This window comes from Eublepharis macularius, chromosome 12 (genome assembly GCF_028583425.1).
Source record: "Eublepharis macularius isolate TG4126 chromosome 12, MPM_Emac_v1.0, whole genome shotgun sequence".
Taxonomy (NCBI): Eukaryota; Metazoa; Chordata; class Lepidosauria; order Squamata; family Eublepharidae; genus Eublepharis; species Eublepharis macularius.
In genome coordinates, this window is record NC_072801.1 from 57,150,375 (window position 1) to 57,293,101 (window position 142,727).

At 45.7% G+C, this 142,727-nt stretch overlaps 5 protein-coding genes across 6 annotated transcripts; 1 reads left to right on the forward strand and 4 right to left on the reverse strand.

The window, feature by feature from the left end:
- Positions 1-4,727: 4,727 nt before the first annotated feature.
- Positions 4,728-12,359, reverse strand: LOC129339497 (vomeronasal type-2 receptor 26-like). Its single transcript, XM_054994077.1, has 7 exons — positions 12,337-12,359; positions 11,349-11,640; positions 10,695-10,778; positions 9,644-10,486; positions 7,967-8,194; positions 6,814-6,940; positions 4,728-5,626 (listed from the first exon to the last, which is right to left on the reverse strand). Exons 1-7 carry the CDS (start codon positions 12,357-12,359, stop codon positions 4,728-4,730), a joined length of 2,496 nt encoding a protein of 831 aa, XP_054850052.1.
- Positions 12,360-24,833: 12,474 nt separating this feature from the next.
- On the reverse strand, positions 24,834-40,827 carry LOC129338289 (serine protease 27-like). Its single transcript, XM_054992378.1, has 6 exons — positions 40,756-40,827; positions 36,816-36,842; positions 36,483-36,645; positions 34,459-34,733; positions 32,459-32,619; positions 24,834-27,345 (listed from the first exon to the last, which is right to left on the reverse strand). The coding sequence occupies exons 1-6, from the start codon at positions 40,805-40,807 to the stop codon at positions 27,103-27,105; spliced, it is 921 nt and encodes a 306-aa protein (XP_054848353.1). The 5' UTR covers positions 40,808-40,827; the 3' UTR covers positions 24,834-27,102.
- Positions 40,828-62,411: 21,584 nt separating this feature from the next.
- Positions 62,412-88,857, forward strand: RNF112 (ring finger protein 112). The gene is made up of 14 exons (XM_054992407.1): positions 62,412-62,625; positions 69,940-70,014; positions 71,141-71,441; positions 73,842-74,060; positions 74,807-74,944; positions 77,354-77,458; positions 77,559-77,609; positions 79,425-79,481; positions 80,461-80,547; positions 80,915-81,041; positions 82,646-82,776; positions 83,294-83,347; positions 84,280-84,354; positions 87,212-88,857. The coding sequence occupies exons 2-14, from the start codon at positions 69,992-69,994 to the stop codon at positions 87,755-87,757; spliced, it is 1,914 nt and encodes a 637-aa protein (XP_054848382.1). The 5' UTR covers positions 62,412-62,625; positions 69,940-69,991; the 3' UTR covers positions 87,758-88,857.
- Positions 88,858-89,262: 405 nt separating this feature from the next.
- Positions 89,263-101,007, reverse strand: MFAP4 (microfibril associated protein 4). Of its 2 annotated transcripts, XM_054992408.1 has the most exons (6): positions 100,854-101,007; positions 96,379-96,463; positions 94,478-94,641; positions 92,380-92,476; positions 91,781-91,963; positions 89,263-90,124 (listed from the first exon to the last, which is right to left on the reverse strand). In XM_054992408.1, exons 1-6 carry the CDS (start codon positions 100,857-100,859, stop codon positions 89,877-89,879), a joined length of 783 nt encoding a protein of 260 aa, XP_054848383.1. In that variant the 5' UTR covers positions 100,860-101,007; the 3' UTR covers positions 89,263-89,876. The 2 variants fall into 2 exon arrangements, with proteins under 2 accessions (XP_054848383.1, XP_054848384.1); XM_054992409.1 differs by lacking the exons at positions 96,379-96,463; positions 100,854-101,007 and adding an exon at positions 95,416-95,487 and having other exon boundaries at positions 94,478-94,636.
- Positions 101,008-103,056: 2,049 nt separating this feature from the next.
- LOC129340121 (serine protease 27-like) lies at positions 103,057-125,349 on the reverse strand. The gene is made up of 6 exons (XM_054994710.1): positions 125,190-125,349; positions 111,487-111,513; positions 110,611-110,776; positions 110,230-110,501; positions 109,668-109,837; positions 103,057-105,964 (listed from the first exon to the last, which is right to left on the reverse strand). Exons 1-6 carry the CDS (start codon positions 125,263-125,265, stop codon positions 105,653-105,655), a joined length of 1,023 nt encoding a protein of 340 aa, XP_054850685.1. The 5' UTR covers positions 125,266-125,349; the 3' UTR covers positions 103,057-105,652.
- Between the last annotated feature and the right edge of the window lie 17,378 nt (positions 125,350-142,727).

Genomic DNA, 142,727 nt, shown 5'->3' on the forward strand with positions numbered 1-142,727 from the left:
AGGTCCCAAGTTTCTTTTAGAGTATACTAGTGCTGTTCAATTCCCAAGAAGGGTGGGGGCAAATCAAAAGGAAACCAGCCAACCAAGAGGCAGGGACCCCAAAGAGCAGTGCCAGCAGCAGCAGCATCTGACGAAGAGGAGGCTGCTGGCTTGCTGCAGATCCTTGCACACACAGCCATGCTTGAGTAAGCCAGGGGGACCTAAGGGCCTGGGTCTGCCAGACCTCAGAGTCAGAGTGGCAAAGCCAACATTACAATGTGAAATTCTTGCCCATCTCTCTGCTCTAGAAGGAATCCTGGGCACAGACGGTGGCGGAGGAAGTGCAGCACCAGCGACTTACAGCAATGGTGAGATCATGGATTCCGAGGTATCGGGATGTTTGGCTGAATCCTGCCCTGTAGCTGTGGCTGTGGGCCCAATTGAAGGCGAGGGTAATCCCACCACACCACACCACACATATGCCTGGCTGTGGGGTCCAGCCACGGTATCTACCCCCCACCTTATTCAGCTTGAATGCAGCCTAGTACGTCTCAAGATGGGGGACAGCCAGGCTCATGGCCTTCTGGCCTCAACAAGCATTGCCCAGCCAGTATGTGGGGCCACTTAGCAGTCCGTACATTGCTGTTCCATGGCAGGGAGATGATAGGCAGTCCCCATCAGGCTCCTTGGCCCATTGGCAGGCCTTCTCAGGTACCCCTTGGGCTAGTTCTATGTATGGCCCATCCTTGTACAGGTCAGTCCCCTTCAAGGCCTTACCCTTTGGGGACGTGACACTTCCTTTGGGTGACCATCTTACACAAGCCACCAGAGTTAAGATCCTATGGGGCAAATAAGTTGACAACTTTACCTTTCTCTTCAGAGAGCTGGAGAAAAAGGATCAAGATTAAGTGGATGAAAGGGATAAGGAGAGGCTGAAACGTAGAAAGGTTGATAGGACCTCGGCTAATTGGCTGCCCGGTTTCTTGATATATGCGGGGGTTATAGCCAGGGCTCAGTCATGGAAGGCTGCTTCGTTGTTACAGTACCTTGATATAATATACAAAGGGTACAATGATTTTACTGGGGTCGCATGGCTCCAGTATGATGAGGAGTTTTGAATGAGGACAGCCCTTAATCCTAATATGCCTTGGGACCCAATTCATCAGCAACTGTGGTTGCAGGTAATATCATCGGCTAAGCCCAACATGGGAGATCATTTGGACAGCGGTCACTTAGTGCAGAGGTCAAATGTCGGTACCAACACCCGCACCATGGCGGGGCAGTCAGTTCAACCCCAGCTCCTTTGTTGGGAATTCATTTCCCTGGGGGTATGTAATAGAAAATCTTGCAGATTTGGACACGAGCGCCTTATCTGTGAGGGCCTCACACCTTTATGGCATGTAAGCACCAGAGGCCAGGTGGCAAGCATGGCTGTAGGGGGGTGAGGGCAACCAGCAGCAGCAGGCTGGAAAAGGGGCTCAGCCCCATAAATCTGAGGGCACTTAGGTGGCTCTTAGCCACATACCCCAGACGAGATGATGCCCTGTGTCTCTTAGAAGGCTTTACAGAGGGGTTTTGAATCCTGTTTCAGGATCCTAGACCCCTTTCATGTCAGCTAACCTTCGCTCAGTTTATGGCATGGAAGGGGTTGTAAGGGGAAAACTAGCTAAAGAATATGCAGAGGGTAGGGTGTTAGGACCCTACCCTGCCCCCCTGTTCCAAATTTGTGGATCTCCCCACTGCGTGTGGTTCCCAAAAAGACGGCAGGTGAGTTTAGAATTATTTACCATCTCTCTTATCCTGGGGGGGGGGGGGTGTTCTGTTAATGCCGCCACTCCTGAGCACCTGTGCCTAGTACGGTACACATCTTTTGACCAAGCAGTCAAGGTGGTTCGTCGATGTGGGGTTGGGGCCAAGATGGCCAAATGCAACATTAAGTCAGCATTTTGCCTTCTTCCAGTTTATCCCAAGGATTTTTGAGAAGCTACACCCTAATTCCAGGTGGGACATGCATAGGAATTCTAGCTGTCTTTTGTGTACAATAGAGAGCTTTTGAAGTGAAGCAATACAGCACAGATCCAATACTGGGCTATTCAGCTTATTGAACTTATCTGAGACCATCGACTACATATGGAATGTACTATGGAGTTATTGTACAATATGCTTTTTAGGAAATGGAATGTTTCTTAGATATATGAATTGGAATATGATTGTTGTAATTCTATGAATATTTATGGATTGATTGTATTTATGAATTTTGAAACTGTATTTATTGTATCATATTTATTAGAAACACTATGCACTTTTTTCACTGTTACCACTTCAGAATAAATACTGTTGAATAGTTCATTGGGTATTTTTATCATCTTTTAAGGGAGTCCTTGGCTTATCATATTTGTACTCTCCCTGGAAAGCCTCTCTTGTGTATCTGCTGTTTCCTGTGCTGCTTTTGAATGCTTCAGCTCTTTCCTTGAGCGGGTGCTTCATTGCTGGCTTCAAGGCCAGGACATGATGCACTACTTGGATGACTTCCTTTTCATGGGGCCTGCAGACACTGGCCAATGTACCAGTCATTTTGAAGGGTTTGTTAGTTTGGCTGGGGAACTGGGGGTCCCCTTGGCACATGAGAAAACCGAGTGACCTTTGATGATCTTGACCTTTTTGGGGATAGAATTGTTCTGCCAAGGGGCAGGTGGTTCTTTTTAGGATTTGATTGCAATTGAACACTTTAATGGTGAAGGAAAATGGCTTTATTACACAAAGCAAATAAAATAATCAAAGCATATACATAAAGACATAAGACAAAGAGATAAACATACAGCATATAACATATAGCATAAAATAAAGCAAAGGAAAGATGTAACCTGATGCAATCACAATGCCCTTTCAGTCACTGGGGGACCCTCACTAGCAGCAATGGGCAGACTCCACAGCCAAGCTCTGTACAGCACGACACCAGCTTTCGTCTGTACTGAGTCCCCACTAAGATGGTTCTTGCTCGGACTTATATACTTCAAAGTTGGATATGCCCACCTGCAACACTACCCTCCCCAGAAGGATCTTGATGAGAGGGAAGGTGATCAATCAGAGGACCAAGGCCAAGGAATGCTTTCACTGTCAAGCTGGCCTTGGTGATCTAAGCCTAGCTGATAAGGCTAAATGCCTGGCACCAATCCAAGGCCTGATTGCCTGGTCCTCCCTTAATCAAGATTTGATGCTACCCACACTCTTAATCCAGGTGCCTAATGGATACCTCCCTCCCTGCACTGTGCCTGGGACAGGGAGAATTCCATCTCGAGGTCAAAGCTTGCATCAGCATAAAAATGAAACAGCCTAACAAGGCAGATTCAGTGTAATGTGGCACATATTCAAAGGCATGTATAGGCCAAAGATGGCTCTTTAGGCAAGATGGACAGACCTATGGCACCACTACCTCCTCGGAATACAATTCTCTTCTGCGATACCAATACAAGAATTCGATACTGTGCAGCAAACATTGTGTTTGCCTTATGACAAGCTATTGGACCTGCGTGCCCATCTGGCATCCTTTAGGAGGCGGAGTAACGTCTCCCAATCTCCAGCTGCAATCTCTGTTGGTTAATATAATAGTCTTGTGAATAATTATTTATTTTGCAAAACAAGGAATAAGAAATAATTATTCACAAGACTATTATATTGAGAGTGTACAACTGTTACTTACCTCAGATCCAGGAAGCAACCTTTGTTTGAGAACACTGTTATCTGTAGTAGGAGAAAACAGCTACACTGTATGATTATTGTTGCCTTAACCAACAGAGATTGCAGCTGGAACTTACTTATTGTGATATTTGGTATCTTGATTATCATTATTTGTGTTACCTATTTATTAATGTGTCTACATGATATTTTTGATACTAATATTTATTGACTGCACCTGTAGCCCTTCTATACATTTGCACTTTAAGGAATAAGTTTTTCAAACTTGATATTGGTGTTTATTGTATACCACGGGGGGAATCCCGCTTGCTTTATTGTTTAGTCCATGGTAGCTTCTCTTTTGTTGTTGTGAACCCTAAGCTTATGTCAATGATGATCAAATCTACTGTCCCAATTCCATATTAAAATTGAAGAGATTTTACCTGTCACTTTTTAATTCTTACATATATTGGCTTGAATCCAGACAGCTTTTTCACTCAATCTCACCCAGCTCCCCTCCTTATTACCATGTGGCTTTTCTCCATGCAGGTCCCATGATCCCCAGTGTTGCCTTTTTGGGTGATCAGATGGGACTCTGCCTTCCTATTTCACCAGCAAAAAGTTTGGCTGGATCCAACCCATTGGAGCAATTGTGTTGTGTTCTTTCTTAGGAAATGACCCAATTTCCCTAAAATTTATGAGAGTATATGGTTGTGATACAGAGGGAATGGTGGTGTGCTGAATTCCATACGTGCATGAGAACTATTCTGAGGTCTTCTATCTCACCATCCCCTGCCAAGGAAACATTCTAAACTGGTCTGAACTAAAATGCAGTTTGTGGGCTTCAAGAAGAGGTGCTGGAAAGAAAAAAGAAGGGACGAAAGTAGGTGGATTTATTATTTCTTTTTAAGCAACCTGTTAACACCAAAAATGTTTTAAAAGAAAAAGGAAGCAATTTTTGAGCTCTCAAGAAGATCTATATAAGTAACCTACTGATGAGGTAACAGAAAAATACTGAGGTACACGCACGCCTTTGGGTGCAGAGTTTTGCAAAGGACATAGGCAGAAGTTTCTCAGCAATTTCTCTTTATTAATTGTTTCTTGTTCAGTCCAGATGTAAAAAGAATCATGTAGCATTTAGGGGAAAAAATGCAACCCAGCAGTCCAGCACTAGAAGCTAAGATAGAGAAGACCTCCACAGCTACCATGTATTTTCCCTTCGTGCTCAAGTAGGTTGGAATGAAAGATAACCAGACGCTGCAAAACACCAACATGCTGAAAGTGATGAATTTGGCTTCGTTGAAAATATCAGGTAATTTCTTGGCAAAAAAAGCCACAATGAAACTCACAATAGCCAAAATGCCCATGTAGCCCAGGACAAAGTAAAACATAGTTACAGATCCCTCATTACATTCCAACAAAATTTCATCAACTGCAGAGTGCATGTCAACATCTGGGAATGGGGGAAAGGTTACTAACCAGACAGTGCAAATGCCTGCTTGGAGAAAGGAGCAGGAAAGAACAATGGCACTGGCCAGCCTTTTCCCCAACCATTTCCTAATGCTGGATGCAGGCTTGGTGGCCATGAAAGCCAGAACCACAGTGATAGTTTTTGCCAACACACAAGAAATAGCCACTGAGAATACGATGCCAAAAGCAGTTTGTCGCAGGAGACAGGTCACCTTCTCAGGTGGGCCGATGAATAGCAAAGCACAAAGGAAGCAGAGTAGGAGAGAGATGAGAAGAGTGTAAGTGAGGCTCCGGTTGTTGGCTTTGACAATGGGAGTGTTGTGGTACTTGATAAATGTTCCTAGTACCAAACCTGTTACCAAAGCAAAGGAAATGGCAAAAAAGGCTAAACTGATTCCCAAAAGTTCTTCGTAAGACAAGAAGCTTGTTTCCTTGGGAATACATAAATCTTGGTTTTTGTTTGGATGATTTTCATCTGTGCATTTGAAACAATCATTCATGTCTGTGGGGGGGAAAATACGCAGCCTGATTCCTACAAATATCCCAAGCATTTCACCATATGCTGAAATTGTCCCTTTCCAAGTAGTAATTTTCTATATCTAGTGCTGATCGTATGAAATGTGGTGTGGTTGTGTGAGTGTGATGGCAAAGACGACCAGTCATTACACATGGAGACATGTTTAATTACCTCAATTGAAACAGAATTTTGAAAGGTTAAACCAACACTTTGCCCTGACCTGGATAGCCCAGAAAAACCTGATCTCGTCAGATCTCGGAAGCTAAGGGTCTGCCTTGCTAGTAATTCGCTGGCAGACATCCAACAAAGACCAGGGTTGCAGAGGCAGACAATGGCAGATCACCTCTCTTAGTCTTTTGTCTTGAAAGCCCCAGCAGGGCCTGCCATAAGTCAGCTATGACTTGACAGCACTTTCAGTCACCACAAAACCAACATCTTGGGTTGTGTCCACAATCCTTAGGGGACTCAGTGCAGAGAACCAGTGTGTTATAGAGACTAGAGTGCCAGACCAGGAGCTGACAGACCCAGATTCAAAATCCTTCTCTGCCATGGAAGCTTGCTAAGTGATCTTGAGCCAGTCTCTTTCTCAGCCTAGCTGTTCTCACAGGGTTGTTTTTCTGAGGATAAAATGGAGAAGATGAGAACTCTTTTATGGGAACCCCTTTGTAAGCCCCTTTGTGGGGAAAAGTGTAGTATAAATACATACATAAATAAAGCTGTGTTTTAATGTCTCTTGTGATCCTCTCTTACTACAGAGGAACCAACCCTACCAATACATCTTTCAAGGACACGTTGAATTACATCTCCCTCCATCAATCATATTCAGATACCTTCTAAATGTAATAATCTCATCATTTAATGCCTAGTTTAATCAGAAGAATGTAGCTTTTGATTGGGCCAGTTTCAGTGCAATCTTATGAAGAAGTACTCTAATCTAGGGCCCCTTGAAGTCAATGGGTTAGACTGGGATAATTCTGCCTGGGATTGCACTGTAGTTTTACCAGAGGCAAATACTCACACATAAGCATATATGAGATACTTCCTTTCCTCCCAACCAAGCAACCAAAAGTTTCAGCCATATTTCAAAAAGGAGACAAAGATAACAAAACTGAATGATTTTACATAGACATACAGCCAATTTGCTTGATAGCCCTGTACAATATAGGTCTTACCTTTCTCATCAGAAATCTTCCCTTCTGGGCATAAGATGCAGTTGTAACAACAGAATGGCTCCCCTTCCTTCATTTTCTTACTATAACCTGGCTGGCAGCTTTCAGTACATACAGAGAGAGGCTGTGTCTAATGAATAGAAGAAAAGTGAGAACAATATACATTAGAACATTGATCTTTGAATTGTTACAGTTCCAGTATCATTTTTATTTACTGATGTAATACAGTAGCCACTGAGGTTTTTTCAAGCAATCTTGCCAAATTCCCCTTCTTACTAAAGTCTTCATCCCACAAGACTTTTGTACGTGGAGGTCTCCAGATCTCCAGCACAGCCGCTTCTGGAGTTTACCAGAGACTCCTTCTGACTTTTCCACCCGTGGAAAAGCTCGTTGAATCTAATCCACTATATGTGACTCTATGCATGTTGCTATGCTAACAAGACTGAAATCTACATTGAGGGGATTCAACATGTCTTCATTACATGTATTGATGTTATCTGTTTCTTTTGACCATTTTAGAAATCTTCTGTAACTTCATACATCTTCTGTAACTTCATACATCTGTAGACTGTCATTTCACTAACTTTTTTTGTATTGTGTTTGTGTAATATATGTGACATCTCATCAAGTATCTGCTTCACATAGGTGCTATAAAAAGGTCAAGCAGTGCCCATCCATTTCAAGCAATATCTAGTTTGACTCATTGAACGAAATTTGGCTAAGTGTGCAAGAATGTTGTGATTTTGTATATATTAAAGCAATGATATAATAAAAAGCATCTCTTATCTCTTCCTACAAATTGTCAATATATGTTTCAGAATGGTTTCAGCTCTGTATCAGATTTCTGTATTCAAATTTCTGCAATCCATATCCTGTTGCATTGTTATTGAATGACCGAGCTATTGATCTTACTGACTTACACTGTGTGACACCTAGATCTCAATAAGAAAGGCAGACTATAAATAAAGTAAGTAAATAAATAAATGCACATTCAACGGAAACGAGAGTTTAAATGGATGGAGCCTCATTTCTTACATCAACTGACACATTTTCTTTGAAACAAAATTAATATATTTTTTTCAGGGACTCAACACTATTTTGCACATCAGGACTAAGACTTCAGCTTCATTCAAAATTGCTTACACTTGCATCCTACCTGGTTAAACCAGGTGTGCCATATGATAGCCTTCTCATTAATGGTGAATGTTTGTCCTGGAGGAGCCAGTGGATCCATCTTGCCAACTTTCACTCTCTCAAAAGATTGGTTGGAGGGAATGATCCAATTGATGATATCGAACCCAGCTACTAACTCCCCATTGCGGTCAAAGGAAACCATGTCCCCGGCGCTGTTGTTAAATGACAGACCCCTCAGGAAGTGATGGAGCTAGACAGGAAAAGAAATGGCAAGAGGGGGCATGACTCGGTGGTAGAGTATCTGCTTGGCCCAGGTTCAGCCCTTGGCATCCTCAGCATCTCCAGTTAAAAGGATCAGGTAATAGGTGATGTGAAAGACCTCTCTTTGAAATCCTGGAGAACCACTGCCAATCTGAGTACCAACCTCAATGGATAAATGCTCTGATTCAATATAAGGCAGTTTCATGCCTTCATGTTTTCAAGACTTTACAAAAGCTGCAACTAAACAGCAGCACATTGGATCTTCCAGATTGATATCTACAGGCATTGCCATTAATTGTTTAAGAGTGAAATCTTAAGCAGAGTTACTCCAGTCTAAGCCCATTGAAAGTCCATTAGAGTAACTCTGCTTAGGATTTCACTAGATGTCTTCATTTTATTCCACACATCACTTTGCTTTAAATATTGTAGGTAAATACACAACTTTCCTGCCCAATTTAATTTAATTTTCAAATTCTTCGGAAGTTTTAAATAAAAATGTTCATTTATTTTGGCCGTTTCTTTGAATACCTATTTGATGCATATACATGCACTCTGAGAGTTCAGTTTGTGTTGTTTTCAATCAGTATACATTTATATTCTAAAGTAAAAGATTTTATTCCCGTTTCTCATACCAACTCTCTCACACATGCAAATACATAAGTCTGGAGGCTTGCAAAACAGATTTCTGTGTATTTGCTTCAAAATGGCCCTAGAGTATTGTTAGAAGATATGTGATGAATAAAACTTTCTGAAGGTTCTGAGCTAGGTCTGGGTCAGAATTTTCAGGACTAACCTATTCCCTGAGTCCAAGTCACAAACTCCTCAGATGAGAATGATTTGTGGACTGTCATGTAAATGGTAGAACTTGGAAAACTTGATATCAACCAATCAGACTCTCTGAATTTTAGATGGAGAAAACCTTGATCTTAGTAATGCACCTTCCTTGCCCATGCCTACACTCAGCCTTCAACACTAGACCCCCTTCACCTTATGGACTCCAGGAATCAGTGGGGTTTAGTGGTTAGAATGTTAGACTAGGATCCAGGAGAATCAGGTTTGAATTCCCACTATGTTTTGGATTCCCCATTGTTTTCTCTGAGGCTAACCTACCTCATAGTTGTTGTGAGGATAAAATGCAGGAGAACAGAATGATGTAAGCTACTTTGGGTACCCACTGGGGAGATAAATGGATTTCAAAAGAAACAATATTGGGGAATTTAGATAGACTCTTCCCTTAAAAGATTAAACATTTATCTTGTGGGATGCATTAGCATGAATCATTAAATACTGTGCAGTTTTTAGCTGCTGGGGAGAGGAGGGAAAATGAAAATATGAGCACAGGAAGAGGTTCAGGGATATCATTTACTCTGAAGATCAGGGCCTGATGATACACAAATAAACATGGTGCTCCCTCGTATGAAGATATTTATGCTATTACCTGCGATAACTCTTGATACTGAAGTTTCAGTCGCCCTCTCTCTACAGTTACTCTACAACTGAGTCCATGTGCAATCATGGCATGTACCGCATGGGCCACAGCATAGACAGAGTTGTAAATGCTGTAGCTGTGCCCAGTTATGCTCATTTCAAAAAAAGACCCAGGAAGGTCCTCCAGTTTCTCATCCCCAGAACAAATCTTCTCCTCCACCCTACCTAAAACCAGATTTGGCAGGACACAGCTGAAGACCTGTTGCCAGAAGTCCCTGAGAAAACCATCTCCTATTTTGCCGGAAGGTTTTGTGCTCGATGCAAACTCTTGAAATCCTGGTAGATTATTGGACTGAATTGTGAAGGACAGAGAACCATGAATGATTTGTTTGTCCCAATTCCTTTGATAGCCCATTGAAATAAACTCCATCTGGGATGTCATAATCCAAACTTTACCTTTTGATGTTTCTGATAGCTGAGGCAACCAGAACAGAAAAACCATGGAATAAGAGTCTCCATAACATACCAACACATTGGCTTTGCTTCTCATGATTTTGTCATGTATTTCCAGTCCCCGTTGCATAATGTGTTCATAATCACTGAGAAAAGTAAATGTCGGGCTCCTTTCTATGAAGGAAAAACAAATGCCACGCTGGGAAAATACTGAAAGTACAGTTTGCACAATTTTTTCTCCATTGTCATCATCCATAGTAAGAGCCCCAATCCATGTCCACCTGAAATGAAGCAATAAAGAGATGATTCCCTCATACTGAAGCCCTTCATTAGGGGCCATCTTGTAGAAGTGAAGGCCTGGGTTTTTTTCATTCATCATTGGAGCAGAGCCATAGATGAGCTAAAGGAGTGAAGAGGAAGAGACAATCACATGTAATATATGACAATTTTGCAGGATATATCATTGTTACTGTCCTGTGCTATCATTAGGGGGGTTGGGGTGAGACTATATTTCTTTGCACAAGAATTAGAATTCTGCCAGGCGAATTTCTCCGCCAGGTATCAGTGATCCTCAATGTGGTGCCTGTGGTTTGTTTCCTGGCACTCACTTGCTTCTTCCCCAAAGCAAAGATCCAGTCCTTCAAAGGAGTACAAGGATCTTCAGTAGAGCCCAGGAGGCACTGCCTTTGTTTCTACAGGAAGCATTTGGAAACAGCCATTTCCATTAGAGAAGGACGTTTGGCTTGCAACTTCCTAATGTTTTAAGGAACCTCCAAATGTTTTGTTACTGGACCTCAGACCCTACAGCAACCATCCTGTTGCAGTATTTATGATCTGTTCTCAAAATTACAAATGTGCCCACAAGTTCAACTCGACTGGGGACCCATGTTGTAGACGTACATTTAGAACATTATTATTATTTCCACAGACCTATAGATGACATAAGCTGTGTTCTCAGTTATTTTTACAACATGCAAATTTTGAGCAGACATTCCAAATCATCAGCAGTATATTTGCACAGAGGGGAGAGTAATTGCACCCACAGAGCCTGAATGCATGTGTTTAGTCCCTTCTATTGTGGTATATCAGTTGAGGAGTTTCCATTCTGCAGCCACTTACTCGGTGGAAACTTTGTTGGGCGTTTTTAAAACACTATTTTTAAAAATAGATTCATTTCCTCTCCCCCACTCCATCTGATTACTTCAGAGGGACCTGTTTTTATCTCTACTTCCCAGAATCATACCAAAGAACATATATCCTACTTGAGGAATCTTGTAGATATCCAAGAGAGTGGCTACATGAAGGGAGGTTTGAAAGTCCAGTCCCCCGATGACTGCTATCACGTCATTCTGGGTGTCACATTTATAATTGGGCACAAATTTTTTTACTGTAGATAAAAGTTTCATTGTGGATTGGTAGGTCCACTTTGCATTGAAACAGCTGTCATAGATGTAGAAGCCCAAGGTGATATTGGGTAAGATGTGAGGGTTTTCATTGACTTCTTTGACTGCAAATTCCAAAGCCAGGATGTGCTGGTAATTCTTAGTTACTACCCTAGAACGAGAGTTGCAATCTGTATCAGATGGATTGCTCATACTTATTAAAGTTATTGTCAGTATTCTGCATATTCTTCATTCATATCCACAACTGTATTTATACACAATCATTCTTTTGACAGTCCTTAAGCTAGGAAATTCTGCATGAGCTTTTGAGAGTCAGATATCTGAGAAAGATTGTTCTGACTCTCAAAAGCTCATACCCGGGAAATCTAGTCAGTCTTTAAGGTGCTACTGGACCCAAATCTTGTTATTCTATTATGGAGCCCATTTGCATGAAATATCTTATGAAGATGCTTTGCTTCCAGTTTCTTGTGTAATTCAGCTTTATCCAAGCATAACAAAAGTAACAGATCTTTTTTAATATTAAGAATCAGGAAGATATCAAGGAAATGGTAGTTGCTTCCATGCAATTAAAGTTTCCTAAACACATCTCAGATGAAATAAATTCTGCAGTAGTTGAAACCAAAAGATAGGCATCTCAGAAGAAATATAAAGAGAATTAAGAGAAACCTTAATTATATGTGGCGTAAATGGCTTTTAAAAGTATGGCATGTTGTTGGGATCAAGGATGTAGATTGTTTCGGTAAAAATGGGTTTCCTTCTCCCTGTTGTGCCAGCCGAATAGTGCCATCAGAAATAAATCCAGCCCATTATTTCTAAATATGATACACGAACCCTTCGTCTATCATACTTTGACTGGCAACAGCTCTCCATGGTCTCAAGCAAAGGTCTTTCACATCACGTCCTTCTTGATCCTGTTTTAGCTGGAGATACTGGAGACTGAACCTGGAACCTTCTTCATGCAAAGCAGATGCTCTAAGCCTAAGCCACAGCCTCTCTCCCCAGGCTGTTTACTCTGTATTATGACATGATAAATTTACAGTAAAAAAAGACCCGTAATAAAATAAAAGTGTAAGACAGAATGCAAAAAGAAATGTATAACATGAGCTAATAAAACCACTTCTTATGACACTAGAGTGAGCAGAGGAAACTAAACCTTGAATACATTCTGAAGGGACTTTCCTCTCTCTTCTACTCTTGGACCAAAGGGAGTTTCTTTGACCATTCCAACAGGATAAGGCACTGTTTGAATTCTATACTTCATAAGCCCAATAACTCTATTAGCAGGCAAAACAAATGGAAATACAAAGGTTGTTTTTTATTTTTAAAAAATCCTTACGCAAGTTCTTCAGCTAATGCCTGTTGTGGATCTTCATTGAAGGCTATTGAACTGTAGGCAAGAAAAGTTTGAGAAGCAATGGCCCCAATAATGAGGTCTCCTGACTGATGAGACTTATGATGTTCATAAAGGGGAAGGTGTAAATCATTCACCCTGCACTTATTAATGTGATTCTTGCATAACATATGAGGAAGCAGTAACAACAGCAGTCTCACTAATATCCCCATCCTGAGTACAAATCTTCATTCCAAGTACAGATTTCTCTATTTGTATCTCTTACAATGTCATTAAATCCTTTATGTCCTTGATATGAATGGACATTCATATCGCTAAGAGACAAACAGCCTAGGATTAAAAAACTAAAGGATCCCGCTCATAGATCTTGGTCTGTTCCTAGCTGTTAGTGTCCATTCTGAAGGTGATGGGATATATTCATATGCTTTATTCAGACAATCCTATTGATATTGTTACTAATACCCACTGAACTTCCACAGAAGGTTTGACAGGTAGAATTATAGTCTCTTTCTTAATTAAAGGGGAAGGATGTCAACCATTCACATCAGGGTACTCCCCATGGACTTGCTGAAGAAATTATGTTTATCACACCTTACTAGTTTTTTTTTCCTTTCTACAGCTGGATCCCAAGAGGCACTTGGATTTGGAATGGTCCATAGCAAGAAAACACCACCAGAAGTACAGGCATCTGTTCTATTAAGAGAGGAACTTCATGAGTTAATTTAGGGCTGCCCTGTGCTATGGTTCGAAACCTCCCATTGGCAGTTTGAGTTGGGCTGTACTGCTAAGTAGAATGACATAGAAAAATATGGGGGGATATGTGATGTTCCAATGCTACGGCACCAGAAGTGATGTCACTGCATCAACATGATGCTCTAGGACTCCCTCAAAATTCCACAGAGTTTTGGATGAATCCTAGAGTATTACACTGACACGATGATGTCACATCTGGAATCACATTGGAAGTGAAGTCATGGCATCAGAACACCACATATTTATATGTCTCTGCCCTCATCCACTGCCTGCCAGATGCCAGTATTACGCTGGAAACCTATGTTAATTCTAATGGCCATTTTGAGAATGTGATGTGGAAATATAGGAATTGAATAAGCCTGTCAAGTCTGGAATGAGAAGTTCCTGGAAGCTATGGAAGTGGCCACCTGTCAACCTCTCTGACTCTCCAGATCAAATTTATTACCTTCATTTACTATGGAGCTGGGTGACTTGAAGAGGACAGGGAGATGTTTCTAATATTGCTGGTGGAAAACACATATTGACTGTGACAGGCTGTGCCATAGAGCTCATTGGAAATCCCATGAGGCAGCAGGGAGGAAAAGAAATTGGCACACCCGGCTGCAGCAACGCTGCATAAGCCGGGGGCCATGTGTTGCTGGCTTGCCCGGAAGGAGACAGCCCCTTCCCGGGCATACGGGCATTTGGCTGGGGGGGCGGAGCTTGCGCCTTAGTAGGCTGCTCCGTTCTCCCGGCCTCTCAGTCTGCCTTTTAGCTCGGTGGTGGAAGGTGCTTCCTCCCTCCGAGTAGCTCTGGTGGCCTGCGTCGCAGGGCAACGGAGAGCTTAGGCAGAGGGGATCGTTGCAGCTGGAAGAGGCTGCTTTGGAGGCGTCGGAGTCGGCGGTCGCGGCGGCGAGGAACAGAGGCAGCGCTGCGCTCGGCTCTGGGCGTGGAGGACGAGGCGTTTTTCGGCGCGCACTCCCCCCCCCTTTTTTCGGGGCTTGTGGGGTGGCACCGCAGCATTGTTCGGCCGGGCGCTCCCTGTTTACCGGCGGTGGGACGCCGCGGCCTGACTCCGCGGCTGCTCTGCGCTTTGCAGCGCTTGCCCGGCTAGCCGTTCGGGGGCGGCAGCAGCGTGTTCTGGTGGGCCCTGCCTAGTTTTTCCCAGGCTTCGCCTGCTGCAGGGTCTTCCTGCGTGGTGGTTGGGGGTGGATTGCGAATTCCCCCCCCCTCTTGTTATTGGCCCATACTTGCGGCCCTGTTTTCCCCCACACACACTTCTTTGCAGCTGGGGGTTGCAGGCTTTGCTCGGGCTGGTAGTGGGTGGCTTCCCTTGCATTTAAGAAATTTTGTCTGGGGGCTTTACAGGGGTGGCTTTACAGCCTATTCTTAATTGGGTGGCCGCCATTTTGAGTGTGCCGGGCGGCCATTTTGGGTCCCTGTGAGCCGTGGTTTGCACAGGGGTCTGAGTCCCACTCTCGTGCTTGGGAGTGTGGGTGGTTTTGGCGCAATTATAGCTTTATTCTTATATGCAACTGCAAGCTTAACCCAGGGCAAGGCAAGCCTTCCTTGCTTTACTTAGCAGTTCATTGCCCCTTGTTTAATAGCGGGTGTGCTCGCATTATGCCTCCTAAGAAGGGAGGTGGCCCATCTAAGGGCAAACAGCCAGCAAAAAAGGCCGCTAAGAGACCCCACCCTCCAACAGTGTCCTCTTCTGACGAGGATGAAGGGGGTTCCAATATGGGGGAGATCCTTGAGCGCTTAGTTGCTTTGGAACGGGCTCGGGTTGGGAGCCAGCCGGGGGCATCCAGAGCCAGGGTTCGGCGGCCCACTACTAAAGTTGCACCGGTTGCCTTTCAGAAAGACATCTTGAGGCGCATCGCTGCTCTGGAATCGTCCTTTCCCCTTGAGAGTGGTGAGCCCAGCGTTAGCCAGGATCAAGTGCACCCGGTGGAGGAGGTTCCTGTGCCCGAGCACGAGCAGGAGGCTGCTGCTGAGGGAGGGCAAGTGGCCATTGCTGTGGATCCGGTGTCGCAGGATGGTAAGTTGGCTGTGTCTCAGCAGCCTTGCACCTGTCCTTGGGGGCCCTGGGGTCAGCCTGCTGCCTCAGCGCCCCCTGGCTTCACTTCTCCGGCCTTGCCGCACTCGGCTCAGGCCTGGAACACTGCTCTTAACTCATCACCTTCTCCTTCCACGTCTGCGTGGCCACCTACATCTCCTTTGGGTTGGCATGGTAGTGCTAGTACTTCTCAGGGCCAGCTGCCAGCCTCGGTGCCGACTTTGCCTTTCGGGCTGCCATCCTCGAGTTGGCCGTATGGTTATGGAGGTCAGGGAGGATTCCCTTCTTTCGGGTCTTCTCCTTATGGTTTTGTGCCATATAGAGCCCTGCCATTCGGGGATACGGCTTTACCTCTTGGTGACCATCTCACTCAGGCCACCCGGGACAAAATTGTTCGGGGGGAATACGTGGATGTCTTTACCCTTCTCTTCAGGGAACTGGAGAAGAAGGACAAAGACGATTTGGATGAGAAAGACAAGGAAAAAATTAGGCGGCGTAAGGTGGATAGGAACTGGTCGAATTGGTTACTCGGGTTTTTGATTTACGCGGGCGTATTGGTGAGAGCGCAGCCCTGGAGGGCTGTTTCCCTTTTCCAATACTTGGATATTATCTATAAGGGCTACACGATATTTGTTGGCCCTGCCTGGCTCCAATATGATGAAGAGTTCAGGATGCGTGCTGCTATGAACCCAAACCTGCCATGGGATCAGGTTCACCAGCAGCTTTGGCTGCAGGTTATGACCCCGGCTAAGCCTAACTCGGGTGATAGATCGGACAGTGGCCACTTAATTTCCCGCCCGCAAAATGTGACTGGTTCCCGCGCTCTGGCGGGGCAGCAGGTTCAACCCCAGCTGCTTTGCTGGGATTTCACATCCAAGGGGCATTGCAATCGGAAGGCCTGTAAATACAGGCATGAATGCCCGGCCTGTGCCGGCCTCCATTCCTATGCCGCTTGCCCCAAGGCCAAGCCCGGTGGGGGAGGTAGACGATACGGTGGTGGGGGTAATCAGCAGGGGCCTGGAAAAGGGGCCCAGCCCAATAAATCTGAGGGTACTTGAGGGCCTATTGGCCTTTTACCCTTGCCGCGTTGATGCGGAATATTTAGTTTCGGGGTTTAAGTTTGGTTTTCGGATTCCGTTTCAGGGCCAATGCATGCCTTTTATGGCAGCCAACCTTCGGTCTGTGGCTGGCATGGAAGACATAGTGCGCGCTAAGATTGCAAAGGAGTGTGCAGAGGGCCGTGTTCTCGGCCCATTTGACACCCCTCCCGTTCCTTGTTTGCGGGTTTCCCCACTCGGTGTGGTGCCAAAAAAGGCGGCTGGTGAGTTCCGCCTCATTCATCACTTGTCTTTTCCTAGGGGAGATTCGGTGAATGATGCCATTCCTGAGCATCTGTGTTCGGTGCGTTATACGTCTTTTGACCAGGCGGTCAAGGTCGTGCGCCGTTGTGGTATCGGTGCTGAAATGTCAAAGTGCGACATTAAGTCAGCGTTCCGCCTTCTCCCGGTCCACCCTGAGGACTTTGAGCTCCTTGGCTTTGCTTTTGAGGGCAAGTTTTACATGGACAGGGCCCTCCCCATGGGCTGTTCCATTTCGTGCGCGGCCTTTGAGCGCTTCAGTTCCTTTTTGGAATGGGAGCAGCGGTGCCGCTCGGCCAGCTCTGATACCTGTCATTATTTGGATGATTTTTTGTTCGTTGGGCCGTGTGGCACTGGGCAGTGTGCCAGGCTGCTTGCCACCTTTATTTCCCTAGCCGACGAGATAGGGGTCCCCTTAGCTCACGAGAAGACTGAGGGTCCCTCCACGGTGTTGACCTTTTTGGGGATTGAGTTGGATACCGTTCAGCAGTCATTACGACTCCCCGGGGACAAGGTCCAGGACCTTCGCGAGCGGCTTGATGCATTTATGGGGCGGAATAAAGTTTCCCTCCATGAATTGCAGCAGTTGGTGGGGCACTTGAACTTTGCTTGCAAGGCAGTTGCTCCGGGTAGAGCCTTCTTGAGGCGTCTTTGTGATGCCATGGGGTCCCTGAAATTGCCTCATCACCGGCTGCGCCTCAGCCGCGACATGCGGGCGGACCTCCAGGTTTGGAGGGATTTTTTGGGTTCATTTAACGGAGTTACGTTTTGGAGGGAGGATTTGTTGCTCGAGGCCGAGCTTCAGGTCACTTCCGATGCATCTGGTTCCCTGGGGTTTGGGGTCTACTTTAGGGGTCACTGGTGTTCAGCCCATTGGCCGGCTGATTGGTTGGAGCAGGGGTTGTCCCGGGACTTGACGTTCCTGGAATTTTTTCCTTTGCTTGTGGCGGTCTGGCTTTGGGGGGATGAGCTGTCAAACCACACTGTACAGTTCTGGTGTGATAATCAGGCTGTGGTGCATGTTGTTAACTCCTTGACCTCTAAGTCGCCAAGAGTCATGCGGCTGGTGCGGGCTTTTACCCTTAGGTGCCTGCGATTGAATATATTGTTCAGAGCCAGACATGTTCCTGGAATTAATAACGGTGTGGCAGACGCGTTGTCTCGCCAACAGATGGAACGGTTCTGGCTCCTCGCCCCGGAGGCCGATCGTCTGCCAGCACGGATGCCCAGCGAGCTTTGGCATCTTGGAAGGTGGAAGCGAACCGGGCGATCCAGTTGGCCTTAGCTCCTAGTACTCGGAGGGCATATGATCGTGCGGTAGGGCAGTTCTCCGAGTTCAGGGGGACGGTGGGTCTCCGGGATATATGGCCCATTCCTTCGGAGCATCTCATGCACTTTTGTGTGGTTCAGCATGGTCGTGGCTTGTCTGTTAAGTCCATCAGGGGCCAGTTGGCTGCCCTGGCCTTTGTTAGTAAAGCGCGTGGCCTTCCAGAGGCCACGGCGGACTTTAGGATCCGCAAAATGCTCGAGGGTTGGTCGCGGGAAGCTGCGGCTCCTAGGGACCAGAGGCAGCCGATTTCCCCTTCAGTCCTGAAGGGTTTGGGTGCCACATGGGCTGAGGTGTGCTCATCATCTTATGAGCAAAGGCTGTTTCATGCGGCGTCTTTACTGGCCTTTTTTGGGGCATTGAGGGTCAGCGAGCTGGTTGTGCAGTCTCGTGTTGATTCGTCTGGTAGGGCCTTGGCGGCTGGGGACATTAAATTTGTGGGGGATAAGGTATCCGTTAGGATCCGTCGCTCAAAGACTGATCAGAGGCAGCTTGGAACCACTCTGGTTCTTGGTCCTTGTTCGGACGGGGAGCTCTGCCCAGTGCATGCCCTTAAGGATTACGTTGAGCTGTGGGGTGACGCTCCTGGGGCCTTCTTTCGGCACGCTGATGGGGCCCCATTGACCCGTTATCAGTTCTGGGCGGTTACAGAGCGGGCCCTTGGTAAGCTTGGGTTGTCGGGGGTCAAGTTCGGGACCCACTCTTTTCGAATTGGAGCGGCTTCTACTGCCGCTGCGATGGGTTATCCCCAGAGGGCTATTCAGCAGGTAGGCAGGTGGCGGTCTGGCGCGTTTCGCTCGTATATCCGCCCCTTGTCCCATTGTTGACAGCCCTTGCTAACTGTTGTTTTCTTAGGTGCGGCGCCGGGCCCTGTGAAGCGCAGAATCATAATTTGCGGGCACAGCATGGTGTTCTGGGCTGCCCACCAGGCCAGACGGACTTCCATCGGATCCCAGCTCGGGCTGAGTGCTGTTGCCACGGTCGAGTGGCTTGGAAGGCGTGGCCTTCGGTGGCCGGCCTTGTTACCACTCTTGTTCAGGGGGCGGACGGGTCCACCCCCACACATCTTGGTTATACACTTGGGCGGGAATGACCTTGGCCTTGTGCAAGGTAAGGCCCTTTCTTTGCAGGCAGCTGTGGACCTGCGCGAGATAAGCCGCCGGTGGCCTGGTGTGCTCATCTTTTGGTCCGAGATGTTGCAGCGTCGGGTGTGGCGCAACGCACTTGACCCGCGGGCGATAGAGGGAGCGCGGCGCAAGGCAAACCGGGCTATGAAGAAACCTTTAGGGGCAGGCCTGGGGATTTATTTGCCTCACCCGAGGATTAAGGCCGAATTTGCCCATCTCTACCGAGATGATGGTGTCCATTTGTCACCAGAGGGCAACGAGATATTCCTTGATGATCTGCGGCAAGGGCTGAGGTTGGCCCTAAGCCACCTGTGGGGCGTCAGGGCCTAAGCAGAGGCTTGGCCCAGGCGGTGGCAGGAGATTTCTGGGGAATAGGGAGCGGGCCGGTGAGCACCCACTGGCATTTCCCCCAGATGTGGGGGAACAGGGTCTGCCATCAGTGCGGTATGCTTGTGACGGCTACCACAGCACAGGCAGACGCCTGCGGGGATCCCCAGGTACAAGTCCTTCCCTCATGCTGTACGGCTGGGGCGTTTGGAGCTTGGTGGGGGGATCCGTTAGCCTGGCTGGCCGGGTGGCAGCTATCCAATGGATGGCCTATACCCGGGGCTTTGGGGCTTGCCCAGACAGGCCAAGGCGGTGGTCAGGTGTGACCCCGTGGCTTGGCCTGTACCGCATAGTTGGCCCTTGCCGTAGTTATGCAGTATATTGTTGTTATATTAATAAACGGCCATTTATCTCCAAGCCTGTGTCTGTCTCTTTTTCCGGCTAAGTCAGCAAATTGGCACACCCGGCTGCAGCAACGCTGCATAAGCCGGGGGCCATGTGTTGCTGGCTTGCCCGGAAGGAGACAGCCCCTTCCCGGGCATACGGGCATTTGGCTGGGGGGGCGGAGCTTGCGCCTTAGTAGGCTGCTCCGTTCTCCCGGCCTCTCAGTCTGCCTTTTAGCTCGGCCCACCCACCCGCCCTGTCATAGTGCAGGATTAGCCGGCTGCTGTTCCCAGAGCCAGGTAGGAATTTTTTGCTCCTGTTCCTGATTGGCTGTTGGATTGGGAGTTTTTTCGCCTACCTTGCACTGTGGCAGAGGTTGAGGGTTTTGGCCTGGGTGGCGCCGTTTCGGTCCCCTTGGCAGGAGATTTCTGGGGAATAGGGAGCGGGCCGGTGAGCACCCACTGGCATTTCCCCCAGATGTGGGGGAACAGGGTCTGCCATCAGTGCGGTATGCTTGTGACGGCTACCACAGCACAGGCAGACGCCTGCGGGGATCCCCAGGTACAAGTCCTTCCCTCATGCTGTACGGCTGGGGCGTTTGGAGATTGGTGGGGGGATCCGTTAGCCTGGCTGGCCGGGTGGCAGCTATCCAATGGATGGCCTATACCCGGGGCTTTGGGGCTCGCCCAGACAGGCCAAGGCGGTGGTCAGGTGTGACCCCGTGGCTTGGCCTGTACCGCATAGTTGGCCCTTGCCGTAGTTATGCAGTATATTGTTGTTATATTAATAAACGGCCATTTATCTCCAAGCCTGTGTCTGTCTCTTTTTCCGGCTAAGTCAGCAAATCCTACTTTGTTGCTACTATTGCAACATCTAGTTGGCACCCGTCTCAGTTGTTTAAAGTACCTTGCCACCTGTTGACTTCAAGGACTGAGCTTTTAAACTTGCAGGAACTGGCAATTAGCTCTGAAGCTTTTGCAAAGCTCTTTGCTGAGAAAATCTCTCAAATGATCTGATTTGGATGCTTTTTATGATTAGAGATGGGCACAAACAGCAATACCAATTAAAAAAACCTACCAACAGCCCAATCAGCTGTTCACAAACAAGCTGTTCATGGGGCCTCATTCTAAACGAACAGGTGGTCATTGCAAGCATCGTTCATTGCTGTTCATCAAGCCAGACAGTCTGGCACCTGCAATCAATTCCCTTGGCAACCAGAGGCAGGGACTGCCTGAACTCTGTCTGAACTCCTGCTGTTGCCCTGGAAACCCAAATCTAAGCCCAATTTAGCTTAATAGGCAGATCTTCCTTTCAAGTGTGGAGCTCCAAATTTGTTACAAGGAAGCAAAGAGCAGGGTAGAGGGGGGGATCCAAGCTCTGGCTTTGCAGACAGTGGAGAGGGAAAGACAGTTGCTGTTGGCATTTTGAGAGAGAGACAGGGAGAGTGCATTGGAGCTTGAATTTTCTTTGTGGGTGGTGGGATAGGGATCTACCTCTTCAAGTTCCAGGGCTGCTGCCAGGCTCTGAGCAAGCTATTATTTATTACTGGTACCTTTCCTGCTGCCTGCTCAGGTAAGGTTTCTGGGAGTGGTGTGGTAGGGATCTACCCCTTCAAGTTCCAGGGCTGCTGCCAGGCTCTGAGGCAAAGCTATTATTTATAGCTTGGCCCCCGAGCCTGCTCAGGTAGGGTTTCTGGGAGTGGTGTGGTAGGGATCTTGATGGATGGAGGAGAACCTGCTGGCCTCACGAACAATGAACAACAAACATGTTCATGAACAGGTCATGTTCATTAATGTTCATTGTTTGTGGATAGCAACAAACAGCGAACACCATGTTTGAGGTTTTTTCTGTTCATGCCCACGTCTAGTTATAATACAGCTGAGAAACTAGAAACCTCCAACACACCATCTGGCCCATTTATGAACCACTTTGATCTGCTCACTGTGATAGATGATGGCAGGATCCTGGGATCTATGAAGGCCACAACTTGTGTGTTAGACCCTAGCCAGTCCTGGATACTTAAAGTGTTGTAAAGATCATATAATTTCCCTATGTCCATTAAAAATTAATCACTGACTCAGGACTCCTTTCCAGTCATCCGTCCATTATTTAAAAAAAAATAGAGAAGAATGACATGGCTCATTATCACCCCGTATCTAATTTATCTTTCTTGAGCAAGATGATAGAAAAAGAGACTTCTTTCAGGTTGGGCTACAGGACAACAAAGGCATTAGTGGCCCTAGTGGATGACCAGTCAAAGCATTTGGAGGCTGAAGGAGGGATTAAGGGGTGCGCTTTTGATTGGGTTAAATTGTTCCTTGATACAGGATTCAGAAGGTTGCTATTGGAGACAAGTTTTCTAGAGCATGGAACCTGCCTTGGGGGGTCCTACAAGGCTCAGTCTTGTCCCCCATGCAATTCAATTTCTATGTAAAACCCTTAGGAGAAATCATTCATGGATTTAGAATAGGGAGTCTTCAATATTCTGATGTCATCTAGCTCTATATTTTTTTCCAAATCACCTGATGATGTGATAGAGACTCTGAACCAATGTCTGACTGACTGCTATAGTTAAAAATCTAAGGGTAAACAAGCTGAAACTGAAACATGACAAGATGGAAGTAAACAGTGGTTTGGAAGGCCAAGAGTCTGAAAACTCTCCCCATTTTTGATGGGGTCCAACTGATTCTCTTGACTTAGTTGAGATCCCAGGAGTGATAACTGATCCAGCTTTATTGCTGGAGAAGCAACCTGACTCAGTGGCAAAAAAGGCATTCTGCCAACTCCACATAGGACCCCCCTCTGCTGACCTGGCCATGTGGATCTATGTTGTGGTTATTATGAGGGTAACGTATTGTAATGCACTGTATATGAATCTGCCATTAAATGTAACTAAGAAACTTCAGTTGGTACAGAACACCGTAGCCCAGCTACTAGAGGGAGCTAAGCAGAATCTGCATATCACTCTAGGTTTGCCAGGTCCTCCTGTCCTCCCGTCGGAAGGTGGAGGCCCTGGCACCTACCTGGTCTGTTGTCAGTCATGCATGGACAAAGTGTGTGCTCCTGGGCCTGTGCAATGATGTCACTTCCGGGGAGTAACATCATCGTGCAGGCCACGGCCACCCCCAGGAGTGCTCCAGCACTCCATGGGAGCGCAATTTGGGGATCGGAATGGGCTGCTGCTGAGCATGGGAGCACTCCACAGTGGCCTAATCCAGACCGATTTGGGCCCAATCTGGGCCAATTCAGGCCTGGATAGGGCCCACAGGAGCGCGCCATGCCACCTGGGACCATACCCCCGGGATGCTCAGGCCTCCCCTGCTGGCTAGGTGGGTGGGGGTGGAGGGTGGGAGCAGGGGATTCCCCTGCCCCCAGTGGGGGAATGGCAACTCTGCCTCACTCCCTTTCTGAGATGCTTCATTGGTTACCAACAGTTATCAGGTTCAGTTCAAGGTGTTGTGGAACATCCCCACTGACCTATGAACCCCATTCCATTTCAGCCCTCCAGCAAGGAGTGTGCGCAACTCAACAGGGAGGTCTCCAGTGCAGGGGTTACAATCCTCCAAAATTCCTCCCAATTTGGGGGGAGGGGTAGAGATGAGAAAGTGCTTCCGATGAAAACAAATGGTTCTCTTCCCCATAGAAGAAAATCAGCCATTCTTTCTGCTGTTTTAAAAGAGTTTAGCACCTTTTTTTCTCCTCATTCTGCCCAACTTTGTATTCCACTTTCCAAAGTAATTATCTAAGTATATATTTATTTACAGTCATTTGACCAATCATGTAACATGGTTGCACTAAAAAGAGAATTCAAAGCATAGAATAGAACAAATAAAACAATTAGAATTAAGATCTAGTTGCAGTACAATAAAATTTCCAAGACCTGAATATCACCAACCAGTATCTGGCTACTTGATAGGTAATCTCTTCCCCCTTGATAGAACAGATAGTTTTCCTGACCAGCAGAGGGAGCTGGAACAGACTGTATAAGGAACTGAAAAAGCAGTTTCAACATGGGTTGGAGAACTAAGGGAGAAGTTATAGTTGTTGCCAGTTTATTGTATGGTTGCTTGCAACAAAGCCCAAGTCAATGAAACTAGGCCTCTGTTTTCTTTGAATGATCCATTAAAACATGATATTAGAAGTAAAAATACTTCACTGAAAACAAAGAAATAAACTGCTTTCAAAAGAGGTACAAACCATTCAGAAGAATGAGCAGATACTTTAGCCATGACAAATAGTTGGCAGATCCCCAGTGGCAACCAGTAGGGGGTGGAGGGGACTTACGTGGTCATAGGGGGCTCACAGATGATGTTATCACAACACACTGACATCATTCCCATGCACCCACAATTGGCATGGGTGGGTCACTGGGGGTGATGTAGCACTGCAGACTACATTCCATTAACTAAATTCCATTGACTACTTTCTGAGTAGATCTGCTTCGGATTGCTCTCAATATCATGTATTCCTTCCCACCTAAAAATTCATATACTTATTTACTCAGTCTCTGTCCAAAACTTACTTTGCCTTTTCTGGTGTTAAATATTTTCCCCTTTACCAAATCACCCATTGAACAGTTTAGAAGAAAGAACAATCAGCCTGAATAGATGCAAAATAATTAAAATAATTTAATGTTAAGTTACAAAAAAAAATTAATACAGTTAATAAGATTGTAGGAACACTCCCAACCCACACCTGTAACCCAGCACCACACTGGACAAGGTGCCCAAAGAACATTGTATAATAACTTCAAACACGCACACACATCAGTTTTGACATTGAGCTGTTAAAAAAAGAGTTTGTAGCCTTTACAGCTTTTTGGTTACTAGCCTTTGTGACTGTGATTATAGGTCTAAAATGATATTGTTTCAGTGATACACCAGAAGGCAGAGTTAATTGGACATTTCACGGACAGGTTATTTCTCTCCCTGAAGTAGCAGAATGTATGCAGCTTGTTTCATTTTAAATAATGTGTACAGATTAGGAATACACACTGAGAAAATTTTTGTTACTTTTTCTGATCTGGACTTGGGAGAGGGGAAAGATTTTACCATTATTACTTATTTCGGATAGGATATTACCAGTTTGAGAGTCAATTCCACGTTTTTCTTTTTCCTTCAGGACTATTATTTTCAATAGGAAATCTATTCAAGGGTCTGGGGCAGCTGTTTATAAAGATAATGTGAATCCAAAGAGGGGGGTGGTCTCAGAAGCAATGAAAACCAAAAAAATCACAGGGACCACAATCCAACAACGAAGTTTTATGTTGAGAAGTACAGAACTAAATTTCACACCGCACAGTGAAGAATAAATCAATTTGGCCAGTGAGTCAAAAAATTTTTTACTGTAAACTCCCGGCTGGAGGTGGCAACGGGCTTGCCAGCTTCAAAATATCCCATTTCGCACCCGTGTGCTTCTTCTAAAGCCACTATATTGAGATTAAAGTCATCCACAATTTTCAAGTCACATTTAGTATGGTCTGTCTCCAAAGTATTTTTTCACTTGGTATTTTTTCACAAATTGATTTATTCTTCACTGTGCGGTGTGAAATTTAGTTCTGTACTTCTGAACATAAAACTTCATTGTTGGATTGTGGTCCCTGTGATTTTTTTGGTTTTCGTTTATAAAGATAATGGCATCAAAGCTGCACAAAATACAGTCTGACCTCTAATCTAAGGACCTCCTAAATTTTAAACAGATTGAATAAAGGGGATTGATTTTAAGACCTCCAAAGTAGGTCCCTCTCTGCGTAGCTGCACTTGTCTCTACTAATTTCTAAAACAGTAGCAGCCTAGCAGGAGAACTCCAGACCGGGCATCAGCATACCCCCCTCCCCCCACCGCAATCTGCACTCATTTCATTGTCCTACTCTTTGACTGACTGACAATAAGAATCTTTTACCTTGCCGCTGAAAACCATCTATTTGCCATCCCTCCTTGGTTTTTTATGCACTTTCTATTGTCACATCTTTTCTTTTTAAATAAAATTTCCATACAAAAAAAAAGAGATTGGCAGTTTTTCCATTATTCCCCATGGGACTTTGGGGGGGGGGGTAGGGGCTGGAGTTGTTTTTCAACTAAATATCACCAAAATTTCAACAGAATGTCTTCTGCATGTCTTTCCAAAAACCTTCAGGTTTCAAGCAAACTGGATAGAGTTTGAATTTTAAAGGCCCTGAACAAGCCCAGGCTTTTGACTTCCAGAGGGAAAGAAAACTTTCTCTCCATCCACAAAGGACTGAGAAGAAAAATGACAGCTCTCTGCAGCTTGGGATTGGCTGGGAGAGTTCTGTGTTTCTCCCTTGCGAGGGTCTGATTGGAAAGGAGAGATATCATTGTCCAGGAAATCAGTAGATTGGCTGGGGGTGCCTTGCACCTTTCTTGCAAGGGTCTGATTGGAAGAGATGCTATTTTCAGGAAATACAATCCAAGAAAAACATGTGCTTGTGCTGTATGGCTGGTAATAAGCATCAGGACTTGAAAAAGAACCCCAAAATTGTTTTCAGGGTGGTGCTTTCCTTATTCCAAGCATCTTGGATTTGTGTTACCATTCTGAAGAATCAGTGTAATGATTTAAAACAGAAATTTCCATGTATATCTTCAGGTCAGGAGTTTGGTTTTACACATCCCTAGTTCAGATCAGAGCATTCAGCAGTAGCATTATGTATTGGGCAGAAGGGAATACACTGGCAAATACCTTGTCTTGTTGGACACTGCTATGGGTTGGATCCAGCCAACATTCACTCAATCTTGCCCAATTAACTTCCTGTATTATAGTCCCCATCCCACACAGCTTTTGTCCGTGCAGGTCCCATGGACCCTCCCCCCCCCCTCCAATGCTTCTGATGGATGGGAGCATCACAACCTGGGAGAGGCCATTAACAATGCTTTCCCATTCAGCTTTGGTGGAAACCATTCTCAATGGAGCCAATATGAACCATCTGTCATGTTAATAAAGCAGCCTAATGAAAAATAGGAACAGCAGGAACCAAGGAAAATTTGTTTGGGTGATCCCAGTCCCCTGGTTTAGAGCCAGTTCTTGGTCATGATGTAAGATCCACTCAAGGTGAGCAGTGACACGAGTGTAGACACCAGGGCGCCTAGGGGCAGCACAACCAGCCCCCCAGCTCACTACACCAGCCACAAACCAGACCCCATCCCAAGGGCAAAGAAGCGGTCCTCCAGAGTCTCCCTGTGAAGGAAAAGAAATAAAATATTATGTTCTGGCCCACTCCCCCCTTCCTATCACACTTTTAAATAATAGCATCTGTATCCAGACAATAGGTTGGATCTTACCAGCTTTTCCGCTTGCAAACTAGGATGATGGGGCAGCACACCAAAAAGGCAAAGCTGAGGATTCTAGGACCCACATGGGCAAAAGCCACACAGGAGAAAAGCTACAGTAAGCAAGAGGATTTGACAAAATTGTGTGGTAAAGCTAGTAGGAACCCACCCAATGTGTTACGACCAAAAGTGCCTGTACACATGCCAAGGAATCCTCTGTTCACCAAAGGAATCTTCCAACCACAGACTAGAATATCTTCCATCCATTCTGGTGTGTTAGTATAATGAAAAATGAGGAAGACAGTATTAAAGAAGGCTTTTCCTTCTAAGGTTACCTGTGAGTAATGTATCCAGGCTTATGGCAGCCAATCTCCTGCCAATTCCCTATTGCATGCATGCTGTTGTATTGGGCATTGATGAGAGAAATAGGCGGAAGGGCAGGAAAATGCCTGGTGCACCAGGGGCACTTCCGAGAGTTTCACCCAATATGGTCACATCACTTCCAGATGTGATGACATAACATTAGCAGAAGGCCATTTTTCCTTCCAATTTTGCTCCTGCAGCTCCACCAAGCAGCAGCAGGAGTGGAGCAGGGCCCAGAATGAGACCTGGCCACACTCATGTATTTCCCTAGGTGGAAAATAGAGGCCAGTCCTATGAAAATGTTCATTCTTGGTGGAAATTATACTCAACTGGTATTTATTCAAGGTGCTACTCACACCTGAAACCATGCATGTTTTAGTGTGCCTGTATATGCTCCTCTGGACACAGGGCTAATAGTCGGAGAGAAGGCCATTTGGCCTGGGCCTCAAGTTCAATGTTTTTATACTAGGGGCTATGCCCTGCTTGCTTCACTCGCCAATGCTATAGCTTGCTGTGCATCCGATATTTAATGGTGAATGAGCAGTTCTGCCTCCTGCTCCTGAAAGAGTAGCCGCAAAAATGGAGGAAGCAACAGCAAGAGCATTGACCTTTCGTTGGTGATCTGTTGGCCAAATTAGATTTATAACAAATGTTACACCCCACCCAAAGTGGCTTATATCGTTCTCCTGTCCTCCATTTCATCCTCACAACAAACTTGTAAAGTAGGTCTTTCTTCAGAGGATATAGGGGGCCAAAAGTCAGCCAGCAGCCTTCTGTGGCAGAGTGGAGATTTGAACCTGCATCTCTTTGATCCTTGTCCAACATTCTAACCACTAAACCACACAGACTGATATGTCAGTGACGTTGTTACGCCCCTTTTGTTTTGTGACAGAGGTGATATTTTCTACCCTCCCTGCCTGTGCTGCCTGCTGTTCCTGACTTGTTGTGCATAAACCATTCCTTCCACTGCAAATACCAGAAGGATGTTTGGAAGCTTATCTGTGCCAAGAGAGTCCAATTCCATTTTGGGCACTGCAAGTTCCATCATCATCTTTAAGCTGGTGTCCCATTTTGATACCCCTAGCTGTATTTTCTGATGTGCTGTACCTTAGTTTCCATTGCAAATAGTGGGGAGGAGGGCTTCTGCTTACGGCCCAGGCATGATTGTTCGGGTTCCTTCCATTGTTGTCAATGCAATTCCCATAATCATACTGAAGCTAGTGACCCATTTGGAGGCTCAGAGCTTTATTTTCAGATGAGTTATGTTTACCACAGACAACGGTTGCTTCCATTGCATATAGAAGGTGGGTGGGGCTTTCTGGAGATTACGTGGGCCAGAATGTCCAAGTTGCCAACCTCCAGGTGCTGGAAAGAGATCTCTCAAAATCACAACTGATCTCCAAGCCACAGAGATCAGTTCCCCTGGAGAAAATGTTTTGGAAGATGGACTCTATGGTATTATATACTGCTGAGATCCTTCACTTCCTCAAACTCTACCCTCACCAGTCTCCACTCCCAAAATCGCCAGGAATTTCCCAAGACGGAGTTGCCAGTCCTATTTTCTGAGGAGTTATGTATGCCACAGACAGATGGAGACAGACAGAACCTTTTAATATTATAGATTTTTTAAAATTATATTATAGATTTTGTTTTTACGTGTTGTCATTTTAAAAAAATATGGCTAGGGACTTCCAAAGCTGGAAGTGGCCTGGGCTTCCCTGGGCCTCGGAGAGGGCCTGTGTGGGAAATGACACTTAGAACATGAGGGGGTTGGGGGTGATGCCAGGGAGTGTGGTTCTGATACTTTTTCTCCTGGCTGTATTATGTTCTCTCTCTCCCTCACCTAGAGTTGCCAGGCCCCTATACCCTCCCAATGACATCATCATGCTGGCCACGGGCATGATCCCGTGCTTTTCATGAGCAAATTCAGCCCATTGGGAGCCACAATTGGCCCCAGCAAAGTGCCATAATGCCCTGCTGGGAGCGTGTCTTCTATCACACTTGATAGCCACCAAATCAGAATGAAGGTACTGTGAGGAATATGTACTGCTTTGAAGATCATGGTTTGAATATCAAAGGCTGGGCTCACCAAGAACATGAAGCACCACTCAGGTGGGCTCCCTTTGTTTTCTCCATGGAAGACAGTGGTTTCTGTTCATTCCCATGTGGAAAAGTAACGCTTGGGTCCAACCAGCTTTTTCTGCTTGTAAATGAAGGGAGGGGTCCCTTCTGACCACCCAATAGGCTATGCTGGAGATCAGGGTACCTGCATGGACCAAAGCCATGTGGAACATGGGCTGCATAAGCAGGAGAATTGGGTGAGATGGAGTAAATAATCTGGTACTTGGGGATATAGCTGTGGTGGGAGTAACAAATCCCCAAACCCTGACTCTAGATGGCCTGATTCCATGAGGAGAGAGGGTGGGGTGCAAATGTCTCTATGCACAGCTTATTCCAAAGATCCTTGGAGTATGTATTCCTCCTTCTACCACAAGACACACCCACAAGTCATTTTGCTTGGAAGGAAACATACTTGAAATGACGGAACATAGGTGTTGAGCAAGAGGTAGCGTCATGCCATTGGAAACCGAAAGCACTGCAGAAAACACAATTTGTCTACATGTATTTGTTTTGGGGGTGGGTCTTTTTTCTTCTGTTTTGTTTGTCTTAGGTCCAAGCTACAAGTGACGAATGACACTTGAATGGCAAGTGTATTTCTCCCTGTTCACGTGCCCTCCACTCAATCCACTTGCTGTTCAAGTGTCATTCGTCACTTGTAGCTTGGCCCTTAGATACACATGATGCAGAACACAGTACTTAGTAACAATCTGCAGGGGTAGTAAGAGGCTAAACATCTACCATAGGCAAGAGGTGGTAAAGTTCAGACCGAGGGAGGGAGGTGATCTTTCCCTCCTACACCATTCTCCTCATACAAATAATTTCCCTGCCAGAGCTGCCATTTGCTCTGTAAAGGTTAAAAAGACAGGTAACTATGGTTGCCTATATCTTACCTCAGGCAGGGCAAATAGAAGCTTTTGACTGGACTGACAGAGACTAGGGTAATGGCACAATGATATCACAAACTGATAAATTTTTTGCTGTGCAGAGCCAGTCTTACTTCTACACCCACCTCCTCACCTGTATCAAGGAGATACAGCGACTAATCCTCCTTGCTCACTCTCTCGCTGCCATGGTGACATCTTTTCTAGTCAAACCTGCAAGTGACAAGACTGGATGCCCTAGGATTTTCGAAGATGCTGTGGTTTTACCATAGAGTTTTGAAAACTCTAGAGCACATATGATATCACATCCAGATTTTACAGGATGTGACATCAGTGCAGCACCATCTCACAGGCATGCAAGGACCCACCCCTTTTTGGTTTCCAGGATTTGCTGAATGAAGCCTGGCAATAGGTTTGACAGGTCTCCTGGAGCTCAAACTGGGGGACAGGGGGGGTTGGGTGGAGCATGCACATCATGAGTAATTATGTGTGCTCCAGAGCAATTCCCAGTTGCACCCAGAACGACTTCATGTGCTCTGGAGTGCACTCTTGGGGCCATTCCCCATGCTTTTCCACACCACCACCAGGCAGGTGAAGGGGGGAGGCTGGGAGAAGAGGATCCCTCACCCCCACCAGGGGACTGGTAACCCTATCTGACAACCTTAGGACAAGGAGGAGCTCTACAATATCGGGTTCTGTTTTGTCATACGTTTTAAATATTTTGCTGCTGTTATTGTCCCTAAAAGCCCATGTGTTAAACAGATTTCCCTGAATAAAAGAAATAATATTGGGTCGTGGAATGCCTAGGCTATATAAATTATATAAATAAATAAATAAAACCTCCCACCTTCTATTTTGATCCTTAGTCAAATGACCCCTCACTTATCTTTTAGTCTGGCTCACTTACTGTATCTCGGACATGATGATAGAGCGATGGACTGCTGCCTTAAAACAGTGTATGTGTTATTTCAAACCAAGTGCTGTAAACCTGGTATCATTCAGCAGTGCTGGCATGAAGTATTACTGCGAACAATCAAAAAGTCAAAACATGAGTGGTCTTCTAGCTGGACACCAGTTTGCAGATGATGGATTTCCTTTCCCTTGAAACTCTATGGGCTGGTTCATATATACATGTGTACCGCTCATCCTTTGAGTATTTAACACCTAACAGTTAGCAGCAGCATGGATGAGCTGGATCCCTTGATAAGCATTGTGTTTGTGATAGTGAAAGTCGGGATGTTTAATCTGCCATGGCTCTGTTCACACACAAGTCACTGAGTGGTGCCGTATCACAAACATACATGGGTGTTCCAGTTCTAAATATCTCTGATTAGGGGCAGAGTTCATATTGACTCATAATAACATAATAATAATAATAACATTCAATTTATATACCGCCCTTCAGGGCAACTTAACACCCACTCAGAGCGGTTTACAAAGTATGTTATTATTATCCCCACAACAAACACCCTGTGAGGTGGGTGAGGCTGAGAAAGCTCCAGGAAGTTGTGACTGACCCAAGATCACCTAGCTGGCTACAAGTGGAGGAGTGGAGAATCAAACCCAGTTCTCCAGATTAGAGTCCCGGCACCCTTAACCACTCCACCAAACTCAAATTGTGTCATTCCTAGTGGGGCATTTGAATGTTTCTTTTACCTGACAGGAATCCTTCTGCCCTTCCATGTATCCTGCGCACATCATGTCATTCTTGATTATAGGGCGTGTCCCCTGAAGGTAGCTGTAAAGGTCCTCGCATGTGTTGGTATCTATAAGTGGAAGCAGCACTTCCTGTAGAAGCTCTGGAGGTGGTAGTGGGACTGAGAGAGAGAGAATTGGATAGAATCTTATTCCAGTCTCCCAAATCCAGGTAGCCTAATTTGCACGTTATGCAAATAGTATGCAAATTATGCCGCATAAGTGCAATTATCGTGACATTGTCTGCAAGCTGGTATTTTATGCTATATTATTTGCTCTCCATTTTTTCCTTCTAAGCCATTCTAATCTATCAAAAGAGCAGGGCAGAACTCAAAAGCAAGCAAGTGGAGACTTGTAGCAAAATGGCACAAATTGTTCTTGGGTGGCCCAAAAATGATTGTAAAGATGAGAACAGTCCCATCTTTGCAGCCATCCTTGGTGAAGCTAAAACACCCTGTTTCAACTTGTCCAGAAATTCTTAAGGCTGTGTGGGCATGGCTGCAGGGACAGTCCCAGCATTCACCAGCAAAAGTGGCAGCAAAAGTTGAAGTCACAAGGGGGAGAATCTCATTCCATCTCCCAATGGCCCCCACTTGACTTTCTTCTGCTCTATATCCAGGCGAGGGAAAATTCTATTCCCTCTGTCCGTTGGCCTTCTCTCCCCTCTCAATTCTTCCCTCTTATTATGCTCTTTCCTCCTTCTACAGTTTTTTCTGCAGATGTTTAGTAAAAATATTTCTTCTATCCCTATAACAACAACAACAACAACAACAACAACATTCAATTTATATACCGCCCTTCAGGACAACTTAATGCCCACTCAGAGCGGTTTACATTATTATCCCCACAACAAAATACCCTATGAGGTGGGTGGAGCTGAGAGAACTGTGACTAGCCCAAGGTCACCCAGCTGGCTTCAAGCACAGGAGTGGGGAATCAAACCCAGTTCTCCAGAATAGAGTCCCGCGCTCTTAACCACTACACCAAACTGGCTCTCATATAGCCCCATTGTGTAGATTTTTTGATTTGCACCCTGGGTCCAAGTCTGAAATTAGATCTATGATAAAGAAATCGATTACATATTTGCTTTGTGTCTTCTCCTGGCAGCTACCACAGTTGGAGGAGGATCAGAGGAGAAGTCACAGGCACTGGCCACTACATGCCTGTGACATTCATACAAGCACATTCTATATATCATCAAGGTACCCACTAAAGCAGTTTCTAGAAGGAAATTTTTGCATATTGCAATTTGATTGCTAGGGAAATTCCAGATACAAAAACATTTTATTGTGCAAAGAGGTCTGGATCACCTATACCCTACGCATGAAAAATGCACTTTTATTTCTTTTCCTATAAAGGGAATAAAATATTGTTTTGGATGAAGACAAGGTATGAAGAGATCACCGTAGGATGAAGACATGCATAACATTCTTATAGCAGCGAGGCACTCTGAATGTGCTTTTCTCTGTGGTCAAGCCAAGTAATCCATTCCTCAGCTGACCTCCAAATTAACTGGCTCTACAAGTTTGAAGCAAAAGTCAGCTGTGCACAACAATGATTGGCTAGCCCTCATGATATCATTAAGAAACCTCTCTCCATCAATCAATGCAGAAGTTATGTATGTTGAATAGTTTCTTTTTTTTCAAAATGAACATGACAAATAGATAAATAAATTTGAATATGGTGCTTATCCCCCCCCCCCACTTCCCCGCAACTGAAGAGGGACAACCTGCCTGAAACCTGGCAGGAGGGACTAAGCTAAAGCTGTGCTAGAATTTGATTTACAGATGTGCACATCTGTAATCTCAGTTGCAAAGCCATTATGATACTGGGATTGCACAACACCAGAAGATTTTGTAGTCAATACCCCTGTATATTTCACTTCACCTCAGCCTTGAGAGGTTACTGGCTGTTAGCTCAGTCCTAGCAAAACACAGGAATCCTCCAGTTCATTCTCTTACCTCCTTGCCTGATGCTCCCCCAACCTGCAACCCAACAACCCATCCTGGGTGGAAAGACGAAGGAGGGTCCGGGAATACAGGCTGGCTGGATGTGGTTGGTGAATGTGACAGGCTTCTCCAGTTCCAGAAGTGCAATGTCATCGCCTCCCCCAATATTTGAGAAGCCGGAGTGGATGAAGAGTCTCTTCACAGCAACGGACATTGATTCAGGGCCAGGGTTTGAGAGATTGTAGGCCCCCAACACAACGATGTACAGTTCAGGATCAAGGATACCACTGGATAGAAACATTAAGTAATAAGGAATAGAAGGGAAACCTGAGGATGTATTCAAAGCTCTTGGACAACTATCAGCTATGTTAGGACAGGCTTGAGCCTACTCATTAAAATAGGAGAATTTAGAAAACTTTGCTGATTCTTTAGGAATCTGCCCAAAAATAATGAAAATTGATTGCACAGGAAGTGATGTCATCAGGTGATGACACAGTTGTGTTCATGCCTATTTCCCCAGCCTCCTTGTCAGGTTCCTGGCACTGTTGGGCAATCTCCAGACAGCCTGCCTTCTCCTGCCAATCACAAGAGATTACTGGATAGAGGCTACAACTGCTGGGAGATTGCCCATCATTTGGCAGGAACCTGGCAAACCTACTATGGTGAAGGAGGGGACAGAGTGATCTCTGCCTAGGACATTAGAAATCCTTGGGTCACTCGTGGAGGAGCAATGTTGGTTTCTCCCTGATTCTCATAAGAAACTTGTGAGGAAATTTAGGCTGAGAGACTGGCCAGAATGAGGTCCCCCAGTAAGCTTTGCGGCAGAGCAAGAATTTGAACCTAGCACTCTACAGTTTAATGATTTGGCTCAAGAGTAGAGATGGGCACAAACAGCAATACAAACTTTAAAAAGCCACGAACAACCTAAACAGCTGTTTGTGAACAAGCTGTTCCTGAGGCCCCGTTCTAAACAAACAGGTGGTCATTGCAAGCCTCATTCCTTGCTGTTCATCAAGCCAGACAATCTGGCACCTGCAATCAATTCCTTTGGCAACCAGAGGCAGGGACTGCCTGAACTGTCTGAACTCCTGCTGTTGCCCTGGAAACCCCAATCTAAGCCCAATTTAGCTTGATAGGCAGGTCTTCCTTTCAAGTGTGGAGCTGCAAATTTGTTACAAGGAAGAAAAGAGCAGGTGGGGGAGGGGGCTCCCAGGTCTGCTTTTGCACACAGTAAGGGAGAGACAGTTGCTGTTGGCATTTTGAGAGACAGGGAGAGTGCATTGGAGCTTGAATTTTCTTTGTGTGTGGTGGGATAGGGATCTACCTCTTCAAGTTCCAGGGCTGCTTCCAGGCTCTGGGCCAAGCTATTATTTATTACTGGTACCTTTCCTGCTGCCTGCTCAGATAAGGTTTCTGGGAGTGGTGCGGTAGGGATCTACCCCTTCAGGTTCCATGGCTGCTGCCAGGCTCTGGGGCCAAGCTATTATTTATTATTGGTACATTTCCTGCTGCCTGCTCAGGTAGGGTTTCTGGGAGTGGTGTGGTAGGAATCTTGATGGCTGAAGGAGAGCCTGCTAGCCCCACAAACAATGAACAACGAACATGTTCGTGTACAGGTCATGTTCATCAATGTTCGTTGTTCATTGTTCATGGATGGCAATGAACAACGAACACCATGTTCAGTTTTTTTTTCTGTCCAAGCCCATGTCTAGTCAAGAGTAAGCCTGGCAGCCAGAATTCCTGTGAGGAGAATAACGCTTTGTGCATTAGCAGGAAGGCATACTGGTGAAATACATCTGGGTGGAAATGAATTGTCTGGAAAAGTAGACAAGTAGAGGAGGAAGGGAAGCTGAGACCAGAAGATTCTAGGGAGAGCATAGCCTAATGGTTGGAGAAAATGGCAGATAACTGTTGGGTTCTTAGTGATGGGAGGGGGGAAGCTCCCTAGGTTTGCTATGAGAGTTAGTAAGTTAGCTACAGAAAATTAGGAGTATGGACCCTGAGTTCCTTAGGAAGAGAAATGAGTGCCGACTCACCTGCTAAAGCAGTGTGCAGCTGTAAGGACCCAGCTTGAGGAGATGAGCGTTCCCCCACAAAAATGTGAATCGATGAGTTGCAAGCTGGCAATCCATGGCCAGGTACCCACCTCTGCCTCTGAACCACCCACAATTCGGGTGGAGGGCACCAGTCGGCCACAAGCTGGAGGAGAGAGTAAGATGGGCAGGTCACAAGCTGGAAATGGGATCCATGCAGCACAAGTCGTAAGTTTAGGGACCAATTTAGGGGATGATGGTCTCCACAGTGTAAAGGGACAAGCAAGCAACAGAATCAGTACTAAACCAAACCCCATTGCAGGAGGTGTTATTTACCTGGTTCCGACTGGGCCTCTGCAATACCTGCAAAAATAAGGACAAATAAGGACAGAAAATCAGAACCTCTTTCTGGCAAAGACAAGCTTTGACAGCACTGGGTGACCAGATGAAAACAAGGAAACAGTTTTTGGCATTTTAAAGGCTGTGCAAATAGAAAATTTTAAAGGCATTTTAAAGGCTGTGCAAATAGAGAATACAAGCAAATGCAGCTTCTTTGGACCCAACGTTGTTTGGGGTGAGGCAAGGGGCTGCCCCTGAGGAATGCGGACATGTTTTATTTCATTTCTTTTTATCTTCATTTGTTTTTGTCAGCAGTTTCAGTTCTTAGCTTTTTACTGTTGGTTTTGTAGATTAGTTTGCATGGTGTATGTGCATATACAGAACAGATACGTTATTTATACATACAGGCCATTTCCTCGCGGTTTAAAAATAGTGCGAAACTCACAGAAGGCTGCCTGTTTCCTTGCACAATTTTTGACACTGTTTACAAAATGCCACAAATCACGTTTGTGGCATTTTGTAAATGGATGGCATCAAAAATTGCGCAAGAAAGCCAGCAGCCTTCTGTGGGTATTGTGCTATTTTTAGACCATGGGGAAACAACTACAATGAGAGCCAGTTTCGTGTAGCAATTAAGAGCATGGGCCTCTAATCTGGAGAACCAGGTTTGATTCCCCACTCCTCCACTTGGGTGACCTTGGGCTAGTCACAGTTCTCTGGAGCTCTCTCAGCCCCACCCACCTCACAGGGTTTTTTGTTGTGGGGATAATAATGACATACTTTGTAAACTGCTCTGAGTGGGCATTAAGTTGTCCTGAAGGGTGGTATATAAATCAAATGTTGTTGTTGATGATGATGATGCCTTTTAAAGGTGCCACAAAAATAGGGTTGCCAGCCTGTGGATGGCAACCAGTGGGAGACTTACAATGGGAGTAGGGCAGGAGATTCACCTGGAATTGACAAAGGTTTAACCAAATAGCTTTGGGACAAATTCTAGATGATGTCACTTCTGGATCGTACCAGAAGTTATGTCACGGCAGCGGTTCAATGTTGATTGTCCCCCATTTTCCCCAGCCTTTTTTCCCTGCCGCTCAGCTGACTGATGGTGGGTGGAGTCAACAGGGGATGGGAGATCTCCTGCCAGAGCAGGAGACCCAGACTCCCTTCAAAAAACTATTTGTCAGTAATCTTGTCAGTTAGAGCACTCCCTCAGTGGAACAGGCTTCCTTGGGAGGCGGTGGGCCCTCCTTCTTTGGAGGTTTTTAAGCAGAGGCTAGATGGCCATCTGGCAGCATCGCTGATTCTATGAACCATGGCAGATCATGATGAGAGGGAGGGCAGGAAGGGTTACATCAGTGCTCGTGGCCCTTTCTTACCTGCCCAGGGAAATGCCAATTGCCACTTTGGGGTCAGGAAGTAATTTTCTCCAGGCCAGTTTGGCCACTGATTCTGGATGTTTTTTTGCCATCTTCTGGGCATGGAGCAGAGGCCAATGAGAATGTGGGGTGGCGGGGAGCTAGTTGTGAATTTCCTGTATTGTGCAGGGGGTTGGACCAGATGATCATGGAGGTGCCTCCCAACTCTATGATTCTATGATCTTAGGGGTTCTGAACTCATAGGCCAAAAATCTGGAAGGTGGGAATAATGGAAAAATCTGGAAGGTGGGATCTTACTAAGCAATTAGACAGAATGCTACCTCCTAGGGTTACCAGGTCCCCTTAGCCTCCTGGTGGGAGGTGGGGTACCTGGCACTTACCTTATTGCTGTGGCCATAATGCTCCTTGTGCACGTGTCACTCCTGGGAAGTGACATCATCACTAGAGTTACCAGATCCCTTCTCCCTCAGGATGGGAAGCAGAAGGCCTGGCACTTACTTTATTTGATGTGTTCATGTGTGCATGCATAGCATGCATGCACGCCTGGGCTGCGTGATGACATCACTTCCCACAGTGGGCCAATTTAGGCCCCATATGGGCCCAATTCGGTCCATTTGGGGCCCAAATCAGCCCACTGTGGAGCATAGGTGTGCACCATGCTGTCTGGGAGCATGCCCTGGGAGGCGCGTTCCCCCTCCTTTTTCCCCACCGGCTAGTTAAGCAGGACTGGGAGGTGGAGAGTGTAAGTGGGGGACCGGCAACCCTCGTCATCATGCAAGTGTGGGGGCATGTGCACTCTTCACAGTGGGCCAATTTTGGCCTCTAACAGGGCAAAACAGGCTTGTCTGGAGCCAAAATTGACCCTCTGCAATGACGTCTTTCCTGGGAGTGACTTTATCGCACCACCCCAGGAGCATGCACTGGAGGCCCATTCCCATGCCTTCCTCTCCCACCAGCCAGGTAAGTGGAGGTGGGGGATGGAGAGTGAATCAAGGGATCCTCCCACCCTGCAGGATAATGGGATCCCTACTACCTCCTCAGTTTCCTGTATATCGTCTCAAGTAAAAAGTCTAGACTGCCTTAGGGTCAGGTTGTACCAGATCTGTCTCTTCTAATTCCCCTCCTTATTGGTACTCGTGATCCTTGATATTATTTTTTCAGTTGACACACGCACAAGGGACCCCTCCTCCCTCTTCTACCAGTGGAAATGTTAGTAGGATCCTACTTTTAGTTTGTTAACAACAAGTAAGTGTTTAGGGAAGGGGCCTGGATTATCCTTAAGGGGGGCAGGCCCATGTAGCCCCTGCATTGGCTGTGGCCCTGTTTAGTCCCCTTAGGCAAAAAGGAGAAAGAAGTAGGTAAAGGAACAGATGATTCAACAAGTCTTCTCAGCCTTGTATTTGATAGCAGTGCAATAACTATCAGTAAAGGTACAGAGTACAGGAACCACTATCTGCATTTTATTGCAAGCACAAATCAGTTATTGTGGACATACCCTGAAATTCTCCCACATGGCCTATACTGCTCAAGGCAAAGGTATTGCAATGCAGGAGAAAGAAATAGATTTCCTGTCTGGCCACAAGGTCTTTGCAGAGGATTAAAGAACTTGAATAGCATTCTTAACTGTATACTCTCTCTAGCCTCAGTCTAGTGACAGCAGCACAAAGTATCCCCACCACCACCTAAATGGCAAGGGGCAACCAGGGACATCCCTAGTTTTAAAGCAAATAGAGGGGAAGTTATTGGTATTACAGTGAGCAAATGAAATAAGCAAAGGAATGGCATTCAAATCCCTCTCAAATTTTCCCCCAGACTTTCCAAATGCACATTTCACAGTAACCTAGAAAGCACCTATTTCAAATTGATAAGTTTATATGGTCACACAGCAGCCTTTTTTCTAAATACTAACATTTTCAGATCTTACAATGCAAACCTAGGAACACGTTCTTGGGAGTAAGCCCCATTGAGAGTCAGTGTGGAGGAGCAGTTAGAGGGTCAGACTAGGATCTGGGAGACCCAGGTTCAAATCCCCACTCTGCCACGGAACGTCACTGCGTGACTTTGAGCCAGACACACACTCTCAGCCTAACCTACCTCCACAGGGATCTTGTGAGGATAAAATGGAGTAAAGCAGAATGCCGTATGCCACTGTGGGATTCTCACTGCAGGGAAAGGTGTGCTATAAATGAATGAAATAAAATTAACTAAATTTAATACACCTGATTAGGATTCTGAGGAGGTCTGCTTAGGCTTCCTCTCTTAATTTGTGGTTTTAGAAAGCGAATATCGGAAGATACCTAACCTGACACCTTCCGTGTATCCTGCTTCATGTTGCCTGCTTTGACCAGAGTGGATCACCAGCATCTGAGAGAAATCTCTTCCCTATTACCTGAGATCCTTTTTAAAAAATGTAGGTTCCAAGAACTGAACCTGGGACCTTCTGTGTGGAAAGCAACACTGGTTGATAGTTCTTTCCTGTTCCCTAAAGTCACAGGAAAGAAGGACCTCCAAACTCTACTCCCCTTGATTCTGCAAATGGGGAGATGGAAATGTTCTCTTACCAATCTGAATCGTGAGGAGGGTGAGCACCTGGATTCCCAAGCCACTCCACATCTTCTTTTTGTGGACTTCTTTCACCAGCGAATGCCTTCCAGCTGAGGCAGCAGTGGACAGACAGAGTAATATAGCCAGGCGTGAGGAACTGATGCCAAATGCCCTCTTGAGTATATGTACTCTGCCCTCCCTGTCGTGACTCACCTGAATATACCCCAGGAAGTTGCCTGTTGCTATTGACTGGGGAATTATTCTGTTAAACTCTTCCTGGAAATGTAGCTAGAACTCATTAGAGTGGCAGGTTCCTTTCACTCCAGGAAGAAGAGGAGGTCTAGATGTCTGAGGAACAGCTACATTCATCAGAAGAGGGACGGGGCTGTTAAATCAAAGTGGGGGATGGGAGAAAGCCAGAAACCTGAAGTTTCTGAGAGGAAACCAGAGCCAAAGGTTTCCTCCCCATTTCCCTGAACAGTCCAAATTTCTGAGGTAGCACTACTGGTTGCTCTAATACTAGTTGCTCTGAGGTAAGGCAGTAGTCTCAGATGATGGATTGGGAGGGGGGAGCTGACCTCACTATCACCACCTCTCCTTGTCTCTGTGGTTGTCATCAACAGTGTGCTACCCCAACTCACTTCCCACCTACCCCTAGTAGCCAGAGGAGCTAATATTCCTTCCTTCATCACTCCCAAACTCTCATGACCAATGGGGCTTCCAGAAGCCTGTCAATATGGCCCAATGAACATCCACCACTTGCCACTGTGCTTTAAAGAAGACCAGGGAATGAGGAAGGAAGGAGAGTTGGCAACTCCAGCTTCTAGGCAGGGACCGTGAGAGGCACTGGGGTGGCCATGAGAGGAGGGAACAGCTGGTGGGAGATGGCAATGGCAAGGGGTGGGGGTTAAGGACAACATTCTCCAGTTGAGTGCCACTGACTGGTTGTATTTCATTTGGATGAGAGGGCCCTGGCAATTTAAGGAGTAGCATTTCCTTTACTTCTAAGCAGTGCATAAAGTGGAGGCAATCTGGCAGACTTACACGGCAGAAGATTCCCACTGAAAGCAACTTGGATAGCCCCCAGGAGCCCCCCACACACACTTCAGCCATCAGGAACTCCAACTAGAAACTTCTCCTCTTTTTTCTGCCTCTTCCAGAGGGGTTGCTTGGGCCGAATCTAGACATGACACTTTTTAAAAAGTCAGGTCTAGGTTTCCTGAACCTGACTCTCTTCCCTCACAGCCGCACGGCAGCTGCAGGTAATGTTATTGCCAAAATCAGTGGGGGCCCAGTTCAGCTCAGAAGATGCCACAGTTTCGAGCCAAATGACATTCCCCATGGCATCATGTCTAGTTTGGCCCTGTGTTGCAAGCAAAAACCAAGGCAGAGTCTTGAGACACCTTAAACAGATTTACTGTGGCTAGGGTTGCCAGGTCCAGATTGGAAAATTCCTGGAGATCTGGGGGATGGAGCCTATAGAGGGCATAGTTTGAGGAAAAGAGGGGCCTTGGTGGGGTAGAATGGCATAGAGTTCACCTTCAGAGCAGCCATTTTCTCCAGGGGAACTGATCTCTGTGGCCTGGAGATCAGTTGTGATTCCAGGAGATCTCCAGTTAGCATCTGGAGGCTGGAAACCCTAACTGTGGGCTATTGTAGGCTAGAGCCCATAGATAAGTGCATGTGTGTAAAGCGCTGTCAAGTCACAGCTGTCTTATGGCAACCCTCTGCTGGGGGTTTTTAAGGTAAGAGACTAACAGAGGTGGTTCACCATTGCCATTACCTTCCTCTGCATAGCAAACCTGATCTTCCTTGGTAGACTCCCATCCAAGTGCTAATCAGAGCTGCTTAACTTCCAAGATCCAATGAAATCGGGCTAGCCGGGGCCATCTAGGTCAGAGCTACAATTAGGTATTATCAAATCGTAAGTGAGTTATGGCAACCGCTTGTTGGGTTTTCAAGGCAACAGAGAATCAGAGGTGGTTTGCCAATGCCTACCTCTGTATAGCAATCCTAGTCTTTCTTGGTGGTCTCCTGTCCACGTACTAACTGGGGCGGATCCAGCTTAGCTTCCAAGCTCTGATGAGACTGGGTTAGTCTGGCCTGAGAGTATAAACCATGAAAAACATGAGCAGTGCCCATGAAATGCAAAAGACAATTCTGTGACAATTCTGTGTAGAACACTCCAAAGTATGCAAGAGTACTACAGCGACCAGCCTCTGTTTCATGCCAATAGCTAACTGCTGTCTCACGTGTTCTCACTTCTGTCTGCTTCCTGCCCTTAGCTGGAAAGATCACAACTAACCCCAATGCTGACGGTGGAAAGATTTTGTTTATTTAGTACATTTTTATCCCGCCCTTCTTCCACAGAGCTCACAGTGGCATATGTTGCTCTCATTTCCTCCATTTTAATCACACAACAAACCTGAGAGGTAGGCTAGGCTAAGAGAGAGTGATTGACCCAAAGTTACCCAGCAAGCTTTGTTGACAGTGGGGAATTTAACTTGGTTCTCTCAGACCCAATAACTACTACAGCTTGCTGGTTTCTCGTTGGTGAATTCCCCACTGATCACACATCAGGGCATGGGCCAGTGAATCAGTTTGAAAATATGACTTCAGCATGGCTAAGAGGCAATTGCCAAGCAATGGAATTTAACAGAAAATCAGGCCTGGTTATCCTTGTAACAGAAAAGCTATGTCTGGGCTGTACCCAGCTGTCAATTACAAGATGAAGCTAACAAGTATTTTTTTTCCTGGTTTTGATCTCTTTATTATTATTGTGATAGTTTATATTACCATTTAGCATTCTTATTGCTGTTTTGAAGCTGTTCTTATTAGCATCAATCTCTTTTATGGCTGCTATATTATTATGTGGTTCTTCATGGTTTGATCTGGTTTGAGGCCAACCAGATGCCCCCAAAGGCCCACAAGCAAAGGTAAAGAGGCCAAAATGTCCCCCTTTTGATGTCTAAGAGCAGAACCACAAGTGACAAAAGGCACAGGTTGGACACTTGTCAGCTTCCCTCAAGTTTTGATGGGAAATGTAGGCAGCTTGGCGGAATGTTGGACAAGTGACAGTTGAAAAGTCCATTGGACAGCAGTCGGAGAGCCAAGCTGCGAGACCAGGATGTCTACATTTTCCATCAAAACTTGAGGGAAGCTGACAAGTGTCCAATCTGTGCCTTTTGTCACTTGTGGTTCTGCTCTAAAGCAACAGGTGTTCAGATATATACTGCTACTGATGAGGGAAGCTCTGTTTGGCCATCTAGCTAATGTGCTTTAACATTATCTTTTTTATACATTGGTAGTCACCTTGGAGCTTCTCTAGGCAGGAGCTGAGGAATAAAAATTCCTTAAATAGGGAGCCCCATGGCGCAGAGTGGTAAGCTGCAGTACTGCAGCCCAAGCTCTGCTCATGACCTGAGTTCGATCCCGGCGGAAGCTGGGTTCAAATAGCTGGCTCAAGGTTGACTCGGCCTTCCATCCTTCCGAGGTTGGTAAAATGAGTACCCAATTTCCTGGGGATAAAGTGTAGATGACTGGGGAAGGCAATGGCAAACCACCCCGTAACAAAAAGGCTGCCAAGAAAACATTGTAATGCAAAGTTCCCCTACGGGTCAGTAATGGCTCGGTGCTCGCACAGGGGACTACTTTTACCTTTTACCTCATCACCTTGGAGCTTTTCTAGGCAGGAGCTGAGGAATAAAAATTCCTTAAATATATAACATGATTTTATGCTCTAATAAGCACTGTACAACACGGGCTCTTGTATACTGCACCTACACTTTATGTACCAGCTTTTGTAAGATTAAAGCAATACTTAAGGATACAACACACTGATAAATGCCACAGTGCTGTATAATTTCACAATAAAACTAAATATATCTTTAAAAAACCCTGATAGCAATCCAAATTATCTCAAATGACAATAAAATGAGACTAGTGATAAAAGTAACCCCTACAATAAAAACAAAACAAGTTTTCAGAAAGAAGTGGTAAACTGTAACAGCTAACAGAAGCCTTGAGAAAAGGAAGTCTTTGCCTGAGGCTAAAATTCATTAAGGAAACCTACTCCCATTTTAGGGTTGCCAACTGAGCATTTGCAACAGTATAGAGACTTGGGGGAGGGCAACAATATAATTGGCTTCAAGACAATGTCACTCACATTACTTCTGGTGCAAGCTGTATGGTAAAACCATGGAGTCTGGGGTGAAACCTAGTGTGTTGCCCCAAAACTTAGACAACACTTCCAATCTTGCACTGTAAGTGACATTGTAGCCCTAATTTGTTTCCACTGCTCCACGGAGCAGCAGCAGTGGGGCAGGGGTGCTGAGTATGTCTTCTGCCAAAGCAGGTTACTTGGCACCTCGTATGAACCTCCCCAGCCCCTGCAATCATCTTCAGGGGCTCTTCTTTGAGTGTCCTCACTGTCTGAGGTTAAATGGGTGGCAACCCAAGACAGGGCCTTCTTGGGCCATTTTCACACATCTTTAAAATAGTGTGATACAAAGGCTGTTGGCTTCCTCGCACGATTTTTGACACCATCCGTGATGATGGTACTTTCGTGGATGCCTGCCTCCAATTTGTTAACACGTGAGGAAGCTGGCAGCCTTCCATGAGTATCGTACTATTTTAAAGATGTGTGAAAACAGCCTTGGTTGGGACACCAAAATCATGAAAGTTAATCCCTTAGGACATTTGGCTCTACCCATCTATCATCTTCAGCCAGTGAGTGAAGACATACCTGTTTCGTTTGGCGTTATTTCACTGACACGCCTTTCAGTTTAGTGTGTTTTGTTTAAGTGTTCTTGTGTTTTCTTTATTTGCTTTGCCTGTTGTTTTTAATTGTTTTTATAATTTGTATTTTTAAAAGCTTGTTTTAATGGTTTTGATTGTTCATCACCTTGGGGACCCTGCTGCGAAGAAAGTGTATTAAATAAATGAAAAAAAAGTTTTATCATTGAGGTGTAACAATCAAAAAGTCCTTGTCTCTGTAACACTCACCTACCTAACTTCCAATGGTGGAGGCATGCACACTAAAAGCTTCCCTCGCAGATCTCAGCTGACAGGCAAGTCTGTCATGAAATAGGCCTAAAGATAGCCTTAGGCCATGCATTCTCCTTCAGTCTAACCTACTTTACAGAATTATTGTGAAAGAAAAGAACAGGGTTTAGCATATATATTGTGCTGAGGTCCCTGGGTGAAGGACAGAACAAAAATCTAATGAATAAGTACATTTAAAGGGCAGTCTTCCAAATCCTCCAGTCTTCAAAGGCATTTGTTAGAGAGGAACAAGTTCTTAAATTGGGCTTAGAGGCAAATCGGCTACCAGCCTATCAGTGCAATCTTAGAGTCTCTCTACATGAGACATCTTACACAGGGATGCTCAAGTGTAGGGAGATGCAATGTTAGCCGGGAAGCGTAGGATAGTTTTAAAAGACAGAGCCTGCAGAGAGAGCTCCTCAGAGGGTTTGTTAATTTCATCACCTCTCTGAAGGGTCTGTCAATTTAACATTCCCCCCCATCCGTGTAAAATGTCTCGTGTAGAAATCCAGAGGAGTTAGTCATGTTAATCTGTAGTAGCAACATAGTAGAGTCCAGTAGTACCTTTAAGACTAACCAACTTTATTATAGCATAAGCTTTTGAGAGCCACAACTCTCTTCATCATGTATCTGACAAAGAGAGCTGTCTCAGCTGTGGCTCTCAAAAGCTTATATAAAGTTGGTTAGTCTTAAAGGTGCTACTGGACTCTCTACTCTTAAAAAGGTGACACTCTTCTAAATCTATTGAAGCCAATGGACTTGTAAGGGTGTTACCTGGCATAGGATCGCACTGCAAATCTCTAAACATTGAAAATCCATGTCATTGGGACCTGAAAGTAACCTGAAAACTATCTTTGCTCCAATTATAGCTTCTCACCAGCTATGGAAAAAACACACACATTGAACACATTACTGTAATCCATCCCGGAAGTCATCAGAAGGCACATAAGCGTGACTAAATTTCAAGGAAAAGCCACTGCTGGCAAACCACATTGATTAATCAGCTTCTTTTCTGTTTTCAGTGATTCGTCTGTTTATTTGCTGTTGCTATTTGTGCTTTGCTCCTTTTCATTACATCCTATTGGCCAGCCCTTCCTTCTTTCACCTGATGTGCTTTTGTTTAATGACAATTGCAACATCTGAAACAAACAAAGAGGAAATGCCTCCAGTTCACACATACCTTGTGGTCTTTCTGTCTTGAAATCAGAGGCAATGCAAAACAGTTCTCAGTTGCTTTAATATCTTTCATTGCTAATTCCACCTTTTGGAGATTAAAGGTAGGAACAGTCTTGTAGAAAGCCCTGTTGACTTATTTCAAAAAATTCTGGAGATCATGTTTTAAAAATACTGGAGATAATTATCACAGTAAATAATGTATTATTTTATCCTACTTGTCCTTCAAGGAGCTCAGAGTGATGCAAATTTCTCCTGCTATTTTGTCCTATGCAGTTTTCGGCATAGTAGGTTTCCCCATATTCTCCCTACCATAATCCCCATGGTGACCATTCTCCCACCCCAGACACCACCAATGAAAGATCTTTTTTTGAATTCTTTAAGAGCTGGTAATTAACACACTGATATACCATTGTATCTGTATGTCAATTACCTTTTGTGGTGCAAAAGCTCTGCTGCTCCATGAATGCCACTCTGTTAAGCCCACCAAGAAGTCTTAAGTACCAAACATCACCCAAGTTTCTACCCAGCAACACACTGTTCTCCCAGCCAACCAAACATCTCCCTCTTTTGGCACTACTGCCGCCAACTGGCCGTTTTAGGAATTATCCCTTAAGAGGGCTGGTGCTCCCAGCTCCCCTTTCCATGTTACTGTACTAAGGCCCCTCCTTATGCCTGCATCTCCTGCTACTCAGCAATTGGTTACCTTGGGACCCATTTACCATATTTGTGCGCTCTTGAGGAAGGCAAGGCCCCCCTGCCTTACAGGGGGGCCTGTTTTGCCGCCGACGGGGCCGGGCGGGAGACTCGCAGCAGGCTTCCTGGTCACGGGCATCCTTCCGGCTCCCGACGGGGCCCGCGACCAATGGCTTTGAATTCCGGGCGCCCAATCACGGGCACCCGGATTCGTTGCAAGGGGCAGGGCTGGTGCACGCCGCAGCCATGGGGTCTCCCCTCTGGTCCGGCGGGGGGTTTAAATTGCGCCACCGCCCCACCTTGCCCCAGTCTGCGCCGGCCTTCTCTCACCCTCGGACGATCAGAGCAGCACAAAGACCGGAGCAGGGAAGCACGCGGTTGTGGCAGGGTGAAGTGCGAGCTGAGCTTCGTCCCTGCGCAGCCCGGGCGCACCAGATCCCTTCAGCTCCGGCGAAGAGGAGGTGGAGCAGAGGACGTCGGGGAAGCGGAGAGCGTCGAGGGCAAGTCCCAGCGAGAGGAGGAGAGCTGAGACCAGCGGCGGAGGACTTTGGGAGCTCTCGTCAGCAGGGAGGAGGAGAGCGACGAGCGTCGAGTTCAAGCGCCAGCGAGAGGAGGAGAGTGACCAGCGAGAGCAAAACCTCAGCAGGAAGCGGGAAGGCGGCGAACGGCGAGGGGACGAGCTGAGAGCTCGGTATCCCCCCCCACCTTCCTCGTGCGTAGGGGAGGCAAGCTCTGAGCCAGTGCCACTTCCCTCATCAGAAAGCACCAGAGGGGCTTCGTAGGCGGGGGAAGGGAGCTTCCACAGCAGCGCTCGCTGCAGCTAAGCAAAGCAGGCGGTGGTGCTTATATTAAAGGTTGGGAGATGGCTCCGAAGGGGAAAAGGGCTGGAAATGGGGGCTCTCAGGGGAAAAAGGCAGCCGGGGGGCCCAAACCGCGGGCCAGTCGCCCCTCGCCGAGGGTTCCCTCTCGCAGGGAGAAGGGTGGAGGGGTCAGCGAGGCCAGAGCCACCCAGGGCCAGCGAAAGCCCAGCAGGCCCGCTAAGCCTCATGCAGCCACTGCAAGGGCAGGCATGGTGAAAGGGGCCTCTAAGCGGGTGGCTGGGGAGAAGACCAGCTCTAAGCCAGCCCAGGCTGGCGGGGGGGGCTGCAAAAAGGAAGGGGCCGCAGCCCAGGGCAGGAGGGCAGGAAGCGGGGTCTGGCCCTGAGTCTACTGGCGCACTTCAAAATATCGCACGCGCACTGGAGCTCCTCACGGCTCGCGTGGACAGCCTGGGGAGCTCTGGGCTGGAGGTGGCCGGGGCCCCGCCTGCCCTCATTCTGGGCAAGATCCCTCAGCCCAAGGCCAGCAGGCCAAGTAGGAAGAAAGCAGCAACTCGCAGGCAGAGGGCCGACTCTCCGTCCAGCTCAGAGGAGGCCAGCAGCCGAGAGCGCCGCCGCCCAAGTAAGAGGAGGAAGTCTTCCCGTAGGAGGAGCAGCCATCGCGGTCGGCGCGAAGAGTCAGACAGCGACTGGAGCTCAGGTGAGTCTTCCTCGTCGGAGGACGAGGCCCTTGGGGGGGACTATTGGGAGGTGGCGGCCGGGGTCCCGGGTCTCCCCGTCTGGGCCCGGCGGCGCAGGGCCCGGGGTGCGAACGGGGAGGGCGCCCCCTGCGAGGTGTGGGGCTCGGAAGGGGATCCCCCTGGGGCTTCATTCATTGATGACGAGGACCCCCCCGGGATCCACCTTGCCCGCAAGGTCCGCAATCGAATATTAGACGGGTATTACGTGGACGTCTTGTCCCTGCTAAGGCCTGAGGCGGAGGACGGGCGGTCCAGCCCCCCCTCAAAGCGCAGCAAAAGACGGGAGAAGAAGGAATTGGCTGAGCGTTCCTTTTCGAATTGGCTTGAGGGTTTTACTGTGTACATGGGGGTCGTGCAAGCGGCCTACCCGGACAGGGGTTGGCATTTATCTAACCATTTGGGCAATGTGCTCCGGGCCCGGGCCTTGGCTGGGGAGAACGCGGCCATGGATTATGACGAGGCCTTCCAAAAGAGGGCCTCCCACAATCCGAGGGCCAGGTGGGATTTGATCAGCCAGAAGCTATGGCTCTGGCTGGTGGGTCCCCATATGAAGGGGAAGGGAGACCCCCCCCCCCGCACTGGGCGTTGGGCCCCACGGCGGGATAGATCCCGCGGCCTGTGCTGGGAATACAACCAGGGCAGGTGTCACCGCTCGAAATGCCGTTTCGAGCACAACTGTGATGCATGCGGGGGCCCTCATTCTCGCCCGTCCTGCCCCCGTGGGCAAGCGGCTCCGCAGCCCTTTCGTGGTGGCCGGTCCTCCAGCAATGCCTCTCGCAAGGACGGAGGACTGGCCTCTAGCACCTCCCAAGGAGCAGGTGCCGGTAACTGACCCCCCTCTTGGGCAGCTTGGCCTTGCCCACACCCCGGTCCGGCTCCAGGCCCTCACTCCTCTCCTGGCACGTTACCCTGACCGCTCCGCGGCCAGGTTCCTTTTGGAAGGGTTTTCCTATGGATTCAAGTTCCAAGGGAGGTGGTATTTCGACAAGGCCATGCCCATGGGCTGCGCAGTCGCATGCGCTGCCTTTGAAACCTTTAGCACCTTCCTGGAATGGGTGGCCAAGGATCGCATGGGGTCCCCCCTCGTCTGTCACTATCTTGATGATTTTTTGATAATTGCTCCCCTTGGCACCTCGGCTTGTGCAGACCACCTCAGGGTTTTCCAAGACATGGCAGCGGAATTGGGGGTCCCCCTCGCCCAGGATAAGACCGAAGGCCCCGCGGCGCGGCTCACGTATTTGGGTATTGAGCTGGATTTGCTGGCCGGGGTTTCCAGGCTCCCGGGGGACAAGCTGTCCCGCCTCAGAAATCTCTTAGCGGGTCTTCTGCACCGTAAGAAGTGCACTCTAAGGGAAATCCAATGAGTCATTGGGCATTTGAACTTCGCTTGCAGGGTCATCTCCCCAGGCAGGGCCTTCTGTGCCCGCCTCTCCAGGGCGTGCAGAGGGGTCAGTGCCCCCCATCATCACGTCAGGCTCACCAAGGGCATGAAGGCAGACCTCTGTGTGTGGCTCAGCTTTCTGAGAAGGTTCAACGGGGTCGCCATTTGGCAATCCCCATTGGATCTGGGGGATGACCTGCAGGTCCACTCTGATGCGGCCGGGAGCCTGGGGTTCGGGGTTTACTTCAAGGGACGCTGGTGTGCTCAGCACTGGCCCCCCCATTGGGCCAGATCAGGCATCCTCAGGGATCTCACCTTTTTGGAATTGTTCCCCATTCTGGTAGCGGTTACCATCTGGGGTGGCCTCCTGCGGAACCGCCGGGTCACCTTCTGGTGCGACAATCTGGCCTCGGTCAGGGTCATCAACAGGCAGTCATCTCGCTCTGAGCGGGTCATGCGGCTCATCCGCCGGTTTGTGTTGTGTTGCCTTAGTACTAACGTCACCTTTTCAGCGCAGCATATAGCAGGCGTCGATAACGGCCTGGCGGACGCATTATCTCGCTTCCAGATGGAGAGGTTCTTCAGCCTGGCCCCGGAGGCGCGGCGCACTCCCGACCCTTTCCCGGAGGAGCTCTGGACGATTGGCACACCGCCATAATGCAGGGAGTATTGAGTTCCGTGGCCCCGTTCACGTTGCGGGCGTATTCCGCTGCGGCCGCTAGGTTCCTGGCCTTTTCCACCGGATGTGGGGAGAAGGGGTCATGGCCCACATCTCAAGCCATGGTTCTCCGCTACCTGGGGCATCTGCGCAATCTGGGGCGCGCTCCTCGGACCATGCGCAGGGATCTCGCTGCCATCTCCTTCTTTAGCAAGGCGGCGGGCTTCCCAGACCCTTGTGACTGCTTCCTCGCACGGCGTGCAGTGGAGGGCTGGTCCCGCTTGGCCCCACCACAGCGTGATCACAGGCGGCCCATTACTCTGAGCATCCTCGGGCGTATCATGAGGGCGGTCCCCAGGCTGTGTAAGTCCTCTTACGAGGCCCAGCTTTTCCGCACAGCCTTCATCCTGGCCTTTTACGGGGCTTTCAGGGTTAGCGAGCTGGTGCCTGGGTCGAGGGCGGACTTCTCCGGCCGCGCCGTGGCCCCCGCAGATGTCTCTTGGTCCCACCAGCGGGTGTCTATCAGGCTCCGGTGTTCTAAAGCAGATCAGCGGGGGAAGGGGCACATCATCTGCCTGCGGGCTTCGCGGGGGCGGTCCCTGTGCCCAGTCCAGGCAGTTGGGCAGTTCTTGACGCTCCGGCCCCCCCTCCCTGGGCCATTTTTGATCCACAGGGATGGGTCCCCCCTCTCCCGGTACCAGTTCTCTGCGATCCTGAGGGCCGCTGTGCAGTCGTGCGGTTTGCTAGCACGGGATTTTGGGACCCACTCCTTCCGTATAGGGGCGGCCACAGTTGCGGCCGATTTGGGCCTCCCCGCAAAAGCCATCCAGGCCATCGGTCACTGGCGCTCGGGGGCCTTCAGGACTTACATTCGTCCCACACTTGGGCCATCTCATTGAGGCTGTTGCTCCTTAAGTTCCATGTTTCAGGTTCCAGGAGGTCGGTTTGGTTATGTGGCCACAGCATTGTCCATTGGGCGGGGAAGTATGCCGAGTCATCTGGCTGGGGGGCCCACCTGGGCCTGGAGGATCGTCTTCAGCTTCACTGGATGGGAGTCCGCGGCATGTGTTGGGAGGCCCTAGTTCCCACCCTTCTGCATCAGGCGCGTCGCTTAGGCCCTCCGGACGCAATCGTCATCCAGCTCAGAGAAAACGATTTGGGCACACGAGAGGGCCCAGAGTTGCGGCGGGCCATGTGCGCCGACTTGGACTATCTCCGTGGAGTCTTCCCTGATGCCTTCTTCCTCTGGTCGGACCTTCTCCAGAGGCGAGCTTGGCGGGGGGCCCGGTGCCCTAAGAAGATCGATGGAGTCAGGCAGAAGCTGGCAAGAGCCATGGGGAATTTCATCTCAGAAATCGGCGGCTGCCTCATTACCCACTGGGACATTTCTCACCAACTGGCCCCCCTGTTCCGGCCGGACGGGGTTCATCTGTCAAGCTGGGGTATGGACATTTAGCTGCAGGACGTGTGGGACAGCCTGCTGGAATGGTTGCAGCAGTAGGAGTGTTGGCGGGAGCCCTGCGGGCTCTGGTGGCGGTGGGCATTGGATCAGATCCCATTTGTTGGGGAGGCTGGGGCCTGTGCGCCCAGGCCCCCCATTAAGGGGATTCCCTTATGGAGTCTTGGGGGTGAGCGGTGAGGGGCACGCCCAGCTTGGGGGCTGCCAGAGCACGCCACTCCCAGGTGGCATGGGAGTCACCAAGGGGTGTACACCGGGTGATCTCCCCCTTCATGCCGCTCCTGGTTTCCTCCCTCGGCCGGTGGTCCGAGGGGGATGTGGTTCATCGGCTGACAGGCGGGTCACCCGATGTTGGGATCTGATGCAGATGCTACGCCAATACTCCTTACTTGCTGTTTTAATAAAGTTGTGGCCTTGTTTGCTCCAGTTCTGTGTATGTCTGCTTTGTCCCGTGCCGCGCACTCTCCCCACGGCCTTCACCCATAGGCGGCAAGGCAAGGCCCCCCTGCCTTACCGGGGGGCCTGTTTTGCCGCCGACGGGGCCGGGCGGGAGACTCGCAGCAGGCTTCCTGGTCGCGGGCATCTTTCCGGCTCCCGACGGGGCCCGCGAACAATGGCTTTGAATTCCGGGCGCCCAATCACGGGCGCCCGGATTCGTTGCAAGGGGCAGGGCCGGTGCACGCCGCAGCCATGGGGTCTCCCCTCTGGTCCGGTGGGGGGGGGTTAAATTGCGCCACCGCCCCACCTTGCCCCAGTCTGCGCCAGCCTTCTCTCGCGGTCCCCAGGCGGTCCCCAGGCTGTGTAAGTCCTCTTACGAGGCCCAGCTTTTCCGCACAGCCTTCATCCTGGCCTTTTACGGGGCTTTCAGGGTTAGCGAGCTGGTGCCTGGGTTGAGGGCGGACTTCTCCGGCCGCGCCGTGGCCTCCGCAGATGTCTCTTGGTCCCACCAGCGGGTGTCTCTCAGGCTCCGGCGTACTAAAGCAGATCAGCAGGGGAAGGGGCACATCATCTGCCTGCGGGCTTCGCGGGGGCGGTCCCTGTGCCCAGTCCAGGCAGTTGAGCAGTTCTTGACGCTCCGGCCCCCCCTCCCTGGGCCATTTTTGATCCACAGGGATGGGTCCCCCCTCTCCCGGTACCAGTTCTCTGCGATCCTGAGGGCCGCTGTGCAGTCGTGCGGTTTGCTAGCACGGGATTTTGGGACCCGCTCCTTCCGTATAGGGGCGGCCACAGTTGCGGCCGATTTGGGCCTCCCCGCAAAAGCCATCCAGGCCATCGGTCGCTGGCGCTCGGGGGCCTTCAGGACTTACATTCGTCCCACACTTGGGCCATCTCATTGAGGCTGTTGCTCCTTATGTTCCATGTTTCAGGTTCCAGGAGGTCGGTTTGGTTATGTGGCCACAGCATTGTCCATTGGGCGGGGAAGTATGCCGAGTCATCTGGCTGGGGGGCCCACCTGGGCCTGGAGGATCGTCTTCAGCTTCACTGGATGGGAGTCTGCGGCATGTGTTGGGAGGCCCTAGTTCCCACCCTTCTGCATCAGGCGCGTCGCTTAGGCCCTCCGGACGCAATCGTCATCCAGCTCACGAGAGGGCCCAGAGTTGCAGCGAGAGGGCCCAGAGTTGCGGCGGGCCATGTGCGCCGACTTGGACTATCTCCGTGGAGTCTTCCCTGATGCCTTCTTCCTCTGGTCGGACCTTCTCCAGAGGCGAGCTTGGCGGGGGGCCCGGTGCCCTAAGAAGATCGACGGAGTCAGGCAGAAGCTGGCAAGAGCCATGGGGAATTTCATCTCAGAAATCGGCGGCTGCCTCATTACCCACTGGGACATTTCTCACCAACTGGCCCCCCTGTTCCGGCCGGACGGGGTTCATCTGTCAAGCTGGGGTATGGACATTTGGCTGCAGGACGTGTGGGACAGCCTGCTGGAATGGTTGCAGCAGTAGGAGTGTTGGCGGGAGCCCTGCGGGCTCTGGTGGCGGTGGGCATTGGATCAGATCCCATTTGTTGGGGAGGCTGGGGCCTGTGCGCCCAGGCCCCCCATTAAGGGGATTCCCTTATGGAGTCTTGGGGGTGAGCGGTGAGGGGCACACCCAGCTCGGGGGCTGCCAGAGCACGCCACTCCCAGGTGGCATGGGAGTCACCAAGGGGTGTACACAGGGTGATCTCCCCCTTCATGCCACTCCTGGTGAATAGTGATTCACCAACTTACCACTCCCTTTCCCCTGGCACCTGTTTTGAACAGTATGTTTGAACAACAGAGGTCTACATGGTATGGAAAACACTAAAAGTATTCAAAACAGCAAAGTATTTATTGAAAGTAAAAAGTCCACACACCTACTCTCAGAACAGCACTTGAACAAGCAAGGGATCTCAAAAGAAAGCTGTAAACATGCATTTCCTCTGCCCCTCACTCTGAACATGCCCTAGCTGATCTTATTCTATGGCAGGTTCTTTAAGTTTACTAGTTACAGCGTTCTAAAGGCTTCCCATTACCTTGGTGCCTTTGTTCAGGCAGCCAGCCCTTTGTCCACATGGCAATGGCAGCCTTCAGCTGCAGCTAAAGTATGAGAGGTTCTTCCCCCAGAGGGAACCAGCCAAAATGGACCCCTCCCTCCATGCCAAGCAATTTTTTTATCTCCGTTTGCCACCTTCTTACAGGTCAAAGAATCCTTTCCCAAACCCTCCAGGAAGATATAATCTAGCTTCTCCCACCCCAAGTCTCTGTGTCTCTTATAGGTATCGGAGTCCCAGTTAAGGTGTGAACTAATCATTTCATTGTTTCCAGCCGCCGTATCTCTCAGCATATCCAAGGCTTTGATGGTTGGTACTTGGCGAGGTTTGGGAGCAATTGATTTCCCCCTTCCTGCTTGTCATCATCTTGGAGAGAGGAAACTTTTAAAAGTCAATGTGGAGGTTTTATCAAGCCCAAACCTCTAAAAAAATATTCATTCCCCCCCAACCTTTTTAGGAAATCAAAAAGCTCCCTCAGCCAAATGAAAGAGGATAAAATGGCCGCTCAAGGGACTAAGGTAAGGAAAATGTTAACTTTCCCACCCACATGACACCCATTTCAGCTTTGCTGTGGTCTTTCCCAGAGCAATGCAACAAAGCAGGCTTGAGAAAGATCACAGGAAAAAGACGGGGGGGAACTGGAACATGCAACGAAAGCACTGCAACGCTGCAGGGAAGTGAGGGAGGACACCTTGCAACTGCACCCATGCCGGAGCAAACAAGCCATAAAGAAGTGAGCAAAGACTGTCCCAAGGCCATCCAGTAATGTCCGAGTCTGATATCTGGTCCTCACCAATCCGACTCTGACCCTCTAAGAACTATGTCACAGTGGCTAAATCAAAACCATCTACAAAGCTACAAAGAAGTAAGCAAACTTCTGACTTCACTAAAATTCCCAGTCAGGTTGACTGTTACTCTAGAAAAGGCAGGGGAAGAAATGGTGTCAGAAGCCATGAAGGTTGCAAAGGTGGAATGCAAAATTAATTAGATACAGAAAGATCCCAGATTGCATCAGAGAAGCATGGTTGAAAATATAAATGCTAAACAGCCAAAGCAGGGTAGTAGTCGGTGTGTTGGATTAGAATCTAGAAGATTACAGTTCGAGTCCACACACTGCTGCAGAAGCTGTCTGGGTGACCATGGGCCAGTTGTTTTATTTTTTTTTAATCAAATGTATAGTCTGCCCTCCCCGCGAATGGGCTCAGGACAGATTACAACATACAGATAAAAACACAGTTACTCTCCTTCAGCCTAATCGACCTCATAGAGTTGGTGGTACAAGGAGGGGAGAATGTTGTATGTCACCCTGTGTTCACTGGAAGAATGGAGGGATAAAAATGTACTAAGTAAATAAATACATTTTATTATGTGAAGCTCTGCGTGAAGGAAAAGGGTGTGATTATTATTTCAGCCACTAGATGACAAAGTTGGCACGATTTTCAAACTGAAAAGTTTGTTGCCCTTGCTGACTCATTCAGGAGAAACCAACAAAAAAGGTAGTCTCAGGTGGGTAGCTGTGTTGGTTCCGAGTAGAAAAGCAAGATTCAGCTCCAGTAGCATCTTAAAGACCAACTAGTAGTAAGTAGTAGAAATACATTTATTGTCTATAGCCACAGACCGTCACAAATTTTCCAAACTATACAAAACATCAGCTTAAAAACGATTTTACAGTATTACAGATTAAAATAATTAAGTAAAACAGCTATTAAGTAAAACCAAGCTATCCCAGGAGTCACAAAACCACCCCATTCAGTACCACCTTAGATCTAATCTTCTTGGCTGCAAGTGCAAACTAAGAGACATGGTTATCCGTATCTGATAAAAAAGAACACAATCTTCTCGATTTCAGAGTATGTGTTTGTGGCTGGTAGGATTCCAGCCAAAAATTTAGCTCTAGGCACACTACATAGAAACGGTTTTCAGGAGAAAACCATTACTATATTACCATTCCGCCGGGCCTATAAGACAGAGATGTTCTGCCAGGCATATGGTGGAGGCTAGGTTGGGCCCCCACTGGCCACACTGAAGATCTGTCCACCACCCTACACGTGAGTCTACATATGAGCCAGGGCTTGAAAACCAGTATTTTATCATCGCCATCTCAAGAGAAGCTGTATTGTATTTATTGCATAAAGCTGTTTTAATGTTATTTGTATAATGTTTTATCTGTTTTTAATTCTTATTTATATAAATTGAAATGTTGTGCTCTGCCCTGAGCCTGTCTGGCAGGGAGGGCGGACTAAAAATCTAATATAATAAATAATAAATAAATAAAAATAAATAAATAAGAAAGCCAAAAATTTCCCACTGGAGCATTCATGGCAACCCAATTAAACCATGTAGCTCTTTCAAATATATTGGAGTAAACTTTAAAGAGACCCTGAACTGGAAAATGCACCTTTTAAAGACCAGCTAGATTTCCAGGAGCTTTCAAGAGTCAAATATCTGAGAAAGGGAGCTCCGTCTCTTGAAAGCTCATCATCTGGAAATCTAGTTGGTCTTTAAGGTTGATCAACAAAACAGGAGTCTTGTGTCACCCTACATACTTATTGTGGCAAAAATTTGGGTAGCCCTCTTCATCCAACACATGAACTATAACCTCAGCCGGGAGAGACGCACACTCGTAGATGTAATCAGTGGGGTCAAAAAGCAACAAAAATGCAAGCAGCAGAGTCTGTGATATGTGTAAAAGATAAGCACACTGCCTGTTCACAGCAGCTGTATTGGGTGATAAAACTATCAATCTCAGAGCCAAGCTACAAGTGACGCCTGACACAGGTTGAACACTTGTCAACTTCCCTCAAGGTTTTTTTTTTTAAAGCTTCCCTCAAGTTTTGATGGGAAATGTAGGTGTCCTGGTCTTACAGCTTGGCTCTCCATTTAATTGAAGTTTACAGAAACCCTACACACACACTCAGCGGAGGGGAAGGGGGGTGCCCGGTGAGAGTTCAATGCCTGCACTCCCCTCCTGACCGCATGTTCTCCCTCCCATAGACTGCTGCTCTGTAAACTTCAATTAAATGGAGAGCCAAGCTGCAAGACCAGAATGCCTACATTTCCCATCAAAACTTGAGGGAAGCTGACAAGTGTCCAACCTGTGTCAGGCATCACTTGTAGCTTGGCTTTCATTTTACTCAGCTAACACCTGACTGAGCCCTAGCTGGAGAGTGTCAAAGTCCCAGATCACTTCTCATTCAACAGTTTCACAAGGAAGACTTCCTTTGCTGATTAACAATTTTCAAATAAGCAAGAAAGCATGCAGAGCACTCTACGGCAGCTGAGCCATTTGTCCTAGGCATACAACAAAAGTCACAGTGCAGTCCTATGCAGAATTACTCCAGTCTAAGTCCATTTACTTTAATCGACTGGAGTAACTCACCATAGGATCACACAGTTAATTATTCTCCCCAAAGGCAACCCAAAGTGACTTAATGACATGGTTCTCCCCACTTCCCTTTTCCCTGAGAGTGGATACAGGAGCAAGAAGGCCTTTGCATTTATTGCAGGATCCAGTTCATCAGCTGCAGTATCTGTTAGGTGGACAATTGCTGCTGCTGCTGAATAATGATTTTCAATTAGAGAACTGACTGTAAGTAAGGAGCTGATGGTGGGAATTCCACAGCCAGGGTATCTCCACTGGCCTGTGTGGCGCAGGGGTTGGGCAAGCATCTGGCAGACCCGGGTTCAAATCTCCACCCTGTCTTGAAGCTAACTGGGTGACCTTGGGCCACTCATTTTCATCACAGGGTTCTTGTAGAGACAAAATGGGGTACTTCCTCCTAAGCTCCTTGGAGGAAGGCAGGATATACATGTACTAGATAGATTAATGCAAAACAAGATTCAAGTTCAGCAGAACCTTCAAGATCAGGATTTCCAAGGTATAAAGCTTCTGGGAGTCAAGCTCCTTTTATCCAATATCTGGAAAACAAATTGGACTTTTAGGTGACAACTCACATCTCACTGTTCTATCGCAGACCAACATGGCTACCCACCTGAAACTAGATCAATACAGGACAGTGCATAAAGGTTACTGGTGATATAGCAGGAAGCAAGACTGGTATCTGGAGTCAGCAAAACATACCCTTCCAACACTTCAGAAGGATGCACACAGATGAAGGGGACAGCCTTACTTCCATACTATTACATAGTTCTAAGGCTCCATCTCATTTGATGAATAGTGTTGTCCTTTACACTGCAACAGCCTATCCTGCCTGGTTTTAACGAAGCAGAGATGAGACATGTGAGGCCAGAAAGCTTAGAAATGCAAGACAGGGGGTGTCATGGCGCTACACAGAGCTCAAATAATAACAAGATAACAAGTAGAGATGGGCACGATCCACATTACGATCGAAAAACCCCCCACGATAATGGCGATTGTGCGATTGGGACCTGGCGGATCGTGCTTGGCCATGGCCAATGATCCAGAGATCGCGGGGGGGGGGGGCTGGATCGGGGCTTGATCAGGACAATCGTGCTTGGATCGGGAAGCCAGACACTCAGGCACCAGCAATCTATTCCCCTGGCAACAGAGCCAGGGGAATGCCTGAGCTGTGTTTGCCCTCCTTCTGTCGCCTTGGAAACCCGAATGGAAGCCCAGCTTTCCTTGATCAGCAGGGCTTCCTTCCAACCACGGAGCTGCAAAGCAGTCATCAGTTGGGAGAAGACAGCCAGGGGAGGGAGGGGGAAGGGGGTGTTCTGTAGCCATCCAATCTCATCCCTGCAAACCCTGATAGGCAGCTCTGATGGCCAAACACAGGCCAGACCCCCCCTGCCCCCTCAGGGGAGGCGGCTCATCGCTGTCTCCCCGTGCCTGCCATGCCCGGCAGCCACTCGCAGCACCCACCTTCCCACATAGCTGGGAATAGCGGCGCGCTTTGGCCTCCAAGAGCCACGATCAATGGGTCGGGAACGGGAGATGATCGGTGTGGATCGTTTATTGGGGATCGTCGCTGGCGCCGATCCACAATCAGCTGGATCGTTAATTTATTTTGGATCGTGCCCATATCTAATAACAAGCCTGTAAAATGGAGATGTTCTGCTGGGCCTTTGGCTGAGTGCCAGCAGGTGTCCTCCTTCTTCCATCCAAGACCACCACTTCTTCTGGGGCTGCCCTCGGCCATCTGCTATGCCCGTATACAGACTCCCAATATTTGTGTAAATAGCCTGATACAGGACTATTTTAATGATTTTTAAAAAATTATTATTGATTTTTTGTTTTTGTGATTTTAATGTATTTTTTAATGTTGTTAGCCGCTCTGAGCCCATCTGTGGGGAGGGTGGGGTATAAATTGAATAAAATAAATAAATAATAAATAAGATTCAAAAGAGTGCAAGATCCAGCCAGAGTGGGTGTGTGCCCCATTCCCAGCCAATGATGAACGGCAACACCAGTTTATTATTTATATTCTTATTTATTTAGAACATTTCTATGCTCTTTCCCCAGGAAACCTGCTCAAGGTAGTGTATAAGTAAAACATCAACAGATGAAAATAGTTTAAAAATTGCAAACTATAAACACAGCATTAAAAAAACCCAGACAGAATCTAAATCACAGCATAAAACAGTTCACAGTGTCATAAGGATCTCTTAAAACAGGCTAGAGGAGACTATAAAAACAATTTTTAAAGGCCAACCACTAATTATAAGCCTGGGTAAAAAGGAGTGCTTTAGCCTGGTCCCTAAAATATAGTTACCACCAGGTAAGCTTCAGTGAGGAGGCATGTCAAAGGTGAGGTGCCACCACTAAAAAAAGCCATGTCCTGGCTGCCACCAGCCTCACGTCTGTCTGCTGGGAGGCAGAGAGCAGGGCCATTTCCACACTACTCACCTTCCATCGGAATGCCACGGAACGTTGCGAACAAAACCTGGAAGATAGCGTTTTCTCGCGCGAGTTTTGCCCAATGTCACACAAAACTCTTGCGAGAAAACGCTATCTTCCACGATTTTTTTCCAACATTCCGCGGCGTTCCAATTGAAGGTGAGTAGTGTGGAAACGGCCCATATTTGTGAGGCAAGTTGAATAATATGGGAAGAGGCAATCCTTGAGGAATAGGAAAGTATACATATATTTCTACAGAGACACAATTCTTTTTTGCAGAGTTAGCCAATTTCAGTTCCTGTTGAGATCAAAACAGAGGAATTACAATTCAGCAATTGAGTGCTGGAGCCTCCCTTTTAAAACAACTTCTTTCTTTTTGTTTAAGGAGGATAATTTTGAAATCTGCCACTGTGCAGCTATGCAATGGACAACAAAGACACTTTGTTGTGTTATAAACAGAAGGTCCCTATTCAGGAAACAGAGGATACAGGGAGGGGGGTAAACTTGCCAAGCATCTAAAGCACAAATTTGGATCAAGTCACTGTGAGTGGTAAGAATCTGGATCAGATTCTTATTATGAACTCCAAAATCTATTTCTTTACTGGAAGGGGGGGTTACATACTTTCCCCCTTTACCATCAATCTAATTGTAAGCCCCCCAATGCAGCTGGAACAATTATTCTGAAAAATATTTAAAAGGTAGAAACTGAATAATCCCTATCAACAGTGCAAAATGTGAGAAGTAGAGGGGCAGGGTTTTTTGAAAAATGTATTCATTTCTGCCCCTCTTCCTCTAAGGAGCACTGGCTAACACAGATCGTTCTCTTTCCTTCATCTTATTCCCACACCAACTAAAGAAAAAACAAGTGTGTGGTCAGGAAGGCATATGTGTCGTAGATGAATAAAGACCATTTTCCAATCTGATCTAAATTCACGATGAAGAAACATGTTCAGGGCAGGCTGAATGGCGATTTGAACCTCGGTCTCTTGCTCTAACCACCACTGCACACTTCCTCTTCAGCATTACATCCTTTGGCGGTCACCTTGTACACCCAGACTGCAACCTGATCCCAACACCGTTTTAAATCCGCATACCTGCTCTACATTTCGCCTAGGGTCCTTACCAGAGGAGACCTTAAGCTCAAGGCCTGAAGCATCTTTTACTTCTCTCTCACTCCACCCCTCTCTTTTTAACTTTCGCCCCAATGAAGAATTCCGTAGAGCCACAAGGCTTGCGGTGTATGGCATTATTAGGGTTGGTTCTCTACAAGGTATTACATGTTGGGTTGACCGCTCCAGGCTGAGAAATACGGAAGCACCTCGCTAGTCAGGGATGGTTACGCGCAAGGAAGCGGCCTTCGGATTGCTTCCCAAGTGTTTCGGAGCTCCGGCGCCGAGTTTCCTTCCTTCTCCCTGCTCCGCCCCGCACCTGCTCTGCCGCCCACTGCCGGCCAATCCGCGCTGCCCTCCGCGCGGCTTCGGCGAAGGAAGGAAACTGCCGCGGCCCCAGATTGCCGCAAGAATGTTTTTACTTTCGCTTCTCCGCTCCTCGCCCCGGGGCCTCGGTGTGCTCGCGGATCCGGATCGGGGACAGGTAAGGCGGTGGAGGGAGAGGCTGGGACTTCACCTGCTCCTGCGGGCGGGCGGGAGGCTGGTCGGCCCTGGAGCCGCTTGAGCCAGTGCAGCATCGCGTTCAGGGGTCAGGAAAGGAAAAACGCCCCCCCCTTTCGCCCATCCCTCGACATTAAGCTCCCTTGCGCCCCCGGGTGCATTGTGGATCGCGCCGGCGCTGGGTTCCGCGGCCATTCATTTTGACAAGCGCGCAGGAGAAGTCAGGAGAGGTGCCGGTGGGTCGCTGGGATGGGCCCTAGTAGAAGAGCAAGATTCCGGTCCGGCGGCACCTTCGAGACCAACTAGGATATCACCGTTTGAGAGGCACGGCTCCCTTCGTTGGGGAGCTAAAATTAAATTTTCCCTAAAGCCACAAATGGGTTTTTTAAAATTGTGAATGTCTAAGGATGAAGGAGGTTGTGGGAGGAGGAGAACTTTAGAAGCAGCCGACCACATATTTAAGGAGCAACACTTGGGGGGGAGGGGGCATGCTTAGTTTCTAAAGGATCGTTCCGGGAGCTGTTTTTAGAAGCCCAAACCTAGGCCCGTTTACTGGGAGCCAAGCCCCGTTGTATCCGGTGGCGTTTTCTCCCCCGGGGAACTGTGGCTGGCGTTGCAGCCTCTGTCCCTTGCGCAAGATGAAGAGGGAAAGAGACGTTTTCACACCACGTGTGCATTGTGGGTAAGGGGGAGCCGAATGACCAAAATGAGGAAATGGCCACAGTAAAATACATACTGTGGCTCAGAAGCAAGCTCCACATGGAGGTGCCTTATACTGACTCAGTATAAGGCAGTATTGAGCTGTGACAGTTAGTGTTGTCTATTCCGGCTGTCAGCAGATCTTTGAGGCCTTGGCGTCTTTCGCATTGTTTACCTGATCCTTTTTTTACTGGAGAGTGAACCTGGGACTTCAGACAGAGAAAGCAGATGGTCAACCACAGAGCTAATTGGACTGGCCTCCTAATAAGTGTAGGTAGGACTGTTGCCTTGGGGTCACTTCTGCAAAATACACACACACCAGAAAACACATAGAGCCAGCCATACCCTGGCCCAACACAGCATTTCTTTCTTCAGAGCTGCTTGGCATTGCACCAGGATGCAGAGAAGAGACCTTAAAATTAGGGCCAGCAGTGTCTCTACCCACCCACCCCTTTATAGCATCCAGCTTGACAAAGAATTCTGGAAAACTTGCAAAGGCTGCACACCATTTGGTATGATTTGAATAATAAAAAGTATCGTATGCCTTTTGGTTTGCGATTTTGCTTTGGACCAGCATAGCAACCTGCAACCTCGGTATTATTTATGCATCCATTTAGTTTACTGATGGGCCTCTCTATCTGCAGGGTTTCTGAACAAATTAAAACGTCAAGGGGATAACCTAAACGTTCATGTCATTCGGTGGGACTTACTTCCAGGAAAGCGCCCTTAGGATTGCAGCTCAAAGACATACCATGATTAATTCAATAAAGTAATGGCAACGGTATTTTTTAAAAAAATACTAGCAACTCAACAGTATGCTAGATACAATACAACCCAGTAATATATTAAATCAGTAGCAGCATGCATAAAAAAGATGAAAAAGCAACTCCATAAAAGGTTTGGCAGCAGCACAAAATTAATATTGTTATTAATACTACTATTATTATTTATGAATCATTGGTTTGCATTTACTAAGCAATGAAATGGAGTTCTGACTGAGGCTGACCTCTGCAGTGTCCTTGGACTCAAACACAGCCTGGGACAGTGACGGATCAGAAGGACTGAAATAATGTTCTTAAACTACAAAATTAGAAGCAGGCCACAAAGGAACAAAGCCCTGATCTTTCTGGGTCACTCACATTCTGGCACTGCCTGTTTTCTTCCTATGTGTCTTCTGCCTGTCCTTTCTAGAGCCCTGCCTTGTTTGAGTCTCTCATTGGTAAATATTCTCCAGTTATCCTAAAAGAGGGGTAACTGTTAGCACATTCACACCCAGTATAGCTGCACAGTAGCCAACACTCAGAAGCAGTGCCCTTGTGGCTAAATTGCCGTTGTTGTGGTCTGGAGACCAAGCTGTGAAGCTGGGACCTCTGGTTTCAACACCACAAACTGAAGATAAAGGCAAGGCAGTCTCTCTTATCTGCAGCAGGGGGGAGGGCCTATTTTACAGGGTTCTTGTGTGGATTAGTGAGATAATGTTTGAGAACTGTTTGGAATGCTTCAAAGCACAATAGAAATGTGAAAGATTGTTATTGCATGGATTTGGGTTTCTATCGCAAACCACCACTGTTGAACTCTAATCACAAGTTCATGGGGCTTCCATTGATACATGGAGCTCCAGGACTCCTAACAGCTTTCCATGCCTTCCAGAAACACAAACAATTCTCGAGAGGTATACTTTTGCAGACAGAGAATCTGTGTCCTTCCTGGACCGCATGTGTGAGAGATCCATGTGCATCTTAGCACATACAAATTTCTGAACAAGGGTGATCTTCACCATGCTGTGTGTAAAATGCTCAGCATCTCCATCCAGAAATGCTGAATGAGCAAGAGAAGGCTTGCAGTGATTCCAGACAAGAGGGGCTCCTCCCCTCTCCACATATAGCTAGGCTTGGTCCACATTTGATGGCCGCCCATCCTAGCCTATCCCAAATCCTGCAATAAATAACGCTAGTGCTCGCTTTGCCATCTCTGTTTTCCCTCTCTCAGACAAGGTTTCTCCTCATTTCTTTTTAATGAAAAGGCTCATATGACTCGTGATAGTTCCATGAGGACACCTCCTCCAATTTGGGTCATTCAGGCTGAAACTAGCCGCTAAGACTAGCAGTCATGTTGGTGCTTTTTCTCCCGAAATCAAAAGAAGTATTCTGATTGTTTGCGGGGAGGGGAGTGATCTTTCAAAAAAGCCAGTGTTCAGATGACTGGAATACAACATTTTTCATCATATCCACCAGTGGTTATAGGGTGGCCACTTTGTTTCTGGTATTAGATATAGGCTGCTTCCACACACGTTGGATAATGCACTTTCAATGCTCTTTAGTGATCATTTGGAACTGGGTTTTTGTGTGTGAAACACAAAATCCACTTCTAAAGGATAACTAAAGTGCATTAAAAGTGCATTATTCAACGTGCGTGGGAACGGCCATATACACACATTCAAAATGTCTTGTGCCACAGAGGGATTTGTCTGCATACTCTGCTCCAGTTCTTAATTACCTGCTATTTCCTTCCCACCTAGAAGAATTTCAGCAAATAATCCAGGAGATAGCACGTGGTCCATGTCAGCGGTTTATCTCCACTAACTGGTTACGGTCATGTTTTACCACATTTTTCAGCAGTGTGTTTTAGTACAACTTTCCAGCAGTTTTGTAGAACTTGAAATCAGACAGGAAGAAACACCCTGCTAGCAAGAATAGGCAGTTACTGTTTTTCATCTAAAGGTCACCGGAAGATAGGAAGGAATAGGAATAGTGTTTTCTTGATGATTGTACAAGTTTTACCCTTCAGACAGATAGGGTTTGTTTGGGGGGGGGGGTGAGGGAGTGGTGGGTAAATAAATACTTTCTGGTTAGGCACAGGAATCTCAGATGGTATCTGTTGTTTCCATAATATGATAGTTAAAACCACAAAATATATATTTTAAAAATTAAATAACTTGGAATCTTTTTTCTGGGGCCTGGCCTCAGTCCTGGAGCCTATGAACACAAAACTGGACTAGTCTTTTTCTTCAGGCCTTAAATCTCCAGGGATATACTCACCCAAAAGTTACTGCAACTCCCTGCCAAGCCCCAGTGTGTCTACAGGCCAGGACGAGATCTCTCTTTCCTTCCATTTGAATGGGGCCTCATTTAAAGTACAGGCCCATTCATATTTGGAAGTAGGGTCAGTCATTGGAGGACTACTAGGATCCTTCCCTGTCAGTTGTGACTAGAATCTGGTACACAATCACAATCGGTTCACCTTAGGGTTGCCAGGTCCAGGTTGGGCAATTCCTGGAGATTTGGGGGGGTGGAGCCTGGAGAGAGCTGGGTTTGTAGTGGTGAGGGGGCCTCAGAATGGTACAATGCCATAGAGTCTACCCTCCAAAGCAGCCATTTTCTCCAGGGGAACTGATCTCTGTCACCTGGAGATCAATTGTAATTCCAGGAGATCTCCAGCCACCACCTGGAGGCTGGCAACCATAGTTCTCCTATGGCTTAGCACTCCTATCCCCACCAGTGGCTGCTAACTTTTGGTTTATTATTTGGCTGGGAGAGGAGGCTGTCTTCTGAATCATAACTGTGTTTAGAAATATATTTTTTTCCTTTTCTATCAGTGGTTATATGACCCAGGTAGTTAAAAACATGGTGGAGAGAGACCTGTAGCTGTCTTTTAGAAGTAGTCTGATAGTTTGCTATTTCAATTGGTTGCTGCCAGTTTAAGATTCTGCTCTGTTTTTTTCCTTTCTACAGATGGTTTGCTCTTGTCACTCTCTCTGTTTCCTTTGTTCAAAGCTGCTGTTATTTCTAGCTATTTGTACTTTCGTGCTGGTATATGAATGGCTCTATTACATGTTTCTTTTTCGATAGCTGCCTCGAGCTTCAGAGTACAGCCTAGTAGCAGCCTAATAGTAAAATAAATAATATACCCTTTCCCCACAAGTCACTGTCCTTGAGCATGTGCCAACTGCCTTTCTCTCACCGCAGGGCAACCTTACCTATACTGCCCATATTTTAGGGAGCAAGACATGCTCAGCCAAAGCATTAGCGCTGAGCCTAACCATCCCACCCTCTGACCATCTATGAAGTTACACAAGTCCAGAAGTGAAAGAGAAAGAAAAGGAGGAAACACTGAGGCCAAGGAGTTTTGAATTATGAAATTCCCCAATCCTGGGCGACCATAAAAGTTGAGGAAGTGACAGTGCGTGTTCTCCCCCAGTATTATGACATCCAGAAATTAGAGGAAAGGGTGGAAAGAAAGAAGTCATGAAACAGAAAGAAAAGTATAAGGCATTTTTTCCCTTCTTGTCTTTCTCAGAGTAGCTTCAGCTGGGTAACCATGTTGGTCTACAGTAGAAGACCTTAAAGACCAACTAGCACATTAAAGCAGCACCTTAAAGACCAACTAGACTTCCAGGATATGCGCTTTCAAGAGTCAGAGCTCCCTTCCAACTGCATGGATTATAACGACTACTTCCTTTTTCTACTCCTTGTATCTAATGAAGGGAGCGCTCAGTGGGGGTTTCTGATTCTTGCACATGATTTTCTCCAAAGTGGGGTGAATGCTTTGCAATGGACTCAGTTCCCACATTCAGCCACCAGTCTTTGGGTGACACCTGTGTCTCTGAACCACACCGAATTTCTCAATGGGATTTTTAGGAGTGTTTTTTAAAAGTGGAGAGAAAAATATCGAGTGGTTCCAAATGGTGCCTTTCACCACCTGATTCCTGATGTCCTTGCAAGACATTCTCCTTAAATAAATCCATAATTCTTGCTGGGTTCATGGGAGGGTTGAGAATTCTGACTTGAAAAATCAATCAAAAAGAGTCCAGTAGCACCTTTAAGACTAACCAATTTTATTATAGCATAAGCTTTCGAGAATCAAGTTCTCTTCATCAGATGCCTGATCAAAACTGGTATCTGCCCAGTTTTGATCAGGCATCTGATGAAGAGAACTTGATTCTCGAAAGCTTATGCTATAATAAAATTGGTTAGTCTTAAAGGTGCTACTGGACTCTTTTTGATTGATTTTGCTACTACAGACTAACACGGCTAACTCCTCTGAATTCTGACTTGAGAAATTCTTGGAGATTTTTGGGTGGTACCTGGGGAGGGAAGGGAGCTCAATGGGGATATGACGCCAGAGTCCACACTCCAAAGTTACCATTTCCGATGGGGAAGAACAGCTGTAATTCTGAGAGAACTCCACACCCCACCTGAAGGCTGGGAGCCCTAGTTTAATTCTCTTTGTCAGAGCCCTGCATCTGACGAAGAGAGCTGTGGTTCTCAAAAGCTTATGCCTCAATAAAGTTGGTTAGTCTTAAAGGTGCTACTGGACTTTTTACTATTTTGCAACTACAGACTAACACAGCTAACTCCTCTGGATCTAGTTCGTGTAGTGATCTGCCAAGAGTTGTGTGGCTCGGATCATTTGAAACTTTCTGATTTTTAGACAACATATTCTGAATGGCCAGGGTGCAGCTATGAGCCAAGCTACAAGTGACGAATCACACTTGCCTGGCAAGTGAACAGACTCTCGTGTAGACATGGGCACGAACCGCATTACAAACCAAAAAAACCCACAAACTGCCTGATCTGTTCGCGATACGGCGGTTCGTGAGGGTCCATGGCCAATGAACCAGCGTTCGTTGGAAGCCCGGTTTGTTGTGTTCGCCCGCGGTTCGTGAAGCCAGACAGTCAGGCACCATCAATCAATTCCCTTGGAAACGGAGCTGGGTGAATGCCTAAACTTCTGTTGCCCTGAAAACCCGAATCGAAGCCCAGCTTACCTTGATCGGCAGGTCTTCCTTCCAACCATGGAGCTTCAAATTGGTTACAATTGGTTACATGGGAGAAGACACCCAGGGGAGGGAGGGGGAAGGGGGTGTTCTGTAGCCATGGGCACTCCAATCTCATCCCTGCAAACCCTGATAGGCATTTCTGACGGCCAACCCCTTGTACACTGGGCCAACGTCAACTGGTGGCTCTAATTGTATTGAGTGGGAGTTTCCTGGGGGCCTTGGATTGGAGAGGGTATAACTCCAAGGTCCCTATTGCAATCTTGACCAAACTTGGGTGCTGGCTGGAGGAGAGCCTGCTAAACACTCCCTGTGAATATGGGCTCTCTAAGTGCAATGGGGGCTATTCTGACACCCACGAACCTTAAACTGGTTTGACAACGGGAAAAGTTCGTTGCAGTTCACTGGTTTGAGTTCGTCGGCGGCACCGAAACACAAACCACCGGTTTGTTAATTTTGGGGGGTTCGTGCCCATGTCTACTCATGTGTATTCCTCCCTGTTCACTTGCCATTCACTTGCACTCCACTTGATCAAGTGGTGCGCAAGTGAATGGCAAGTGAACAGGGAGGAATGCACGTGAGTCTGTTCACTTGCCAGGCAAGTGTAATTCGTCACTTGTAGCTTGGCTCTATGAGTTCTTGCCATTGTCATCTTTTTGGCCAAATGGCTCCTCCATACCCCTTCCTGTATTTAAGAAAAAGAAGGACTTCATCTCTGCTCTTCCACTCCCCCCCACTTCCATTCCAAATTCCCTACATCACCCAGGCCATCGTGAAAGGGAAGGCCTTGCTCCACTTTGCAATGATCTTTTTACATTCTAGGAGGAGGGACATTTATCTCAACGGAGACAGGTGGCACCACATTTGCTGCAGGATGGGAAACACAAACACTAAACCGTGAGTTGGGTTGTGATTTGTGTGTGTGTGCACGTGCACGCGCACGTGCAAAAAAATTTTTTAAAAAACAGAAAACAGAGATGTAAATCATTAGGGAACTAACTGGATCTGAATTACCTTAATATTGTTACTGGATTTCTGTAGGATTTCTGTTGAACATCACTGGAACTTCTTGCTCTACAATGAAGCAGGGAGCAAAATGTGGTTTGTGCTAAATTGGAAGTAGCATGCAAGAAGAGACTTGTTCCTGTTGCACTACACTAAGGTGTGGCATTATGCCTCAACTAAAACGTTGCAAAAACACCCAGTAACCCTTGCTTGAATGGATTCTAAAGGCCATTTGGAAGGGTCCAATGGATTCAGGGGCTTTCTGGTGCCATCCAGTGCAGAGTTTCATCCTTCTAAGCCAATTATCAACTATCAGCCTGTGGGATGCAGGGCTTTTATAGCAGTTACTAAGAATTTACTCTCCCTCAGTCCATGTGTCTACCTGCAAGTGTGACTTGTGTCTCCTGGCTACTTCACCTGCCACAAATTGTTCACCTATGACCTTTTGGTTATGCTAGTAGTAGTAACAGAATGCCTGTAAACATATCAATGTCCATCTTGGGAAAAGTGGGCTTTTGGTTTCTAGCAGCTTGGGCCCCAGATTTTTGGATAAACTGATTGGTAAGAAGTAAGAGATGAAAGGTTACAAACCGCTGATCTAGAGGGCGGTAGGCAAAGATTACGTGGTAAACTCCACTGCATCCAGTCCTCCCTTCCTGCAGTCAGTTTAATCAAAGAATCTCTTTGGCTCTGTCACTTTCTTTCTCCCCCCACTCCAGTATCTGCTTTATTGGTTATCTGTTAATTTCACACCTGGCATTGCTGTTCCCCAGCTACTTGGAGAGCAACTAGAAAAATAAATTTGATGGTATTCTCTTTTTCTTCAGATTCCCCCTCAAAACCACATTTCTAGAAAGCCTTTGGCTGAACCGTCTTTATTTCATCACTCATATTTAGGGCCTTAAAGTTTAGATTTAACACACGGAGCTTGGCAATTGTTTGTTCCCCTCCAAGTATTTTTTTCAAATACTTGTTTCTGTGTTTATATAGTTATATACTTCCTTTGTATGCCTTACAGGTCAGCTTCACCCCCACTCCCCGCAAAGAAGCCCTCAGGAGGCATGATCTATGCCCTGCATCAAGACATCATATGCTCCATCTGCCTGGAACCCTTTGAGGACCCAGTCTCCATCGACTGTGGGCACAATTTCTGCAAGGTCTGCCTGTCTGCCCACTGGAGCGGGTTCTCACCCCATGGATATCGCTGCCCTGAATGCCGCCATCCCTGCAGCCCTGAGAGGATGAAACCAGATACTCGATTGCGAAACCTGGTGGAAAAAATCGGACAGATGCCTCTGCAGGAGATGGAAAGGGAGCTGGTATGACCACTTCTAGGGAGACCTCAGTGGACAAATAAATTGTGAGATGCACCGCCAGTGGATGTAGCGATGGCCATAAATATGCCCTCAAGTCATAGTTGACTTATAGCAACCACAAGAAGGGTTTTCACAACAAGAGACTAACAGAGATGATTTGCCTTTGCCTACTCCTGCATCCATGGTCTTTACTGAGGTCTCCCATCCAATTACTAACCAAGGCCAACGCTGCTTAGCATCTGAGATCTGACGAGATCAGGCTTACCTGAGCTATCCAAGCCAGGGCAGCTATAAACATAGATGGCTTTTAAATAGGTGTAGTAGGCAGATTCATGGAGGAGAGGTCCATCAATGGCCACTAGCCATGGTGACTAAAGGGAACCTGCAGCAGACCTCTGAACAGCACTGCTAAAAGGCCGCATCAGCCCCTTGGCCTCCGTGCCCTGTTTGTTCCTCCAGGGCAACTGGTTGCAGCATTGGATGGGTTACTGATCTAACCCAGCTGGGCTGTTACATTACGTTCTTACATTTTGTTAATCTAAAAGGGCTTCTTTTTCTGCATGTCTGAGAAATAATTGTCTGCGGGTGTCTCTATTGGGCAACTTTTGACACCTGCACAGAAGCCAGCCAGTTGACTATTAGATCTAACAAGTGCAGGACTCACAAGGGTTTGCAGGGGTCATCTCCATTTCCCCTCCTCCACTATTTCCTCTTTCCCTTACCTAGCAGGCCCCATAGACTGTCCTGTTTCTTGCTCTCCATCTCTTCTGACCTTCCTACCCACCAGTTGATCACGGCAACATAAGTTACTACGCCACATGATAAATATTCAGTCAATTGTACATTTCATTCACACAACTTTCTGTTCAGCCGTGACCTATCCAGTCCAGTGTTCTGCCAGCCTCTTGGAAGTTCACAAATAGGATAGGATGTTTTCCCTTCTGATTTGTCCACAGGATTTGATATTCAGAAGTACACTGCTGGGATAAATGGAGATTCAACTTGACTCCAGTAACTAATTGCTGTTAATAGATCTATCCATGTTTAATTTTTATTTCAATCTTTTTTTTTCAAAGCTAGAGGCCATCACTATTATAGCATTTTGTAGGGATGAGTACCATAAGTGAATTATGCATTGGAATTCCTGTCAAAAGGCATGTGATGAAAACATGCTTTAAAATATCCCAGCCTGACACATAGAACCGATCCTGTCAGAAAGACTGGGCTGTACGGAATGGGAGGAGGTATCCTGGGCTAACCGGAGATTATCTGCCAGCCAAATTTGTTTCAAGACAGCCACCACTTTTGCCAATCCGTGATTGCCACCACAAACGGACTGCTATATTTTCCTCTTTTTACCCAATTTGATCCCACTCTTCCTCCAGGAAGTTCAAAAAAAGCTTACATGTGGACGTATCCTCCCAACTTTTCCACTGGTAATAAAGGGAGGAGAGGTCCACTTTGATTACCCAAACAGACTACTCTGGAGATCAGGGGGGACCTGCATGGACAAAAGCCACATGGGCTGGGGTCTGTGGTAAGAAGGAGAATTAGGGAAGATGGAATTAAATAGTTTTTATTTATGTATTATTTATTTATTCAATTTATATACCGCCCATCCCAGGGGCTCTGGGCGGTGAACAGTTAAAATTGATAAAAACAAAAACTAAAATCAATATACAAATAATAAAACAAATTAACAAGGTGCAGTGGTGGGGAGAACCTTCCCCACCTCCAGTTGGGTCTCTTCCCTCCATTTTAACTTGATCACAACTCTCGGGGGGTGGGGTAGGCTAAGCTGAGAGAAAGTGTGACTGGCCTGGGGCCTGTCATTTCGTATCTTGGCTTAGTGGGGATTTGAGCCTAGATCTCCCATGCTTACTACATATTCAGACATCACAATGAACCTTGCTTTGTTCGATTTGTGCAAAAAGCTGGTTTATATATCAGATGTACGTAACAACTCCAGTTTGTGAGGAAGCTCCCATTTGTCTGCATCGCGCCTCCTAGCAGGGAGCGCATCTCTCTTGTATTGCCATCTCTGTGACACCTCAAGGGTAATAGCTACTCAACAAACCAATTTGTGAATTTACATATCACAAGAAACCACGATCGGTACAAACCAGTTACAAGCCCTAGTTTAAAATCTTAGCTTGGTGCTTACCAAAAAAAATTGGTTTGCTGAACTATCTGCATTCAAGTATCATAAATGGCATTTAACCCAACTGTAAGCTGCAATTTATGGTGACGTGTGAGTGCAGCCCAGTTCTTTGACTCAGTCTTCTAAGGATGCTGGCTTACCAACCAATTAAGACCAGCAGGGATGGTAGATTTTGACTGGGCAACAATAGAGCTTCTAGAAGAGGGCTAGTTCTGCCCTATCAAGGTCTTGTCTCTTTTCAGGAGGTGATAACAGCTACAGGGCAGTCAACAGGACAGGCGGTGCAGTTGGTGGGCTTGGATGACGAAGGGAATCTCTCCCTGGATGAGGAGGCCCTGAGCAGCTGCCTGGAGCAGGAGCTGGTGAAGGATGCTCCCATCTGCCTGATCTCCATCTTGGGGGAGCAACGCCGTGGCAAATCCTTCCTGCAGAACTTCCTACTGCGGAGGCTTCAAAACTTGGTGAGCATGAGAAAGTGAGCTATTGTATGCCACGTAGAAAGGTGGGCCTGCAGTAGCCGATTATCGTCAGATTTGTATGTGAAAATATGCATTTTGATATCTCCTGGCCTGATTAGCGCATTGAATCTCTGCTCTTTAGGGCTGGTCATATGACTCTGCAAAGCAGCACTGGTAAGAGTGCGAACAGGCCTGGAGAAATATATCCTGCTCCTTTAATAGAGACTTTTGTTGTGTAGAAATGGGCAGCTGATACTTTTCATGGCACTGAGATACATAACATCACTTGGTAAATAACATCCCATTGCCCCTCTATTAAACAGACAGGACAATTCCCACCCCCCACCCCCGGATGCTTTTTTACCCCATTGGTACAATCTCCCCACACGTATCCACTCCCCCAGGTGGGGCAATATTTTACTTCTGTGGATTTCTCTTGCAGTTAGAAGCCCCGTGTCAATTTTAATTTCTGTTTGGTTTTTCTTTTTTAGCACGAATGAAAATATGCCAGAGTGTGCCCTGCAAGGTTGCAATAGAAATCTTTTTTTCAAATGTTAATATAGAAAAGAAAAAAAACTCAAACCAGTATTCTTACATGCCTGTTAAAGTTGGGGATAAAGCACCAGATTGCAGGACCCCTCTTTCCTGTAGAGCATTTCTAGCTAAGGGGTCACTGTCATCCTGGTACCCAAAGCCCTACCTGTTTTAAAACTGAGTCCCCATTTTCTTCATTTCTTTCCTCTTGGCAGGGAGCTGAGGAGGAGTCATGTTTGGGCCAGGAAGATGAACCACTGACAGGATTTGAGTGGCAACCTGGTCCTAATAGCACCACCAAAGGGGTGTGGTTGTGGAGTCAGCCATTTTGGATCACCAGTGAACAGGGAAAGGTAAGAGATTGGGACACAGACTATGGAGGTAAGTGAGGAAAAGGACAAGAGAGATAAGAGGTGAGTGATTATGTTCTGGGAACAATAGATGCTATCCAAGACACCTGTGTGCTCAACCAGAAATTATTTACAAAAATGATCTGGAAAATTCAGGGCAAAGATTACGTTAGGTGCAGTCAAATAGCAAAATCTACTTTCAGCTTGCATTTGGGCACATCTTACTCCTGAGGCCCTGGGGTGAAAATATAGCAATGGCCATTGCCTGAAAGCAGTATTTTTAGTACTGGACCACAATGCTGCTTGAAATCAACAGGGCTGGACTGAAGCATTCTGCCATTGCTGAAAAATGTAGTAAGACATACCTGGGCAAATGGGAGACTTCGTTTGGTGAGAAGCTATGAGAGGAACTCTAAGCTCTTTAGCAAAGAACTTAGAGAAATATCTAATTATATGGAAACCCTTTATAGACTTTTTGCATGAAATAGAATGTGATGAACTAATGACATGTTTTTGAAGATTAAGGAGAGCAAAGGAACATATAAATGGAAAGGAGAAATATTTACTAATGGTAATGTTAGATTTGCTGTAGAATATGTACTGTTGATAGACTGCTTCAAATGGAAAATTGGTATATATTCCCACTATATTGGTGTGTGTATATATATATATATATACACCAAAGACACATATGTGTGTGTGTGTTTCTTTTTTCTTTTTTATTCTTTTTTTTCTTGTTCTTTTTTCTATTATAATTATGTTAAAAACTTTAATAAAAGTTTATTTTTAAAAAAGAGGAACAAAACCATTTAAAAACCCATAGTTTCTGAGATACTGAAACTGCAAAGATGATACTCTGGAAAATGCCAGAGGGCTCTATTATGGCTCCCACTTATACTTTTCTGGATGTCATTCATACTCTCTTAAGCATGAGCAGTAGGTGCTCTTGCCTCCAATTTAAAGCTTCAAATTCTAAGGTGGAGGAGAAACTTGGGAGCCTGAATTAAGGTGCAATCTTGTGATACTGAAGTTACTCTTTCTTTTATAGTCTACAATTTGTGCGGTTTGCTGCAGTAGCCTCCAAGTGAGAGAACCTATTAACTGTAGAGTCTTCTACCGTGTAGGCCCAACACAGAACCCAGTTAACAAATGAAACACATAATACAGAATACAGCCACAATAAAACTCCTGCAAAATTGGACTTTGGAAATCCTTCTTTGCTCCACACTGACTTGTATCAATGTCTGCAGAGATATTCTAAGAGCTCCCTGTCAGCTGCCTCAGAAGCTTCCTCAGATTCTCCTCAGAAGCGGGAATCAGAGTAACCCCTTTCCTCTTCCCTCTCCCATTTTGAAGTATTCAAGGGCAAGACACACTACTGGGTCACTGGCACAAGTGAGGGCTCCCAGCACTAGCAAAGGTCTCACATTTTCCGCTATCTAAGGACTCTCCAGAAACCATTAAATGAAGATGGATCTGGCCATTAAGGTGGCAAGCAGTGTGGGCCCATCCCACCTTGTATTTCTTTTCCTGATGTGCAGTTGATTTTACAGAACTCACCGCCACAAGGTGTAGAGATGGCCGGAAATTCATGATGCCATCACATGCCTAAATGAACCTCCATGTTCAGAGGTGGTGTTCTTCTGAGTAGCAGTTGCAGGAGGCAGCAACAGGGGAAAGCTTTGGCCTCCATCCCCTGGTTGCAGACTTTCATTTGAGAACTTCTACCCTGGCTAAGCCCGTGATCTGTCAGTAGCCAGCCAAGTGCTGCAGAGAAATTCGCAATGGCAATATCCATCTCTGGGTTCACAGACAAATCCTGTCCATGAAAGGGGGTCTATCCAATTGGCAGCAAGCGTTCATTTATTTAATTTATAATTGCAGTTGTACTGCAGAAGGGTGGACGAAGTTTGGATTTTCAGCCCCAGTTACCACAATGTGTTGGGCTATCTCTGCCCTGCAAATAGTAGTTGTGCTGCCGCTGCAGACGATCACTGGTAGCCTCCTCTTCTGTGTGATTATCACCACATCCTGTGGCAGTGAGTTCCATGGGTATGTTTTGGACAAATGGTTCCCTTTACCTTACCTTCTTACATTGGCTGCTTAGTGCCTAAGATTCCATTCTTGGGCAAGTGCTTGAGCAGCTGGTGGTTTCTACTTATGAGTTGTTCTGCTTTTATGCTGTGTTTATGCCTCAGGGCTTGTTTGAATGCTTAATTTTTATGTTGATAATTTAGTATTTTAATTGCAGGCCACCTCAATCAGGACTCTGGAAAGGTGGCATAAAGATCTTCTAAGTAAATAATGCCTCCCAAATGCACATCTTTGAGCAAGAAGACAGAACTATAAAGCCTGTTGGCCAAACTAATCTCTGTTCTCCTATATCATTGATCTTGTGTTCCCTCTCTTCAGGTAGCCGTGTTTTTGATAGACACAGAAGGTTCTCTGGATCTGGAGAGAAGCAAGGAAGCTAGCACCAAGCTCTCCACTTTCTCTATGCTACTCAGCTCCTATCAGGTGAAGGCCCCCACTTCCCATACATCTTCCTCCAGTCTCCTTTCATTAAGTTGCACATCAGTTTTGACATCTCTGTTGTTTCCTCCTGCTGTCTTTCTAGATACTCAATTTGTCTACCATGGTGAAGGAAACAGATTTGGAATACTTGGAAGTGAGTGAGGGGCTATAAAGGGTAGGAGCAAAGTGGGTGGAAATGGTATGGACTAGAAAAGAGGGTGGGGGCTGAGATCCAGGACTCTTGAGTTATTACCAGGTTTGGAGGAAGTAGAAAACTAGATTCATAAAACTGGAAGAAATCAAAGATCATCCAGACTAGGGCTAGGCAAGCCCAAACAGGCATGCTGAAGAGTGGCACGCCGGGCTGTTTTGCTCAGTACACCAGGCCAGTTCTGTGCCCAAGGGACTGAGGAGAGCTCCTGCAGTACTGGAAGCAACTCTGAGAATTAGTTTGTTCCCAATGTGTCTGGCCAAGTTTAACCCTAGTTTCTGCCACTGCATGTTGTTTGCTGGCACACCAATATCTTTATGGGGGTTGGGTTAGCCCAAAATGTCATCTATCCTTGATCTGGGCTAATCCAAGAAAACGATATTCTATCCTTTAGCATGCACCAAATCAGTCCTCATGATGCAGATTTCAATGTGTCACAAGCAGAGAGCTGGTGTATTGCCAGAGAGTGCACAAAGAGCCAATTGCAGAGAGTGGCTCAAGCAAGTGAGCCAAGCCACACTCCAGCAAGTCGATAAACCCCCTCAAGTTACCAGCCATTCTGACTCATGATGGTCCTGAGGTTGAGAAAAAAGGATAGACTGAACCATGTCCCATAGAAAATTTTATTTGTTTCAAGTGAATTTCAGCCATCCTCCTATTTCTGGTGTTTTTTCTGCCCCTGATATCCTGAGGGAAGAGAGAACACAAGGATTTTTGGCAGTATAACCGAACTATAATTTTGCCCCTTCCCCAACCAATGTAGAGGAAAATGAGAAGTCCAAAGATAAGAGAGATACATATTTGTAAAAAGAAAATTGCTTCTGTCTAATTTGGCACATGTTAAGCCTGGTGCCCTAATTGGCCTATGTGGTTGGGCCAGCCTGGAGAAAGATGATTTCTGAGGGTGGTGTCTCTTCCAATGGGCCACAGCTGGGGCATCAGAATACGTATCTCACATTGAGAGGGATTGGAAAGAGTATTGGGCTACAGGGACGAGAGGTGAAATTCCTGCTTGCTATGAAGCTTGCCTTAGGGCCAAGCTAGGCATTCTGACAGCGATGGGTCCAATCTGTAGTCACTGATGCCATTTTAGAGAAGAATCTGGGCATTTAAAAAATGCCATGTTGGCTCTGGGAGGGCCAGGGATCTTGTTCTCCCCCAAATGTCTTGTCAAGTGCTGAAACAGACCCTTCCCCCACAGCTGCTTCTGTGGGCCAAGCTACAAGTGACGAATGACACTTGAACGGCAAGTGAACAGACTCACATTATTCCTCCCTGTTCACTTCCGCTCCACTTGATCACAAGGAGCGCAAGTGAATAGGGAGGAATACATGTGAGTCTGTTCACTTGCCATTCAAGTGTCACCCGTCACTTGTAGCTTGGCCTTCAACTTGAAAAGGCGCATGTGGGGGGGGGGGGACCACCTGGTTTGTCTGCACTGAGGGTCTGATCCTCACAACATTTTTTAAAAGGCCCAATTCTTCTCTAAAATGGCGGCAGTGTCCATGAGTCAGACCCACGGCCACCAGAGAACTGTTACTCTCTTACAGATTCTCTGCCTCTCTGGTTCAACCAACAATTCCATAAGATAACCCCATGTTTGCTGCTGTGAGTCTTCTTGGGTAGGGTGCAGGTGGAACATGATCATAAATGCTGCGAAATACCCTTGTAGCTGAGTGAGAAGTGGGTTTTTAGGGCTGGGCAACAGGGTGGAGAGAACCAGACCTCACAGGCTCACCGGCTTTCTCTGCCCCACAGATGTTTGTCTACGTAGCTGAGGCGGTGGGACGTGGCTGCGGCTTAAAGCCCATTCAGGTAAAGAGCAGTGACTGTTCCATTTCCTTCCCTTACGGATCATGCTGTGTTCTCCTTTCCTCCTCCCACCATATTCATGCCCTCCATCTCGCCATTTGATGAAAGAGCCCTTTTGTTCCTGAACTTGCATTGCTGCAACCAGTTCTTCCGGCCTAGTCCTCCGCCTGGTACCCACATCTCTCTCGCTCGCTGTCAACCCTTCTCTTTCTCTCCCACTCACCAATGCTAATGAAGCTCCTCTCTGCTCCCCTCTCCCTACTTTTGTTCCTGTATAATTTATCTGCTTGTGCTTAGTCCCAAAATAACACACACAGAGAGAAAATCAGATGAAATCCCATCATTAAAAAAAAAAAAACAGAACTTGGAAGTCTATCCAGGAAGCAGATAGCCCACTCAGACCAGGTTCATAAAAAATATGAGTAGCCCTGTGTTGCATCAGATGAATGGTTTATCTAAGCCAGAATCCTGTTTCACACAGTAGCTAGCCAGAAGGCCTGGAAGCACACCCACACACCCCTCGAACAGTTATCCAGCAGTACACTGCTGTTGAAGATGGAGATTTAATTCAGCCCTTATAGCTAATAGCTACTGATGAACCTATCCCCCAAGTATTTATCTAAGCCATGTTATCCAAACAAAACCATCCAAAGTATATTCTTGGCAGGCCCATTGACAGCACCATTGGAGAACTAGCCATTGGAAGTCTTGGCACGTGGTGGCTGCTCTCTTACAGCTAATCCAATAATGTGCGTCTGCTCTCCTATGCACAATTTCTCCTTTAACACACCATCACAAAAAGAACTTTTCCAGTACATAGTAGCATATCAAGGCACTCTGCTAATTTAAGGGGAAAGAAGATAGGATATGCGGTGGTTCCTTTTGTGGTACCATGACACATGAATGGGCCGTAGTTGAAAGAAGGGGAGGAAGGAGATGTCTCACAGAATGTGGGGCCAATCAGTTTCTCTCTCTGTTGCAGCAACTTGATCTCTTAGTGCGTGACTGGTCGTTCCCACCAATTTTTGGACTAAAGGGAGGCCAGGCATACCTCCAAAAGGTCATACAGGTAAAAGTGGTGATGGGCACATCGGATGCAATTCAAAGCTGATGGTGTGGTTTGGATGGGCATTGTGGAAAAAGTGGTGTATTAGTCAGGCTAGGATCTGTGAGACCCAGGTTCAGGTCTCAACTCTACCTCAGAGCTCACTGAGTGACCTTGGGCTAGTCACTCTCTTGTAGCCTGACCTGCCTCACAGGGTTGTTGTGAGGAACAAATGAGAAAGAGAAAGCCCTGGGCTCTTTGGAGGAATGGTGGATTAAAAATGAGAGAGAGAGAGAGAGAGATCTCCCATCCACAGTACGAAGAAAGCTTGATTCTGGGTGGCAGTTCCAGAATTGTTCAGCCTAATTCTCTTTCCCTCTCTCAACCGCAGAAGCTGGAGTCTGATACTTGCAAGCACCCACGAGCGCTGGAGACACTCAAAAGCAGCAGCACTCACTGTTACCTGATGCCCTTCCCTGGCAAGAAGCTGGTGATGGGAACTGAGGGCACCCTAGCAGGTAAGACCTTCCCACAGTCCCCTCCTTTTCTTCCCAGGTTCTTGCACATCTTAGTATCTATAATCCACTTCAGCTCTGTGGAAAGTCAGAGATACTCACCCATCCTTCCACTAGGTGGAGCATCAGTTCCATAAATTCCTCTAAAATAGGCAGAATTTTTCATCTGATCTTGAGGGGGCGGAAACCCAAACCATCAATGCCTTTGAGAAAATACCTTTGTTAGGTTCAGTAGTGAGCAGACTTTTGAGCACTCTAAAATTCTACGGGCCAGCGCACAAACCAAAGTGGGAGAGAAAAAGATTTCCAAGGTATAAAAATCCCCACAGAATGTTGTTTGTAGTAGAAGTTACAGGCATAATTAGATTATGTGATGTGGGTAACAAACAGATTTCGAGTTTCAGCAAAGTCTACTGATATGCAGAAGCAAGGAAAGACTGTTCCTTTTCAAAATAATAATAAAAAGCCTGTAGTAGTTCATGTCTATCCTGACTTGAATGGTCTGAGGGCCAAGCTACACATGACGAATGACACTTGAACGGCAAGGGTATTTCTCTCTGTTCACTTGCCCTCCACTCAATCCACTTGCCGTTCAAGTGTCATTCGTCATGTGTAGCTTGGCCCTATGTTAGCCCAATCTCGTCAGATCTGGGGAGCAAAGCTGGTCAGCCCTGGTTAGTACTTGGATGAGGGACGCCCAGGGAAGTCTGGGGTTGCTCCACAGAGGCAGGCAATGGCAAACCACCTCTGTTGCCTCTTGTCTTGAAAACTCTATGGGATCGTTATAAGTCAGCTGCAACTTGGTGGCACTTTACACACACACAGAGCATGGCCGATTCCGCACGGCTTACCTGAAGCTGGATGTTGCGCAAAACTCGCGCGAGAAAACGCAATCTTCTGTGTTTTTTCCGGCATGTTCCGCAACGTTCCAGCGTCAGGTAAGCCGTGCCGAATCAGCCCATATCTGTTTCTTCTAATGAGAGGCAGAGCTGTCTTACACATCTTGGGAGGGAGAACAAACCATTCCTTGGTTCTGTGTCCTAATGCCTCTTGATGCAATCTGAAATCTCTTTTGACCCAGTGTAGTCTAACCTAATTTACAGCCTTGTCTGATGCTTATTTAATTGGAAGCAAGCCCCAGTTGGGTTCAATGGGACTTACTCCCTGTAAGCATGCATAAGATCAAAGTATTCCACTCCTCTGGTGCTCCATCTTAAGAGTATCATGAAGTGCAGATTCTGGGCCTTCACTACAGTGTCTGGAAGATCTAGATGGGATGGTGTCCTCGTGTCAGTCGCAGGGACACCTCTTCAGTTTTAAAGACATGTTGCTTATTTCTTTTGGAAATACACTATGGGAGAAACTATGCCAGTTGAATTTTTTGTTTGCAGCAGCGTGATTAAAGAAACGAGAGCTACCAAGAAAAAAAATGGCAGCCCCCAATTATTATCCAATCCATTAATTTAAGGATGGCAGCCACCATAATTTTTGTTTCATTTTCCCTTAATGGCATCAGGGATTCTAAACTATAAATATCCTCCCATTGCCTGCATCTTCATGAAACTCCACTTCCATGCCTGAATGACCTTATTTTTTGCCTATTCCAGACATGGATGATGATTTTCGGGAAACTTTGAAGGATTATGTAAGTGGTTTAGCCAAATCAGCTGGTACCTATTTAAAGAGAGACCAGACGGGGGCTGCTCTTACTGGAGCCCAATTTGCAGCCAAGATAAAGGTAAGAAATGAAGAATGCTGGTTTTACTATGGTCAAGACCAGGACAATTCACATCCATTGAATTTCTTGTGCTGTAACATCCCATTATGATTGGTCCCTATCTCTGTAGCAGCTATTTCTGATAGGCCCCACCCATCCCCATGGCAGCCATTTTGTCTGGCATTCACTTCTTGTTTTCAGAATTCCAGTGGCACAGACAAGTCCACTAAAGCTGGGGATCCCTTGGTTAGAGAGCCAGGTTAGGACTGGAGGGACATGGGTTCAAGCTGCCTTTTGCTTGGAAACTCACTGGGTAACTTTGGGCCAGTCATTCTCTCTCTGCCTAACCTACTTAACATGGGTGTTGTGAAGGTAAAAGGGAGGGAAAAAGAGCCATGTATGCTATCCTGGGCTTGTTGGAGAATGAGCAGGATAAAAATGATCAAATGCAGTGGAGCAGTGTTTTGCTTATCATGTGAAGGGTCTGGCTTTGTATCCTCTCTTCAGCTGTTTCTCCTTTGTCTCTCTCTTTCTCTAGCATTTATCAGCTCTCATGAAGCAACATCCACTTCACTTTACTTCACCTGTGAAGGTACCAGATTCCCTGTCCTGTACTTACTCCTCAACTGGTATGCAGAGGTGTACCACCTCTGATCACATGGGTTCTACTTAGCCATCATGGCTGCTCGCCATTAATGGGCCTGCTCTCTTTAATACTATCTTAGAGATCTTCACTAAATCTCTTGGCAGTGAATTCCACATGCTAATTCCATGTTCTGTGAAGAGGTAGTTCCTTTTGTCTGCCCTGATTCTACTGCCCGTCAACTTTCCTGGTTGTCCCAGAGTTCTGGTGTTTGGGAAATCGGGAAAAAGTTCTCTGTCCACTTTTCCCTATGTCATGCATAATTTGGTCACAATCCCTTCTCATCGTCTTTTTTTTTTCTTAACTGAAAAAGTGGTGGGTGTCTGGATGACTATTCTGCACCCACCTCCTTACCATTAGCACAGATGTTTTGCACGCAGAAGGTTTTGCACGCAGTTCAGTCTTGGACACTTCCAGTTAAAAAGGAGTTTAGTGTTAGAAAATACCTTTACTTTTCTAAAGGTCCACTGTGAACTGGAGTTGGCAGCCGGGCCAGCAGGATTTTTGGTGCCTTAGGTGAATTTTTAAGATTGGTGTCCCACCACCACCACCGCCACCACCACCACCACCTTCAACATAGAAAACAAAGAGAATAAACTTTTATCCTTATTTATTTGACATTTGAAATGAATGATTTAAAAATAAACATATAACTACACTTGCATTTAAGTTGGCACCTCAAAAGCTTGGCAGTTGCCTAATTCACCTGTGTGGTCAGGCTTGCCCTGGTAGACAGTACTGAGATGGACTAAAGACCTGGCTCAGTATAAAACAGCTTTATATGTTCTCTTTGCTTCTTCTGGCCTTGAGAATTGAAGGGACACAACCAAAGACTCCCCATTATAACCCTCTGTTTTGTCCCCTCTTCTCTCTCTCTACAGATGGACATCATCTTTAAAAACCTGAATACTGTTGGGACCCTGCAGAGCAAATTTACAGAGTTCATTAAGGAGCAGGTATGAGCAGAAGAAGAGACAAGATTGGATTGGATTGAAGAAATGATTGGGGGTAGAGAAGAAGGTTACCGGGATTTTGAATATTGGATTTGGGTCTAGAAAATGAGTACAAAGGTATAGGATTCTGGTGGCAGGCCTGACTGATGGTTTGAGGTAGATATTGATTGAAAAGATGAAGTGTTTTCTAGCGCTTCTGGGACTTTTAGAGTGTTTTTCTTACCATCTAGAATTGGGGGAGAGCAGCAAATTGGCCAGGTCTGCCGAACGACCTCAAAATCAAAGCAGATGGTAGAGATTTCCCAGATGCTCTCTCCCAACTGGTTGAGCAGGCAGCAGCGTAGCAGGGGAGTCTGCTTTTAAGTAAGGATAATGCAGCGCACATTTGGGGCAAAAATATCTTCTCTGCTGGGATCTGAACTGGCAATGACTGTCAGAGAAAGAATTGTGAATGTGACGAGTAGCATGATGAAAATGTTGATTCAGAGCCAAGCTACAAGAGATGAATTACACGAGGAGGAGCACGTGAAGGGAGTCGCAATGTTAGCCGGGAAGCTGAGTTTTAAAAGAGACCGGAAGGCTTTGTCAATTTCCTCTCTCTACGGAGCCAGGGAGATGCTGCTCAGAGGGTTTGTTTTTTCCTTCTTTGCCTCTTAAAAGTGGAAGTGAAACTGACAGAGCCTTCCAGAGGCAAACCCTCTGAGCAGCCATCTCCCTGGCTCTGTAGAGAGAGGAAATTGACAAAGCCTTCCGGTCTCTTTTAAAACTCAGCTTCCCTGCTAACATTGCAGCTCCTTCACGTGCTCCTTCTCGTGTAATTCGTCTCTTGGCTCTCAGTGTGTGGCAGTAGTGCAAACTCCATGATGGGAATATTCAGACAGAGTTGTGTTAATCTGGGTCCATATCATAATCATATAGATGTATCGTGTGTGTACATTTGGAATACTGCTTAAGTTATGTTCTGTACAGTAGAAAAGCTTCAAGGGAATATTACAACACAAGATTGCTGAACTTGAGTTTGTTTACAAATTCAGAACAATGGAAACCCAACCACTACCACCACCCTGCTGACTAAGGATGTAGGATTCTTAGCTCACTACAGATGCTAATTTTCTGCACTTCCTACCCCTAAACATTTCTTCCCTGCTCTAATCAGTAGATTATAACTTGCATTGTGCCTTTGCATCCTGACTCCCTTCTTTGCAGTACCTCTCTGACTGTGATATAAAGGCTCAGGGATCTCTATTCCTACTTGTATCTGATGATGGGAGCTTTGACTCTCAAAAGATTACACACCTGCCTTATACTGAATCAGACCATCAAGGTCAGTATTGCCTATTCAGACTGGCAGCACCGCTCCACAGTCTCCGGCAAAGGTCTTTCACATCACCTTCTACCTGATCCTTTTACCTGGAGATGCCAAGGACTGAAACTGGGACTTTCTGCATGCAAAGCAGAGGCTCTTCCTTTGAGCCACAGACCCTCCCCTGGGCCATCTTGTTGGTCTTTAAGGTGCTACTGGACTCAAAACTTGAGTTCTAATCATTGTGTCTCATAAAAGATATTGCAGGGCTGGATAGAGAGTGCAGAGAAGAGTCACCAAAATTAAGAGATGGGAACATAAGGACTTAGGATTTTTTTTTTCAGTTTCTAGAAAAGTTTATTAAGGAGGGAAATGATTGAGGTTTATGTTTGGGGTAGAGAATGTGGACTTTCTCTCTTCCATTATACTATTCAGGGGCACCAGGTGAAATTTATCTTTGGATGCTAGTTGCTGGAGGGGCATCAAAAAAGAGAGTCCTTCCAGTGGCATCTGGTTGAAGCAGGATTGCCATTGGTCTGATCTCAAAGTCCCAGACTTGTTCACAAAAGCAGTCCTGGCGTGCTAATGAAGATACTGCCGCCTGGTCCTTGGAGCATTTGTAAAAAGTGGTGAAGTGTATGAGAGGTTGATCGCAGAGGCCACGCCCCTGAAGAAGATATTCACGAAATCCGATGAACAGCCGGCCCCGGATTGGGCGCACGGCCCGGATTGCATTGTTCAACACTCCTATGATCAAGAGAATACATATTTGGGACCAATTGGACACAGGACTGCTTTTGTGAACAAGTCTGGGACTTTGAGTTTTGTGTAAATTGCTATAGGAACTATAAGCATTGTGGACAATGAATAAGATATATAGTAAATAATATTTCAAGTATAAATTTGCGTGTAATAATTTTGACTCTCCCTGGGATAATCCCTCTATTTGTGCTAGCCATTTACGGGAGAGGCCATTCGTTTCTTATTGGTCTGATCTGGCAGCACTGCTTTTATTTTCTTATGTGAACTGGACTGTGATTTTTCTGTGAGCCCAAGAGGATAACAGACCGAGGAGAGGAATATTCAGAGGGAAAGAATGAGACTGAAGTTAGCTTAAGGTTTTATATGTGAGCAGGGGGAGGGGGTTAGTTTCAGTTGGCAAAACCACACAGGGGCCTCCTCTCACACACAAACACCCAGCAAATCCTAATCCAAACAGGGAACCCATGTGGTTTCTGTTAGCATTACAAAAAAAACCTTGGAAAAATCAAATCACAGGCCTTCCAGTGTCCCATCTGTGATGACGTTCAAAGAGTGGTTTTAAGACTTGGATTACTTCTGTCTAGAAGGTGGATTGGTGGAAAAAGAGAGTTGGAATGAAGTCTACTAGAACAATGTGGAGATATTCATTTTATAGGATTTGGGAGGGATGTGACATGGTATGACTTGGATTTTAGTGAGGGTTTGTTTTGGTACTGAGGTAATTTCCCCCCTTTTTTACTTTTCTCCTTTTCCTCACCCTCTTCTGAAATCCTACTCTTCTTTCCTTCACCTTAGGATCAGCTCTCACGCCCCCTATTTGCAGGCCTAAAAGTCCTACCAAGCACCATGGCAGAGCGTCTCAAAGAAAAGCAACAGGAGCTGGTCAAAGAGTGCGAGGCAACATTAGAGGGAGAAGAGGAAGACCGGACAAATTCCAGATTGTCATTAGAGTCCAACATGCAGAGGGAAGCTAGGGATTTCCTGGAACGTTATGGGCGTCGTTACAAATCCCATGCCCTTACAGCAGGGGTAGCTTTTGGAGTGGGTGCCGTGGGGTTGACAGGTGGGGTAATTGGGGCTGGTGTGGCAGGCGCTATCTTGGCTGCAGAAGCTCTTGTGCTGAGCACAGGAACGGCTGCCACAGTTGCCATTGGGGCCTTGGCTGGGACGGGCACTTTTGCATTAGTTGGAGGAGGAGTAGGGGCAGGTGTAGGGAGCAGAATAGGGGAGCGTAGGGCACAGGAGGCCCATAGAATGTCTGAAAGAGATGTGGAGGTTGAAGAGGTTGAGGAGGAAATGTCAGACCAAATGTTTCTTATTGGTCAACAGGACACACCTTAGTGTTGGCAACAAAGCTGTCCTGAGGCCTACCCTTTCATCTGCAGCCAAGTGGTAGATTATACCATCATCTGCATTCCCTTCTGTTGTCAGGGAGATATGGATCCTAGGGGTGAGGGGGGGATAAATGTTGTAATCGATCCTCTGTCCCATTAACTGTGAAAAATTTATCTCCCCCTAATAGTTATGGAATAACAATCTGAGGTGCATTCCTGTATTCATCGCCATGGAGATATGACCTCATTAGTGATGGCTGAAAACATAGCAGTGTGACCTTCTGTGTTCTCTCTGACAGTATGTGAGGGAATAGCGTTCCCCCAATTTCCCTTTATCCCTCTTCAAGAAGGGAACAGGGAACCGCAAACCTATTGGAGATCAGCAGGCTTTTGTCAGGCTAACAAGCCACTTTTCCTCTCTCGCACCTACCCTGAGGAAACGAACAAAGTGGAGAGGGTGGGGAACTAGGTCTGTCTCTTTTCCGTTAGCTCCGCTTTAGGAATAGCTTGAGCTGGGGAGCAACCGGGTGACATTTTTATCACTGTGCTGGGCATTCTGAGATGAACTTGCCAGCACAGAGCAATGTATTATCCAGCTCTCTCAAAAAAGTGCTTTGCAATAGCCAGTTTCTCCCTTCATCCTCTGCCGAAAAGAGTTGTCAGATGGCATTTGCCATGGGATAGAGCTAAGGGGTTTTTTTAAATGAAATTCAGCTGTACCTCCTCCCCCTCTTGCTGTGATTTTAGGACTTGGTGTTAACTTGCAGCACCCTCATACTCTGTCTCTGTGGTGCACATTGTGTGGATAATTGATTAACAGATTTTCCTTGTCTCTGGCGCTGCAGCAAGGGCTTAGGAGAAATTTGTGTTGCCTCAGAGGAATGAAGCCCCATCCTCAGGAAAGACTTTCCTCACAGTAGCCTATTTTGATGTGTCCAGAGGCACAGAGTAGGGCGCAATGTCTTCTGAGATACTCAACTGAGTTACTGTCAGAGACATTTCTCAATTTGATCCTAAGTGCCTTGATTTTTATGGCTGCCGAAAGCTTGTTCCTGCTCACCTAGCCTCTCTTGGTTCATCTTTTGGGAAATACATTTATTTATTTCACCTCCTGCCTGGAATGTGTTTTTTTTTCCTTTTACTGAATGTTGGCTAGAATCCACATATGTAGGTCTCCCACACACATATCATGCCGAGACAAAAAAAGGTTGATGGAAACACCAGAAGAATAGCGGGTTTCGCTGGAATTCAGCCATTACAACACTACAGCCTCTGGTGACTTGCAGACTTAATTGGAGAGGACAGAATCCAGATGTGAGCAAACTGTAGTCAAAACAAGCCTGTTGGCAGGACACCAGAGAAGGCTGGAGGGAAGCATTCAGCCTGTCTGTCCATCTTATTACTTCAGTCTGCACTGTGGACCCTTCTTCCATCCCACCAGATGTCAAAACGCATGTCCAAAGATGAAAGATTGAATAACTGGGTAGGATCAACAGAGGAAGAGGCTAGGAATTGAGTTGTGTATGGCCTATAATTATCTTCTCCATTTACAACTGCACTGATCTCAACTTTTGCAGTTTCAGAGAATGGGGCGTTATTTAAACATAAAAACCAAGGGGTACCAAGCAATGATGACTCTTCTGGTAAAAAGTTTTGGTTGATGTCTCCTTCCCTTTACACTCCTTTTGTCATTAATTCTCAGCCAGGAACATTAACTATCTTGCAAGTCCAGCCAACTCTACTAGAGGCCCTCGACCTTCAAACAGAACGAAGACAATTGTGACCCAAGGCACAGTTGAACCCATCTTCATTACACACTTAAGTCTCAAAGTGGTCTTCAGTTTTTCCAAAGAACTCTTAAGAATTGCATTTTTGTGAGAATGCTAACAAGTCTTTAAGAGATTTTTGTAGCCATGACAGACAAACAAGTATAAAATTAGTTTAAATTTGTTGGTGTAGACATTATCCCTTTGTAGCCCCAGTCTCCCACTGAATCCATACCAGATTCCCATCTTTCTCTACAATATAATTAATTTTTCAAAAAAAATTAATTGGACAACCAGCCTACATCATCTTTCCAGGGGCCAAGTGCCATGATGGTAACAAACCACTGGTCATCTTGGGCCTCAGACACGGCGTATTTTCATCTCACTTTTCTTGAGAGAGTAGTAGAAGCCCTTCCAAGCAGCCCAGTTAATGCCATTGGCATAGGAGAGATGGACCCCACCAAGGTAGAAGCCATTGAGATTGGACAAATGGCAGCTCTTAAACCACCAAGCACCCGAGGAGAGGGCAGCACAGTTCTGCACATAAAGGTCTTGGTCGCGGTCAAAAGTGGAGAACTTCTGGCCTTGATGGTAGGACAGTGAGTCACCTAGAGCGAAAGCAGAAAAATCACAGAAATAAGGACTTCATAAAAGCTTTTGAGCACAGTTAGAATAATGAGCCCATCCCAACTTAAGTTTTTTACTCAAGATTAGATTCAGTGGCCGCTAGGTGTTCCATTTTGCCCTAGCTTTCCCGTGAATGAAGGTTACCTGTTATTAGGAACCCCGATATGCTACTTCAACTTGAATGATGCAGAAGGGATTTCTCTTCAATAACGTAAGAGTCCCCCACAAGAAAGTTTAGGTTCTTAAGACCTAGTTCTCCCATTGAGGTGGTAAGCCATGCTTAGGATGTACCACTTCAAAATGGAGGTAGGGACTAACATGATGGAATGATATTTTATATAAAAAAATGTCGGCAAGGAGGATTCTGGCCTGGATGTCTCTCTACTAATCTATGTGTGAGGATCTTTATATGCATGTGCTTTGTTCCGTTGCATGAGACGTTCAGATAAAGCAGCAAAAAGTATATAAACGCCAGCCTGTTAAGCAGCTGTTTCTTGGGTGGAACACCTAGAACAAGATTCTCCAACCCTATCAAGCCCTCAGGCACTTTTGGCGTTTTGAGACAGAGTCATGGGTACCACCAGAGAAAGACTGCCATGGGAGCGGGTCAAATCACAAAATGTTTTGAGGTTCCAAGACAAACATTGCCATGCAGTGGACGTATCTGGTTCTGAAAGGGCATGCCTGCAGGTAAAAAAAGCAAGCTCTTGGGCTTTTCTGAAGCACCTTCTGAATCAAAGAAGGAAAGAGAAGTAGCATTGGCTTGCTGCTTTGGAGACAGACATAAGGAAGTCTCTATCCAAGTCAAAAAACGCACAGCTGTAATCAGGGCTTTTTTTCTGGGAAAAGAGGTGGTGGAACTCAGTGGGTTGCCCTTGGAGAAAATGGTCACATGGCTGGTGGCCCTGCCCCCAGATCTCCAGATGGGAGTTGAGATTGCCCTCTAAACTCCCCTCTGTCTGGAGATCAGGGGGCGGGGCCACCAGCCACGTGACCATTTTCAAGAGGTTCCGGAACTCTGTTCCACTGTGTTCCTGCTGAAAAAAAGCCCTGGCTGTAATACAGATTCCCAGGATAGCTCAGTGCTTGTCAGTCAGCTGGTAGGGAGTCGATACCAAGTGTTTCTGTCCTGTGTCCACTATGAATTTTATCTCCCAGATTCAAGAAGCGAGTGGGCACCATGAAATACAATGGCAGGCACCATAATCACCCTAACTGCCCTGTTGGAAGATGGTGATCTAAGAAGTGGCCAGTAAGTAAAACCAAACCTTGGATGACATACAAGCTGGTAGTTGTACATGTGGGAGTGACAACCTGGGCCTTGGGGGATTCACTCACTTCTCATCCTAACTACATCCTCTGCCTCACATGGCTTTTCTTCAGGTGGATTCCTTTTTGAGGAAGTTACAGGGACCCCTCCTTTTTTGTCAGTAGAAAAGCTGGTTGGATCTTACGCTAAAGTTCTCTTTGGGTACTGGGGTTAGATGTCACTTCTGGACTCTCTCCAAACACATAGCTTGAACACCCAAAGATTTCCTTTAATTAGAAGCCTGCTATCCTCTCATTCATGGGAGGAGAATGAAGTAAAGTGTTGCAGCTAGTGAGAACCAAGAACTAAGAATTTGGGGCACTCTCACCTGCTCCTCCATCAGTGAAACCAGATACGTGGAGTGTATAGCCATCCTCTTCTGCACTGATGGCATGGGGTGAGAGTGAGAAGTCGGCGTATTTGGCAAAGGCTGTGTTGTTCTCAAAGTCTTCCAGCTCTACACGTAGCTCATACTTATGCTTAAGGGTCAGGAGGTGGATATTTTGCAGTCCTGGATCAAGGGATAGATAGAATAACATGTTATGCGTACAGGTCCCTCAAACACCTCATTTGTCCTTCACTTTGGGAGCAGTGGACTGCCTGACCTACTGTCTGCTGATGGAACAGAGGAGGACAAACATGGGAGACATTGGCCGAGTCGCCTGGCTCATAACCACTGTAAACATAATCGCACTTAGTGCTGGAATTGTCTGGGCCAGGGAATGTGTTTTAGCTGTTTGACGAAGAAACCCAAACAGATGGCGTTCCAACAGATTCTGGCAAAGGAAGACATCTGAGTCAAAAACTGGAGGAATGAGAGGAGGAGGCAGGCCAGAGAATGTATGGGAAAAGACAAGGCCCTTTAGCACAGAATTCTTGGCTTACTCAAGAGAAGAGAGGGGAGGGTTGTACCCCCTTTATATTTACCTAGCCAGTATTCGCCATCAGCCTTGCCAAAGCCAAACCTATAGTCATTCCAGCCCCGAAAGAAACTGACCGTACCATTGAAGCGTTTCTGGAAAATCTGTAGAACACAATGGAAAGAAGGGGAAAGACGGGGCAGAGGGGGCATTAATGTTTCACGTGTGGATACCCCAAGCTGTGTTTCAGCCTTCAACACAGGCATTAAGAATCCCCAAATGACCTTACAGATGCATGATGGCAGGGCTAGCTGCAGTTTTTACAGGCCCTTGAGCACACTGTGCGTGGGGATCCTGCCATCACAGTCTTTTCTCCAAAATCGTGGTTACTCCTCCCCTTCACTGTGGCTCTCTTTTCTCCTTTCCACAACTGTGACTATGCTAGAGGGCACAGAGCATGACCCTGTTGCTCTTTTGAGCCCATCAGGTCATCTAAAAAAGGTATGAAAGAGGTGGGGTTCTGTTTTGTCCAATGGGAGATTTTCCCAAAGCCCCATAAAATAGTGCGTGACTTAGGGTCACTCTACACATCACTTCTTTTAGGATTTCTCCATGGAGCCAACCCCTGCTCTGTGCAATCACACAGCAGTTCCAGGGAATGGCTTCTATAAAAAAAGGAGAGCACAAATGGGCTCCAAAAGCTTCCCCCAGAGGAGGGAGAGCTTTTTTCCCCTCTGCAAAACTTCTTTGTGTGGGGGAAAGTTTCCCTGTTTCTGCTGCTGCACATGCACACAATACCTCCATGTGGAGCAGCAGAAATGGGGAAATGTCTCTCCTCCATGTTGTTTTTTTCATGGGAAGAAAAGCCTGGAAGAAAGGCAGCTTTCCAAGCCCATTTGTACTCGCCCTTTTTTTATAGGAGCCATTCCCCAGAGCAGAAGTGTGACTCCACGGAGCATGGGTTGGCTCCACTGAGAACTCCTAAAAGAAGTAACGGGAAGAGTAACCCCCAATAGTATAGTTGTCTGGAGAAGGCAGCAGAGGGCATGGTTTTCTTGAGCTCTGCTCTCTTCATTGACCTCAGGTAATTCTATAAAGCCAGCAGCTTCAGTGAAGAGGCAGGCTGTAGGTCTCAGTGGGTGACTGTTCTGACACCCACCCTGTATGCATCTCGCTTTTTAGGCCCAATTATCTTTCTGCAGATATTTCTGTTTGGGTGCATTCTCCCCCATCTCCACCCCCACCCCTAACATCTTCCCGTGTGCTACTTTTAACAAAAATCCTGCAGGGAATTATTTCTGTAAGGAAATGTTCAAAACATGCATTACCTACCTGCACCCCTTTGTAGTACAGTAAATTATCACTACTTCATGGTTCTATTACCCAGATCAGGCCTGTGTCTGCTTTAATCAGACTAAAATATTATTTTAGAGAGCCCAATGGGATGTAGCAGGGGTTAGGAGGCCAGACAAGGAGCTCAGGGGGCAAGGTTTAGATGGGTCACCCTGCCATGAAGGTTTCTGGGTGAGTTTGGCCATTCCCTTTCTCAGAATTGCCTACCTCACAGGGTTGTTGTGCCCTGAGTTCTTTGGAAGATGAGTGGGATAAAAATGTACTAGATAGTACCTGGCTCTCCTTACCTTTGTTTTATTCTTGTAGAAACCCTGTGAGGACAATAAGGCTAAGAAATGAACCTTGTTAACATGTACAATCCGTATACAGTGTACATTTGATTTTTTTTTGTACACACGTTAGGTAATTCTTCTTTTACATTCAACACATGTACATCTGAACATGATTTAAACCTTGCATTTACCTAGTCCCTAGTTTTATTTGTACAGTGAACATGTGCTGGTTCTTTCTAACAAACAGGATGTACGCAAGTTCATTGCAATGTGTGAATGGGGCTATGGTAACCAAGCTCAATGTTGCTTTATGAATCTAATGACTGAGTGGGGATTTGAACTTTCTAATTCCAGTCCAAACGTTGTGGAGTGGGAACCATTGTGGTGTTTTCAAGAGCCACAGTGGGACCATAGGATTTGTACCTTTAAAACCAACAAGATTTTCAGAATATGAGCTTCAACAGGGCAAGTGCTAAAATGGACTGCCATGTTGAGACACAGCCACACACATGCACACACACACACCGCTCTACAAATTACCGTCCATTTTCCATCGTCAGTGGTCATGTCGCAGTACACAGGCACAGGGATATTGGGTCCCGAGGGGTAAATGAGATACACGCCATCCGCCACTGAGCCTTGTTCATAAATGTCATCGCAATCTAGTGGGAAGCTGTCTTCTCCGCAATGTTGTTGCTGCTGGGCTGCCCCAATGGAGAAAGGATTATTTTTTAAAAAAATGTAAAATGAACTTCAGATCCCAGCTAGCTGAATTGTATTGCTTGTCACACCCCACTTTCCCAAGCCCTGCAATGTTTCAGGGGCAGCTTTCAACAGGGTCAGCTGTGCAAGAAGAGCACATTCAAGTCTTATGGGCCACCACCCAATATAGAGTTAGATGCCTTTAAATTTGTTTGTTTGTTTGTTATTTGATTAGATTTTTAGTCCGCTCTCCCCGCAGGCAGGCTCAGGGTGGAGTACAACATTCCAGTTTACATAAATACACTTTAAGACAGATAAAACATTAGAGTAAAATTAAAACAACTATATACAATAAAACGTCTCCTCGAGATGGTGACGGTAAAATACTGCATTGCAGGCATGGCCCATATATATACAGGGTGGTGGACAGATTTTTCAGTATGGCCGGCAGGGGCCCAGCCTAGCCTCCGCCATATGCCTGGCAGATCATCTCTGTCTTACAGGCCTGGTGGAAAGATAATAAATCCCGCTGGGTCCTGGTTTCATCAGACAGAGTTCTACCAGGCTGGTGCCAGGACCGAAAAGGCCCTGGCTCTGGTCGAGGCCAGGTGAGCCTCCCTTGGGCCAGGGACCACCAAAAGTTGTTTATTTGTAGAATGACGCGTCCTCTGGGGTACGTATAGGGAGAGGCAGTCCCACAGATATGCTGGGCCCAGTCCACATAGGGCTTTATAGGTCAACAACACCAAAACCTTGAACCAAACCTGATACTCAACTGGTAACCAATGCAGCTGGTGTAATATAAACCAAGGATGGGCTACCTCCAGCATGCTAAGCCGCAGTGCAGATCATTTTATTCAGCTCACAGAGCCAGTTCTCTGTTTAAGGGAGCAAGGCAAGGCTCAGCGATGTTGGCAGTGCCACTGTGACTTGTGCCCAGCACATCAGGCCAAGCCCAACCCTCATTCCTCCCCCATTTGTTTCCCAGCAGACTGCAAGGTTTCAGGCATTTGGACCCAAAGATAGCTTCAGGTGGGTAGCCATGTTGGTCTGCAGTAGAAGAGCAAGATACTGACAGAGGGAGCTTTGACTCTCAAAAGCTTTGTTAGAGGAATGTACATCCCTTTATTTGGCACATCCATAACAATGGGCCAAGCTACAAGTGATGAACGACACTTGACACGTAGTGATCAAGTGGAGCACAAATGAACAGGGAGGAATACAAGTGAGCCTGTTCACTTGCCATTCAAGTGTCATTCGTCACTTTTACCTTGGCCAAAACCCATGAAGTCAGCATTCCACATACTAGAAGATACTGGGGAGAAACTGTTGCCTGTGCTGTTCATTTTCAACCATAGCAGTGTAGATTTCTCAAAAAAGATTGCCCTCCAAAAGCTATAAGGATAAAAAAGAAGTCCTTCCTCCAAGTGGTGAGGGCAGCTAGCTATCCATCAGACCTTAGCAACATGCAAAAACTTTTTTAAATCCAGAGGAGAAGCCGTATTAATCTGTCACAGCAAAATTAAACAGAGGTTCAGTGGGACCTTAAGGACTGTCCAATTTTATTCCATTATAAGTTCTGTGAGTCATCAGTTCATTTTATCAGATGCATGCAGGGTGAATTCACTTTCCCACTCTTCTGTTGCTTGTATTGTTAAGTGTAAATAACTGCAACGGATGTTCCTCACATGGATCTGACCAAGTGAGATCTAGCAGACTCCATATTCAAAGGTGCTTACCTTGGGCGTTGATAGCCTGTCCTTGTGCAATGGGCAAATGGACAAGGAGGAGAAGGAACAGCAATCCTGGAAGAATCAGAGAGGCCTGAAGGAAAGAACACAACTTGTGGAATGTGGCAAACATCAACACACAAGTGGAAAAAACTGAGGGCATTGCTCCCGCCTAGAGACAGGCTGAGGTTAGGGGCAACTTGCAACATATGGAATTCTCCATCAAGGACTCACAGAAGGGCCCAGTCCAACTGTCTGAATCTTGTTTCCCTCAGTGGTCATCTTTGTCATGAGCTCATGGTCAGTTATTTCAGTCCACCCCATGCAGGGCTGGCCCAAGAATTTTGGTTGCCTGAGGCGGAAACTCCAAATGGCACTATCCCCCAAGCTAACATAGGGTATGATCCACCAGGATTTTTTCCCGCATCAGCCCCACTGAAATGAATGGGAACTGTGCAAGAGAAAAGAACTATAGCGTAGTGGTTCGAATGCCAGATTAGGATATGAGAGAACCACATTCAAATGCCCATTCTGCCACAGAAACTTGCTGAGTCACACACACTTGGCCTAACTTACCTCATAGGGTGTTGTTATTAAGCTGAATCAGAGGAGTGGAGAATAAGGGTGTAAAATGCTTGAGGAGATAAGTAGGGTATAAATAAAATATAAAATAGCGTAAATCCATTTCGATGGGGCTCACGTAAGGCAGCTTCCTAGTAGATTATGCCATATGCACCGGACGTTTTCGACTCTGCCACCCTTCACAACATCCAAAATCAACCCAGGGGGGAAATATTGATCCTTGGATATACGGTCACCATATGAGCCAGGTGTCTAGGCTCTGAGCATACTGCTTGGCACCTGCTTGGACTAGGGTTGCCAGCTCCACATTGGGAAATTTCTGGAGATTTTGAGGTGGAGCCTGGAGAGGCCACGGTAGGTGGAGGAGAGTGACCTAAGCAGGGTATAATGCCAGAGATTGCACCCTCCAAAGTAGCCATTTTCTCTTGGGGAACTGATCTCTATGATCTGGAGAACAGTTTTAATTCTGGGAGGCCTTCAACCACCACCTGGAGGCTGGCAACCCTAGCTTGGACCACTAGCTGGACAGATTCATAGTTTCTAGCCCTTATTGATCCAGGGAAAAGAGGTTAATTGCATCCTGCCCAGTTGTTTAATGAGAAACAAGACAGCTCTCGCCTTCCATTGTTCTCAACAATGTCGGAAATTACAGCTGTGATTGACAAGCTGGTTACTCCTCTCTGGGATAAGCTTTGCTGTTATCTGAAAAGAAAACATCAGGAAATCTACACAGAAGCATGCGGTTTCCTCATTTGGTGGCAGGTGCCAAAAGTAGATTTAAAGAGTAGACAATGCATCAATAAATGAATGCACTTGATTTGCATATCTAACAATCTATTTGCATTGCATGCACATTAGGCTGTGCGGATTTGAAGAACTGGAATCTTCATTTCTATATGGATAGCAAAGAGCAGCAAAAAAGCCACACCTTAATATGTGGAGGTGTTAACTTTTATTAGTCTCTATTCCTTTGTCCTTAACAGCAATGCAATCTGCAGTAGTAAACGCTTCCTTGCTGATTTGTGCAGGTTGAGTAGAATGTTAAAGAGACAGGAGCAAGTCAGGTTGCTTTTTCCTTGTTGATTGGCAACCCTATTAGTGTAAGACTCTCTGACACCTCTCACTCACTAAGTAATAAGACAATTAACTTTGAATTAACTCTCTAGTGTTTAATTTGTTTTAGAAAATATGCATGCCACCCTTCAGCCATAAATTGCTGTGGCTGCATACGAGAAATATTAAAACCTTGGAACAATGTAATAATTGAAAACAGTGTGTTGAAAATCTATGAACAACAGACCAGTAAAAGAGAATAAAAGATGTTATTAAGCCAGAGTTTGGGGAGAAAGGAGGGGGAGATCCACACAATACCTGAAGAACTTACTGAATCAGATACCTGAAACTAAGAATATGGAGCATCAGGCAGCAAACTGATTCCAGAAGCAAGAAGTCACTACAAAGATGTCCCCGTCACCTCATTTCTGACCATGAGCGCACAAAGAGAGGACTTGGAGAGATGACTTATGCTCTTGGGCAAGAGTGTAAAGCAGTAAGCAAACCTTTAAGTTCCCTGATACTCAATCATCTTCGGTTTACCATGCATATCACCCAGCTGTCACCCAAAACAACCTCTTGGTTGCCCTGTCTCTTCTTCTGACGTGCCTTTGAAAGCTGCTGTTCCAGCTCTTACAATTAGACACCTTCAACATTGCCTTGACTTGAATAGGAAGTCCACCAAGATGGAGTCTGCTGAGAAATCCTATGTCTGTCATGGGAACCCAAAATGTTGTAGAGGATTCTGGGATGTATTCAGGGCCCTGGCTACTAATAGGCTGGGTCATCATCCCCCTTTGTGATCTGAGCAGAAGCCCAAGAGTACAATGAGCTGTCCACATTAAAGGAGGGACAATCTGTATTACAAGGAAAATTATCTGCCATTTCTGGGTTTTCACACTGAGGAAGCCTTGAGAAGTTTCTGAGGAATCCCAAAACAAAACCACTGCCTGAAGGGGATTTCTCAGGCACCTCTGACAGGGTTTCTAATCTCCTAGCAAGGCCAGAAGATCAGTTCTTCTGAAGGAAATGGCTACTTTTGGAGGTTGGCTATATGGTGTTATACTTCCACTGAGGTCCCAAGTCTCCACCCCCAAATCTTTAGGAATTTCCCAATCCAGAGTTTGCAACCCTAACCCCACTAGTATGGGCCAAAAATCAATCATTGTTTCACTAGGCCTTCCCATCCATTTGGTTTGCAGCCTGATCAATAGCAAGAGCCACCCACCTCTCCCAGTAAAGCTACGAGCTTTTAAACTGGTCTTTCTAGCTTTCCCTTTAATATCAGTTTGAGCTGCAGGCAGTCATCAAGTGATGTTATTTAACTTCATGCCCTGGAAAGGTTCAGCTGCTCAGACCGAAGCCTAAAATGGACAAGTGAGAGCCTTTCTGCTCTACTGTTTTAGGTTGCCCGATGAAGTTGTAGAGTAAACTCTACAACTTGTTTGCGTGCAGTGTTTTTAAACAACTGAGAAGTCAAGGAAATATTAATCCTATGCCTGTGTTTTGGTGGAAAGAACCCAGTTACCATCACTCTGCTCTAGTACAGTCAGAAGGAAAGAAAGAAACAGATTTTGAACCAGAGTGAAAGAAAGATTTGGTTTAAATACTTAGCATCTATATGGCATATTCAGCTTCATATTCTATATCTGTGCAAGAGTGGCATAGTGATTAGACTGTTGGACTAAGGTCTGGGAGAACCAGGTTCAAATCCCCACTCTGCCACAGAAGCTTGCTGGGTGACCTTGGGCCAATTACATACGCTAAGCCTAACCTACCTCACAGGGTTGTTGTGAGGATAAAATGGAGGGGAAGAAAACAAGAAAAGCCCCTTTGGGTCTTCATTGGAGAGAAAGATGGGGGTATAAATGAAGTTTATTATTATTATTATTATTATTATTATTTAGAAAATGTGTGTGTGGACCAGCTGGAGGGATTTATCACTAAATAAAATGGGCCATTAAAAAACAAGACTATAAAAACAAGCCAGCTATTAAGCCACACTTTATCTTCTTGTAATCCTTACAACATCTCTGTAAGGCAGACCAATATTATTATCTCCATATTGTCGTGGGGGCAGAAGCGGAATGACTTGCCTAAGGGTACCTTGTAAGTTTGTGACAGAGACAAAATTTGAATGGGTGATTCCTTCAGATCTTAGTTAATGGAAAGCAAAGCAAACCAGCTCCAGTCGCAGCAGGGCTCGCCAAAGTTTAGCCACCAATGCATTCCCAGTCTGGAATGCATTGAAATACGCACATCATTCCGTTTGCACACATTCAGGCATTGCAGTTCCTGCTCTCGCATTCATCTTCTGGCTCCTGTAACCCCTGATTCTTTCCCTCTCTTTTCATTCTCTCTTTTCATTCTTCCCCCTTAGATTGAAAATTCCTTGGAGCGAGCATCCTTTTTTTGCCTACCTTGTCTTCGGTTACAAACAGCTTGTGTATACTGCTATGTACAATAATGGCAATTTTAATAATAAACAAAAACATCCAAACCCATCTGGCACCATGTTCCAGATCAGGTCAATGAGCAAGTCTCCATTTAAAAATTGAGCACTAGACAGAACAGTAGACACGCACAGACGGCCTGTGGCTGTGAGTCAGCTGAGCAGTAAATAAAATAAGTGTCTGGATTTAAAAGGCTCCTCATTAAAAGCAATTTACATCACAGCAGGAGGGAAATGCGAGAGAGAGAGAGAGAGAGAGAGAGAGAGAGAGAGACAGAGACAGAGACAGAGACAGAGACAGAGACAGAGACAGAGACAGAGACAGAGAGAATCAGGCTTAGCTCCCCCCCCCCATCATCACAGCACCATCCCCCCTCCCTTCAGACCCCTACGTTACCTTCATGTTGTCTTAGGGGTCCTTCTTAGTGGCAAATGTCGGTCCCCTATTTATAAGACTGATACAGAGTTCCCTCTAGTTCTTTCTCCCACCCACCCTCCTGCCTTGCTCTGTCTGGCATGCAGGTTGTCTGTGTACCACTCCCACCCCACCGCCTGCCCACCCGTACCCCCACCCACCCCAGACTAAGGATCAGCAAACAATTTGTAAATCCTGGATTTATAGCCCAGAAAGGAGGGGGGGGGAGATGTGTAAAACAACAGTGAGACAGGAAATGAAAGTTGGGGAAGGGGGAGGGAACCGCTGAACAAGCCAAGTGCTGAGATACTTTCCAGGACTCTTGGCATGAACATGTTGCTATTGTTCACCCAGTCGCACGCACGTGCAAGAGGTCGTGTGTGTGCAGGATGGGAGAGGGTAAATTTCCAAATTTGGACAGGGGGGATTCTTAGGAGACTGGTCTTTTGAATATCATTCTCTGGAGTCTAGTAGGCTTCAAAGCAAGGAATGACGGGAGACAGGTTTTCCAGACTTTCATTAAGGGAAAAGTATGTCTAGTAGTGAAAGAAAGCAGTAGTTATGGGAAGAGAACTGAACCTCTGGAAAGGGACTTAAGATTATTTGATAAAAGCCTGGGAGCAGCCAGGACTATTGGGTTTTTTGTGGATTTGTTTTGAATAAATTTTATCTAGTGGTTAGAGCAGGGAGTCAGACTGCCTGGGTTTGGGTGAGAAGTATAGGGTTAATGATATAAAATAGAAACTGGTAATTCTGTACCCAGCTCTGGGAACCAAACAGGGTGGCTAACCTCAAGTTGGGGCCTGGAGTTCTCCCAGAATTACAACTGATCTCTAGGCTTCAGGAATTAGTTTCCCTGGAGAAAATGGCAGCTTTGGAGGGCTATCTGCATGGCATCACATCCCCCCTGAGATCCAAGCTACAAGTGATGAATTACACTTGCCTGGCAAGTGAACAGACTCATGTGTATTCCTCCCAGTTCACTTGCCATTCACTTGCTCTCCACTTGAACAAGTGGACCGCAAGTGAATGGCAAGTGAACAGGGAGGAATACATGTGAGTCTGTTCACTTGCCAGGCAAATGTAATTCGTCACTTATAGCTTGGCTCTGAGCTCTCTCCACTCCCTGAACTCTTCCTTCCCCAGTTACCACTCCAAATTCTCCAGGAATTTCCCAAGCTGGAGTTGGCAACCCTAGAAGCGAATGAAGTGATGCATGTGTCTCCTCTGGTATTTAGGATCCATTTTTACCCAGTAAATTCATGGCTAAGTGGCCATTTGAACTGGGGACCTTGAGTTCATCCCATACCTACTCAAGGGCTCAGCTAGACCATACCTGTGACATGAGTAGCATCAGAAATCTTCCAAACACAGTCTCCAAACTGGAGTGCTTTTTTGCAGCATCAATGCAACTTCGTAATCTAATCATAATCTAGCTTTACTTTCCCCACCCTCCATATGCTCTTTCTCAAATCTGCTTTGCTACGATCTTTTGGGGAACAGCACAGTCCAAGTGCATTATTGTGCAGTCAGGACAGGAAGATGAGCATTTTCAAAGATCCCTCCCACATTGGCACCACTGTCCTGCTGCCAGCATGTCACAGCTGCCTTTCCTGCTCATGCCTCCCATGTACTTGTATGCTTTTTGTGAACTTTTTTCTCCGTAGAAATTGGCATTTCTCTCTCACGCTACAGTGTGATGTTATAATGCTATACCCTTTGGTGGCAGAAAGTGCCTTCAAGTCATAGATATCTTATGGCGACTCCTGCTGGGGTTTTCAAGGCAAGAGACTAACAGACCTGGTTTATCATTGCCTGCCTTTCAACTGGGGGTCTCCCATCCAGTTACTAACCAAAGCCAACCTTCCTTTAGTTTCCAAGATCTGACAACATCGGCACTACACATTTTACCAATCTAGAAAATAAAAAATAGCCCTCAAAAGGCCGTCTGGTGCCACAAGGGGAAAAATGCATGGAAGATGATTGCTGACAGGAGAAAGGGAAGGAAATCTTGTGAAAGCTCTACTGCTCCTAGATGCCTCTGCATTCACAGCAGGGAGGAATGTAAAACGGAAAATCTTCACCATAAGGATGCAGCCCAAAATACATTGAGAAAACCAGTGAGCAGCTGATACAATATGACTGGATACAAAGATTTAATACATTGTTTGATTTCCATATATACATCTGCACATAAAAATGTAACCTTATTGGTCTCTATAGAAAAACATAACAAGCTGTGTTTTTTTAATTGCTGAAAAGAAAGCATGGATTCCCCCCCCCCCTGCTAATGTGCAAGAAAGTGCATATAAAAGATATTTAATCTACAGTTAAGGACATTTTTTTTTCATCCTAATGGCTATCCAATCCATCTCGTGCTAGAAAACCAAAGTTTGCATTGCATAAGTGAAATGCTCATGGCTGTAAATATGCACATAAAACTCAGTAACTTTACATCCAATGCCAGCATAGCTCAAAACTTTAGCATTTCCCATATTTTATTCTCAGTAATCATTACAATGGCCCTATAAATTAGGTGGGGAGCTGTGGCATGCCCAAGACAAACACATGAGTTCAAGGCCTTTCTGTCTCATTGCAATTAGGCATCACGTTGAGTCCGACCACACCAAAAGATGACTCCCAGGAGACAGAATTGGCTGTTTAGCTCTACGAGGCTGCAAAACAAAAGCTGATACTGACAAACCAGAAGAGACGGATATATACCTCTATCCTAAACCTAGACTTATACTTTTCTAAGCCCACTGACTTTAATGGATTTAAAATGGTATCATTCTGCTTAGGACTGAACTGATAGACACCTCCCTAGAATTCAAAGGTTCTTTTCCCTTTTATCCATACCTTATGAACTTTGCTAACAGCCGAATCAATAATGCTAAATTGAGTGAACTGATATTTTCATGCATCCAGATAGCAAATTTAAAGCAAAAATTATTACAAATTTGTATTTGCTGTGCTTTAAAATGGAACTGTTGTTTATTGTCATCGTAAAGCATTATCCACTAATCCGTTCGCAACTAAACTCTTTCAAATGTTGTTCTACTGATGTCATGGACAATGCACGGGAGCACGGGTCATGCAAGGGGTTCTGTTTATTCTCTGTTCCAGAAAAAAGCAAGCCCTTTGGGCACAGAATCTTCACCTTCAATCTTCTATGCAGCATCTCGCTCAGGCCTGGCATGAAACGAGAGATTGACACCAGGTAGGTGTTGCAAACCCGCTTATCTGGGATTGGCAGCATGCTTCGGGCTTTGATCAAGCATGCTTCTCTTTTGCAAATGTTTTATCTTATCTTAATAGGCAATAACCTTGTTTAGGAAATTTCAATGTCAAAGCAAACAGAGGCCAAGAAAAGGCGTGGGCAGTGATTGATCGGAAGGTTGATCTGCCTTAATACCTGCAGAGAGTCATTTGGCTTAGGCAAGGAGCTGCTTATACAAAAAGCAGTTCCAATGCATAGATGTAGCTCCCTTAAAATACAAGGGTGTCACCAAAGGGAATGGAGATCCCTGCACCTGTGAGAGTTCTATGAGTAGCATGATGGATCACAGCCTCAGAGCATGGCCAGCGGCCAAGTTGTTCTTTTCTTTTTAAAAGAAGATGTAGAGGGATGTTTAAAAAATGCTGACACTTCGAAAGGCATGGTAAACTTTCCTTAAAAGCAGGCCTCCCCATCTAGTGTTCTGTGAAAGCGAATGCAATCCATCACCAGCAAATGTATGGGGTTTTATAAATTTTTTTGCTTCCAGGGCAAGCAGCTACCTGTTGACTACCCTCACCCCACTCCCCACAGAAAAATGTGCAGTTTTCCAGCTAAAAATCCTGCTTTGCATCTTCTAGTTCAATCAAAAGAAAATGCATACCCCTTCAACTAAAACAACAAAACTTGTATTATATAATCCCTACCATAAACACTTGTCGAATATGTCTAGGTGAAATAAAGGTTCACGTCTAAAGGAAAACATCTTTAAAGTTTCAAAATAGAGAAAGGCTGTGGCTCAGAGGTAAATAGGGCTGCCAGATCTACCCTCCTGGTGGGATGGGGTGGGGAGAGCCTGGTACTCATCTTTTGAGACCCCTTGTGCATGCAAAGCATGTGCGCTCTCAGCACAGAGCAATGGCATCACTTCTGGGAGTGATGTCATCGCTTCCAGAAGCAGGCATGCCTGCCGCTGGGCACACCACCACCGGGCGTGGGACTGGCAGCCCTAGAGATAGGGCATCTGCTTTGCAGACAGAAGGTCTCAGGTTCATCTCCTGATATTTTCAGTTAAAAAGATCAGGTAGCAGGCAGGGCGATGTGAAAAAATCTCAACCTGAGACCCTGGAGAGCTGCAGTCAGTTAGAGTTGATAATACTGACCTTGATGGACCAAGGGTCTGAAATTGAATTAGTCAAATTAGGATTATGAAAAATAACTTGCCAAAATCCTCACTTCCCCCACCATTTTTACCCAATTTAAGATCATCCTTTGAGGCTGAAGAATATGAATGATGTTAATCAACTTGCTTGTGCTGTGTATAAGTTCTTGAAATGTCTCTCCTGAAAGAGATAGCAACTATTCTAAAAGAAATTTCCAACAATAAATAGAAAGAAACATACTTTTTCTTTTAAGGAAACATAAAACCCAAGTTGTTTGGTACTGTTATTCGCTGATGCTTCGCTTAGACAAATTCAGTCAAGGAGGTCAGTAGGTCAACAGTATCTTTCTGTTCTGTAACTGGATTGTTAAGAAAAGATGAAAACTTCCCTCTGCCTCTTGGTTACATAAGAATCAGTAGACACACCAAGAACATAAAAAGGTTAGCAATCAGGGAGGATGCACAGCCAGATAAGTGAACTCCGGGACCCTTTTGGCCTTTTGTATCCGGTTGCCAATCCCGTAATTCACGGCCATTTGAGTCTTTGATAAATTTCATGTCTGGGATGTGGCTCTGGATCCAATTTTGATAGTACGTAAGTCGACTATACACGCCAGGACGGTTCTTGATAGCACATCCTTCTCCCCAGCTAACGATGCCAGCCAAAACCCAAGAATGACCAACAAAACACACCATGGGACCTCCAGAATCACCCTGGGAACCGAGACAATAGAAATCGTTAATAACAAAACCACCTCATCTAAGGACTAATTTATGCATTACAAAATTCTCAAGTTCCCCCTGTGTGACAATCCCACTTGTGTCAACCAGAAATTCTTGGAGAGTTCTGTGCTAAGACGTTATTACCAGATGCACACAGGTCCTATTCAGATTGGGACTATGGCATCAAAGAGAAGGTGCTTTGGGAAAACTGCACAGTTTTCCCAGCTTGAAATGGTCCCAGGGAGAAACGAATTTGTAGCACATCGGTATTCATGAGTTTTCACCTCAGAGGAAACAATGACTCCCTAGAGCCTTTGCAAGTCAGGAAAATGGCACGGGGGGCATTAAGCTGCCTCTCCTTGCACACTGTGGTTCTGAGCCAAATTGCACCTGCACATATTGGGAACTCTCAGAGTGTGTGTTATGTGTGGTCAAGTTAATTCCGACATGGTGACACTATGAATGAATGCACTCCAAAATATCCAGACTGAAGGCCATGGCTTCCTTTATTGAGTCAGTCCATCTCATGTAGTGCCTTCCTCTTTTTCTACTGCTTTCAACTGTTCCTAGCATTATTGTTTTTTCCAGTGAATCATGTTTTCTCATTATGTGTCCAAAATACAATAGTCTCGTCTTAGTCATTTTAACTTCTAGAGAGAATTCAAGCTTGATTTGATCTGGAACCCACTTATTTGTGTCTTTGGCGTTCCATGGTATCCTTAAAATTTTCTTCTAACAGTATTTCAAATGAATCAATTTTCTTCCTGTCAGCATTCTTTATTGTCCAACTTTTACATCCATACATAGCAATGGGGAATACCATAGTATGAACTCTCCGACTACATTATAAATGTTGAAATGTTGAAATGTTAATTATGACCTTGTGAAATTCAGAAACTGAGTGATAATAGTGGATTATCAGATACGCTAGAAATATTTGCGGGCAATATTCAAGGAATTGTAGGAAAAGCTCAAGAGTTAGGATTGAATCCAACCAGCTTTTCTGCCAGTGCGAAAGGGAGAAGGGTCCCCTTAGTCCACAAAAAAATTCATGTTGAGGCTCAAGAGACCTTCGTAGACAAATAGGGGCTATAGTATAAGGAGAAGAACTGGATGAGATTGAATGAAAAAATTGTCTGGATCCAACCCTAATCAATTTCCATTGCACTTAAATTCTGGAAAGATCAACCTCTGGAAATTCTGGCAAGATCAATTTCTATGTTTCTAAAATCTGGAAAGATCAAACAATACCAGATGCTAAGACTTGGTGTTTAAATTACGGGATCTGACTGTGGTGTGTGGGGGTGAATGACAAGCTATAATTGGAACTAATAGAATCCAGAAACATTTTCAAAGGAAACAGTGCTCCATTATTATTTTTTGAAGAACTTATGGACAGATAAATGGGTTTTAAAATGCAGTGACTTTTACAGCAAAAACATTTGTTCTTTTACAATAACAAATTATCCTTGAAACTGAAGCTGCAGTAACTTCCTGTAGGCTATTTATAATATTACTGTAATTTTCCCAAAAGTCTATATAGCATAACGGCTTTTAGACAAAATATTAACCAGATTATCAAAACAGTAAGATTAAAAGGTTAAAATAATGAAATAAATTTACCTGGTTTAGAAAATACCAGGAAAATAAAAAATAATGCCTAAAGAGCCACAAAAGAAAGCTCCTGTGGGTTCATAATGAAGAAAGTAAATTGGGAGTGAGCAAAACTTCCTTAATAATTGTTTTTCCCTATACCCTTGTTCTTAAACCATGCATTTGCCTTTGATTAATAGGTACTGCAGGTTTCTGTATGGTTTAAAAAAGCTACAAACCTGTTCAACCACAAATGGGGGGGAATATCTTCCACTATACTGGTAAACTTCCTAATATTGATTCATGTTCTGGCACAAAAGCTAAAAGTGACAAAATTGCATTGGGGTGATGCTCTAGGATTTGCCCCAAACTCTATGGTTTAACCAGATTGTCTCAGCAGGTTGCCAACTGTGGCTGGCAATCCTAACCTCGAGAGGTGGTAGGACAAAAGAAATGGATGTGTACGCCCTAGGAAATAAACTCTCAGCTCTCTTAACATTTTTTTTAAAAAAATTCAGCTTACAGTACTCTTCTGAGTTAAAGAGTAAAAAAGAGGGAGGCAGGTATGCAGGAACTTCTGAACAGAGCAGCATCTCTCCCTCCCATCTCCCTCCACTGTCGACGTCCCCCACAAACAAAGCAGGTGTTTTGGAAGGAAGCAGAACTTAAAATATTCTGTCTCTCTCAGATTCTATTGCCCTTATTGAATTTATGTTCAGGTCTGCAGACTCCTGAAACTGTGAGAGCTATAAGACTGCATCTGTGTGCAAAGATCTCGGTGTGCTTTCCCAAACTGGTGATCTACAATTAACTGGGGAGGTTGCTCAGAAGGAGGGTCGAGTGATTTAGAAGCAAGCCCTATCTATATTTGAGAAACATCAGGAGCTGCCTCTGGGAGACTGTGCTGGAATGGGAAGGTGGGGAATATGGGTTGGATCTAGCCAGCTTTTCACTCAACCTGACCCAGTCACCCTGGTTAGTACATCCCCTACCCCATATGGCTTTTGTATATGCAATTGCAGGTCCATTGATCCCCAGCATGGTGTTTTTGGGTGGTCAAAGGAGAACTTTCCTTCCTTTTCTACTAGCAGAAAGGCTAGTTGCATCCAAACCTATGATAAAGATTTATAAAATTGTGCTAGGTGTGGATAGAGAGACTTTGAGGAGACTTTTCAGATGTAACTTCCATGCATTACCAAGATCACACCGACCACACATAACCCTATCCAATGCATGCGATCATTGTGTTGCTGAACAGGGGCAACACACATATTTTGCATCTGTATACAACTTCAGTTTGCACAAACTAGGATTGCCAACCTCAGGGTGGTGGCTGAAGATCTCCTGGAATCACAACTGATCTCCAGATGACAGAGCTCAGTTCTCCTGGAGAAAATGGCTGCCTTGAAGGGTGAACTCTAAGGCATTATACCCTGCTGAGCCACCTCCGCTCCCCAAAACCTATCCTCCCCAGGCTCCACTCCCCAAATCAGGAATTTTCCAACCTGAAGTTGGCAACTCTTAACACCAATCGGCCACTAGATCTAGATTTATCAGGGTTTTGCAGCATATATAAAGCTACATATTCGTAGAAATTCTGCAGGTTGCCCCCTTCACACAAAATGGCAACCACATGGAGTGCCACGAGTACAGCGCCCTTCCACTATGGGCTATGAGTGATCATGGATCCAATATCTGAAATATCGCTTATCTCCCATTCTAGTAGTCCTGTTCTTGTAGAAGGGAGCAGGGGGACCTAAGGCAATTGATCAGTATAAACTCAGGAGAGACAAAAGAAAGTACTCTTTTTTTCAGTTGGTGGTGGTGGCTGATTTAGATGTTGCTAAAAACAAATTCATGGACTATCCATGATATCCATAGAAAATCCATGGTATCCAAATGGAACTGACTCAGAGGCACTGTACCAGTGTGGAGAGCTATAACTTTCCTAATCTATTTATGAGCTTTTGAGGAATAGTTGGCTAGCCACTATGAGGAAATAGGAGCTGGACTAATGTGACCTTATTTCAGCAAGATTCTCCTTTGGCTTATGCTGTAACTTTGCCTACCCTTGAATTAGCAAGTGCTGTGATTCTCTCACCTTGCAGGCATCTCTCCGGCCCTCTGCAAACCCAGCACAGATCATATCATCCTTGATAATCCGTGGGGTCAGGCCATCACCCATGTTGGTTCGGTAGAGTTCGCTGCATCTCTTGGAGTCAATGATGGGCACCTGCAACTTCTGGAGGGTTTGTGGAGAGGGAAGATGAACTGCAAAGACAATACCACACACTGCTGAACCGGAGATTCCTAAAGCCCACCCTCCTGGGCTCTCCTCCCACACATCTGCTACCATTAACCAAGCCACTCTGTTCATGAGGGAAAGTGCACTGGTGGAGAAGACAATTAGGGGCCATGATGGTAAAATGTAGGGTTCCCAACACTGCCTCAGTAAATGACAAAAGATTTGGGAGGGAGTGCCTGGAGAGAGCAGAGTTTACGGAGGACGTGATGTCACTTCCGGATGATGTCACTTCCTACAGTATTACTATGAGGAGGCCATTTTTTCTTGGGGCAGCGGGAATTGCCTACACACTGTCCCTGTCAGTCAGTCCCTAAACCCCCACTTTCTCCACCATAATTTTTCTGTCTCCCAGACCTACCTGAATGGCGCAAGTTGCCCCATCCAGTGACCCAGCAGAGTTTGCCTGGGGGAAACTTCACAGAGACATCTGGCAGACAGATGGGCAAGATCAAGTCTGAATACTGGACCCTCTTGGACAGCTGCACAAGGGCTATGTCCCCGCTGGTAGTCTGGCCGGCATAGGTTGGGTTGACAATGACCTGCTTCACTTCCAGACAACATGCCTGTGGCCCAGGGTTGGACAATTGGGTTACCCCCAGGAGAACACGGTACTGGGACAGATCCCTAAACCTGGAAACAAGACAGCAAATGTGGGGTAGGTTGCAGAGGTTTTCTAGAGTGGGAGACAGTAGGATCGGTGGGAATCAGCAACCCGGGTTTCCCAGCCCCATCTACTCACTGATAGAAGCAGTGTGCTGCAGTCACCACCCAGTCTTCTGAGATGAGGGACCCCCCACACACGTGCCTTTTGTTCAACTGTAAGCTGATCTGCCAGGGAAACTCTCCCGGCACTGTATCCTGGCCCTTCACAATCCGGTTGAGACTGATGGGAGGCTGTCCACAGGCTGCAAGGGAAAGCAGAGCATCATTCAGACTGACTTGAGGGCTCTGACTTACTAGGGCACTGAGATTGTACTGATCCAGGTAAAATATATTGAGTCAGTCTTTCTGCTTGGAGTTTTATGATGCATTCAGCCGCGTGCCGATTGTCCTTGTCACAACAGGCAAGAAAACAAGCCCACAGCATGCAGAGACAGGATGATCAGCCTCCTGTGAAAGCAGCTCCTTCATCTGGGCCTCTGATTCAGGAGCAAGTAGATATGCTGATCACATCTGATTGAAAAAAGGGCAGCGCTACCCACCCATAGAATAGCCAGATTGGAAAGAGACAAAGCCAGAGCAGCAAATCGCATATAGATGCAACAGGCAACCGACTCTACCAAAACAGGAAGAAATGCCCACTCTTGAGATATGTTGATTGGAGAAGGCAAGGGAGCAGAGATTTAGGCAGAGGTTCAACAGGCAGCCTTGTCTGTGCATCAGCACTTAAGGATCTCAGAAACTTTGTTTAATCTATCTCTTGCAGCACCTCTGCAGCAGACACTGTGAGAATTACTAAGACAGCAGTACAGTATATTCAATATGGAACAAAATGAATGGGGAAAAGCAAGACATTCCCCTTGCATACTTAATTCATCCATAAGCCCAAAGTCCTATCAAAAAGAAGCTGGTCATAGACAGAAATGAGCTAGATTTTCAATAATTATAGACTCACCTCTGGATGCTTGATTCTCCTGCACGCCTGTAACACAACAAGGTATAGATAAAGAGGTGGCCCGGAATTACTAAAAGTGTCCCTGACCTAAGAGACCTGATTCTTAACCAGCCATATGGCATCTCCAGCAGGTAACTTTTCTTCATTACAGGTGGATGCTTTTATACCCAGAACTGTATCTAGAGAAATCCGGAAGTTCCACCCATTCCCCTCCCAAAGACAGGCCACAGAAAGCTAAGCACATGCTGAACCCCCTGGACAATTGGAAGGCCATTGTTAGCTACCAGCAGTGAGCAGGAAAATGTCAGTGAAGTCTCCAAAAGAGGTCTCAGAGCACGCCGTTGGCTCAGGGTTTGTTTGTTTGTTTTTATGAAGAAGTGGGCTGAGCATGTATAAAAGGAGCAGCTGACACAAGTGCAGACATTTTAAAGGATGGGCTGTAAACTCAAGAAATTGATCTCAGTACATTTGAGAGCTGCGTAGACAGCAACAAAAACAGAGTTGGCAAATATTAAAGCAAGGAGCTCATCCAGCTGAAATGCAAAGCTGCTTCTGCCATTTTTATGATTTGGAATCTCGGATAGAACTAGAATTCTTTTCATCTTCTTTTCAGAGTATCCCATTCAACTGCTGGCTCTGGAACAATGCAGCCGGGCCTCGGGTGGCGCAGCTAAGCTGGCTCCAAGCCCAACCCATCACTTCATCCCAACCCACATTGATAGATCCATGCCTTCCTGTCGCCAGTCACAAGTAGGAAACAATAGACTGGTATGGCACAGAATTCCTCACTGTCTGGAACATCAATCTTCTCTGGTCCCTCTTGATCAGATCAGTCTGGTACTGCCATAGCATCACACTTTCCATTCCAGACCAAGGCCCAGTGTTCTGAAGACAATCTCCCTCTTCAAAACCAATTTACCAAAGCCGTAATTTACTTTCCCCCACCCACCTGCCAACACCCTGAAACCCAATTATAACATCATCAGAATCAACTCAAGAAACTGTTACGGCGCCTCTTTATCGGCATTAATGACCTTTCCCTGCCAGCACTCGTCTGGCGCAGGCTCGTTAAGATGATATCGCTACCCTTGTTAGTACATTGAAAAAAGGAAGAGGCAAAATGACACAACCCTTTAGCTACATTCTCCCTGAGGCATCGCGTTCCACAAAAGTCAGAGGCCCTGTTACCTCTCAAAACGGGGTCTGCAGGGGATACCTTGTGGTCTCGTCTGACCTGTAGCCATCCCCAGGACAGGTCACCTGGGAGACAGTATTGCCACAACTGTTGGTAGCAACAAGCAGTCAGAGATGGTTCATCTCTGAACACAGAATTTCACCTTAAAACTAAGGATACTAGTCCCTAGTATCCTTTTTTTTTAGTTAGAAAATCCTCTACTGAGAACCTGCTGCTATACAAAGTAAAAATCATAAAAACAACATAAAATTGATACAATTGAAAATTAATTGAAATCTAGCTATTAAAAATGTATTTAAAATGTGTACCCGTCCTCCCCTCAGGAGACCATTTCACCTGGATATATTGGCACAACATGTTGTCCCAGAATCCCTGCTCATTTGCAAAATTTCTGAGGTACATTTTAGACAGATGATCCTTCTTTCATTTTTCCAGTTTTGGCAGTGGGTTTCTGTTCTCTGCTTTTGACTGTTGGTTTTATAGATGCCGTTGTAGTGCACACACTACACATTTTCAGTTTATACGTAGAACATGCACCATGTATATGTATAATATTCATACAAGGCTGATTTATTGATGTACAAATAATGTTAAAATAGCACATGTTTTACATAAGAAATACAGTGAGTTTTCACACAAAAAATTCCATGAAACCAGGGGTTGATTCTCACAAGATCTATTCTTTAAGGCTTGACTAATGTGTCTGAGAAGCATGATTCCCACAGTCCCCAGGACTTCTTCCACAATGTATCTAATGACACGTGCTTCTTCTATTTGTGTGCAGACATGGTTACAGACCACCCAAGCAATGTCCATCCGCCTGCAGGAATGACTGTCTCCAGTATAATGTACTATCCATTCCTCCACCATTCATGGAGGGTAAGTTCATCAGTGGCTGTAAACTATTGTGGCTAAATGTTCAGAGGCGGCAAACCTCTGTTTACCAACTGTTGGAGGATAATGACAGAGGCTTTAGCCTCTGCACCCCTGGTTGGGACATCTGGCTGGCCACTGTAGGAAACTGAACTAGTTAGGTTACTGATTTGATCCAACATGGCTCCTCCTAGGTCCTTATTCATCCTAGTGGAAAGAAGACACATAATTGGAGCATCATGGAAACAACCACAGAAGGCAGCCTCCATGCAGATCAAGTTATCATGGAAATCAGATCCAAGATGGTTTTAGCAAAGCAATTTTTAATTCTTAGTACTTAGTTCTTCCCTATTGTTTTCCTGTTACATACCTAAAGTTGATTTATACCAAATCAGACCCTTAGTTGATCTAGATGAACATTACCTACTCTGACTGGCAGTAGCTCCCCAATACCTCAGCATCTTTACCAAGGTTCTTCCACCAGAGATGCCAGGGACTGAAGCTGGGATTGTCTCCCTGCAAAGTAGGTACTCTAGCAATCATACCAACCCATACTATACATGTTCAAATATTAACATCTTTATGTTCTTAAAAATACTACATCCTTCAGTTTACATCTGCAATGGTAATATGCATATCCTAATTTGTCCTACACTTTCCCCCTTTAATTGACTCTTAACTGCTTTCAACATTCCATATTCAGGCCTCACCAGGGCAATATAGGTGGTTTGTTTCTTTTAGCTAATGTACAAAGCCGCCATCTCCTTCATTCTTGGGGAGTCTCCCGTGTTAAGCAGAAACACCTACTTTTTCTCTGGGTGGCCTGGTTTTGCTGCTTTCGTGACTGCAATGAACCATTTTGTTTACCATTATATCTCACAACAGGATTCAGCTAGAATCTCACATTTACAAAGGGGCACAAATAAACTCTGGGTTGGAGCTAGCCAGATTTTTGGCTGGTGAAAAAGGAGGAGGGGTCCCCTTTAATCAAAGTCTCTGCTGGGGATCCTAGGACATGCTTTGATAAGAGCCATATGGGATGGAGAGTGGTAATAAGGAGAATTGGGTAAGATGCTGGATAGAACCTGGCTATGTTTGGGGCCAATTTCTAAAGAATTGACCCCCCACTGAGACCACATCATTACCGTTTTAAATCATGTGATATCATCAGGAGACTGCAGAGCACGCACACTCAAAGAAAAAGAAACAATGTACCCCTCCCACCAGAAGCCCCTTCACTCCCCAGTTTCAAGATAGGGGGACCTGGCAACCTTGAGTTCCAGAAGATTTAAGAATCCAAGCAAAGGATCATCAATTCTCCAGGTTTGGAAGGGAAAGTTTAAGAGCTTCTAATAACAAGCTGCTGCAATTAGGATATACAGATGCATCAAAGCACATTCAAGTGCTGCTGATTTGAATCTCTCCAAAACCACAACCACACAGAAATAATCTACCAAGATTAAAGAGCGAAGCAGAAAAAAAATGAAAACTAAGCTGGCAAAAAAATAAAAAATAAAAACACATAGAGGGAGGCAGAGTGATTTAATGTCTGTGAGGGGAAGAAGGAATGTTTCTGAAAAATGTACCCTGCAGGAGTGTTAAAAACAGGCTGGCGAGAATATTGGCTGAGCTGACTTAAATGAGGACAAGAGCCTGTAAAATTAATAGACCATCAAGGAGAAGTTAAAAGGAAGGAAGGTGGGCAGGAAAATATCCTGGCAGAAATGCAATGGAAAGTTATCCTCAGGTGAAGAGAAAGATTGGTGGGGTTGTGGGACTGCTTGTAAAGAGATTCTGGCAGAGAACTGGGAAACAGCAAATTCTCAAGAACTTGGTCTTGGCCCGACTCTTTGCTCCAGCAGAAAGACAAATACTCTCTGCTGTGATTTCAAAACTAAAACCATCTGGTTGCGATTTGTGAGAGTGAAGTAATGTGGATTTCAAGGCACAGCTGGTTGAAATTTGTATACCATGTTCACAGAAACGATTCGCTGGTGTTGAGAAGGGACCACAGATTGGGAATTGTATTGAATTTTGGTGAAGCTTGTTAAAAACAATCAACATGTCTCTTCATGGATTGATGGCCTTATTAGAATTTTGCTGGCTATGAAATGGGCCGTATGTTATAAAATAAAGCTAAAAGATATACACAGTCCTTTGGAGCAACTCCCTTCTGTAGTTCCAAACATGAGCAGACAAATTTTGTGGAAACATCTAGCAGGTATTGATGGTACATCAGCCTGTTCCATGTTATCACTTACTAGAAAGGCCCCAGATATTTTTGGTGTGCTGGTGTTTCACTTGCAGTCACAGTGCATATAGTTTTAAGGCCCCCTAAAACAGTCTGTCCTGGGCTTGTGTATTCCCCAAATGAAAGGATTAAGGATTTCTGAAAATGCATATGGTGTGATATGAAAAGATTTTACATGGGAAAAATTTACATTCATTCATTTCAGCATAATTCTTAATTAATTAATTAAAAAATTATATCCCGCCTTTCCACTTGGCTCAAGGCAGCTTACAGTAAGAATTTTTAAAGTACAAGTTAAAACTAAAATAATATAGCAAGCCCCAAATGCCCCCTCAAGATGCCTGCATGACACTTTTCAGAATGCCTACCAGAACAGATAATGATCTGAAGATCTTAATATTTCACCCAGGTTCCATAATCTCCAACATTTTCATAGGTAAGAAATAGAACACCTCCAATTCTCATAACGTATATCACAGCCTGACTTAAACATCGCTGAAGGCATCTGCCTTCTCTGTGCTATATTTGTCTTCACCATGTCCATGTAATTTAAAAGCTTAAGAGGATGTTTGTTTTTTCATTTAAAGAGATCACTAGAAAAACAGAATTGTCCTACATGAGGTGATCATCAGTGTGTGAAATGGCAGAGTGTGGGCGCCGCACAGTGCCTCAGTGTTCATACGCATGCATTGATGCGAGAGACAATGCATCAGCTCCCAACTCTGAATTGGGATTCACACTGGGATTTCACAAGCCTAGCCACTCATACTAAAACTACCCCCAAACACAAAAACCGGGAAGCAATTTACTAAGTACAAGGAATCTGAAAATAAGAGTTTCCCCAGTCACTTGAGACAGTTCGAATGTATCAAATTCCATATTTTTGTGACTCCTGGTGTGAGATCTCCTTAAAAGAAGGCTAACTACAAGTGCTTTCAGACCTAGCATATGCTTCTCCCGCTGGCAGCACGTGCACCACTTATTTCAGTGACCCAGGTTCCACTGCAACAAACAGAAGGGGGGTGCATATATTAAATATTTTCCAACAGTCACTGCAACACCCACAGGCACCTAATTATAGGGATGCAATGTAGCAATCCTATGGAGATTGATTCCTGGTGATAACAAAGATCCTGTATTCTGATTAGAAACTCTGATCCAACTTACTTCTCCAAAGCTGCTCCCACAGCTTTTTTCCCTATCAGTAGCACCAATGTTCTTATCACAGGGTGAGCAAGCAAGCACCAAGCAGTCACCTGGAGTCACATAACGCAATCTGAACCTTGCCTGTTTCTCTGGGAAATGATCTTTCTGAGCTGACCCAGTTTTTACAGTAAGTATTGATGTATAATTTTACCAGAATGTTAATAGAGTTAGCAGGTCTATAGTTAGTCAAATGGCAATGTTCTACCCCCTTTTAACAGAGGTACAACAGTACTCACATTCCACCCTAAGGGTACTGTGCCTGTAGAATTAATAACGTCAAAGAATTTAGTAATAACATGTATCCACCAGTCTGGATTATTCTTTAAAAAAACCTGCACCAGGGATGTCATTATCCCCTGGGGCTTTCTTGTTAGAAGGCTGTACAATTAGCCCTTCTCTTTCCGCTGGCTCCTACTGGATAGTGCCTGCGTCACTGATGGTGAAACACAAGCCTTTGTCCCTATGGCCACCTAAGATTGTGAACTGTTTCTAAATGGTGTGTATGAGAGAGGAGAGAACACTCAGTAAAGAACGCTTGGCCACAGTACCACATGAGCACTCAGGTAGTCCCCTGACTACCTGTGCAAATATACCCACAGATCCTTGAATGAATGCGTGTCAAAACCCAGCACAAGTGTGCAACGTTGGAACAAACGAACAAACTAATGAACGAACTAACTAACTAACTCATCCTCTCACAAAGCTTTCTTCACTAAAGTAAGTTTCCCCTCTACTTATGTTTGCAGAGTGATCATGCTACCATTACAGGATAAGTGTTATCACCACCATAGTTCAAAATGGGTAAAGTCCTTTCCCTTCTGAAAAGATTATCTGTATACATCCTACAAAACAAAATGTTACTGATTTCAACAGAGCAAAGCCAGTGCTGATAGATGTTTAAAGACTCTTGTGAGACTGCTTGGCAAGAGCTGAACCAATAGAGTCATTAGGAATGGGATTAACAATAAAACTGTCAGTCTCATAACATCTTTTTATAAGTGTATGTTGCAGCTGCATTGGAAATGCTGTCTACAGTTATGATCACACTCATGGGTAAAAGCTGTGGAAAAAGATCAGGACTAAGGGCCTAACTCAACCCTATGCTTCTGCTAAGAGACTTTCAAAGAAATCTCAGGGTGTTCCTGCACAGAACTCCAGGCATATTGTCTAGTCAGGTCTTAAATGATCAATGAGTTGGAGCACCTTCAAGTTTCAAGAAAAGAAGTGGAGGAGGGGGCATGACATATTTCTAAAATGGTGTATGGCCTCCTTTTCTAGGTCACTAGGTCACCCAGTGACATTAACTGTATATGATCAACAAAAGGATTTTTTTTCTTCATACCACACATGGGGTTAGATCTAACCAGTTTTCTGCTAGTGAAAAAGAATGAGGAATCTCTTTTGACTAGTCAAAAAGCTGTTCTGGGGATCACTGGTCCTGCATGTACAAAATCCACGTATGATAGAGGTAGAAAAGAGCAAGAGTCCAGTAGCACCTATAAGACTAACAAAAGTTGTGGTAGAGTATGAGCTTTCGTGAGCTGTGACTCACAAAAGTGAATACTCTACCACAAATTTTGTTAGTCTTATAGGTGCTACTGAACTATTGCTCTTTTCTACTGCTACAAACAGACTAACATGGCTACCATTCTTGACATATGATAGGGAATATTCTAAGGAGGGTAATTGGGTCACACTGAGGGCCAAGCTACACATGACGAATGAGACTTGAACGGCAAGTGTATTTCTCCCTGTTCACTTGCCCTCCACTCAATCCACTTGCCGTTCAAGTGTCATTCGTCATGTGTAGCTTGGCCCTGAGTGAAAAATCTGGCTGGATCAAACACAAGGAATTTGTTCCTACAAGGTATGGCAAGGGTCACTAGCTTAGAGGGCTTTAAAAGTGGATTAGACACATTCAAGCATGAATTTAATTGGAAATTTCATGTTCAGAGGCAGTGTCCCTCTGCCTTCTACTGCCTTCTTGCCTACCTTGTGGGTTTGTTGTAGGCATTTGTGGGAAACAGGATGCTGGACTAGATGGACTATTGGTCTGATGGGGGTCAGGGAGGCACAGCAAGTACCAGCTTAGTTAAAGTTGGGTTCCAATATCCAAGAAAAATACAGTTCCAGGTTTGGAAATTCCTGGAGATTTGGGGGTAGAGCCTGGAGAGAGCAAGGCTTTGGGGAGGGGCCACAGTGGGGTATAATGCCATACAGTCCACCATCCACAGCAGCCGTTTTCTCCAGCCGAGCTGATCTCTGTCATTTGGAGATCTGGAGACCTCACTTGGAGGCTGGCAACCTTAACAATTAAAACTGGAAGATGAGTACCATGCAAGCACCGTGGTAGCACTGGGGGGAGCTAAAGAGTAACTCATATCCTACCCTTTATTTACTGAGCTGCATCCCACAATCTCTTTAACTTGAATATCAAATGTTCATCTGGAAACACTGAAGGGTATCCCTCACTGATCAAGTAGGTGTGCAACAACAACAAAAATTGGGTTTCCCACTTTGGAATCTCCGAAGCGGGAAAAAGAGTTGGAAATAAGCGATTTCTGAAGCAGCAAGCCTCTTCGGAAATCGCTTATTAACTCGCTTCAGTTTGCTCCGTAAAGATTTGGAGCACATCAATAAACGTCCCGCCCCACTGCTTATTTCACTCGATGGGAGGGGGAAGAGGGGTTCCCTCTTCTCCCTCCCATCGGGTGAAATAAGCGGCAGTAGTTTTTAAGCCCTGTGGCTTGCTTCAGCTGGCAGGTGGAGAAGTCCTGCCTGACAGTTGAAACTGGGGTTTAAAGCACCCCTTTCTCTGCCGCTGGCACACAGCACAGAAAGGGGTGCTTTAAACCCCATGCCTCGCTTCAGCTGGCAGGCAGGGAAGTCCCCGACTGACAACTAAAGTCAGGGTTTAATGTGGGGCTTCCCCGACTTCAGCTGGGAGGGAGAATCCCCCACCTTCCAGCTGAAGTTTAAAGCACCCATTTCGGGGCTTCCCCGGGCTTCGGCTGGGAGGCAATCTCACCTTCCAGCTGAAGTTTAAAGCCCCTTTCAGGCACTTTAAATTCAAACCCCAAGACTGGCTTCAGCTGACTGACAGAGGAGGGCGCTCCCCGATGGTCAGCTGAAGCCAGCCACAGGGTTTGAAAGTGCCCCAAAGCTTTCTGAAGTGACCAGAAACGCTTTGGGAAGCTTTACTTTGGCATTTCCAAATCAAGGCCATCATGCTGGGTTCGATTAGGAAATCCCAACTCTTTAAAAATTGGGTCCAATTCAGGAATTTATCCCAAATCAGAAACCCAAATCACACACTCCATCTTGCCGGGCACAGAACAGCATACCCTAGTGACATTCTGGGATTCTGCATTTGTAAATGCAAACCTGGGTCTGTATGCTTGAACGCCTCCTATTGTCCACAGTGTATGCAATCAGAACAACTCCAAGTTGCCAGCTTCCAATCTGGAGAGTCTTCCTGTAGCTTGAAGAGTTACAAGAGTATGCAGTAGATGTACCACCCATCTCCTAAAACAGCCTGTTCACCTAACCTTCTCCCCCGTTTATTGGAAGAAAAAGATTAGGCTTGCCATTTGCTTGCATTGGCAGATAAACCCCTGCCTTCAAGAAACTCAGAAGGGAAGAAATGGCCATAAAATGGCCTCTATAGGGACTCTGTAGATTAGGGGAAATCCTACAGCATAATCCAGAAGTGATGTCATATCCTCTACAAACTCCAACCTCCCCAGGCACTGCCCTCAAAATCTCCCAGCATTTGCTAAGGCAAAGATTGGAGTTGTGATTGCTGAAAGAGGTGAGGGGAGGGTGGTCCAAAACAGCAACAGGTTGGGAGATGAAGCTCTTATTGCTGCAGGAAGAGCCTTGGAGTCAAATGCTGAACAAGACCCACCTTTGGTTTGATCCGATATGGTTCTTCCTACGTTCTCATGACCCCAAGAATCCACCCTCATGCCTAATCTAGATAAAGGGACATAGGATTTCTCTTTCTCTGCTCCCTTGGAAAAAAACCTCAGCCTTTCCCTTCCCACGTGGCACTACTGGCGAACGGAAGCAGTTACAGTTGTCAGCAAGCATGGAGAAAAATGTCCTGTCACTTTAACAGAGGTTTAATGTGTAGATATGAACAGCTGAAGATTTTCATGGCAAATAGGGAAATAACATCACATGGTAAATCCTCTATTGAAAGGACTGAATACTTTTTTCCTCCAGGCAGTTGGCAACCCAAGAAGCAGTACAGAAGCCACCTAAACTATCTGAAGGATTATCTCCCTTTCACACATACTACTGGTTATATGTCCCTTTCAAGTGACAGGTATACAGCTGGGATTCTCTTTTGCTTAGCGGAGCAGCCCTGGTTGAAGGGACATCTGCTGTAAACAGAGAAGAGCTTTCCCTTTTCTAGCCATTTCAGGGCCAAGCTAGAAGTGACAAATTACACTTGAATGGCAAGTGAACAGACTCACATGTATTCCTCCCTGTTCACTTGTGTTCCACTTGCACTCCACTCGATAGTGCAAGTGAACAGGGAGGAATACATGTGAGTCTGTTCACTTGCCATTCAAGTGTAATTTGTCACTTCTAGCTTGGCCCTTTGTTGCTCACTGGCTTGTTCAATCCCTGTCCCAGTAAGAGAACATTCAGACTGCAAACAATAAAGCTTTTCACAGTGAGCAGCTAAACAGGATCATCTGCTAACAGCAGCAGGTCAAACTGCTACAAGACCAACTGAGAAGCTGGCAACCCCTCTAGCCATGCAGCATGTTCTTATCACCTTGCTTGATTTGTCAGTCATACTTGGAACAGCTGCCTGCATTAGCACCGCATCAAGCGAGCCTGCACATCTTGGTATTTGCAGGCAAGAGTATAACCACACGCCTTCACATGTCCAGGAAGGACTCGGAAAGGCTAAAGTCATAAGAACATAAGGAGAGTCTTAGTCGATCAGACCAAAAGTCCATCTAGTCCAGCCCACAATCATTAACCAGATGTCCTCCAGCAGCCCACAACCAAGGCAAGAAGTCAATAGCCCATACGTCTGTTGTACACCAGAAAGTGGTGTATATTTTCAAAAGGCATTTTCAAATGCAATCAGCTTCCATTGCTCATCTCTGTGATACAAAAGTATGTTTTTTCAAGCTATGATGGCAACATGGATTGTAAAAAATCTTGCATTTCTGCAGTGGTTTCATTCACACTTGTGTATAAGAGAGGCAAAAAAGAGCCAACAGGTGCATTTGTTTGCATAAGATAAAACATGGCTCAATCAGGTTCACAGTATAAATATGAAAACTACATTTGTAATAATCGGGGGGGGGGGGTTCTGGGAAAAGAGGTGGCAGAACTCTCAAGAGGGCAATGAGGAAGAAACACACGGGATTCTTTGAAATCATATTATTTTCAAGCACTATTGCCGAGTATTTTCAAGAGGTGCCAGAACTCCATTCCCCCGCGTTCCCCCTGAAAAAAAGTCCTGGTAATAATGTTTATTGGCATTACAAATGCCTCCACTACTTTCTTCCCTACTTGATAGCAGTTAGATAGTATTTTCTACATATCAAGTAGGCTAACAGTTAATAACTCGGAGGCCTGTTCCCTGGCCACCTCATCACGCAACACTCTTCCTGAAACTGAGCTGGAATAGTGTCTGGTTGAAGGGGTCTGGTTGGTAATTTTCCTGAGAATTTGTTCTTCTCCACCTTGTTCCATTACAGAAGAAAGGCTATGAATGCACTATTAAATGAAGAGAGAAGATCTGCTGAAGCCTCACAACCTTAATGCCAGCTGTTGAAATGTCTAAATCCAAACCACCTCCAGGATGTTTAGAAAAAGCAAAAGCAACCAGGCATTCTTAGAGCCATATGTGTTGCATTTTAAAGAAGCAAAGGCAACTCATGAATGATATGTACAGTAGAGTTGCCAACCCATTTTACTTAAAGTGAAATTTGCAGGGAAACTGGAAGGTCAATCCAGGGTTGTCAGGTCTTTCATAATATCAGAAGACCTCTGACTGGCAACCCTCTCTTCCCGTCGTAATCACCAACATCATGTGTGGTGTGACATCACTTCCAGGGAAAACCCAGAAGTGATTTCATGTCCCTCTCAGAACCACCAGAAACTTTATGGCTTTCATGGAGTTTCTGGCAATTCCTAGAGTGACGTGATATCACACCATGTGCAACACCAATGCCCCCATTTCCTTGCCCAACCACCTTCTGGGTGCCAGCCATCAACGGACAACCCCAATTCATGCTTCACCCTAACTATGGTTGTCATCTGCCTACCGCAGGTGAGAAAACTCTCAGTAGCGTGCCCCATACCTCCCATGCTCATTAGAACAGTGGGAGAAAATAGGGGAACAACATCATACAATGTGGTGACATAATTTCTGGGTGAGGACCATCCCATCCACATTGAGTGATTCTCTAGGAATTCTACTGGTCTGTGTGGTCTTTATCATATTGGTAAATTGGTACCAGACTGGGAAAATTCCTAGAATGTTGCTCGATACGGTGATATCACTGCCGGGTCTGCACCCAGAAGTGATGTCAATGCATCACATCTATGGTTTCCAAGCCAAACCTGGCAACTGGCAGAAGGGTTGGGGGCAGAGACACATGCGGGGGCGGGTATCACAAATATGATGTGGAAGTAATGGAGGTAATTCTAGGAATCACAGGAAACTATTTTATCTCCCTAGGAATTGCCAGAAACTCTAGTTTCTGGTGATTCCTAAAGGAACCACTGTTGCCTCTGGGTCTTTCCCAGAAGTGACATCATCATGCATCCGACATTGCTGAGGGTTTAAAAAAAAAATTTAAAAAATTCCCACTTGGAGTGGTGGTGAGCAACATCATATGAAAAAACAGGCATTGGTACCCTGTCGGAAGACTAACGAAAAAAATTAAAATCTTCTGCAGCTGGGCTGTAAGAAACTACTATATAGCTTGTGACTTTTTTATTGTTTTATTGACTTGCTTGGGTTTTATTATTTTAGTTGTGAGCCATCACAAGCAGGTTAGTTGTGAGCTATCACAAGCAAATTCTCCAAATAAATACATAGAGGAACAAACACCAAAGAAGGCAATAAAAGTAAGTATGAGATAAACTGTCCCTGAAGTGGCAAGATTTTTGCAAGAAAAATGTCATACCAAGCACAGGGTTACCACCACATGCCCTCCAACATTTCACCAATTAAAACAGGTACATAATGCTCCTGCACTGAAGGTCACATCTTCAGCCTCTTCCTCTCATTACCGAAGGCTCTCCTTTGTCACTTGTGAAGGTTGTGTTCATTTCCCCTGTCTTATCCCTGTCATTTTCCATGTCATTCTTCCACCAATTTTAAAATGACAGTTCTTTGGGGTTAAAAACCTATCAGAAGCAAAGATACGTCATTGTCTGAGAAAATGCAACCACAGCTCAAAAACAACCTCAGCAGCTGCAGGTCTATGTGATATGGGAGGTAAGAACCTCACTGGAACCTTTGCATTCATGTGCACATGCATGTATGCTAGCTACCATCCCACCAAGAAATGTAGCTTCTAGAGATGCCATACAGAACAATTGTACATGTGTAGAGCCACTGAGTTCAATGGAACTAGCCCTCACTAGATGTAATTATGGTCATTCTATTATATAAATTAAAACTGATGGAGGATATGCCGAGCAATGGCTATCGGTCAGGATGACTGAATGGAACCTCCATGATCAGAGGCAATATATCTCTTTGAATGCCGGAGGACAAAAGCAAGGAGCAGCTTTAGCCTCTGTGGCCCTTTCGTGGGCCTTCTGGGCATCAGATTGGCTACTGTGTGAAGCAGGATGCTAAACTAGATCAACTTTTGGTCTGATCAAATACAGTTCTTATCCAGTGAAAAGAGTTTAAATAATAACAGCAGGTTTTTAAAAGATTCTAAACGTGAATGAAAGAAGCTAAGGGAGAAATAGATTTCAGAATTCCATACCTTTGTTGTCTACCGTTCTTGCAGATCTGATTCATAGCTCATGAACATGGTTGTTGTACCATCTTACTTCATACCCCTTCTCTCCCAGGACTAGGAACAAATCCTAACAGGCCTCACCTTCCTGATCTAAAACATGCTGGATTTTCACTCCAAAGTTTTAGCAACCATAGAAGGACAAAATGGCAGACTTCCTTACCCATCAATGCCAGCAGAAGCATTAACAGACGGGCTTGCCTGGTGGCTTGCTGTTGGACCACTTGCCGCCCCACCATGGTGGGCCTTGCCAGCACCAGAAGAAACCAAATAACGAACAAGGAATCAGTATGTAGCTTTCCAGAAATGGGACACAAAAGTGATTGGGAGTCGTTGACAGATAACCAGTGATGAGGGAGTCATCGCGCTTATATACCTGCCTGCAGAAGCTGGGATGGGTGTTAGACTAGAATGTTGACCGACAAGTTCAGCAGATCTTGGCACACGTCTTCACCTTCCTGTCTATCACCCATCCTGCTGTGGCCAATTGCCCAGGCTGCCGGGCTGATGTGAACAGAACTGAGAAGCCACACCTGGATCTACCATGCCCAGCCATCTTTCGTACCGTCTTATCCACCTTCAGCTCCTTACCAGCCTACCTCCTTTGTCTAGCACTTTGGGAGTGGTGACACCCCAGGTGACCTAAGCTGAAATCTGATCTCTTGGAGGCAACTCCTTGAGTACGCAGCACTGCAATCAATAATATTCCGGTAATCTTGACATCACTGTCACATTCCTGATGGAGCTGCAGAAGGATTCTGCTCTAGCAAATTCACCAAAGGTAAAATAGTTACAGCAATGCACTCGTAAAGGATTCTGAGGTTGGATATTGCACTTGAGAAGGGGGTCCTTTGGGCAGTGAAGAAATAAAGATGGGAGAGTGAAGGATTATGTTGTCTCTGGTTCCCTTGTGGAGATGACGGGCAGGTAACTCCCTGCCAAGCTGAGGGGTCAGTGCAAGGATTTCTGTAGCTTGTGGCATGGCTGGAGGACTAGTTCTGACCCAGCTACCTTGAGCTCTCACCTCTGAGGAAGACAGTACAAAAAAACAAATTCTCCATTCTTTCTTTTCAAAATTGGCAGGCGGGCAACTCAACCACTAATGGAATAACAAGAACAGCTCCACCATATTTGGCTTGGAAGACAGTACACCTTCATTCTTGCAATTCATATCGATGAAGGTTCACTCTGGCAAATGTAATTAGGAAGGAATCAGTCCATATACTGGTGTCACTGGAATCCTCCATACCCGGTATTCACTGCAAAAGGGTATTGTCCGTGACTAACACAAATGTATCCGTTCATCAGTTAGAAGTGGGATGCCAAGATGCATCACTTGATGGCCAAAACTTCCTTTCTGACCCTCAAGCACTGTCTCTCTCTCTCCTTATAATTCTCTTGCTCTGGGCTACTCCCAAACATTTGTGACTTCACATCTAAACAGTATCTATTGAAGGATATAGGTGAGAACCAAGAGGATCCAAAGGTCTGGTCTATGTCAAACTAGCATCTGGATGACCTTGTATTGAATCTCCACTCTGCCATAGAAGCTCGCTGAGAGAGCTTGGGCCAGTCACCCGCTTTCAGCCTAACCTACCCCACAGGGTTATTGTTGTATGGATAAAGAGCCACAGCTCCCTTCATGGAGAGCTGTGGCTCTTGAAAGCTTATGCTACAAATAAGTTGGTTAGTCTAAAAGGTGCTACTGGACTCTTTACTATTTTGCAACTACAGACTAACATGGCTAAGGTTGTTGTGGGTTTTCCGGGCTGTATTGCCGTGGTCTTGGCATTGTAGTTCTCTCGATCTCTGTCTTTTGGTGCTACACCTCTGAAGATGCCAGCCACAGCTGCTGGCGAAACGTCAGGAACTACACTGCCAAGACCACGGCAATACAGCCCGGAAAACCCACAACAACCATCGTTCTCCGGCCGTGAAAGCCTTCGACAATAACATGGCTAACTCCTCTGGATAAAATGGAGGAGGGAAGAATAGTGATATAAGCCTCTTTGGTTCCCATTGGGGGGGAAGTAAAGTATAAATATAAAAATAAATTAAATAAAAATGCTATCCAGTATATAGAAAAGTAACCCCTTAAAACAGTTGCAGTATTTCAAGTTGTTCCAGCTGGAATAAATAAGAAAATGTTAATTGATGTAAATGACCTCCACAAGTATGTGCATTTGAAATATAGGTGCTGCATCATTTACCCCCAAAGGTATTTTGTGCAAATGTAATTGTGAAAATGATGTTCTACTAGATTTTGTGATCTAAAAGGATCTGCCCCCGATAAATAAGGAATGGATTACTGGGAGTGTCCAAACCTGGCTAAGAGATTTGAAACATTGGCTAAGCATCAGACATGGCATTGACCCTCCAGTAGCCTCTCTGGTTGCTGCAGCTTATGAAATAATGTGATTCATGCATGGAATTGTCAATTTTCTTCATCCCAGCATTTTATGATCTCTTTCCAAGTACGGTTGTTATGGGGGAGGGAATTTCTTTTACAGAAATTTAGCGATTGATTCCTCTTATTCTCTTATTTTTCTCTTTTAAGAGCACGATTTATCTTTCATTTCTTTTTCAATTCTCTTTGAAGACAAATCAAGGCACTCTTTTGTGACTTCAAGCCCTTGCGATTGCTTTATGTTATGCACCCCAGGATGCTGCTCTAAGCAGGAAGGCAGGAAGGCTTGGGAAGACATTGCCTGCCTCTGAGTATATACAGAGTGAAATTCTGAGATTTTACAGCACCTCCCTTCCTGCCCTTCCTCTTTTCAAATTCCTCTTTGATCAAAAAGGAACAGATCAGAAACTGACTCCAAATTCCTAAAAAGAGGAAAAGGATTGCTGGATTTCAAGGACTGAAGAGGAAGTAAGAGTATTTCTCTACAGCCCCATTTCCAAGTACTTTGGGAGAGGGTTAGCTGGCAGAATCCATGCAAATACATGAAGCTGCCTTATATGGAATCATTTTACCAAAGTCAGTATTGTTACTCTGACTGGCAGCAGCTCTCAGGTTCTCAAGCTGAGGTTGCTTATGTCACTAATTTCCTGGTCCTTTTAACTGGAGATGTCAGGGATTGAGCTTGGGACCTTCTGCATGCAAAGCAAATGATCTGCCACTGAGCCATGGCCCCACCCCAGACATGTAAGACACACACAGATTGTGCACAAGATCAGAATTTTCTTGTATGTTTAATAGTCCTGTTGCAGAAGATCAGGTCTTGAGGGGACATCTGGGAATCAAAAGGTGGTCCAGAGTCAGGGGTCAGCATCATTAGACAGCTGCTGAGGCTCAGAATTTTGGGAAGGCCCAATATTGCAACAATTGTAAACTGCCGCCCTTTCTTTCCCCCCTCCCTTCTCTTTGGTTGGTGGTAGTTGTAGCATTGATCCCCCCACCCAAGAACTGAGCCTGAGCACTTCTTTTTTTCCCCTCCACCAGCATGCAGACCACCTCCACAAATAAAGACAATGACTTCTCCCTTCCTCTCCTCTTCTTCTTTAGAGCGTTGGTGGTAGAGGTGCTGCATGCTGCCATCACTGTTCCCTCACCTCCCCAAATGAGCAGTGATGGCTACTAGAAACAGCAGCTGCTGCTTACTAGAGAGAAAAGGCAGGCGAATGAGAAACAATGACCACTGAGAGTGGCGGTGGCTATTATTTTGCCTACCTTCTCTGCCCATAATGGTTGGGCCCCAGTTAGTTGCAGCACTCTTGATTTGCAGCAACGTGACACCCAACACTCCCTATTTAATTAGATGGAGGATGGCAACATGTCATGTCTCTTCCAGCTGGAACCCAGATGTTATGTTGGTGATGTTATAGGAATCTTCCTAGTCTCTATGGTTTTTACAATAGAGATTGGGTGAAATCATAGAGTATTGGTGGTGTCACTTCTGGGTTCCAGTCAGAAGGGATATGGTTGCATCACCAACATCCTTTTTATCATGCCCAGCCCCCCAAAGTCTCCCAAGTGTTCCGCGCATGCATGTGGCAACCCAATTTAAAGCTAGGAGAGCCACATAGTGCATCTATGGATCCACTTCAGCTCATTTTCCTATTTTTATCCCTCCTCTTCTCCTAGGTCCTCACTGTATATATGGGTTCTCCTCTCCCATATTTTCTCTGTGAGGTTGTTCAGACTGGAAAAGAATGATTGTCTCAAAGTCACCCACTGCACTTCATAGCTGAGCAGGAATTTGATCCCATGTCTCTGATGCCATAACCACAACACCAAACAGGCCAGAGGTGATTGCAGGTTGGGTTAATTGATTGAAGGCTCCCCCTCTCCCTTAAAAAACAGCCTGGCCATAAAAGGATTTGCCTTCCCCCTTGAGAAACTAGTTTTCTGCATGTGATCCTCTGCCTGCAGATTGGAAGTGGTTCAGATGTACTGTAACATATGGTAGCTGTCTGTGTGGCTTGGCTCTCAGCGCCTACGATTCTGCTTATGCTCATCAATAAACAGGAGCCCAGTGGCACTTTCAAGACTAACCATGATTCCTGCATAAGCTTTTGGGCATCTGATGAAGAAGCTCTAACTCACGAATACATTGGAATAAATCTGGTTAGTCTTGAAAGTGTCACTGAGCTCCTGTTTAATTTTGCTGCAACAGATGAACCCGGCAACCCCCCTGGAATGTTTATTCTCAAATGCTGACAGCTGACCTGTTTGGGGGCCAGGAAAGAATTTCCTCCCAGACTGAAGAAGCTTTATGATTGGGTGTCATTTTGTTTTGTTTCCTCCTGTGGATTGTCTCATTTGCTCGACTTATCCACAACAACTCATCCTGCTCTCATAATACACTCCACTTTCAAAAGCTCCTGGGGATTATACAGATGGTTCCTGGGCAGCGCTCTCGTCCAGACAGTGCTTGATGCCAGATTTGCTTCGCTTCAGCAGAAGTGATTTCAGATTATCCTGTGGATCCTGGTCCTCCTCCTCTCTTATGGGAAGAGGACACGGAAGAGCATGATAAATCAAGGGATGGAAAATGCTGGCTGGGCAAAGCAGAACTGAAATAAGGAAGAGGGCAATTTAGTGTTTTGAGAGAGCAATTAGGGCTCCCCCCCATCTCCACCCTTTTCTAAATTCCTTAGCAGGTACTTAATAGGCAGAAATGCAATGGGTGCAGCTTTTCCAGGCATGGAATTACAGGGATGGGGGAAGCTGCACCTCTTGGATGTTTGCATGCCATGATGCTGTGAAAGGCACCGAGTCCCTGGTTTGGATTCAATCAGCTTTTCCGCTGTTGAAAAAAGGAGAAGTCCTCTTTCATCAACCAAAAAAGGGTTCAAAGAACCTGTGTGGACAAAAACCAGCCGTAAAAAGAGTCTCTCTACACAAGGCATTTTACAGAGGGATGGTCAAGTGAAAGATCCTATACTTGTTCTCTCATTGTGGATACAGATGCACTGTGAGGGAGACAGAGTACACTTGAATGTAAGACCACACAGAAAGTAACTCACTTGAGCATCCCTGTGTAAAGATGTCTTGTGTAGAGAGACTCAAAGAGGGGCATTGGATAAGATGGAGCGAAAAACTGGCTGAATCCAACCTATAATGCTGAACGATAGTTTATTTCAACTCTGGTTAGTTCGTGAAACCTGGGCCGATTCCAGACGACTAACCTGAAGGTGCTGCATGCCGCCATGTTCCGGATCGCGACGGGGAAAACGCAAAATATCGCATTTTCTCGCGCGAGTTTGGCATGATGTTGTGCCAAACTCGCGCGAGAAAATGCGATATTTCGCGTTTTCCTCGTCGTGATCCGGAACATGGCAGCATGCAGCGCCTTCAGGTTAGTCGTCTGGAATCGGCCCAGGATTTAGCTCACAGAAGATCAATCAAAGCCTGATTTCTTCACTTTTTTCAACAATTGTGGCCAGTTGTTGTAGTTGGGGATGTATTGCCAGGAGAACAATCCAGGATTAAGCCAGGAGAACAATCCAGGATTAAGCCAGGATTTTTATGTTCATACCTCAGACAAAAACATTACCTATGGTGAAGCAACCACTTTCATACCATGGTTAGTGGAGTGGCCTGTGTTTAGAAAATCACAGTAACTATAGTTATTTTAATGAAACCACAATTTTGTGTTATGTTGGAACTGAGCCTCTCTCAGGAAATGCAACATTGTAAGCAACAAATTTAATATGCAACAAAGGAGATTGCTTCGTAACTGTAAAAATGGTAGAGAAAAGGAAAAAGCTTGTACACTCCAGTTAAGGTTGCCAACCTCCACACAGAGCCTGGAGTTCTCCCAGAATTACAACTGATCTCCAGACTACAGAGATTGGTTCCCCTGGAGGAAATAGCAGCTGTGGAGAGCAGCCATTATATCATCACATCCCCTCGGTTTTATAGTTTAATCCTACATTTCCTCCAGGAAGCTCAAAATGGCAAATAGAGATCTTCCCTCATCTGCTGTGACCTCACAACACTGTGAGGTATGTTAGGCTGAGAAAAGGTGACTGGCTTAAGATAACCCAGTAAGTTTCATGGCCGTGTGGGGATTTGCACTCAAATCTTCCTGGTCCCGCGCTCTACCCATTATACGAAGCTACCCCCACTAACCTACCTCACAGGGGTATAATGAGGTATAATGGAGGAGGGAAGAACCCTGTCTAGTGTTTCTTGGTGGGAGGGATGAAGGATAGATGCAAAAAGATGCATTCTAAAGCACCAGATTATGTGCAGCCAGACATTTCCCACACTACAACAGCTGCTGTATTGAACTCTTGATAACACTGTCTAGACAATTAATTTTTGTTTCAAATATGTCTTCTGGCCAGACAATGAACACCCTGTTTTGGCTTTTAGAGCAGTGGGAGAGAGCAAACCAACACAGCACACTGTAGGCACAGCAACACCCTCAGCAATGTGGGATAGTGGGAAGGGAACACAACCAGTGATCCAGGGCCAGCATCAACATGGAGGGGCACTTGCTGAGGAGCACAGTGAAACCCCCAAACTGGTAATGCTAGCCCAGCCTCCTGTTTCTCAATGGGAGAAGTGCCTGGAGCCAGTGGAGGAAGCAAAGCACAAGGGAGTCACCCTCTGCTGCCTCTCTAGACACACCTCCCAGTCAGTCTGGACTTGGCCCCATAACATCGCAGTGGCTCTTCTGGTTTCTTTTAGAACCGTCAGTAGCAATAGGGTTAAAAAGAGCACTTTCCAAAACCACAAATTCCCTTCTCTCCAATTGGCTTGCACAATCCAAGGGAGAAGGCCAACAGGCAACCTGTGGTAGTGTTGCCAGCTCCAGGATAGGAAATTCCTGGAGATTTTGGGTGTGAAGCCTGGAAGTGTGGGGAGGAGAGGGACCTCAGTAGGTTATAACGTGATAAAGTCCACCCTCCAAAGCAGCCATTTTCTCCAGGGGAACTGAACTCTGTGACCTGATGATCAGGAGATCTCCAGCTGCCACCTGGAGGCTGGCAACCCTGTATGTGGCCCTGATATAACCCACAGATGAATTTCATAGTGACACCCCTCTGGGAGGCACAATAAAAATTTAGAGTGTTGCTCATGAATGTTATAAAAGACATTTTCCACGCCAATATCAATGCATAGATAGGGCTGCCAACTCTTGAAACGCAGAGAACTGGCACACCCGGGGTGAGGCCCACCCACCATGTACCAGCTACGGAGCTGAGAGGGTTGAGAGGGGAAGGGAGCAGGAAAAGTGAGGGTGGATAAAGGCTGTTAAAAACCCAGACGCACTCACTTCCCACTCCCCATTCTTTCTCCTCCTCATCAGAACAACTTGGGTGACTTTGGGTCACATAGAAGGAGACTCTTTGACCTCGCCAAAAGTGATCCAAGATGTTCTTCCAGTCATAAAAGAAACAAATGGGGAAAGTACTGCTGGCAGGCTTTTCAAACGCCTTTTCCTGGCAGCTGGCTTGGTCTTTCCCATTCCCTTTCCCTCTCCCCAAGCTCGGTAGATTATTATGACCCAAGCAAGGAGGGCAAGGAAGAGAGCTGGAAAAGTGGAACCAGCTGCTGGGAAGGGGCCTTCAAAAAGCCATACTCCCCCCCCCACACACACACACACACACTTGTTTGTCTCATGACTGAAATGGCTCAGATCACTTCAGGTGAGATCGCAGGGACTCTCTCAAATCCCACCAGAAGCAGTTTTTCCAGTTATGAAGGAAACTAGTAAGGGAAGACACAGCAGTTGAGCCCCCTAATTTCACCCACGGTCATCTCAGCCATTCTGAACAAAGAGGAAAACATGAAATAAGTAATTACCTACATCACAGGATTGTGGGGAGGATAAAATAGAGGAGGGGAGAATGATGTACGCCCCTCTGAGCTCCTTAGAAGAAGGGCCGGATAAAAATGCTCTTAACACACACAGTCTACCGTATTTTTACATATTGCATTTTAAATCCCATCTCTTCTCTAAAGGACTCAGCATATGTGGTTCTCCCTGTAGTGTTTATGAGACCTCCATTCCTTGATATAGGCATTTTAGAATGTCCTCGGTAAAGCCCCTGCTAATTCAGTCCAGGGCTCCGGGGCATTGGGACAGCATACATCCCTAAAGGATCTTGACACAGCTTTATATACTTTCACATGAAGTTTACTTGTTGGCTGTATTTGATCAATGTGCTTATTATGCAGCTTGGTAATGCAGAGAAATAAAAAAATACAAGGGAAATGAAAGTTGCCGCAAAGAGTACCGGCATCACACTCCCTACAAAGTTCAAAAATAAAAACCGAAAAATTGAAGATTTTAGAAACAAGAACCCATTCAGATTAATCAAGATTTGAGTCCAGTGGCACCTTAGAGACCCACAAGATTTTCAGGGCGTAAGCTTTTGAGAGTCAGAGTTCTCTTCTTCAGGCACCAATCTTACACTCTGAAAATCTTAAAGAGTCCAGTAGCACCTTTAAGACTAACCAATTTTATTTTATTGTAGCATAAGCTTTCGAGAATCAAGTTCTCTTCTTGATTTCTCTTCTATGAAAATCTTGTTATTCTCTTTGGTGCCACTGGACTCAAATCCTGCTGTTCTACTGCAAACCAACATGGCTACCCACCTAAAGCTATTCAGATTAATCAAATTGCAGGAGCCCTGGACTTCATCAAAGACTCTGCACCTTTTGATATAAAGAACCCTCTAAATATAGAAGTTGTCTACCTTTGATTTACAGCTGTTCCAGTGCTGGGTATGATGAGATTTAAAATCTACAGAGGGAAGGAAATAAAGTATAAACAATTCAATTGGGTAAGTTAAGATTTTGATACTTTAAAAAATCGCAATTGCAAACTCAATATTTGAACATTTGGATTCACGTTTTTGAAATCTGTTCGATTTGGAATGTATGCCTATTTTCACCTCAGTTCAGCACACCTTGCCAATATGAATTAGGACAAACAACATTGGACTGCAATGAAACTGCCCCTCTCCTCTCCCAGAACAAGCAGGGTTGGCTCTGGAATTTTGTTCTCTCTCCAGTGTTTATTCTATCGGGGACAAAGCATCCTTGCTGGTAAACAGAGATATTAAAAGGAGTTATGAAATCCTTTAGGAAGACACTTCTCAGTCTTTTTGGTTGTGTATGCCATCTGCTTAGTTGTTTATCACTAAGTTACTCATCAGAGGATATTTCTTCACAGCTGTAACTTTACCATCGACAACTTATGAGTGCTTTAGGCATAAAATTAATGCTTGCTGATGTATGTATCACTCCTTGTTTTCATATGTTGAAATTATCACAGGAGGAAAAACTATGAAGGCATTCCAGGGTCATTTGGCACAGCTATCTGTCCTCCACCCCACCCCAGGATGCCACACAGAGGAAGGTTTCAGGGAACCTAAATGCCCACTTGCTCCCATATGAGCCTGCCCTAGGTTCGAGGTCATCACCTAAAGCCCCCTTCCAAGAATCTAATACAGCATTTCATGTAGGAACAAGGGGTTTTGTTGTATGGTTTTTAGTCTCTGGAGAGGCAGCATTGACATATTCTAAATAAATACATAAACACATGTAGGGGGAGATGGATCATTCTCTACCCCCCACTCCAGCCTCAATACATTCAAAGGCTCCATTCACATAGTCTTCTCTATGTGCCATCTGAGATCTCCTGTTTTCCCAGATCTCAGACTGTGTTACAGCATCCAGTACACAGTTTGGGGTATAGTTTTGGGTATGTGCATATATAGGCTCCATATATACAGGCCAAGGACTTTTGAATGCATGAAGGTTAAGGACGGGGCACTCAGGTACAATCCCAATCACAGTTCCAATTCTTCCACAGAATGTTTAACCAGGATATATATTTTCAGTCAATCCCTCTGGGTATTTATCCTTGAAGGAACTATGGGGATTTCTTTGTGTTCATACGTTTGTATCAAAAAGGCAGGAGAAAAACTCAGAAGTCATCAGGAGTAGACATGGGCACAAACAGAAAAAACTCAAACAACAAACACTGACAAACATGACCTGTTCACGAATATGTTTGTTGTTCGTGGGGGCCAGCAGGCTCTCCTCCAACCATCAAGATCCCTACCACACCACTCCCAGAAACCCTACCTGAGCAGGCAGCAGGAAATGTACCAATAATAAATAATAGCTTGGCCCCAGAGCCTGGCAGCAGCCCTGGAACATGAAGGGGGAGATCCCTACTGCACCACTCCCAGAAACCTTACTTGAGCAGGCAGCAGGAAAGGTAATAAATAATACCTTGGCCCAGAGCCTTGCAGCAGCCCTGGAACTTGAAGAGATAGATCCCTATCCCACCACACACAAAGAAAATTCAAGCTAATGCACTCTCCCTGTCTCTCTCTCAAAATGCCAACAGCAACTGTCTCTCCTTCACTGTCTGCAAAACCAGAGCTGGGAGCCCCCCTCCCCCCTGCTCTTTGCTTCCTTGTAACAAATTTGGAGCTCCACACTTGAAAGGAAGACCTGCCTATCAAGCTAAATTGGGCTTAGATTGGGGTTTCCAGGGCAATAGCAGGAGTTCAGACAGAGTTCAGGCAGTCCCTGCCTCCAGTTGCCAAGGGAATTGATTGCAGGTGCCAGGCTGGCTTGATGAACAGCAACAAACAGCAACAAATGAGGCTTGCAACGACCACCTGTTCATTTAGAATGGGGCCTCACAAACAGCTTGTTCGCTTTTTTTAGTTGGTATTGCTGTTGGTGCCCATCTGTAATCAGGAGGAGTTGGGGTGACAGAGAGTGTGTAGGGTTTCTAAGAGGGCAGGATAGCAAAAGACTGTGATATGTCTTCTGCTGCCCTATGGTGTGAAGGCCCATGAATAAGAAAGCTTGCAGAAGCTAAGCAGATCTAGCTCTGGTCTGTACCTACATTTATTTCATTTTTATTTTATTTTAGATATTTATGACCTACTGTTCTTACCAATGGGAACCCAAAACAGCTTACAACATTGTTCTGCCCTCCTTTCTTTGGATGGGAGACTGCCTGGAAACCCAAGGCATGCCATTTTGAATACCAAGGAAGAAATGCAGGGGAATGACAATAGCTGAAAAATGGGGTGGAGGGAGCTATGTTAAATAAGAAGCATTTGACACAGGAGCTTAATGTCTGTCGATTATAAAAGATACAAAATTTTATGAAATTATTATTGTTGTTTAATTGTTTAATTTATATCCCTCCTTTCTGTCCATCGGACAAGTTATCATACAACATATAAAAGCATCAAAATATCCCAAACATATCAATAATCTCCATTGATATTAAAACCCCACAACCAGCCCTGAACCCAAATAGGATAGGACCCAAGAAATCCATTTAATTCTGGAACCCTGGGGCTGCCCTACTACCACTCATTCAATCAATATAAGGAGATGAGCCTTTTAATGTCTCCTGTGCTCACCAACAGTACCCTGCAAATGCCACCCCAGGCCATGCCACCACCACCACCACCACCACCACCACCACCCCCCGCTTGAGGCTTGCTTCTGGTTTAGGAGACTAGCTGGGGGGGGGGAAATAATTAAAACTGCTGTGGGGGAGATTATATGCAGGAAGAGTCCACAGGAGGTGAATAGTTAAACATCCCCCTCCAGTCCAGAAATTTTATTCTGCAAACATCCCATTGCATAAGATTAGCATGCAGAGAGAACATGAATAGAGCCCTCCTGAATTAAATCAGTGGCCCTTCAAGCCCAGCAGCCTGATGCCCACAATGGCCAGTCACAGGCTGCAGAAGCCCCAAAGCAGGGGCACCAAATCCAACCCCTTCCCATCTTCTCGCTCCCCAGCCATAAATATTCAGAATCTGAAGTATGCTTCCCCAGATATGGAGATTCCATGTAGCCATGGTAGTTCTGAGCCATTGAGGAACCTCTCCTCTGACAATCTTGTCTAATCTACCTAAACAAGGAGATGGGAACATAAGAATCAGCTCTCAGAGGCCTTTCTCTGACAGGATGTTCATACACATTTCCTGTGGTTTCAGAACAAACAAGGTCTGGTGTCTTCACTTTGCCTGGGATGGGGCACTCAGGGTTAAACGAACTTGCTTGAGCAACATGAATGACTTCACCACAATTATGCCAAGGCAGCATTGGGTCCTGTTTGCTATTTGTATGATTCACTGAGGGCTTGGTCTCTGCATTAGATCCACTGTGCAGGGGAAAGGCCACTGGAAGCCATGCTAAGTCGTCTCTCACTCCCAGCCCTCCCCATCCCCCACTGCACCCTCGTTTTCATCATTCCTGTTAGCTCAGCAACTCATTTGTCCCAAGTCTAACACAATGGAGGCCTTTCTTTCACATCCGTTGGTGCAACTATCTAATTGCAAGGCAAGTATTGTGTAAGACTGCGACAATTTTTTTCTCCCCCCATTTCCACACAAGGATAAAGAATGAGTTGTTCCTGAAGAATCTGGAGAGTCCAAAAAGGGAAGCACTCATTGCAAAGTGAGAATGTTAACTAGATATTTGCGTGGTTGACGGGCACATAATGAGCCCGGTTTCTAGCAATAAAGTGAACCTGCCCTCTATTTGAATTGCAGTTTGATTGCAAGTTGCAAGCAGCATCCCCAAACACTCAAAAAAATGTTCATTTTTTTGAATAGTTGAAAGATGTTCTTAACCATATTATATCCAGAAAAAAATCCAAGAGCTCAAAAATTGTTCACTTTTTAGAATTCTCAAAAAAAATGTTCTAAAGTGTATTGCAATTGCAAAAAATTCCAGCACACATTCTGCTTTCCTCTGGGTGTTCTGCCCCCTCCCTATCCACCCAACCCAACTAACAGAAAACAAAACAGTTTGCAAAAGATTTCTCTGATTGTGTCAAACCTCCTACAAAGGGGGTGTCAATTGTCTTATTACAGCCTCCCTGACTCCTAAAGCTCAGCATGTTCATGGTAACCCAGTGTCCTAGATTAAAACAGTACTTTGCACATTCTCACTCTGCTACCTACAACCAAACTACACGAGACATCAGACACGTGTTCTTCACATGTCAGGTCCCACAAGATTCCCTGGGTAGTGTAGTCTTTCTCCACCGGAGAAAGAGTGATGGGAGGGATTCTCTCTCTCTTTCAAAAAGCCTCAGCTCAGGTTTTCCTTTGGGAGGTTGGGGGGGGCATGTTCCTGGAATGCCTGCTGATGGTGGGTGATCTCCATGGGCAGCTCAAAACCTCCCACCAGTTGATGGTGGGAAATTGCCTGCCACCAGCAGACCCCTGGGATCCCTATCCTGAAGGGATGGAACAATTTCCTCATCACTCCCATCCTACAATGTCACTGGAGTCTGTGGAGTGATCTCATGTTTCCTGCTGGGAGTTGCCTGGAGGCAACAGAGTGCAGCAATTGCCTAGGAAATATACTCCATTACCTTTCCCAAATGCCTAATTGCAGGGGCCTTAGGGACAGTTGCTGGGGGGGGGGGGTAACACATAAACATGTGACTGCAGCATAACTGTGTTTTGCTCTTTTAAGACCCTGAAACATATGAAGCTGCCATATATTAAATCAGACTATTGTCCATCAAAGTCAAAATTGTTTTCTCAGACTGGCAGCAGCTCTTCAGGGTCTCAGCCAGAAGTCTCTCACACCACCTCCTACTTGAACCTTCCGTCTGGAGATGCCGGAAATTGAATCGGGGACCTTTTGTATTCCAAGCAGATGCTGTAATACTGAGCCATGGCTAGTCCCCATCAATGGGCTTTCAGTGCTGGCAAAACAAACAGAATGTGCAAGAGTCTCTCTAATTACCAATCTACCCTGATTTCATCAGATCTTATTAGATCTCAGAAACTAAGCAGGGTTGAACCCCATTAGTAATTGGATGGGAGACCTCCAACAAAGAACAGGGTTGCAGAGGCAAACAATGGCAAACCACCTCTGTTAGTTTCTTGCCATGAAAACCACATCAGGGATCACCATAAATCACCTATGACTTGAGGGCACTCTCTAACACCAATTATTATTATTATTATTATTATTATTATTATTATTATTATTATTATTATTATTATTATTATTATTATTATTATTATTATTGACATTTCTAGACCGCCCTCCCCGTCAGATAGGCTCAGGGCGGTGTAACAACATACAATTTATAACATACAGTTTAAAACAATAAAATCATTATAAATAAACATTTAAAAACATTATCCATGTGCAATAAAATTTCTCAGATGGCGTATATAAGTATGTGTCACACTTTATGAGCTCCTGCATGGGTGGTGGACAGTCTTCAGTGGCATGGACATCAAGAGGACAGTCTAGCCCCCACCAAATGCCTGGCGGAACATCTCCATCTTGCAGACCCAGCGGAAAGATAACAAATCCTGCTGGGCCCTAGTCTCCTCAGACAGAGAGTTCCACCAGGTCGGAGGCTCTGGTAGAGGCCAGATGGATCTCCCAGGGGCCATCAGCAACTGCTTATTAGCTGATCGAAGCAGCCTCCAGGGAACATACCAATCTCTGCAGCCCAGCCTACTATTTCACATACTGTGGACAGAGAGATCTGCTTTGAACTGTTGCCAGCGCACAGCATCTTATGTGATGGTTTCGCTGGTGTGTTACCAGAACTGCTCTTTATTATAATGGGGAATTAGCTGTAGCAGTCTGTAACTATTAATATTAAGCGAGGATCATAACCTATGTTTACGGAGGTCCCGATCCCAGACACTCTAGTGAAAAAGAGGCAGACAAGGAGTAAGGTCCAAACACGTGTATTGAGTGTAGCGTAAGCCTAGCTTGCACAATCATACAAAGAACATACAAGGTCTAAGAAATACAGAGTAGGAAATACAGAGACGTTCGCATTAGCTGGTTCCCAACGATGATAGGGGGAATACTCACTTATCCTGAAGCGAAGCAGAGACACAACAGCGAGGTGGCCCAATGCCAGCACTGGAACCACAGACGGACAGCAAGGAAGTCTGGATAGGAATGGCCTAAGCACCGAGTGGTCTGGGAGACCAGCTTAAATACCCCAAAACGTACCCTGGGGCTGGTGCTGTACTTGGTGGTTCTCACAGATTAAAACAAAGGGTCTAATGGGCTACTGAATGGCTTGGATGGGCCACTTTGGTAATCAGATTGTGATAAGTGACACCTCAGGAAGAGGGGACAAAAGAGGGAGGGGGAAATCCAAGTGGGCTGAAAGGATGTTCCAGCGGACAGGGCTTGTCCTGATGTCATCAGCTTCTGGAATGCGGAGGTTTCTTTGAGATGCATTCTTTAAGTGCTTGGGATGGTCGGCACTTAGTTCCTTCTCCGGGGCGGCTCCTAAGATATGCAGAGCGGGGCGAGGTACTCTCGCTGCGGACGTGGTGTGCCCGCTTCGCCGAAATGGCTTCTCAAAGCAGTCTTCTTCCCAGGGTCTTCTGGCTGCCTAAGAACATGGATGCCGGCTGGGCATAGCTGGGGCTGGATAGCAGGCTGCCCAGTAGCGAGGGCAAGCTCGGCGACCGGCTCGCGGGAGGCTCCAGACGGGAACTGACCAGGGAGCGCCTAGCCAGGCTCGCTGGAGGTTTCCCCGGCAGGCGCCCGGCTGCTAGTAGCGGCTTGGGCCCATATGAGGCAGGCTTCCATGGAGGCAGCGGGAACAACACTTTAAAACACAGTCCAAAGCAGGGAACAGGCACGGTCTGTGGTAGATGGCAAAGCAGGCACGGGGAACACAGTCCAAACACACACTGGGAATTCCAGATACAGGCCAGGGCAGGGCTTGCCCAGGAAGAGAGTCCTTTGTGCAGTTAACCAAACATGGAGTCAGTAAACTACACAGTCTATTGCAGCAGGGTAATTGACACGCAGGCAGGAAACTGACACGTGTATCAGAACACACACACGTGCACAGCAGTCTTTGGGTGTAGCAGTAAAACAGCAACGCAGGAAACTTTAGCACAGTTCATAGCAGGCTTCAAAGCAGGGGAGGGGGCCTACTTGGCAACAATTCCCCCCCTCAGAGACCCCGTGGCGTCAGGCGCGCGGGTCTCCGAACTTGACTTCAAAGGCAAGGTGGTCAGCAATGTCCGGTGGTCGAGCTTCGAGCGGAAGAGGAGTGGGAAGGGAAGGAGGGGGAGGCGTCACTCAAAAATTTAGTTTGGAGAACCACCTAACCGAATAAGTGCAATTTAGATCAGCCAATGGGCTGCAGGTCTCTGGGTTCACACCAGGGGGTGTGCTAAGTGCAATCGTCAGAATAAATAGCAATAATTCATAGTAATAGTAATTCATAGTAGTAGGCAGCAATGATCAATTCATGCATATAAATAGCAATAATTCATAATTGTGTACATTGATTAATTCATGATTGAAGGTAATTCATACGGAATTCATGATGGGTTAAAAGCACTAAAAACCAGGAGCAATTCATATACATGGATCAATTCATGGATAATTAAAATCATAAATACATAGGATTAAAAGCAGGGACAATTAAAAGCAATTCATACAGGGTAAAGTGAAATGTGCAAGCATGGCATAATTCATCAAGGGTAGAGTAATTCATACATGGCTAAAATCATAAATACATATATGTGATTAAAAGCAATAGTTCATGAAGTCAAAAGCAGCAAGAATAAAAGCAAGTGCGTGGAAACAATTCATGAGGGGTAGGTGGCGGAAGGGCTCATGGGGGCAGAAAAATAAACTCTGCAATTAAAAGACCAACTCATATAGTCAGATTAAAACCAAATTCATCGAGCTTAAAATCAGAAATAAAATAACCTTTAAAAGGGACCGTTCAGAAGGGGTCCCGGTTAAAACCAAATTCATAAAATAATAGATATGCTAGAATTACCTCGGCGGAGGGAGTCAGGTTAAAAAGGCAATTCCTAAGGTTAAAATCAAATTCATCGGGAGGAAGTTCATGGGCGCACTTGCGATAGATAGAGGGAGGGGCTAGTTCGGGGCTAAATTCATGGGAGTAAAATTCATAAAAAGCAGTGAGAAGAAATTCATAAAACAATAGAGCTACAAAGATCACAGACGGCTCAGTCCGCAGTACAGCTGCTGGACTGGGTTGCATATTTACAAGAGCAAGCAAGCTTAGTCTGTGTGCTCCAAAACACACTTCCACCCCCCCTTGCTGTCTGTGTCAATCCGCAGAGCAGGGTCGGCAGGCGGCGGGAAGGGCTTCAGGCACACAGTTCTAGTCCTCATGGAGGTAGTGCCGCTGGCGGTCGTTTGGAGACGGGCCGTGGGCTGGGAGGCAGAGAAACATGTCCCCCCCTAGTC

What these genes read in the sequence shown, in the direction of transcription:
- LOC129339497 (XM_054994077.1), bottom strand. Translation starts at nt 12,359, where the DNA reads ATGGAGAGCTGTTGCCAGTCAAA. An exon ending in GAGAGCTGTTGCCAGTCAAA is followed by an intron (nt 11,641 to 12,336) that starts GTATGATAGACG and finishes CTCTCGTTCTAG; the next exon opens with GGTAGTAACTAAGAATTACC. An exon ending in GGCACACCTGGTTTAACCAG is followed by an intron (nt 6,941 to 7,966) that starts GTAGGATGCAAG and finishes TCTATTCATTAG; the next exon opens with ACACAGCCTCTCTCTGTATG.
- LOC129338289 (XM_054992378.1), bottom strand. Translation starts at nt 40,807, where the DNA reads ATGTGGAGTGGCTTGGGAATCCAGGTGCTCACCCTCCTCACGATTCAG. An exon ending in CCTCCTCACGATTCAGATTG is followed by an intron (nt 36,843 to 40,755) that starts GTAAGAGAACAT and finishes TTATTTTTGCAG; the next exon opens with GTATTGCAGAGGCCCAGTCG. An exon ending in GGCAGAAGGATTCCTGTCAG is followed by an intron (nt 27,346 to 32,458) that starts GTAAAAGAAACA and finishes TTTCCTTCACAG; the next exon opens with GGAGACTCTGGAGGACCGCT.
- RNF112 (XM_054992407.1), top strand. Translation starts at nt 69,992, where the DNA reads ATGGGAAACACAAACACTAAACC. An exon ending in CAGATTTGGAATACTTGGAA is followed by an intron (nt 77,610 to 79,424) that starts GTGAGTGAGGGG and finishes TCTGCCCCACAG; the next exon opens with ATGTTTGTCTACGTAGCTGA. An exon ending in ACTTTACTTCACCTGTGAAG is followed by an intron (nt 83,348 to 84,279) that starts GTACCAGATTCC and finishes CTCTCTCTACAG; the next exon opens with ATGGACATCATCTTTAAAAA.
- MFAP4 (XM_054992408.1), bottom strand. An exon ending in ACAGGCTATCAACGCCCAAG is followed by an intron (nt 94,642 to 96,378) that starts GTAAGCACCTTT and finishes CCATTGGGGCAG; the next exon opens with CCCAGCAGCAACAACATTGC. An exon ending in TGATGGCGAATACTGGCTAG is followed by an intron (nt 91,964 to 92,379) that starts GTAAATATAAAG and finishes CCCTTGATCCAG; the next exon opens with GACTGCAAAATATCCACCTC.
- LOC129340121 (XM_054994710.1), bottom strand. Translation starts at nt 125,265, where the DNA reads ATGGTGGGGCGGCAAGTGGTCCAACAGCAAGCCACCAGGCAAGCCCGT. An exon ending in GGAGAATCAAGCATCCAGAG is followed by an intron (nt 110,777 to 111,486) that starts GTGAGTCTATAA and finishes TTTCCCTTGCAG; the next exon opens with CCTGTGGACAGCCTCCCATC. An exon ending in GCAGCACACTGCTTCTATCA is followed by an intron (nt 110,502 to 110,610) that starts GTGAGTAGATGG and finishes TCTTGTTTCCAG; the next exon opens with GTTTAGGGATCTGTCCCAGT.